Source organism: Equus asinus, chromosome 25, assembly GCF_041296235.1.
Source record: "Equus asinus isolate D_3611 breed Donkey chromosome 25, EquAss-T2T_v2, whole genome shotgun sequence".
Classification (NCBI taxonomy): domain Eukaryota; kingdom Metazoa; phylum Chordata; class Mammalia; order Perissodactyla; family Equidae; genus Equus; species Equus asinus.
Window position 1 is genome coordinate 50,667,014 of NC_091814.1, and position 144,179 is coordinate 50,811,192.

The 144,179-nt window shown below is 40.4% G+C and overlaps 1 protein-coding gene across 2 annotated transcripts; it reads right to left on the bottom strand.

Annotated features, from left to right (window-relative positions):
• Positions 1-46,061: 46,061 nt before the first annotated feature.
• Positions 46,062-114,333, bottom strand: PRRX1 (paired related homeobox 1). 2 transcript variants are annotated; one of them, XM_044757953.2, is made up of 5 exons: positions 112,828-114,333; positions 61,336-61,511; positions 56,185-56,366; positions 52,289-52,360; positions 46,062-46,575 (listed from the first exon to the last, which is right to left on the bottom strand). In XM_044757953.2, the coding sequence occupies exons 1-4, from the start codon at positions 113,066-113,068 to the stop codon at positions 52,306-52,308; spliced, it is 654 nt and encodes a 217-aa protein (XP_044613888.1). In that variant the 5' UTR covers positions 113,069-114,333; the 3' UTR covers positions 46,062-46,575; positions 52,289-52,305. The 2 variants fall into 2 exon arrangements, with proteins under 2 accessions (XP_044613888.1, XP_044613887.1); XM_044757952.2 differs by lacking the exon at positions 52,289-52,360 and having other exon boundaries at positions 112,828-114,223.
• Positions 114,334-144,179: the final 29,846 nt, after the last annotated feature.

The following is a 144,179-nucleotide window of genomic DNA, read 5'->3' on the forward strand; positions in this document are numbered from 1 at the left end:
TATTTTTGTGTGTGTGATTTTGCTTGATCCATAGGCTGCAGACTCCTGAGACAGGTTGACAACAGAGTTAGGGAATAAACACATATTACTCAGAAAGCCTGGACTTGGAGATGGATGCAGTTTGAGATTATTCATCCTTGGAGAGAAGATGAATGCATTTTCGTTGTGGAATATTTACATTATGTTAAGCCAAAGCATTATTGAAAGCTTATGTATAGGAATATAAATGTGGATATTTGGATAGCCAAAAGCATGGAGTATATGTGGCAACTACTCTCCATCCTTTCTTGACAACATTCTTCTGCAGTTTGATGGAACCAAAGATAAGGATGCTCTGTGCTTCTCTGGCTGGAAGATAAGCAAAGAATCTAAATTAGCCTGCTTATATCTAAACTTGCTAGAATTTGAAATTGGAGCACACTGACAAAGGCGGAAAACTGAATATTGTGTATCAAGGGGCCAGGATGTTTGATGAACAATCTATCCTTTACTGCTGTATGGACGTATGAAGTTATCCCAGTTTCTGCTCTTCCTGAGCCTGGTTCTGCAGCTTTCCCATTGATTCGTGGACTGCCCCATATTCTCCCAATGAGTTCAAGTTAGCCAGAGTCACTTTCTATAACTTGCAACAAAGAACCTGGACGAATAGAATCCTCACCTGGTAAAAGTGGAGGCTGAAGCTTCAGAAGCTAAGTTACTTGTGCAAAGTTTTCACAGGTAGTATGTGGTAGGACCAGGACAGGAACCCACAGACTTTAACTTTAGAATTTGCCTCCTTCTGATGCTGGCTCTTGCCACACATGCCATTTTTGATCTCGTGAGATCACCGTGGCTAGAAGAATCTCCCCTACCCTTCAAGGTCATGTACTGGTGCCAGGGTTAGAAAAACAACAACAACAACATCCACATCAACAAGCAAGGAAGCAAACGACACTACTTAGACTATTCTCTCTTTCTATCTGGTTACAGTACAAATTTTTCATAACTACACGGTTTGCCATGCCCTTGCAATAGTCCAAGCCACTGTCTTTGTTCTTAGTCACTCCCAGTTGTTGAAAGTGTGCCAAGATTCATTAGTGTCCCAAAGGAGAGGATTACAGTCAGCACCCAGATGCAGCCTGACCCTCATGTAGCAGCTGGGAAAGTAGGTAGTTAATCCCTTCCAGGGAGAAACTGAGAGATGGATGTTTTGCCTCCTTCCTCTGCACTGAGTCTGGGTGTAAGCTGCTCCCGCACCCATTTAAAATCTGCTTATTTGTTTGCTACAGTCCTGTGTGCCTCATGAATGCAAGCCTTGTTGTCTATCAGAGCCAGCAATCTGAGACCCCATCCCTCGGGCAGTAGCCACAAAAGCTGGGGTGCCAGATGTGTGTACAAGTTCCTTCCAGAGAGATGCTGGCGATTTGGCTTTATCATTGGTATGAGTGAGAGGAAGAAGGTGGGGAAGTGCCCACCAGCTCTCCCAGGCTCTGGGGAGGATTGCAGCCAGCCCCTAAATTCACGCTAAATTAGAAGCTTGACCCCCAGGCGGCATCTTCTAAATTAGGCAGTCAGACTCCTTTCACAGAAAGACTGGAAGATGGGCATTTTTGTTTACTCCCTCTGAGCCGGGCCCTGAATGGGTAGCTGTGATGAATTCTTGTGCATCAGTTAAGAACTGCTTCTTTGTTTGCTTTAGTCTTGTGGGTCTTGTGGGTCTTGTGAACACAGGCCCCACTGGCTTTCAGAGCTGGGAGTTTGGGGGGTCCATCCTTCCGGTAGAAGTCTTAAAAGTTCAAGTGCTAGATGTGTGGTCTAAGCACTTCACTCCTCGGGGAGAAGCTGAGAGTTGAAAATTCCCTCCTGATTGCATGGCATTGTGCTAAGGGTGGGGGTTTATGGCGAGAGTCTGTCTCAGCCTTTCACGTTCATTTCTGTGTGGGTATTTTCTCATTCACCCAGTATGTAGGAGTCACTCAGCCAGTTTCTGGATTTCTTTCAGAGGGAATTGTTCCAAGTGTAGTTGTACATTTGGTATGTCCATGGGAAGAAGGACGTTCAAAAGCCTTGCCATCTTGGTCCCTCCCTCTGAATATATCATTCTTAACTAACATTTCATCTTATGGTTTTAGTGATGGTCATTAGCACAATCAATTATTTCATTGTGAAGTTGCAAAGTGCTGGGTATTTTTTTGAGTTATATTATTTTCTATGTTTATTAGTTGGTATTTTTCTATAATGAAGGGTTTTCTTTTATCAACTAGAAATAAACTACAGTTCCTCTTTAAAAATTGGATAAATACTTACTTTTCCTTTTATTTACTAGTAATATTTTGATATAATGATCACCTCCAGTGTTGATTTGGCCCATAGAAGCTCCTCAAAACTGACACATTGCTATTAGTTTTGAACTCTTGCCTTCTGACATAAAAAGTCCCAGGATAACCTTGTTATTTCCCAAAGCAAGACCTAGAATTTACAATTTCACCACACCATCCTAATTGCTCTAGAAGGGAATTATGGAGCAGAAACCAATTATGAACACTAACGTGATAATTGTTACTTGGAAGATAGTCATTTTAGGCATCTTAAGTGAACAGAGCTAAGGAAAATATTTAAAAAGGAATTACGAGTCCTGACTTCTCTTTTTGGCCAAGGTGGACTAAGAGGGACCAGATTTATCCTCTTGCTGCAAACAACCAAAAAATAATCTATATGAAATAACAGTTTTCAAGATACTGGATATCAGGCAAGGTATACCGATCTCCAAAAGATGGAAAACAAACAAGATGAGTCTTATGATTATCAAAGCTTATTTCCTTAAGAGAGTTCCCAGACCCCATTTCAGGAAGTGGGAGCCCAAGTAAAGTCCAGTAGATTCCCCAAGTTGAGAAGAAGAATCTGAATATCCATAAAGAACAAGGCACTAGAGTTTCACATTAGATTCCTGGGGACTAAGGGGCTGCACAGAAGGGGAACTGTGGGAGCAGAGAGTTTCCCTTCAAGACACAGCTGGGAGCATGCGTGAATGACAACTACCTGAGGCTGGGGAAGATCCGCACAAAGGGTTAACAATAACAGTGCCTGTAACGCATACAGGGCTAGAAATAGTGCCTATTACCACCAGGCAGACTAGAAAATCTCATGATTCAGGGGCATTGAATAAGATATTCAGACGGGACTTGTTTCAATACTAAGGAATAATTAGCCTTAGCCTGAGCAGTTCTCCAGCCCAATCTAATGAATCTGAAGAACAGTACCCAAAAGGATCAGAATCTTTCCATGGAACTTAATCGCTTGCCACAATAAACTTCAAGACTATTTATAGGAATTCCAAAACATCCAGCCCCCAACAAGTTAAAACTCACAATATGTGGAACCTAATAATAACAATAAAGCTCCCAGGCATATAAAGAAGCAAGAAAATATTTGGGGCTGGCCTGGTGGCATAGTGGTTAAGTTTGCGTGCTCCACTTTAGTGGCCTGGGGTTTGCAGGTTTGGATCCTGGGCACAGACCTACAAACCACTTGTCAAGCCACATTGTTGTGGTGACTCGCACACAAAATAGAGGATGATTGGCACAAATGTTAGCTCAGCGGTAACCCTCCTCAAGCAAAAAGAGGAAGGTTGGCAGCAGTTGTTAGGTCTGGGCCAATTTGCCTCACCAAAAAAAAAAAAAAAAAAAAGGAAGAAAATATGACCGCTAATGAAAAGAAACTTAAATCAACCAAAAATGATGCAGAACATACATAAGTACTAAAATTTCAAAAAAGGACATTAAAATAGTTATAATAACTACATTTCATATATGCAAAAAAGTAGAAATATGGAAGATATAATATAAATTAAAATCAAACTTCTAGCAATGAAAACTATACTGAGTTAAAGAAATACACTGGATGGGATTAATGGCAGATTAGACATCACAGAAGAAAAATTAATAAACTTGAGGATGTAACAATAGAAATTCTCCAAAATAAAACATAAATAGAAAAAAATAATTTTAAAAAAGACCATTAGTGCACTGTGGGAACACTTTAAGTGGGCTTTTATAGGTATAATTGGAGCCCTAAAAGGAAAAGGGGTTACACAAAAAGTATATGAAGACATAATGGCCAAAATGTTTCCAAATTGGATGAAAATTAGAAATTCACAGATCTCAGAATCTCAAAAAAACTCTAGCACAAGAATCTTGAAGAAAGCTACACCAATGCACATCATAATCCAATTGCTTGAACCCAGAGATGAAGAGAAAAGTCTAAAAGCATCTGTAAAACAAAGAAACATTAAAAATATAGGAACAAAAGTAAGGATGGCTACAGATTTATTGTCAGAAACAATGCAAGTGGGAATACTGGAGCAACGTCTTTATAGAACTGAAAGAAAAAAATTGTCAACCTAGAATTCTATACTTAATGAAATCATCTTTCAAAAATGAATGACAGTCTTTAAACAAGAAAGAGATTCTCAGACATTCAAAACTGTAATAATGCATCAGCAGCAGACCCAAACTACAAGAAATGTTAAAGGAGTTCCATCAGGCAGAAGGAAAACGATATCAGATGGAAGTATGGATCTTCACAAAGGAGCAAAAAGCACCAGAAATGGTAACTGTGTGGATAAATGTACAAGAATTTTTTCTTATTATTTAAATGACTTTAAAACATAATTTTAGTTTTAAACAAAATTATAAATGAAAATAATAACAATGTAGTGTGAGGTTTATAAATCTGGAAAAGCAAAATGTTTCATAACAACAGCATAAAGTTAAGAGCAGATAAAGAAAAGTATAGTATTGTGAAGTTGTTATGGTGTATATGAAGTGGCATATCACTTGAAGGTTGACTATGATAAGTTAAAGATGTATACTATAAACCCTAAAGCAACTAGTAAGCTAAGAAAACAAAAAGTTATAGCTAATAAGCCAACAAAGGAGATGAATGGAATCATTTAAAAAAAAAAACTAATCCAAAAGAAGATTAAAAAAAAAGAGGAAACATAGATCTCATCAAGATGGCAGTGTAAGCAGACTCTGAACTCATCTCCTCCCAGGAAAACAACCAGGTTACAACTATTTTTGGAAAAATTACCCTGGATGGAAAACTGAAAACTGGATAAAAAGAACCCCCACAACAAGGGACAGTCCTGACTAAGGCAGAAGAGGCAGAAATTCCTGCTGGAGAAGAAAAAAGCCACCTTTGGGAGCAGCAGAGCTTCTCAACTGGCCAGGTGGGAGCCACCTTAAGGTACGCAGCCCTCCTTGGAGGAGTGAGGTCTGGGGCAGGGGCCGATACTGCTATAAGCATCCTTCAGACTCAGCCCAACTGAGATGAGGGTCTTACTGTCTGGCTTTGCTGGCTGTTATCTGCAGCAAGGATACCCCGAGAAAAGCTATCAGCCGAAAGCCCAAAAGACCTGGGTCTTAAAGGGCCCATGCACAAACTCGCTCATCGCAGCAACCTAAAATCACCAGAGAGAAGGCTGACAGTCCTTCGGTGAAACGAGACTCACCTATTGGGCTCTGGTGGCATCTTGGTGAGAGGGGAGACCTCTCCAGGGACTGAGACATTGGTGGGGATCATCGTTCTGACCTGATCCAAGTGTGCTAGTGTGGACCCAGGTGGGCGCCATTGAGGTTCTTTCCTTGGCCTGTTAGCCCAGGGGTCTGCCACACCCACTAGAGCACAGATTTAATCCAGTTCAGCCAGTGCAGGCAGCTGCCCTAGGGACGGGCCCCACCCAACAGCAAGCCCTCAGGCTACTTTTTGGCCTGCATTGACTGGGTGCCTTGATCCACTACTGGCAGGCGACTGTGTCTGCCTCTGTGGGGCAGGGCCTGTGTGAGGACCATGTGAACTGTAGGGGGCATTGATGGAGAGGTGGGGACTTCTGCAGTGCCGCGTAGGGGTATGCTCCAGGGGGTTGGGAAGTATGCATGGACCAGACTGTGTTGACAGTGTTTGTGGTCTCATGGTGGGGTGAAGCTTATCAGCAGCACAAGACCTATGCTTCACAAATAGCCATAAAAAGGATCAGCCCCACCTTCCAAAGCCTGAAACAATTGAGTGCTCCTATGCCTAGAGCCAGCCCCACTCAGCTGCACTCCTAAGAGAACTGACCACAGCCTTGTAGGCCTGAGGCCTATGGCAACTGTAAGCCCCTGAGACCAGCAACCAGCTACACTGGGTAACAACTCAATTAAGAGGAAATCTGCTATAGGAGCGTGCTGATAGACTTTGTAGCCAACAGTGCTGAAGCTCCCCAAGCCAGATTCACAAACAGCTGGCCAGGGAAGGAAAGACTAGACTCCCTGGGTACCTGCAGTAAGAAAAACCCTGCCACAGCAGAAAGATACAAGTAGCCCAGAAAGTGTCATGCCTGGATCATTTGGACTAGTGACGAGAGGGAAGTACACTGCTGGGCCTCGTAAGACACCTCATACATAAGGCCGCTTCTCCAAGATCAGGAGACGTAGCTGACTCACCTAATACATAGAAATTAGCACAGAAAAAGAGGCATAATGAGGAGACAAAGGAATACTTTCCAAGCAAGGGAACAGGACAAAACCCCAGAAAAAGGACTAAATGAGACAGAAATAAGTGACCTACTTGACAAAGAGGTTCAAACAAAATATCATGATGCTCACAGATATTGGGAGAAGAATGGATGAACAAAGTGAGCTCATCAGCAAAGAACTGGAAAATATGAAAAAGAACCAATCAGAAATGAAGAATACAATACTGTAAATGAAAAATTCAATAGAGGGACTCAATAGCAGAGTAGAGGATGAAGAAGAATGGATCAGCGAGCTAGACAAAAGACTAGAGGAAATCACCCAAGCTGAGCAGAAAAAAAGAATTAGAATGAGAACAGTCTAAGGGAATTCTGGGACAATATCAAGCGCACCAACATTTGGATTATAGGTGTCCCCGAAGGAGAAGAGAGAGACAAAGGGGCAGAAAATTTATTTGAAGAAATAATAGATGAAAATTTTCCTAACCTAAGGAAGGAAACAGACATCCAAATACAGGAAGCACAGAGAGCTCCAAACAAGATAAGCCCAAAGAGGCCCACACCAAGACACGTTATAATTAAAATGTCCTAAATTAAAGATAAAGAGAGAATCCTAAAAGCAGCAAGAGAAAGAACACAAGTGACATACAAAGGAAAGCCCATTAGGCTATCAGCGGACTTCTCAGTTGAGACCCTACAGGCAAGAAGAGAATGGCATGACATATTTAAAGTGCTAAAAGGAAAAAAACCTACAGCCAAGAATACTCTATCCATCAAGGTTGTCATTCAGAATGGAAGGAGAGATAAAGAGCTCCCCAGACAAGCAAAAATTAAAGGAGTTTATCACCAAGAAACCAGTTGTACAAGAAATGCTGAAGGGGCTTATTTAAGTGGGAAAATGATGACCACAAATAGAGATTAAAAAAAAATTTTGAAAGAAAACAACATAAGAAACTGGGCAACAAAATCACTTGTAAAGGTAAAAATATGGTAAAAGTAGCAGATCAACTACCTGTAAAGATAATATGAAGGTTAAAATACAAATGTACTAAAATCACCTATTTCAATGATAAAAGAGACTATGATTTCAAAAACATAAAATGTGGGAGGAGGGGAGTGAAAAAGTAGATCTTTTAGAAAGAGGTCAAGCTAACGAGTTTATCAACTCGATATAAATTGTTATATACATAGACTATTAGATAGAATCTTCGTGGTAATCACAAATCAGAAACCTATAATAAGTAGGCAAAAAAATAAGACAAAAGAAATCAAACATATTACTAAAGAAAGCCATCAAACCACAAGGGAATAGAGCAAGACAAAAAGACAGGAACAGAAAAGAACTGCTAAAACAACCAGAAAAAAAAAAAAGTAACAAAATGGCAATAAATATGTATTTATCAATAGCTACTTTAAATGTCAATGGACTAAATGTTCCAATCAAATGCCACAGGGTGGCCAACTGGATAAAAAAACAAGACCCATGCATATGCTGCATACAAGAGACATACTTCAGACCTAAAGACACTCACAAACTGAAAGTGAAAGGATGGAAAAAGATATTCCATGGAAATGGAAAGAAAAGAAAGTGGGGTTAGCAATACTTATTTGAGACAAAATAGACTTTGAAACAAAAACTGCAACAAGAGACAAAGATGGGCACTACATAATGATAAAGGGAACAATCCAACAAGAAAATATAGCACTTGTAAATATCTATGCACCCAACATAGGAGCACCTAAATACATAAAGCAATTATTAACAGACATAAAAGCAGAAATAGACAGTAATACAATAATAGTAGGGGACTTTAACACTCCACTTACACCAACGGATAGATCATCCAAACAGAAGATCAATAAGGAAACACTGGTCTTAAAGGACACATTAGACCAGATGGACTTAGTAGATATATATAGAACATTCCATCCAAAAACCACAGAATACATATTCTTTTCAAATGCACATGGAACCTTCTCCAGGATTGATCACATATTAGGCCACAAAATAAGTCTCAATAAATTTAAGAAGATAGAAATAATACCATGCATCTATTCTGACCACAAAATAAACTATCTAAAAGCGCATCTAAAGGTAGTGGAAAAAGAAGAATAAACAAAGCCCAAAATCAGCAGAAGGAAGGAAATAATAAAAATCAGAGCAGAAATAAATGAAATAGAGACTAAAAAAAACAACGGAAAAAATTAATAAAACCAAGAGCTGGTTCTTTGAAAAGATAAACAAAATGGACAAACTCTTAGCTAGACTCACCAAGAAAAAAAGAGAGAAGGCTCAAATAAATAAAATCAGAAATGAAAGAGGAGAGATTACACCTCAGAAATACAAAAGATAATAAGAGAATACTATGAAAAGCTATACACCAACAAATTGGATAATCTAGAAGAAATGGATAAATTCTTAGAAAGATACAACCTTCCAAAACTGGACCAAGAAGAAGTAGAGAATTTGAATAGGCCAATCACCAGTAAGGAGATCGAAAACAGCAATCAAAAACCTCCCAAAAAATAAAAGTTCAGGACCAGATGGCTTCCCCGATGAATTCTACCAAACATTCAGAGAAGACCTAGTATCTATCCTTCTCAAATTCTTCCACAAAATTGAAGAGGAGCGGAGACTTCCTAACTCCTTCTACGAAGCCAACATTATCCTGATACTGAAACCAGACAAGGACAACACAAAAAAAGAAAATTACAGGCCAATATCACTGATGAACATCAATGCAAAAATCCTCAACAAAATACTAGCAAATCAAACACAACAATACATTAAAAAGATCATGCATCATGATCAAGTGGGTTTCATTCCAGGGATGCAGGGATGGTTCAACATCCACAAATCTATCAACGTGATACAGCACATTAACAAAATGAAGAATAAAAATCACATGATCATCTCAATAGATGCAGAGAAAGCATTTGACAAGATACAGAATCCATTTATGATAAAAACTCTAAATAAAATGAGAATAGAAGGAAAATACCTCAACATAATAAAGACCATATATGACAAACCCACAGCAAATATCATTCTCAAAGGAGAAAAACTGAAAGCTAGCCCTCTAAGAACAGGAACCAGACAAGGATGTCGACTCTCACCACTCTTATTTAACATAGTATTGGAAGTCCTAGCCAGAGCAATGAGGCAAGAAAAAGAAATAAAAGGGATACAAATTGGAAAGGAAGAAGTGAAACTGTCACTCTTTGCAGATGACATGATTTTATATCTAGAAAACCCTAAAGAATCCACTAAAAAACTTTTAGAAACAATAAAGGAATACAGTCAGGTCATAGGATACAAAATCAGCATACAAAAATTGGTTGCGTTTCTATACACTAACAACAAAGTCACAGAAAGAGAAATTAAGAATACAATCCCATTTACAAATGCAACAAAAAGAATAAAATACCTAGGAATAAACTTAACCAAAGAGGTGAAAGATCTGTACACCGAAAACTATAAAACATTGTTGAAAGAAATCAAAGAAGACACAAAGAAATGAAAAGATATTCCGTGCTCTTGGATTGAAAGAATTAACATCATTAAAATGTCCATACTCCCTAAAGCAATCTATAGATTCAACACAATCCCTATCAAAATTCCAACAACATTTTTTCACAGAACTAGAAGAAAGAATCCTAAAATTTACGTGGAACAACAAAAGACCCCGAATAGCCAAAGGATTCCTGAGAAAAAAGAACAAAGCGAGGGTATCACACTCCCTGATTTCAAAATATACTACAAAGCCATCGTAACCAAAAGAGCATGGTACTGGCACAAACACAGACACACAGATCAATGAACAGAATCAAGAGCCCAGAAGTAAACCCACACGTTTATGGACAGCTAATATTCGACAAGGGAGACAAGAGCATATGATGGAGAAAGGAGAGTCTCTTCAATAAATGGTGTTGGGAGAACTGGACAGCCACATGCAAAAGAATGAAAGTAGACCATTCCCTTACACCATGCACAAAAATCAACTCAAAATGGGTTAAACACTTGAATGTAAGACCCAAAACCATGAAACTTCTAGAAGAAAAATAGTCAGTACACTCTTTGACATCAGTCTTAGCAGCATATTTTCAAGTACCATGTCTAACTGGGCAAGGAAAACAAAGGAAAAAATGAACAAATGGGACTCCGTCAAACTAAAAAGCTTCTGCACAGCAAAGGAAACCATCAACAAAACAAAAAGACAACCTAACAATTGGGAGAAGATATTTGCAAACTATATATCAGATAAGGGGTTAATATCCAAATTATACAAAGGGCTCATACCTCTCAACAACAAGAAAACTAACAACTCAGTGGGCAAAAGATCTGAACAGAGATTTCTCCAAAGAAGATGTATTGATGGCCAACAGGCATATGAAAAGATGCTCAACATTATTAGCTATCAGGGAGTTGCAAATCAAAACCACAACGAGGTATTACCTCACTCCAGTCAGAATGGCTATAATTAACAAGACAGGAAACAACAAGTGTTGGAGAGGATGTGGAGAGAAAGGAACCCTTGTTCACTGCTGGTGGGAGTGCAAACTGGTGCAACCACTATGGAAAGCAGTATGGAGTATCCTCAGAAAATTAAGAATAGATCTACCATATGATCTAGCTATCTCACTGCTGGGTATTTATCCAAAGAACTTGAAAACGCAAAGGCATAAAGATACATGCACCCTTATGTTCATTGCAGCATTATACACAATAGCCAAGACGTGGAAACAACCTAGGTGCCCATCAAGGGACAAATGGATGAAGAAGATGTGGTATTTATACACTATGGAATACTACTCAGCCCTAAGAAATGATGAAATCCAGCCATTTGTGACAACATGGATGGACCTTGAGGGTGTTATGCTGAATGAAATAAGTCAGAGGGGGAAAGTCAAATACCGTATGATCTCACTCGTAAGTAGAAGATAAAAATGATGACAAACAAACACATAGCAATGGAGAATCGATTGGTGGTTACCAGAGGGGAAGGGGAGGGAGGGCAAAAGGGGTGATTAGGCTCACATGTGAGGGGATGGACTATAATTAGTTTTTGGGTGGTGAACATAATGTAATCTGCACAGAATTTGAAATATATTACGATGTACATCTGACAGCTATATATTGTTATAATCCAATGTTACTGCAATTAAAAAAACAATAAAAACTTTAAAAAAACAGAGGAAACATAAAACAAAAACAGAATCGACAAATAGAAAATAAATAGAAGGATGATTCAATAAAAACCCCTAGCTTTCGATTTTTTGTGTTTACCTCTGCCACCCAGCCTCCAAAGGAATCTCTAGCTCCCAAAACCTCTCCCTCCCTTCCAAAGCCTTTTCCTGCGCACTTTCCAAGTCCCATATTTTTACTCTCAAGAATCCAATGCTTTGACTCACCAAATCTTCTAATCTGTGTCCAGTATCTAATCTGTGTTCAATATCTTGTGTGGATAGATTTCATTTTTAGGCAGCTACCATTATCGAAAGGAATACTTCCTGTCTTCCTTCTCACTTTCCATTCATTTTTCAATGATATGTAAGGTGGCTTCTGATTCAGCACAGCTTTCTTTCCAAGATCAGCAGTGCCCTTATTGCAGACTTTAATGGATACATCTCAGTCCTTACCTTACTTGATAAGTTTGTACCTTTAGACATTTTTGGCTACTCCCCATTTCTTGAAACATTCAGTTTTTACTTTTTTTGAAATAACGCCCTCTTGATTTTCCTTCCATCTTCTTGCTTGCTTCTTGGTGTTGTAAACTCTTTCTTCTATCTGTCTCTGTTTGACCCAGAGTTCTTTCCTAAATCCTAATCTCTTCTCACTCTAAACATGTTCTCTTGCTTTTATAGCTTTACTTTTCATCTCTGCGCTAATGATTCTCGAATAGTTTACTAAACCAAGATCTCAACCTGCATACCTAACTGGCTGTTGAACACTTCTATTTTACGTTCCAAAGATACCTCAAACTCATCATGTCCCAAATTAAATTTATTACTATCTAAGCCTTCGCCTTTCCCAATCTTAATCATACTTTTAAGCACTGCTATCAATGATTTATCACCAACCAAACAATTATCCAAACCCGAAACGTGGTGATCATTCGTGCCTCTTCATCTCTGTCTTCCTCATGGTCCTGATGGTTCTACCCCTTTGGTATCTGTTGACTCTGTCCACTTATTACAATTATTATTACCATTACCTTAGTTCAAGTCTATCATTTTTCGTCTGGATTATATCACAGCCTTCTATTTCCTGCCTGCAATAATTTTCTTCTTCCAATCCATTATTCATACCAAAGTCAGAGGGGCCAGCCCGGTGGCTCAGCGGTTAAGTGCACAGTTTCCACTTTGGCAGCCCAGGGTTTGCCGGTTCGGATCCTGGGTGCGGACATGGCACCACTTGGCAAAGCATGCTGTGGCAGGCGTCCCACATATAAAGTAGAGGAAGATGGGCATGGATGTTAGCTCAGGGCCAGTCTTCCTCAGGAAAAAGAGGAGGCTTGGCAGCAGATGTTAGCTCAGGGCTAATCTTCCTCAAAAACAAAAAAAAAAACAAAGTCAGAGTGAGTTTTGTAAACTACAATTTAATCGTGTCCCTCAATTGCTTAAAATTTTAAAGGCTCAACGTGCCTTCAGAATAAGATCTAAATTCCTTAAAATGGCATATAAAGTCAATAGGTTAGCCCCCTCAAAGTCAGCCTCTTATCTCACTACACTTCTACTTCACATTCCACATTCTAGTCATACTGAACCCTGTGCAATTTTTATCAACAATTTCAGGACTTTGTTCATGATTTCCCTCTTTTTTCGCATAGTTAACTCTCCATGACCTTTTAGATCTCATGTTAGATCTTCCTTCCTCTTTGAAGCCTTTCCTGATCTCCTACTGCCTCAAGAATGAATGAGAGGCACCTCTCTGATTCAATTATACCTGGTACTTAACCCTCCTCATAGATCTTGTCATACTGCAATTGTAATTTCTTGATTACAGGTCTGTACCTCTATTAGATGATGAATTCAAATAACGATGAGAAAAGACGTCTTCGTCAACTTATCACTAGCACCTAGGAGGGAACCCGGTATATAACAAGTACTCAATGAATAACTTAAATGAATAGATAAATGCATGCATACATATACAAATAAGTGACTTACATGTAAATGTTTATTCCAGTTGTTAAGCTATCTATTGATACTTCCCTTTGTACATTAAAAAAGCATGAACGTTATTCCCAGGTGGGTATGACTTGTAAAACTCACAATGTCAATAAAAATCAGAGTTATGTTTATTATTTTAGACTGAAAGATTTTCAAATCCCTTGAAGTAGTAGGTACATATTTTCAAAGAAAAGTGGAACTTTGCTAAGTTCTACTTTATAGATGGTAATAATAGATAACACTTACTGAGCACTCACTCTGTGTCAATCAGCCTTCTTAGCACTTTACATGTAATAAGTTATTGAATTTTCACAACAACCCAATGAGATTGCTATTGTCCCATTTTATAGATGATAATCTGAGGCATAGTTAGATTTAGCAACTTCCCCCAAATTACACGGCTACTAAGCAGAGCTGAAATTTTAACCCTGACAGTCTAGCTGAAAAATGCTTTTGGTTTGAGAGCTTTAGCATGTGAATGCTCTTGCCACTCTTTGATTTATCTTCCAATCTTTGTTATGTCTACATGTGTAAATGTGGAATCTATTCTATGAAGACTTTACAAAACCAACTCAGAGTTAACTTTGTCCTTTAAAACCGAAAGCACAAATTCTAATACCTATTCTTGTTATAATGTAGAATAATGCCCCCATGTGTGCATTCGTTTCCATAAATTTGACCAAGCATGCATATAGCACTTAATTTCCCTCCTAAGTCTCAGGATTGACTACATAATTTGCAGGGACCAGTGCAAAATGAAAATGCATGGCCCCCTGTTAAAAAATTATTAAGAATTTCAAGGTGTCAACAGTAGAGTGTTAAACCAAGCATGAGGCCCTTCTAAGCACAGGGCCCTTTGCAATTGCACAGGAAGCACGTCCATGAAGCCAGTTCTGCTAAGTCTCCTTCCTAAGAGGCGATGGAAAACCCATCCCTTGCCTACAGTTGACAATCACTCAACAATACCGCTTAGCTTTTTAGTATGTAAGACTGAAAATTGTATCCTCGACTTTAAAACCACACCTTTTAGTTGTTTAAGATAGCAATCCTCACTACCATTATCACAGCACAGAAATTTTATAATCAAATTGGAAATCCAGCACGTATAATGTGTCTATGTATTTTACCCACCAAAACACCTACTCCACAGTTCTGTGTGATAGAAATAAGTGTTTCTATTTTACACATAAATAAACAGACTGAGAAAGATTAAGTAACTTCTATAAGGTCACTTAGCTAGAAGATTTGAGGAGCTGCCAGTTAAGCCCAGCGCCACTGCCTTCAAAGCCCACTGTTTTTCCGTTATACCATGCAACTTCTTTTGTCGCAATGGTGAAAAGCGCAACCAGTGATGGACTGAGAAGTTGGATGTGAGACATTTAGTTTTTGCTGTAAACAAAAAAATCTTACTCTTGTTTTCTCTATTGATTGCAGATTCTTCAATCTCGGGCATGTATGCACAAGCCAATATATGATTTTTAAAGAGAACAAAGCTATCTTCTGAGGCTTGGTGAGATCGCTACTGGGAGTGCTGTCATGGTCACTCTCAAATACCCGGGGCAGATGCAGTCTATTAGGAATTACAAGGCCAGCTGTTGTTTTATATCATTAGACATTTGAAACCAACTGGGAAAAATCTACTTCTGCCAAGAGGCAAGTCCCCGGGCTCTGCAACAAGTATCAATTCCAATTTGGTTGAAGTTGCACAGGGTTAGCTTTTTTCTATATTTCTTATGGTTCCAGAAGTGATTCTCTGCATGTTGGTTGGAGCTTAACCTGAAGTATGTCATATTTTCCACCTAGATTGAAGAAGATGTGCGTTTACTCATGTCCTCTAAAATAGAGCTGGGGCACACGTTTTCCATCAAGATTGAAGAAGATGTAAGTTTATTCATGCCCTCTAAAACAGAGCTGGGCATAAAACTTGGGACTTCGAGTTGAGAACAGTGCATAATTTGCAGAACCAACTGTCTTGCCTTAGACAATGGGAAAAAGAATTATAATTTGTTATTCTACCTCATGAACAGTTATATTGTCCAGTCAAGGTTTTTAGCCATCCAGAAACTCACAAGTGGCTCTCCTTGGTGAAATTTGATTTTGAATTTGACAGCAAGTCTGATGATTTCATAACATTTTAGAATCATGAAGCGTTAACATTGGAAGGGACCTTGGAGATCACATAATCTAAATACCTCATTTTGCAGATGAAGACATTGATATTCAGAGATGTTTCAAGGTGGCTGAAGTCATAACGTTAGCATATGAGCTGGTCCTGGAAATCAGAGATTCTGATCCTGGTTTAGTTCTCTTTCCATTACTCCACAGCTGCCTTGTTCTACTTAATGGACGTGTCAAACTCCATTTTCTCTTACTCTGCCAGCAGTTTCCAGTTCAGCAGGGAAGCTCTTTGAAATTGGAACATTTCAATGAATCAAGTTCTATTGAGCGTATACTTATTTTTTTTAATATTCAATGCAACATTCAGCATGGTGCTTGGTACATAGGGAGGCTTCAGTCATTTTTATGTTCACTTATTCAGTCAACAAATATTTATTGTGCAGAAAAAAACATAATAGGTGCTTATGAGAATGGAACTCATTGTTCATTTCTGCTAAGTAAGACACGATCCTTGCCCTAAAGGGGCTTACAGTCCAGTGGGACATAAACAATAATTGCTTAATTAATAATTACATGCATATATATATTATTGCATATATACATGCTATAACAAAGACACAATAAAATACTGCAGAAAGAAAGATGAACTTTGGCAAAAGGCTTTATTAAGTAGGTGACGTATGGAATCAAATAATGTCACCAAAAGACTCAGATGTGAGGAATAGCACTACAGGTTATGGAAAAAGCATGAACAAAGGCACAGAAGCATAAAGGGTCATGCAATAAGTTTTGGAGGATAGGCTGCACAGCAGGTGAGCAGGATATTGAGGTAGGAGGGCAAGATTAGTTCAGATCTTGGAGGCTATGGACTATCAGGCAAAGGAATATAGATGTTATCATGTAAACAATGGGGACATTAAGGTGAGGGAACTGAGATGATTCAATCTGTGTTTGGAGATAGTGTATAAGTTGTACTGGAAAAGCAAGACAAGAGAGAGAATCAGTAAATAATTAGGCATTTGTCTCTACTCAGTGTAAATAAGATAATCCCACTGATTGTGTTTAATTATATCACTTTCTTCTTTAGGATCATAAACAGCTCTCTATGGTCCATCCTTTAAAATTTAAAATCCTCAGCCCTTCACCGAATTCCTCCTCTACACCATGTAGCCACGAAGAAAAACAAATGTAATAAAATCTTCATGTTTGTACATTGGTGCATTATTACAAGCCACTTCCTGATACATTGTCCCATTTGATCCTCACAAGTGTCCTCTAGAGTAAGCAGGAAAAGGTTAATATCTTCTTTTTATAGATGACGAAATAAAGGCTCAGAAAGATAAAGATCAATTTATCGAGGGCCTATTAACCATGTTATTCCAGTCCTCAATTTCCCTAAGTTCACACATCCAGTAAAGCACAATGACATCACAGTTCCTTGACTTCTCTCCTCCAAGGATCATGTCCTCCCTGACCTCTGCCACACTCTCCCATGGTCATTCCTTGGACATTGTTGCTACCAATAACTGCAACATCTCCAACTTTTTTCACTCTTATTCTGTTTTTCCCACTTGCTCCCGTTGTCAACCCAACCCTAATAACTCTTCAAGCTCACCACAATTAATACCCTACTACTTTCTCACTGGGTCTCCCTTGCTGTCCTTTTTCCCTTCCCTTACACATCTTACATTTATAGCTAAAGATTAGAATCACTACCTTGTATATACCCTCAATAACCTTGCCCTTTCTCACTTATCAAAGCTGCAGCCTAAAAACCCAACCATCCCATCTATTTCATGTCTCCATGTATCCATGCTTGCACTCATGCAGCTGAACACGGCTGGGAAAAAACACACAGCCATGTTGTCCGCTTTGACCTTGATTTCATAACCACAGACTTCACATGGGCCTTAATACTGTCAGGAAATCAAAGTATCCACACCTAGTCCATTTACTGTCCTACTGTTCTAGATGAATAGTTAACACCTTCTCTCTTCTCAAATGTCCAACACCTTCTCCCTCATCCTCACTTTCAGCTGATGACCTTGCTTCCTGCTTTACTGAAACACTGAAGTAAACAGAAGAGAATTTTTAGACTCTGATCATCACTTTGACTTACCTATCAGCATATGTAGGCACATACTCTCCCTTCTTGCCTGTTGTTAATCATAAACTCTCCCTATGCTCTTACATAAGGCCAAAGTATCCACCTGCACAGAGCAGATCCCACCGCCTCTCACCCGCTCAAGGACGTTACTCCAGGATTTCTCCCCTCTCACTCCTACAACATCAATTTTTCTCTTGGTACTGGAAAATTCCAATCAGCATGCAAATAACTTCATTATTTCTTCCATCTTGAGATCAAAACCAAAAGTATTGCTTCACCCATCAACACTAGCCCCATCCCTTTACTTCTCTCTGCAGCAAAGAGTTATTTATACTTGGTGTTTCTGATTCCTCTCATTTCTTAAATTCATTTTTTTAAAAATTCTATGTGATTTTTTTCTTTTTGGCAGGGAAGGATTCAGCCTGAGCTAACATCTATTGCCAATCTTTTCTCTTTTTTTTCTTCTCTCCAAAGCCCCAAGCATTGTTGTATATCCTAGTTGTAAGTCCTTCTAGCTCTTCTATTTGAGCTGCCACAGCATGGCAACTGACAGACAGGTGCTGTGGTTCTGCAACCAGGAAGTGAACCCAGGCTGCCAAATGGAAGTATGGAACTTTAACCACTAGACCATCAGGGCTGGCTCACTTAAACTCATTTTAATCAAGGTGTTACCTCCACCATAATCAAAACTGCTCTTGACAAGGTCACTAATAGCTTCCCCATTGCTAAGCCCAATTGTCAATTCTCAGGCTTCTTTTTACTTGAACCATCAGCAATATATGACACCACTGATCACTTTTCCTTGACATATTTTCTTCATTTGGCTTTTACAACTTCAACTATCTTGTATTTTCTTCTGTTATTGCCCCTTCTCAACTTTCTTTTGTTGGTTTCTCCTGGTCTGCTTACCTCTCAATGTTGCAGTGTTCCAGAGTTCAGTCCTTGGTCCTTTTTTCTTTCTCTAACTATACTCCCTCCTTTGGTGATCTCCCTCAGTTGCATGGCTTTAAATACAATCTGTAGGCCAATGACTCTCACATTTATGTCTTCAACTCAGAACTCTCCAGTAGACGGCAGATCTGTGTATCTACTCCCCTACCTGACATTTTACTTGAATTTCTACTAAGCCAACCCAAGTTCAACCTGTCCCAGACTAAACTCCTGATTTTCTTTTCTGCTCTGCCCAGATCTGTTCCTCCCAAAGTATTACATATCTCTGTTAACGGCAATTCCATCCTTCCATTTGTACAGGCCAAAAGTTTCCAGTCATTCTTGACTCTTCTCTTTTTCTCACATCATCATTCAATCCATCAGTGATTCTGTTTGTCTCTACCTTCAGAATCTATGCAGAATTCAAACACCACACATCATGTCTTCTGCTACCATCCTAGTCTGAGCCACCATGATCTCTAGGCTGGATTATTGCAGTAGCCTCCTGAAAGATCTCCCTATTTCTATTCTTGCCCCTCAATAGTCTATCCAAGTGGCTCTCAACTAGGGGCAAATTTGTGCCCCCCAAGGTACATTTGGCAATATCTGAAGACATTTCTGATTGTCATAACTGGGGGAGGTGGTACTATTGGCATCTAGTGGGTAGAAGTCAGAGATGCTCTAAACACTATAAATGCACAGGACAGCCCCACAACAAAGAATCATTTTATTCAAAATGGCAGTGGTGCTGAGTTGAGAAACTGTTGTTTATCATCATCACAGCTGCTAGAGTGATCCTTTTTTCAAAACAAAGTCAAATCTGTGAATTTCTCTGTTAAGAACTCTTCAAAATTTCTCCATGTCACTTAAAGTAGAACCAAAGCTTCTACAGTGACCCATGAGGCCCTACATGATCTGGTCCCCAGACAACTCTCTGATGTTCTTCTCCCACGCTCCATCATGCTTATTCTGCTCCAGAGGCACAAACTCCTTGCTGTTCCTCAAACATGCCAGTTATGCTGTCACTCCAGGCCTTTGCTCTAATCATTCACTCTGGCTGGGATGCCCTTCCCCTGGATACATGTTTCGCTAAGTCCCTCATCTCCTCTAAATCTCATCTACTCTTACTAGTTAGCATTACAAACTGCTTCCTCCCCTCGCATTTCTTGCTCTCCTTACTCTGTTTTCTTTTTCCATAGCAATTACTACCTTCTAAGACGTTATAAAATTTACTTTTTTTTTTAAAGATTTTATTTTTCCTTTTCCTCCCAAAGCCCCCGGGTACATTGTTGTGTATTTTTAGTTGTGGGTCATTCTAGTTGTGGCATGTGGGATGCCGCCTCAGCATGGCTTGACGAGCACTGCCATGTCTGTGCCAAGGATTCAAACTGGCAAAACCCTGGGCCACCGAAGCAGAGCTTGCAAACTTAAGCACTTGGCCCTGGGGCCGTGCCCCTAAAATTTACCTTATTATGTACATTGTTTACTGTCTGTCTCTGGAACCTAAGCTCTATCAATGTATCTAGAAGTATACTTGCATACAGAAAGCACTCAATAAATATTTTTTGACTGAATGAAGAGGTTGTTAGAAGCAAGAAGCCCAACAAGATAAAGCTGGATATGTTAGCATAAGTAGATAGATCAAGTCATTCTCACAACAAATCTAAAAGGAAGACATTCTTAACCCTATTCTCCAGGTGGGCAAGAAGTTTAAGTGACTTGCCCAGTCACATGGCTAGTAAATAGGGGAGCTAGGATCTGAACCCAAGTCTATGTGACTCCAAACCCTCTGCCCTCTAAACAGTGTTAAATGCACCTCAATAATCAATATGAGATTAACATAGGCTGGAGAAGGGGAGTCTCAGATGACTTTTACCACTTAACAAGCTGAGCAAAATAAAGATGGGAAAATCCAAGAACAGATAAATAAACAAGGCTGGCAAAATTCTGTCTGAAAGAATAGAGGTAGTGAGAGTAGAAGAAAGAAGAACAAAAAGAGAAAAATATGGTATTGTCAGAGAATCACAGAGCTGGTAGGAACTTAGAGGCTGTGTAGTCCTCATTTAATAGATGGGGATGCCGAAGTCCAGGGGCAGGACGATTTAATCTAGCTCAAAAGTGGCTCTGACATGGCAGAGTCGGAGTGGAAACTGGGACATCCTATTTTAATCCAGCACCTTTTTTCATCATGTCTCCTTCATGTTTTTGCACAAAATAGAGCCGCTCCTCAAAATAAAATTGGCCACTGTGAGAAGACATAGTAAAAACTTGAATAATTTGATTTAACTCAAGAGTGAGGGAAGTGACTACTCAGAATAATAAACTATTTCTTAATAGATTATCTTTAACTTCAGACGATGACAAAAACTAAGTTTAAAAGGTGTTGAATATTGAGGCTTCAGTGATCTGTTTTAATTAACATGCTATTGTTAATGTGTATTGCTGATACATAAATGTTATATACATATATAAATAATGTATTGTTAATATATAGCTTTTCTTTCTAAAGTAACTAAGAATTGTTTTCTTTCTTAAATTCCAGAACATTTCCACAGGCTATGATCCACCTCTCTAATCTAGCAGAGGGGTATTTATTTATGTAGGTATAAGTATTATATACATGTTTGTATTTATTTATCAATCTTCTCTGAGCATGCCAGGAGTATGAACTTATTTCTCAGATCATGACACTGTCTCACTCATGTGTATTTATAGCCAACAGAACTGTGTAGAAGATGGGCAGCTTCTCCAAGCCTGGGCGTGAAGCAGCTTTCCAGAGCATCAGATTCTCCTCTCTTCTCAGTGACCAGAATCTCTCTGGCATTAGGGATTCCATTCTGGCTGGTGACAAACAGCTGTGACACCTACAAAATGGAAGTAAAAGAGGGTAAGAACTGGATTCCAGAGCACCTTCCCCTGAGCTCCAATCTCTTGGGTTAAACTATAATAAACTGCTAAGAAATGTTAGTCTCTCTTCAAGTAATTTTCTATATAGTAAGTCAGAAAATGCTTTCTTCTGCTTAAATTATACATGCTAATGCACTATAAAAAGTCACACTTATGCTACAGCTCTAAGGAATGTTTCTTGACCTCAAAGCAATTCTACTAGAATATCTGCTTCCCTGGAATAGGACAGCCTAAGGGGCTGATCTAGCCATTTATCTAATATACAGCATGAAGATCCTCAGGCTTACTTGGAATTATATACAGCCTTGCATTGCTTAACAACGGGGATATGTTCTGAGAAATGCGTCATTAGGTGATTTCGTCATCCTGAGAACATCATAAAAGTGTACTTATGCAAACCTAGATGGTATAGCCTACTACACACCTAGGCTATAGAGGACTAATCTTATGGGAACACCATTGTATACATGGTTGGTAGTTGATCGAAACATCATCATGTGGTACATGACTATAGTGATATAATAATATGGTTGTATCATAATTATGTAGTGACACAACTTTCCTGTATTTTGCACTTACTTTCTCATGGGGGATCTCTGGCTTCCATAGTCTCTTCCAACTATGTCTGAAAATTTCCAGGCAGTGACAGATGTGCTCACAAATCACTCTTTCTACTATAGCCACCATCACACATCTGCTGTGTTTTTCCTCCGTGACTCCTTTCTGTCCCCTGCCCACTCCTCCGTAAGTGGATGTCTTCTCACAAAGCCATGGCACAGTTCTCCTTAGCTGCTACCCCTGCTATCCATCATGCTGTCACCTGATGCTCCTCAATCTTCCCATTTTCAGGGTTCCAGGGCTGTCTGTGTTCTAAGTAAGCATGAATAGAATGCCTTTCTCTATCTCAGTCTCTACCTAGCATAGAAAAGTTTACTATCTTAATAGCTGGCACCAGATCTTCTCTTACAGAGGGAAATGACTTTGTTTAGGAAAATACTCTGATAAGCAACCTGGAGTTGAAGGTAAAACCTTACCGCCATGGGGGTTGTCTGGACAGAGGCCTGGGAAAGAAGCAGGTGACTAAATTCCTCTGCATGAGACTGTTTTATTCTGGAGAAAGAAGGGAAGCACAAACAAGAGCCCCTTCGGTAGTGTGAGGCTTGGGTTTATGTGGATCAAAGGGCCAGTAGAAGTTTCCTGGAGATGGAGACATTTTAAGAATGGGAAAGCCTAATTGCATAAATTACATAATTATATAATTAAATGCTTCCATTTCTGCAGTGTAAAGCCCTCCTGTCTCCCAGTTACCTTCAAATACTCAAGTCTGCATGCTGAACTCAGGCATGCATGTTCCATGGGAATGGAAGCCCTGAGGAGGAAGGCCAATATATGTGCTGTAAAATATAGTTTGAACAAAGGCAGAGGTAATCATTAGAATATCAGTCCAGCTCCCTATTCTACCTCTGCCAAGAAATTTGTGGAAATGTTGGAGAGGAGAGGTCTTTTGGACTTCCTTGGCCCATGGAACGAGTGGGGAGGTTTAATGGTGGTTACACTTAACCACTTTGAGGACAAAGCTGCATTGCTTGTGTAGCTCTTCCCTCCCCCGTTGTGAACACCTCCAAAGTAGTGGCTCATTAAACTTTCATGAAAATTCTCCAACTTCTGCCTCTGGCCTTCTACTGTTTTACTCAAAAACTGGTTAAAAGAGCCTAGCAGGAAACAGATACCACACTACCGAGAAAAGGAAATACAAATTATATTGTGGAGGCTTACTAGGTATTGAGATATGAGATAACAAAGTGCAGGGGTAAGAGAATTAAATCAAATGATGGCCAAAATTCCCCTAGCAGGAGTAGAGTTAAAAGAACAGATTCTTCCAAAACAGCACTTTTCAACCTCGGCATGATTAACATTTGGGCCGAATAATTCTTTGTTGTCCTGTGCATTGTAAGATGCGTAGCAGCATCTCTGACCTCTACCTACTAAATGCTAATAGCATTCCCCCCATGGTGACAACCAGCAATTTCACCAGACATTGCCAAATGTCTCCGGAGGGGGAAATCTGTCCCCCCCCCCCCCCCCCCCCCCCCCCCCCCCCCCCCCCCGCTAAGAACAACCGTCCTAGAGGAAGTTCAGAGAAAGGTGAATTACCATTAAAATGTAACTTAGGAAAGTCTATCTTTATTGTCATTCTAGAACTTTATTTGCAAGAAATGAGCACAATGTAATAATGGTATATATTCTCTGAGCCACACAGCTCTTGCCTACTTTTCCAGAATCTTCTACTGCATCACGTGTATCCTACAGGGCTATTTGACTAGAATCATCTTCCTACCATTGATCTTATCCATCTTTAAGATTCTACTTAAAGATCTACTCTCTGTATCAATATCATTCCTTCATCAATTTCAGAAAGTAATCAAATGCCCACTCTTTATCCACCCCTACCTAGTCACTCCATTCTAAGTTTTCAAAAAAACTGGTTCTTTTAGCACTCCTCTGTCTATTTCTAAATTATCTTGCTTAGATCTTCCTTTGCCAGTAGACAGTAGGGTCTTCCAGAGCAGGATCTGTTTCTAATTAATCTTGTGTCTCTGATAACAGTAAGAGCAATAATTCTTAATTTAAGTACAACACTTCACAATTTTCGAAGAGCTTTCATAGACCCTGTCTTACTTTATTCTCACGACTTGGTCTATTTAGAAGTCAAGGTTCAAAGACCTTTAGGGAGACTAATTTGATATCATAAAACTAATAAACCGTGTCTTTGGATCTAGAACACAGAACTTTCATTCTAACCAATGTCAAAACCTAAAAGTATAACAATAAGATTTTTAAAGTCCACAAAATTAAATGATTACAAAGTCACTGGAGATGTTCAAGAGTAGATTTAGTTTCTGTGGCACAGTGAGTAATAAACCAGTTTTGAAAGTTTGTAGTATGTTTTCTCAGTGAAGAAATGGAAGGGAAACATTAACTTGAAAATTTTGAAAGTAAAATGGAGAAAGATATAAGATTAGGTTGATGGAGTTGCAGGTCAAGGGAATATTTTTAAGTCATAAATCTGTGAGCATATTGACATGTGTAGTAGAAGGAGAGGTTGAAGAGTCAGGCCAGAAAAATTATATAAGCACAATACACAGAGTATCTTCCTGAAGAGGTGATACAAGAGAAGATCAAAAGAAAGGACAGAAAGGGTATAAAAGGAGAGAATTTTATTTTAATGCTTCTTAAATTGCATTTTTGAAAAAATACTGCAGACACAAGTTTCAAAATGAAAAACACAAGCAGATGGTTTACAGATGCATCTTACATTCATTCAACAATTATTAAGTGTCTGCTATGTACTAAGCACTCTTCATCCATGAACTTACCTTTTTGGCAATGACTCTTTGAAGCAGCTATTTTGATCCCCACTTTTCCAATTAGGAAACTGAGTCTAATAAGTACACAATTTTCCTAAGTTTACACAGTTACGCCTGGAACAGGCAGTGTCTCACAGGAGCTCTTTCCTCCACACCAGCCTGCCTTTCACAGATGAAAGACACGGCTCTATCCTCAAGAGATTTACCTCCCACTGGGCGAGAAAGACCGGTAAAGTGGGCAATTACCCTACACGGGAGTGCCAGGAGGCGCCTATCAGAGAAGGCTTCATAAAATATAATAGTTCAAAAGATTTCTTTGAAATATTTAAGAAACTATTTCTTATATTCAGCAAATTTTCTATTTTTAATTGTGCCTGTTTTTGTGAAAGCCTCACAATGCCCCTGAGAAAGACGCTGTGTGCAGGGGAACCAGTTGTAGACATTTTGTCCGCTCAGTGTAGTTCTTTCTGGAGCCACCGCGTGGTATCGTTGTGCAATGAAAATAAGCGCTTCTTTTAGCAATCTGGCCTTTGTATTGACTGGTTCTAATTCAAGGAGTATCTTTTCTAAATCTTATCTGTCAATTCTGGAGTAGGTGCTTGTATTCTTCCCGTGAAGTAGGGCTTTTTAAATGTTTATGTTGTCAAATTTCTCCAGAAGCTGAGGTAAATGGCTGGCCAAATGTGTTTGTTCAGAAAAACCCATGAAGGCACATGTGTCCGTGTCACTGCTTCAAGGAAGGACAATTTTATATTTCTTGGCTGACCACCTTTTATCACAGCACCACGCAGCATAGTAGTGCTTGGCCCACAGGCCCCCGTTGGGAGGGACACCAAGGTCTGTACAGGGGACAGAACCACTGGGACACACTGGCCTGAGCTAGTTCTTCGATGCTCTCCATCCAGCTCTTCCTCGTGAAAGTGACGTAAAAGCACATGGAAAATTAGGTCTCATTTTATAGCTCTCTAGGGGAGAACCTCCCTGGGGAGGGCAGTACAGGAGAGGGAGCACACTGAGCTCTGAAATTTGCATCAGAAGTCCTGGAATCTCCTTGGAAACTTCTGGAAAATTTCAGGCCTGTTTTTCCTTTCTGTGCTTGAAAGCTTATCCTTGTTTTTTACCGATCACAGTCACCATCACTACAGCTTATTAAGATTTTATTGACTTTTCATTATTTTGCTGTTATATCTGGACACTCTAAAGGACAATTGCTTAGACACCATCTAAGACTGTTTTTGAAGGGAGACCACACCCCAAATCAAATAGAAAGGTGCAGCTAAGGCAAATAATAATACAACCCCTAAGACTTTTGTATTACCTAGGAGTTTTCAAAGTGCTTTCTCACACATTATCTCAATTCATCCTCACAGGCACTCTGGAAGGCAGGTATTGCTAATTACAAATCAAGAAACCGAGCTTCTGAAAGGTTAAATGATTTTCCTTCAATCACCATCTGACAGAGGCAAGGTAGAACTCCAGTTTCTAACTCTCAGTATGTTGTGTTTCCACTGGATCTCCGCTACCCAAGCTGAGTGGCAGAATATACAAACAAATGCCTGCTCGATAAACGGAGTTTGGGATAAAAGGCAAGAACAAGGGCATAACAAGTGGTGAGAAATTGGGGAATCAGAAGATTTCCACAAAATGAGTCAGATTTTAATAATCAAAATGTACTACATGCTTCAAACTTGCTTTAGGCAGAATTCTTATAAAATAGCTTGGTAGACAGCAGGAAAGTTGATTCCGTGGCTTTAAAGGAAAAAACTCTCATCAGCTAATGTTTGTCATGATGTCTTTCATTTGAAAATGTGCTTTGCACATGTGAGGGCCTAATAAATGCCATTGCTAATGACAATGAGGACTGATGAACTGAAATCACCTTTGGCACCAAACTTGTCAGCTTCACATGAGTAGCATATGATGAAGAATGCTGCATCCTACTAACAGCTTGCTTAGCATTTGGGTCTGTAATAGGAACTTTTTGAACCCACTGTGGTGGGGATACAAAGGCTGATAACACAAGGGCCGTATACACACAATGCCAATCATTCCGATGAAAACTGAAAAATTCAGTCAATCATCTGGAGATTTATCCACATGACACCAAACATCTGGATGACTGTTTCCAGTTTTCACTAGGATGGTGCCGTATAGATGCTTTGGTCTAAGAGACTGGAACGCTCCAAGATAAATAAACTTTTACATAGCATGGCACATTCAGGCCACAAGAGTACTTTTCATTCATTCATTCCCTCAGGTCAGTATTTTGGTATGACAGACCAAACATGCACAAAGTACTCACAGTCTGTTGGAGGAAGATGGTGATTACAATGCAAGGCAATGAAGGGTGCTATAGAGGCATAAGCAAAATGCCAGGGGAATGAATGCAAAGCAGAAATGAACTATCTGTGCCTAAAAGTGTTTGCAAAGCTTCAAAGGTGAGGAGGCATTTGAATAAGATCTTATGATATTTCAACAGAGTAGGCGTGTAGATTCTAGGGGGGAAAAAGGCAGAGAGTGACATATGCAAAGACAAAGAGATACTTAAAAATACTCTTCAGGGAAAAGGAGAAATTAGGAAGGGGGTAGAACGTAGGATATATTGGCCATACCTGCCCAGGTCTTGTGCATTACAGGGCCAGGCTTCAGCCCTCCTCCAACTACATACCTTGCGTGAAACAAGAAGTCCATGGGCAAGAGGACGTGCTCACCCAGAACCCAGGCCCACCCCCTCCCTTCCACCACACGCCTTCCCTTTGCAGACCGCAATCTCGTTTCCCAGGATCCATTGTCTGCCCAAATGGCCCCAAACCTACTTGAGGGCCTGCACAGGGCTTTTCCCCAAATCCATCGTCCCAGAGGCAGATCGTGCTGCAGCTGTGAGCAGCCAGACACTGAGGTGAGGCCAAAGGGCAGCCATTTGTGGGCATGTGGATGAGCTTGGATGTGTGAGCTGGAGTCCCCATGGTGTGTGTGAGGTCTCTCACATTGTGGGCTGGAGTGCCATACAGTACCAGAAGGGGAGCAGGCTGAACCCTGGGACTGGGAGCCAGCTATCCCCACCCCACCCTGCTCAAAAGGGGAACTCCCAGGAGTCCAGGAAACCTAAATGGGAACCTAGCTTTCCAGATTGTTATGAAGGTAGGATAATCAACATAGGATAGCATGATATGCATTATCTAACAGTTGTTACCTTGCTTTATAACTTTAAATATCTAAATACAGGGTCTGTGAGCCTCTATTGACACTCTTGACCTGGGTTTTGTAATCTTTAGGGACAGGTCTGTATTTGGGGAAACTGAGTAAAGAACAAGCTGGAGAGAGGTTGGGACGAGACTGTGAAGGGTTTTACATGACAGCTTAGCATAGACATTTCTAAAAACAGATCTGTGAGATCTTAAATCGCTCAAGTCTTTCCCTTTCACATCTTCTCCAACTGTTCCTGTCCTCAGAGATGGCTTTCTTTTGCAAACTCCAATTATAATTATTATCCACTACATACAATTTAGCTTTTAATTATGGAATATCTAATTGATTAATGAATATCATCTTAACTCCCCAACCTGACTATAGGCTCTAATATGAGATAATAAATATCTAACATTTCTTTTTTATCTTCCACAAGGTCTTACATAATTTTAGGGTGGTAGCTTTTCTAATAACTACTTAATGATTCATTGAGAACAGTTGATGATGAAAAATTAATTTCAGGATCACAACTGAGCCATGTTCTGATGCCAATCCTTTTATATTCCTCCATCCCTTCAAGACTGGCTATATAATTTGCAGCACCTAGTGTAAAATGAAAATGTGGGACTTCTTGTTCAAAATGTATTAAGAATTTCCAGATGGTGATAGCGGAGCATTAAAGCAAGCACAGGGGCCTTCTGAGCGTGGGGTCCTGTGTGACTGCACAGGTCTACTTCCCATGATTCATTAAGACAAGATGCCTTTCAGGGCCAGCCTCGGTGGTGCAGCAGTTAAGTTTGCATGTTCCACTTTGGCAGCCCGGGGTTTGCCGGTTTGGATCCCGGGTGCAGACATGGCACCACTTGGCACACCGTGCTGTGGCAGATGTCCCATACATAAAGTAGAGGAAGATGGGCATGGATGTTACCTCAGGGCCAGTCTTCCTCAAAAAAAAAAAAGACAAGATACCTTTTCATAGGCTTTGTTAGTGAACTCAGTGAAAATGGTCTTTATAAATCCTTCCCAAAGTGTGGTCAAGTGGCAGACGAGATGATTTTAGATGGTACACAGATGGACATTTGTTTTGTGTAATAGTTATGTGCCAATGTGTCATGATATGTGTAATAGTTATGCAAATGTGCTTTAGGGAAATATAACTTGCACATCAATCAATAATTTCATGTTTATTATTGTTTGGGACAAGACTAAGTTAAAAATGGAACAAATTAAAGAAAATATTAAGGAAATAAGAGTACGGATGGTACGCAGATGTTATAGAAAGTAAAATATGGTACTTAAATGATTGAAGTTGGGAAACAGTGGAAAAATTGGGTGGTTAAGACAGCCTAATGACCTTAAGTATTTGGGAAGCATTCTTGGGCCACATATGACCTTTGATTTTCTGTTCTGACTGATCCCTTTTTTGTTTTCCTGCTAGGGTGGGTAAAAGATTTTCCAGTATTGAAAAAGAAAGGTCACTGAATCTGGAGCTTGTTGGAGACAGTCAGCAGAAATCTCCTGGATCTCAAAGTCCATCAGCCATTTACCACACCCTTTCCTGATCCTGTTTAGCAGACGGACAAGACTCTTTGCTAGGGGCAGAGTACTTGGAACCAGTCACAAAGCTCCTGCTACCAATTTCCCAGTCAGCTCTCCACCCCAGTTTTTGCTCTTCCCAATTTTATATACGGTCATGCCAAATTTAGCAAGTATTATTTCAGATGATTGACTGAATTTATACTCCTTATTTATATAAAGTGCAGAAAAGGGTACAACATGAGATTCCTAATCTTATTTGATCTTATCAACAATCCGGTAAAGTATTAGTATTTCTGTGTTGTCAGTGGCTTGTCCAAGGCTGCCTAGAGGGAAAGTCTCTGAAGGAAGGTTTATATCTAGCTCTTCCAATTCTTAACTCCAAAATATTTTCACCACTCTTTGCTAGGTACTGAAGAATGAGGCCGCAGTATTTCATTCTAAAATGATGTTTCTTCCTAAATTCACCCAGGACTAGTGCTCCAAACTCCCAACAGGTATTAATCAGGGATCTGGGAAGAAGAAATCAGAATTTCTGGGGATACCCAAAGTCATAAGTTATTTTTAAAATATTACCAGCATTCTTTATTCTCTTTACTTGTTATTATGGATGTCTAAAAAATGTTTATTTAATAAGTATATTAATTATTAATTTATTAATGTTTAGTATTAACAAGTAATAAATATTAAGCTTGGTAATATTAAAAAGAACTATAGCATATAGCAAGTATTCAAATGCCAGACAACATTATTGGGTAGTATTTAAACGATGTAACTTTTAGATCTTCCAAGAGGGTTAACAGCACTACACAGAATCACATGTCAATATCATCAATTTAAGGACTTAATTTGCTTCCAAGACCAGTTATTTCTAGAAACACTACTCATAGAATTAGTATAAAATATTCTATGTGATTAAGCTTTCTAATATTCATTTTATTTACAAGAATGACTCACTATGAACAGGACGTGAGCACACCCTTGTACCGTGGTACCAGCTACAAGCAAGACTGACCAGACAGCGGTCTCTCCTTCAGCTCCGGAGCTGGTAGCTAGAATGCCGACCTTAAACTTCCCCTCCCCATGTCACCATTTCCTGAGATTCTTTTGACTCAGCACTGCTGTATGTTTATTAAGTTTAATTCTCTCAGGAGATAATACATTTCTTCTCATTTTCCCAATTTCTCAGCTGATTCTGCTTGAGATTCAGGATTTAGAAAAGAGTATAAACGTAAAGGAAATGCTGGGAAGAAGTATCCACACGAAGATGCTACCTAGGACAGGCAGCCATCTGGGATCATGGGCTTTGGGTGGAGCAGTTACATCAAATTATTGGTCTTCCAAGAAAGAGAAGGGCAACAGCTAGTGTTTTTAACAGCACTTCCTCCTTTATGAAATAAAGAGCCTTTTAAACCTTCTATTAGGTAATGAGTGTTCTACGTGGATTTAAAATTCACTATCTTCCCAGGAAGAACTATTATTTAGGAGTTAATTGCTAGTTGCTTGTTTAGTCTTTCTATGGCTGTCAGATTATTGCTTAGTGGGGGCCTCATAAACAAGAAGCTTCCTAGCACGTCCTCTCCAGACCAAATGGACATGTGTTTCCCATTTAAACATTTCATTGCCCCAACTGAAAACAAATCAGCTGTGTCTTTGGGAATCTTAAGGAGAAGAGGTTGGGATTTATTCCTGGACAAGCCTGAGGAAAACATTACCCTAATGGATGAAATATGTTTGTACTAAAGACTTCTTGAAAGTGTTGAATTGGTCTTTCTCAACTTGATCTCCTCTTCCTTGAAAAGAGAGAAAATGCAGAAATGTTCATCGGTATTATCCTAGCTTTGTCCTTAAATGAGGAGTAATGGATAAAACTTGCTTTCGTATAGATAAGTATCAGAAGAAGTAGTCACTGTCTCCAGAGATTATTCACACACCTTTGACAATGTGGTCAAGAAGTCCCGTTCTCTCTTGGCTGTATACAGCAATAGAAACCCATTTCCTGTTTTCTAAAGCCAAATTCCTCCTTCAATTCAATTTTCCCGAGAAGGCTCTCACTGATTTCTCAATGCAGTCAGCAAAAAAATTGGTTCTGGAAAAAATATTTGACTTTCTGCATAGAAAATAATGGTCTCCTTAAGACTGAAAGCCCACTGTGGAGGAATTTTGGCTTATTTTGTGTTTTGTACCCTGATGGAGCAAAGGAAATAGGAAAATAGGTTATTTTCCTTGGCAAACCTGGAGTATGTTTGGTTTAGCAATTGGACAATTTTTAGAGTTCAACCTGGGCAGCACAACATGAAGCCACTCTCAGAATTGTGTGTCAGGGTCTGAAGCATAATGAAAATTCATCAACACTAATGATTTTATTCTGAAATCTATGTGATAGGGCTGCCCAGCAATCAAAAATATGTTGTTTCTTTTTTTTCTTTTTTGATTTTGATGTTGCCATAAAAGGTGTGCAACAAAGAAACTTGAGAGCTGGCACACTCCACAATGCACCCCAAGAACAGTTGCTAACCAGAAGCTGGCATCTCACTGGCAGCTTGCTCATACTGGTGCCATGCCACTCAAGCATTGAAAATACATCAAAATAGTGTAAAAGGTCTATTTAAAAATTATCCTCACATAACTATCTAATTCAAATTTAGAATTAAATGTAGAAGTCACTTCTCCATCACTCACATCGTTAAGCCTGCATCTGGAGCAAGTACACTATATAACTGTCTTTGTTTTAGATTTGCTCCTAGAACCAGCCTGACTTGGCTCTTAGCAGAAAAAATTTTAGCAGAACTATTAGGAGTCAGTCTGTAGTTTTGTCTTAATTATCTTCTGGCTTTCACATTTTGTTGTATGATGTCTATCTTTTTGAATTTCAATTTTTTAAAGTAAGATCCAAGGTTTTCCTTTTAATTGTCATTCTGTGATGTAAAGTGAGACCTTACTTGACAAGATGATTCACATTCACGTGAAATTTAAGCACATTATCTCATATTGAAAATCAGATTCAGTTTGTATTTGGCACCAACATTATTGTCTTCCAATAATAGACTGTGCTTAAATTTCAGGAAATTTCAATGTGAACATACAGATATATTATTCACCTAGAGAACTATAAATACAATCAAAAATAATAATTAAGATCATCATAGTGGTTATCGTTCCTTGCTTGCGGACCCTAGGCCTTGAGGGAATTCTGAATGTATAATATTCTCTGAAGTCATAGGGGGAATTTCGTTTTTGGTATGGAGGCCTAATTAACTGAATTAATCAACATATACCAAAAGTTTGTTCATTACTTTGCAGCTCAAGTCATTGATCAACAACTATTCCTACAACTCAAACCCTTTGTCACAGGGTCATTCAAGGAGCTTCTCTTTCTGCTCCTACATACTTTATTGGTATCTCCAACTTTTCCTTTGAGTTGTATGATCATCTTACTTTTTAATCAACTTTATTGAAATATGATTTACATACAAGAAAATATGCATATTTTATGAATATGGTTTGATGAGCTTCAACAAAGGTGTGCTGTCATGTGGTCACCGCCCCAGTCAAGACAGAGAACAATTCCATCACATCAGAATGATCCCTTGCAACCTTTGCAATCAATCCTCCAAACCCCACCCCCAGGCAACCCACTAAATTTCCATTCCTCTGGATTAGATTGTCTTTTCTAGTGTTTCATGTAATGGAATCAAACTTATACACTCTTTTATCTCTGTCTTCTTGAATGCAACATAATGTTTTTGAGATTCGTCCATGTTATTGCGTGAATCAATAGTTTTTTCCTTTTCATTGCTGAGTAGCATTCAGTTATACAAATATACAATACATGTGTTTATTCGTTCACCTATTATGGGCATTTAGGTTGTTTCCATTGGGGGCTACTATGAATAAAATGGCTATAAACATTTGTGTATAGGTCTTCATATAGACAAATGTTTTCATTTCTCTTGGATAAATATCTAGGAGTGGAATTCTCCTTGGTAATACGGTAACTGTATTTTCAGCTTGGTAAGAAACTGACCAACTGTTCTCCAAAGTGATGATATCATTTTTTATTTCCACCAGCAAGATTTCCGGTTGTTCCACATCCTCACCAACAGTTGATACTGATGATCTCTTTAATTTTAGTGATTCTAGCAGGTGTGCAGTGGAAATTAGACTAGCAAAAGATGTTGCTTTACATAGGTGTTGTTTGGCTTGGGATTAGGAGCCCACTCATGTATTATCTAAAATATATACAAAATGAAGAGCATCTTGAAATGAGTCCTGTGATTCAAGTGCATTAGCTATTCCTTCAAGGCTTGGGCCATTTGAAATTTTGATAAGCATAAAATGTTTTACCTTTGTACAAATAATTGATTAAAATAGTGAGCAAAAGTAGATCTACAATAAAGTCCTGAAATATTCTAATGAAGAAAGATAATCTGGGTATTCAGCCAGTCAAAAATTATATCCAACCTTACTATATCATTATCCATTTCAGATTTCTCTATTTTTTTTCTGTTGGGAAGTAAGAAACTTGGAAAATCCTCTTATTTTCAACTTTCCAGCTACCAGTCTGAGGACAAAGCCATCCAGTAGAATATGACAGATGCCCTGTCACAATAAGTTTCTTAATTTTTAAAAGGCCTCCAAAGCTGAAGATAAACAAGTACTTTAGCATATCCTAATCTACTGGTTTACTAATCCTGACAATTTAAAGGAGTGTAATAAACACGTCCTATCTTCTTGTGGCCATATTCTCTCTTCCTTTTTGTTGAAAAGCATCCTCTCAATAGTTTTCTGGGAAGCAAAGTCAAATAGGACTTAAATTTCAGCAGGGAGCCTGGATTTACCAAAAGACCAAACACAGATATTGCTTCATTAAATCAAGCTTGATTCACTTTTCTAAAGGATCCTTAAGGAAGTTAGTGCTGTCCGGATACAGAGCACATTTTCCAGGACAGATGGAAGGTCAAATTTCCACCCCCTAAGGTACTGCACAGTAATGGATTACAATGTCTCAGTGAATGAGAGTAACATCAGCTTTCAGGAAGCCCAGCTGCTCTGCTCCCTCAGGCTCCATCTTATATAGAGCAGAGCACGCCTGAGCATAAGCTAATCTGAATATATGCCTGAGATCATCAAACTTATTGTTATGCAATACACAAGATTATTACTGTGTGCAGGTCAGTTTAGTACATTCAGGAATCTCCCACAGCCTCCATAGATTGACATGAGTTCAGTCCAGGTACATTCCTGAACTCAATACAGTAGGATGAGGGCAAAGGTCAATTGCTCTGATGTCTCCGGGAGCCAGACCAACAGGGCCTTAGACTGGCTGTAGGTCTTATTCCCTAGACACATATAGCTACAATGTGTGTTATCTCCTTTCCTTAAAAGGTGGAAACAACTTCCTGGACCTACTCTTCTGGAATATGTTCTGCTATCTGTGGCTTTCAAACATGGCTATGATGTTTACTTTATCATATTTCTTTCGTTGATGATATTGTATTTTACTAATTTACAATAAGATGGTGGTCCATATGAGTTCTTTCATATTTAAAAAGCATTTTATATTGTCAATATTCATAAAGATCAAGATGGTTAATTGTCCTGTTCAACTCTTCTATCAGTTTCCTAATTTTTAATTTTCTTTATTACTTACCAAGAGAAGTATGTTAAAATTTCCAGTTGTGATTGTGGATTTCTAAATTTCTTTTTGTAATTCTGTCAATTTATGCTTTAGACATTTTTAAGCTATGTCATTGTGTTAAGCGTTGTTTAAAACTGTTATAGCTTCATGCTGTTTGTCTTCTTTACCATTACGTAATGGTCCTCCCCATCCGTAAGCATGCTCTTTGCCTTAAAGTCTGTGTCATCTCTCATTAATATGGATAGACTAGGATTCTTTGACTAGTATTTGTCTGATTTATGTTTTCTTCAAAATCTCATCCTTGTGTTTTATGCATCTCTTGTCAATAGGATATTTGCAGGATATTTTTAGTCCCATCTGACCATCAGCAACTTTGGTGTTGGGGTGAGATGGAGAAGGAGATGCATTCTTACTCTGGGAAGGCAGGGGATGAGTTAGGTATCTAGTGACAGAGACAGCGGGGGCATGTGGGAGTCACTCCAGACTTCAACTTTTTGAGGCTTGGCCGACAATTCCGTGATCATTAGTGGACCTGCATGATGACTGCTTTTGTCCTCACTCGAGTGAAAGCAGTTAATTTTAAGAACACTCTTTGAAAACTCACCTGGAGCCAGGAAAGGAGAGGTTGGGGCTCAGGAGAAACAGGGAATGCTGTCCAAGCTGGGGAAGTTTCCCCACAGCTGACTGCATCAAACACTCCATCCCTGACAAGGAGGGGCATTGCACAGACAGGAAACAGTGGGGAGGATTGAAGCAAAGCACTTCTGGGGCTTTGCCTTCACTCAAAAATTAGCTCTGTGCTCTCCTGCTTTGGGGCTGGGCTATTCTGTGTTCCTAAAGAGAAAATAGAAATTCAGCGGAACTCAGTCCTGTTCTGTAGAATTTCCATTGGGGTGGGGACAGGGGCTTCTAAATTTCTGAGTACCATTTTTGTATCCAAGGAAAAAACACCAAAAACCAAAAGAACTGAAAACCTTCACTTTTTAGCTGGGCAACAAGAAAAACATCTCGTGTGTACTTCTGGAAAGAGCAGGGCAGTTGCACATTCTATGCACTCCCTCTTTTCCTTTCTGCATCTTTCCTCCACCTCTTGCTGCCACACTTCACTCATCTTTGAATTCCTTCTGCTATATTGCCAGACAGAGAGCCTGGACCTCCTGACCTACATCCCTGATTCTCTGTATCTGGGTTGCCCATTGGTAGTATGGAAGAAAAAGGAAATCTACAGTGTGATTCAAGTAAGATGTTAACCCTTTATGTATGTTGTCTCATTTAATCCCCCCACCAATCTATGGTGTAGGTCTCATTTTACAAAAGAAGAAAAAAGACAGGGATAAGCAATTTCCCAAGATTGTACTACAAGAAAGTAACTAAGCAGGGACTAAAAACAAAGTCCACGCTTTTCCCATTACATCTTGTCATCCCCTGAAATTCCCCTCTGTGGAGTTCCCATCAATGTTTGTTATTCTGTAACAGGCCTCTCATACCCCACACACAGAGCTCTCTTTTACCCCTATCTGACGCATCAGAACTATGTCCTATTCCTTAAGACCATGCAGGAATGATAACGGCTAATAATAACTTCAAGGTATGGGTTACCTCAAACAGTGCAGGCAACAGGAGACTCCTGGAAGGCCGTACTGTGAAGGCAGGAATTTAGGTCCAGTAGTAAACCGGGGGAGATATCTTTGTAGAAATCTTTCAGAGACATTGCCTCTTCTATGCCTGGAAGCTTGATTAGGTAAGTTAAGTTATACACAGGGGTTTTTTTTAGTCTTTTAAAAAATGTATTATAACATCCTTCCTTCTTGCTTGAACGAAGTCTAGGATTACACAAACACACTCACCTCAGTCTGGCATCTCCTGCTGCTGAGTTTGTAAGACATACAGGCCCATTCTTTCTTTTCCACATTTAACCAATTTTGAAATATGAAATTACAGAGATCAATATCATGAACATGCTGTACTTACCACTCAGCTTTTCTCAAACTTTAATGTTTGTCATATTTGCTTCTCATATTTTTAATTTTTTATTTATTTTTATTTTTATTTTTTTGAGGAAAATTAGCCCTGAGCGAACATCCCCTGCCAATCCTCCTCTTTTTGCTAAGGAAGACTGGCCCTGAGCTAACATCTGTACCCATCCTCCTCTATTTTATATATGGGACACCTGCTACAGTGGCGTGATAAGTGGTGCGTAGGTCCACACCCAGGATCCAAACCGGCGAACCACGGGCCGGCAAATCGGAACATGTGCACTTAACAACTGCGCCACTGGGCTGGCCCCGCCTCTTGTATTTTTTAAGAAATAAAATATTTCAGATGGATTTAAAGCACCCCCCAATCTTATCTCCTACCTCCTTAATCAGAAATTTTTTGTTCCAAAGCATCTTTTATATTTTTACCACGTACATATATATTTACAAACAGTATATGATTTTAGTGTGCTTTTTAAACTTTGTAAAAACAGCGTTATATATCCTTCTGCAACTTATTTTTTCCCCTTAAAGTTATGTTTCTGAGAGATATCCAAGTGGATATATGTAGCCGTGGTTCATTTGTTCATTTTTGTTTCTGAATAGTATTCCATAGTGTGAATATATCACACTTTGTTCTTCCATTGATGGACATTTTGTTTGTTTCCAATATTTTGTTATTGCAAACCATGCTGCAACGAACATTTCTGTTCATGTCTTCCTGTGCACATGTGTGAGTTTCTCTAGCTGTCCAGGATTGCTAGCCTTATTTTACCTCTGCTTAAGTGAGTGACACTAAGTAAATAAATATGTGTCTCTAGGAAATAGTTTTCAGATGCCTTCAATTTATAGATGACCTGGCTATCTTCCCTTTAGGAATGCTGCCTTTTTTTAACTAGGATAACATTTTGAGAGATTTTTCAGGAACTTCAGAGTGTCAGGCATTAATTTATTGAAAGTGTTATTTAGTGTATTCATTTACTACAACATTCAATTACTTAATTAGGTAGAATCCAAAGGGCACAAGATGATACATAACTATATATTAAAATATTCAAATATCCAATGTGGAAGAATAGAATGTGTGGTCATTGAAAGCTATAAGTCTGTGAGTTACCAGGATCTTGAAATGCAGGTGATGTGGAAGGAAAGAAGGAAGTAAGGGAGGAAGGAAAGGAGAGAAAGAGAGAAGAAAGGGGAAGGAGTTGTATTAGTTAGGTTGGGCTGAGCTGCGGTGAACAAATAGACCTTGTCACATAATGGTTCAGCAGAGTAGAACCTTCTTTCTCTGTCGCATGACACTCCAAGATGGTTCCAGGTGAGTGAGGATTGTAGCTTTACTTCCTACAGTCACTTGTCAGGGTCCCAGGTTGATGGTTGCTTTACCTTCTCTAAACTGTGGCTCCCAAAGTTGACCAGAAGTTGTCATATCAGGAAGTCAGATGGAAGAAAGAGCAAGGAAGAGGGCAAATGGGAGAGATGAGCCAGGATTGAACTTGTTAATTACCATTTCTGCTCACATTCCATCAGCCAGAAACTGGTCACAAGACCACATCTAACTATAAGAGATGCCGGGATTTCATGTTTGTACAGAAAGAAGACTGAATGGACTTTACTGAAATGCTAGTTCTGTATTCCATAGGAAAAAGGAAAGAAGCTGATGTGGTTTTAATTCAAGTATTTCCAGCAAATATTTGCCAACATTAGTAAAAAGAAATAGTTAATACCAGTTGAGCTGGAAAACAATTTACCATCAACAGTGCTTTGTCTCTTCTTCCTTGCTCTGGAGGATCTGTACTACTTTTGTCTATCTACATTCCATTTCCTTCTCCTTCTTCTGGTAGCAACAGGTCCCAACTACTCAATCTACATAATTTTGGGGACAATGTCCCTGGCAAGAAGAACACACCTTTTCTTAAGCATACCCAAAAGTTTTCTTAAGAACACCCAAAAGCATAATTGGAGGTAATGAGTGACACGCAGGTTTGGAAAATGATCCCGGGAAACATGAACAAGGGACTGAGGGAATAATAATGTAGAAAGGGAAAACCAATGCAAGGGTGTGCTATCAGGGTGGCCACTACTGCTATGGGGACTGATGCTCAGTAGTTATATGCCTGTAGACAAAAGTGGAGAACATTTATCCATTGGTTCAGTTGAGGTTCTATCTATAGGATGCTGGAAATATCCTGGGCACTGAGTGCTGCAGTAGTGACTAGAGCTAGAGGTGAGGACAAGAGGAGTTGTATTGGCACTCAAGTGGTGCCTGATACAGGCAGGCAAGCCTGGGCTGGATGCTTGGTACACCTCCACGCCCAGGGCACAGTGATTGGGTCTTGGGTGTGCACAAACCAAGCCAAGACGTTAAAGACCTCTCCCAGGATTTTTATACCAGGAGCTTGCTTATCAGACCTTTTTTCCAAAGTGGAGCGGATAAAGTCCACATCTGCCAGTAGGCTGCAGAGATGAGAGACAGACAGACAGTTCTGGTGATGCCAGGTCTCAGTTCCGGGACCTGAGTTTCTCAGAGCTACCCTGATTCCTATAACTCCTCCTTTCATTCTGTGACCTACTCCATCCATCTAATAAATCCCCTAATTAAATACTTCAACCTAATTTCAATTGTGTTTTTACCACTTGCAGCTGAAATGTCCCTGAAGATATAGAAATGGATAGATAAAAGTGGAGTGTAATTTGTTATAGTCCTTCAAATCTAGAACGAGATGACCTGAGGAATTTTGTGGAATAGGGAGGATCTCAACCCAGTGCTGGATCTCCACGACCCCTGAGGGTCAGACCATAGCAGACTCTGTGAAAGGTGAAAGAATTTCCCCCTTTTCAAGTAAAGTTGGACGTTTGGAACACAGTGGAAAGTATTGGGGCTTAAAGGGAGCTAGAGAAATGACTGGAAGTCTCCTTTCTTGGCCCCTTCCCAAACCTCTCTGCTTCCCCTCTCCCCACAAGCCTGATAAAAGGTATCAACCCCCATTCACTGTAAATTACAATCTGCTAAGATGCTGCCTGAAGATACGGAGCAGATCAACTCTGTTCAAAACTCTTCTGTCACCCTGTCCCAAGGCTGAAGACTAGATGATGGCTTTAAACTAAGTTCCATAGGGATGAGCAGAGCTCTGAGTCCCATTTCTAAGAGAAAAAAAAGTGGGGCCAGGATAGATTCAGATGCAAGAATTAGGACTCAACATGATTTCCAGCACTGATTTCTAGTTAATGGTGTCTGCAGAAATTGAATCAAAAGGGAGCCACGCCAGGTCTTAAGGGAGGTGTGTCTGGCTCATCTACTTGGATGCTGGTACAGTGCCTGTGCAAGAGCACAAATGAAAGCCCCTATATTTACATCCATACATTTAGGTTATAAATCAAGCTACCAAACTGTTAAACAAATTACCTTCTACCCTCCTACCTTAATGAATACCCCTTCCTAATGACCTGAAAAGCCAGGTTTACATTTAGAATCCTCAGACTATTTGAAGTCTTTTTCCAGAACATGTCAGTGTAGGGACGGTGGGACCCTGCCCCCCAGCCTGTGGCCTGCCCACTGCTCTTCTCACCCCAGCCCCATCCTGCACCAAAAGCAAACTTGTGCATACACAGGTGGCAACTGCATCATCGTGCATATCCAAAGGTTATCTACAAACCCTGACCCCCAAAACAGTGGCCTCCACAGGCCCTGATAGAGGGTTCTGGATCATTTGGACAGAGAATTCCAAATCCCAAGTGCCTAAAGGATGGTCTACAATGAGGGGTGCAGGTTCCAGGGGGGCACATGGGGCTGTCTCCCCAGACTCTTTGCCCAGGGGAGGAGCACAGTCAGAGGAGTGCTGGTGGGGCCCAGGGCAGGGTGTCTTGCCTGGTCTAAGAGCATGGGTCTCATTCCAGGGTCCAGGATCCCCAGAGCTGCTCTGGCTCCCGCAGCACTCCTCTGGGGTCAGTGGGCAACCTTAGTGTCGCTTAATTAAAGCTGCTTGTAATTTCAACTAGTTTGATAGATCTCTGCCACCTGCAACTGAAAGAATCCTTATTAAAATTGAGCTCTCAATGCCAAAAGTCTCAAGCAAATGGTCTATGGCCACTGCTTCTACTTTTTTTGTAAAGCAATTATTCTTACCATAACTTGCCAAAATTTACCTTCTTCTTCCAGGACTTTGGTAAACTTTTTACTTTAGAGCAAACTTGTTACTCTAGAAATTCACTAATCCAATGGCTGATCTGCTCTACAGCATTTGAGTATATTAAACATCCCTTTCTTTTTGAAAACTTCTCTTTTCTTAATCCTGGATAACAAACAAGCTGATCCTTCTCCAATTTCTCAAACAGCTCCTCGTAAATTGCCTTTGGAGGCCCTCTCCAGAAGTGTGGATGTTCTTCCCTGGGCTGAAACTGCTTCTAAAAGCCATTTATTAGAATAATTATTTGAGTCTCAGTGATATTCTCTGTCCTTGAAGCACTCATTCACTTTTGTACCTCAAGGAGTCACCTCCTTAAACATGAATCCCAAACTTCTATCTCTATCCTTGATCTTGGCTCCAAACCATACTTCATATCTTCACTTACTGGACTCTTACGTTTCGGTTTTCAAATTCAATAATACATCTAAAACTGCAATTATCATTTCCTGTACCGGATCTCTCCTGTTTCTGTTGATTGTCAGTTTTCTCTGCGATTCATTCTCCTAGTCCCCAGGTTTTGAACCAGTGTTGTCTTCAACTCCTTTCTCTTTTTCCTGCCATGAAGGTCTATTAATTCTTTCCTTGCAAGAGGTTTCCTAGTCATCGTTTGTTTTTTGGTCCCCTTCTATCTGTTCTTCTGCTTCCAGTTCCTATTCTCCTCTAGTTTATCTTCATTCTTTTACCACAATCATTCTGCTAAAGTAGTGTTTTTTTGGCATGGCATTTTTTTTCTGCTTCATAACTGTCAATGGATCTCTATCGCCTGAGGAAAAGGCCAAACTCCTTTGTCTGACACACAATACCCACCAAGATGAAGGCTCAACTCCCATCTCCAGTGTTTTCTTTTATTCTGTTTCAAAATAAACTCTCCGTCCCATCTAGGCCCATATTGCCCCATCCCTGAACACGAATTGCTCCTTCCTGTATCGCTCCCTTCACGCCGTCTTCTCCACTCCCCCAGTGGAAAGCCCGTCGCCTCCTCTTCTCCTGCCCAAATCCTGGCTGATGAAACTCAGTCCCAGTTCCTCCATGAAACCCTCTCCTACTCCGGTTCACAGTCTTTTCTTTCTTCCTCTTCTGAACTCCCGTCTGCTCTATTTGATTGACACTTAGTCATTGGTTGTCTTGAACTGTTGCATACCTTTGTTCATGCTAGAGTTGCCTTCTAAATCAGGTATTAATTTGTATTAAAACAGAAGCTGTGTCTCCAAATTTGGGTTTTCTGTTCTTGCCTCCGTTACCACACACCCAATGCTAGGCACCATAGAAATTTTACTGTTTTGCTTCTTTATTCTAAAATAAAAGGCTGTACTTTATATGAAGTCTGCTTTGTCATATGCTATCTGGTATTGTGGATGCTAAAGATATGGGCAAAAGAGTAGCTACACTCTCGTAAAAGTCCCACCCTTTACTTACTTCCTCCCACCATTGTCTTTGCTTTTGGGGAACAATAGATTATTTTCCTTTTTAGGAAATAATATCACACTCTGATAAAAGTTCTCTTGTTCATAAATCCATCTTACTTTCGCTCTTTTCTGAATGTAACCTTAGATCCTAGCAGATCTGTTTTTGAAGTTCAAAGAGAAAAGAATCAGCAGACTCAAATGTATATAACAAAAGACGACATAGTAGCATCCTTCTTTCTTTTTATTGAAAAGGAATCATTTCTATTCTAGCGCAGACAATGTATATTTTACATCATAAAGCAAGATATAATTTACATATTACATTTCTTATGAAATCTTTATACCCTAAATGTCATTCCCTTTTTTATTCGGTCACCTCTTCTGATTTGATTTAATGTGTCAAGTATCCTACAATTCAGCATCTTGTCTGGGGAGGGACTGGGGGCACAGGCAGTTTGTATGTATTCACCCGTGTCTGGGTACAATGATGGTGAGGAACAGGGGCATGCTTTCATACTTTGTGGCCCTGAGACCCTCTGTTGACGCCTGGCTCAGGAGCCAGAAAGCTACTCCTCTAAATCACATACCAAACTTCTGTTTTTTTAAAATCAATAATAAATGAACAAAACTGAGTGCTTGAACCATGTGTATACTTCTTGATCAGGTGCTTAGATAATAGATGCTTGTGGTATTATTAACCAACAATGAAAGTTCCTATGGCTGACCAGCACTTTATGATATTCCCAGATATTGCTTGCCCAGGCATTGGGTAAAACTGCCCAGTTTCATCTCCCATTTGGGTCATGGCTTCAGTCTTCTCTGTTCCCCACGGAAAATGGATGTCAGCATGAAAGCTTCAAAAGGCTTTGTTTCACATAACCCTCTATCTCTTTACTCCCTCTTCTAAGATTCCCCTTCATAGTAAAATCTCTTAATGTGTGATTTCTGTTCCCTGCACTATGACCCAAATCCTCTTTTAGCTGTTCTCCCCAAACTCCAAACTCCAAAAGTTCACCAATGTCTTGGATTAAACTCATTTCACAAAGAATGTTTAAATCTGTTAGGATACACGGTTCCTTTGAAATTTGATAATCTGCAGCAGCTAGTGAGACAAAAGAATTAGTTGAGAGACTCTTTAGGAAGCAAGTAATGTGTGTTGTTCAGCCAGCCTACATGAACCATTCAGTAAGAAATGTTTCAATACTAGGTTAAAAGAAGAGGGAATCAGTTGATAAGAGCAAAATGCGTTAGATGAGCTTCCTTCTTGTTATCAAAGGAAGTAACAGAATCAACATTTGAAATAACATTTTCAGTTTGGTGGCTATTTGACTGAAAAAATACCACCGTTTTCTCAATCTGATATGCCCAAGGAATAACAAATGTGTGCTAAAAGTGCATCTTAAACTTCAAATTCCTTTTCTGTACTCAAAGTTGGCATAGTTGGCCAAAATCAATCTAAAGCTTTTTAATCACTGATAACTAAAATTATAAGAGCCAAGCTGGTCAGGATGGAAATATGTCAAAAATATGTCTATTCTGTGTGTCTTAAATTATTCTTTGGTCAAACGATGTGATTTTTGAGAGGTCTGTAAATTATAAACCTATTTCCCCTTTCCAAATGCAAGGTTATAAGTATATACAGCAAGGTCGCATTCCCTTGCTAGAAAACCAGGCTTCCAGGTACTGTATCCTTCTATTAACTTTCAGAGTCCCTTTCCTCCCATGGCTACAAAGTGCTGGACATACAGAGAACACAGGAAAGAGCGAAGGAGCGAATGAACAGAGCCTCACAACACCCCTGTGAGGTAGGTAAGTATTGTTAAACCCATTTTGCAAAAAAGTAAACTGAGGCACAGCATGGTAATGTGGTTTGGTCAAGTCCACCTGACAAGTTAAAAAAGCACAGCTGGAAACAAGGGGAAAGAAACAAAGAAAGGTCAGTCCTGGCTCCCAGCCCTAGATACTAAACTTTATTTCAAGATATTAGAAAACTAAAATAACCCACAATTACCATTTAAATTTTTACAATTTAGGCAAATCTTTAAGCATTCCACATAAACCTGGGTCTTTCAGGTTCCTGTTGCATAGAGACAGGGCAGATGACTAAATGGCTTTTCCTCCTCTCTCTAAGAGGAATTCTCATGACAGATCAGGATGTGCCAGCATTCCACCAGAGCTCAGGCTCCAAACTCATGGACGTTTTTATAGCCTCAATAGTTTCTAATTTATTTAAAGTCCCAAGGTAAAAATAAAACCTGTTCTCAAACAGCTGCCCTATCGATTGCTCTGTGGCCTTAATGAGAAAGCAAGGAAACAGGATCCCTAATGAAACATCTCATCGCTATAGAGGTAAGGACAGTGGTGGTGGTGCGAAATTTGCGTTTCGTAGTGTTTGAGAAACTGCAAACTGAAGCTTGCAAGAATATTTTATATATATATATAATATATAAATATATACAGTATATATATAAGTGTGCATCTGACTACCCTTAAGGCACCAAAGAGATGTAGGCCATGCCTTTCACAACTCAGTCTTTGTTTTCCTAGAGAAATTTCCCTCCCTCTCTCAAGTGAAAAATATTTCTTCTATCAAATAGCCCACGATAGCAAATCATTCAAAAACAACAAATATTGTTAACTTGAGATGGCTGATTGTTTGGATGGGGGTGAGGGGTGGTAGTGATGGCAATATTATCATCTATATCTTAGAGCTTAAATCTAGAGCTTATATCTAGAGCTTAAATCTAGAGCTCAGAGCTTAGAATTAGCCAGACACAGCCAATCACATTGAATCAGAGAGGCCAGTGACCAGATGTTGTGCACAATTGCTTTTTTTCCAGTAGCTGATGGAAAAATCTTACCATGACCGACAGAGATGGAGACAATGAGAAAGGGAATCATGTCTGGCACAGATTCTTCAGAAAGACTTTGGCTTTTCAGAAGTTCTTAGAGCTTCTATACAGAGAATTGGGAAGATGGATAGGGTAAGGCACTGAGGTTCCAATAGGTCATTGAGGAGACTATAGACAATTGTTCTGAATATTTATATGGTTTCTTTGGCTGCTGTAGATTTTTTTAAAACCCATACATCATTGGGGTGGGTGGTCTGAACCTAACAGAAGAAGCTCGGAGTATATTAAGCAAAGCGCATGAATAGAAGGAAAAACAAAATTAACACACACAGAAACAAGTGGTGGTGGTATCCCAGAGGGAGGAGGAACATTTGGTAACTAATTTTCATTTTGCTCCTCTCCTGCTTTTCTCTGCCATGGTCCCAATATTTTAGTTCTGTTTTTTGTTTGTTTGTTTTTATTTTTTTTTTCCAGCAGATGAAGAAATGACAGAGCAGGATAGGTGTCTTATGGTTTTTGATTTCTTCTCGGGCCTGTTTATTTATTTTTTTCCTCAGTTGACTGTTGGCACCTGGTTCCTCTGTAAACTATATTCCTTGGCCTTCAGTCTCAGGTTGGCAATGCTGTTGGCCATGTTGATGCCCTGTGCAGGGCTATTGTTGGCACATGTGGCAGAGTAAGTAGCCATGGCGCTGTAGGGACAAAGGAGAGAGCAGGGAGAATATCAGGCATTAGTTTCACAAAGCCGCAAGTCTGCGCCCCAGAGGGATGCAACTCTCAAGGTGTGGGCAGGCAAGGGCGGAAGTTGGACTAGACGACCTCTGAGGTCCCTCACAGCCCCAGATTTCCAGGAGTCTAAGGCCCTTGGGAAAGGGTGGTAGTGTTTTGAAGGGCAGGGGACAGCAGTGGAGAGTGGAGCAAGGCAGGGGCAGAGGTATTTGCTGTGTTGGATACAGTGAGTAACGATTTATTTCTGGGGTGAGAGAAGAAAGTTGCTTATGTTGAGTAGCAGGTGTTTCATCAGCTGACCAATTAAAACAGTATTTAATCTCTCTTCCTGCCTACATCACCAGCCTGTAGGAGCAAGGAAGAAGAGAAGCAGGCATTTGAAAAGAAGTTAAAGGGCCTTCTTCATTCTAGGTAGCTGACTTTAACTCGAACATATTTTCGATAACCAATAAACACCATATTAAATAGTGCACTTGGAGAACCATTTAAACAGACCAAGATAACTTCTCTGCCATTCTGTGTTCGCTGGCTGATAGGATAAGTATTGATGAATCAAGAGCTTCCCATCCCGATTGGCCTGGAGTTTATAGCTTCTCCTTAAAGTACTTGAGTAGCTCACACTGCCTTTCGGGTCAGTTATTTAGAAAACGTTTAAATCTCCCAGACAAACTAGCAAAGTCTCCAGTTTCAGGATTCGTGACCTCAGAGGTAACTATTTCTCATTGTCCTTATTGCTGAGAAAAACCTGAAGTTGTTTCTCATTGTCAGAGATTGTAATTAAAACCTAGGAATACCACTGGGCAGAAATTTGTAACTAGCAGTTTTCTATTAATTGCAGCCATGAATACTTTCTAAAGGAAAAACTAATGGTTTCTTAGACATGGATGCAAATTATCCATTATGTTATAAGAGACAGTTAAAAGGAAACTCATTTTAATTAAATGAAAATGTTTCTAGTTGTTGCTAAGATTAGCAAAACCCCTTTCAACTGAGGACTGGAATGAGATAGACTTATAAATGGAATGACATGTGCTCTTCTGTTGCCTGCATTCCAATGCAATTTTGTCAGCCACACAGGAGTTTGTGGTTCTGGGGATCAAGTGACAGACCAGAAAGAGAGAAAACTAAAGCTACTCTACACATAGAGAGACTATCATTAATACTTATTTGGGACACCAAATGTAAGTCTTATAGTCAAGACTTATAATCAAGTCTTATGGTCAAGACTCACAATAGCCTATTGCAGCTCAGTGACTAGCAATTAACCCAGGAAAATTAGGTTAAAGAAAAATAATTGGTCCCAGATCACTAGTTCTTTCCAGAAATACACATCATTAGCTTAAAATCTTTGTAGCACTGGCATGTGTGTGAGCATGTGTGTGTGTGTGTGTATGTCTTATGGCAGGAGAGGGAAGACTCAGAAGGGTTCCAAAAGAATCCTACATTCTTCCATTTCATTTTTCCCTGTGTCACTCCTACTCATTTCAGGGTAGATGATCTTAACCGTCTACACAAAGTTAGTTCTCCAATAGCATCCTGTAATTTGCCTTTTAGCACGTATTTTGACTCCTCAACTGCAAGCCCATAGATTAGACACCACATGTGCCTTGTTCACCACTGTAGCCCCAGGTAGAATGGACACCATACCTAGCATATATTTGGCATTTAAGAAAGTACTTAACAAATGAGTAAATAAATGGGAAATAAATTGATATAGTATGATTAAATTGATTCCTGCTCCACGTCATTGATCTCTGTCATCCAGCAGTGAGTAATGATTCTAAAAATATTTTCCCAATATGCTTTTATTCTGAGGAACTAGTCTTTCCTGTTAATTTTTCTGTCTTAATAGAATGAGCAAAATCCTAAGGGACATGACTAAGCCGAGGCTGATGACTGCAGATTCTTAGATCTATCAAAAATATCTGTTAATAGTAAAGAAAATGAACAAATATTAGTGCAGGTGGGATTTATAGACTAGACTATGACTATTGCCACCATCTACCAAAAGACAGAGGCAGAAGAAGAGTCCCCAGTTAAAGCAGATTTCAATTAGGAGTGAGATAAATGATCAGAACAACCCGTTAAAATGGGACAAGGTTTTTTTAATAATATACCAGGAAATTTCATTTATTTTCAAAACCCGAGTAGATATCGTCATTTAATTCCTACATGAATGGCATGCTCACACTGAAGACTCCACCAGGAGAATATGCAAATGTGTAAATCCTATACCCAAGAAATTTCTAGGATATACCTAAATCTAAGATTTCAAAGAAATCAAAGATCTAAGCAGGTAAAAAAAAAAGAGAGACGACTGGATTTGGGAAATGTACCTAAGTTATAGATCATGGAATTAACCAAGTCAGTCTTTCTCAACCAGATTTCTGTGAGAGAATTCAGCCCTAAAGATGCGACATAGTACTATTTTACATGCATGGGAGAGAAGCTGGAATTGTGAGTTATCTGTATTATTTGTTAAGTACTGAGAATAATATTGAATGACTTCTGAAAACAGAAGCTGAAACTACATGAGACAGCACAAAGAAAAAATTGGCAAATTGTAGCTTGTCATGGAGTATTGTGCTTTTAAGTACTTGGCCTTCTGAGGGATATGTTTTCTATCCTTTGAGATTCTGCACAACCAATTCCTATTTAATAGAAATTCTCTCCTTTTTTGATCATCAGAGGTATGGTCTATTTTTCTCAGACAAAGAGAACTGGAAACTTGGGGCATTATTTGAGTTTACTAAAGATGCTGTTACTATTTTCTAGAAATTTGTACTATAGTTGTGATTTCAGTTTTACCTATTATATGACCATGTTTTCTATAGTTACTTTATAGTTTACTAAAGTCATCTGATATTCTAAAGACTTAGTGTGGTAACGTAGTTCTTGGAAATACTGAGATTTTCTCTCTAATGCAGCCCAGATATTAATATCCCAAATGAGATGAATGTTGATCCACTTTCCATCTCAAAAACAAATTAATGGAAATTAGGGTTATATTTTGCACAGGAAATTTGATTTTCACTGAGACATTCTCCCTTAAATGGCAGCCTGTGTTTCCAGATTTGAGAAGAGCACCCTTGTCTGGTTGTACTGTGGTGGTGTTATCATTAGTGAGGCCATGACACTGCCTTGTAGGAAGCCCTCAAGTTAGTGGGGCATGAGGATAAAAAAGCAGTCAAATTAATGAGTGAGTTTTGCAGTTCCCTAGGAGCTTGATAAGAGGCAACACTTTCACTTGATAAATGTTTAGGAAAATTATAAACTTTCAAAAATTGATCTAATTTAGTCCAGCATTACATAGCTATAAGAAGTAAGAGTCAGAGGCAGTCTTCATTCACAGCCTCTGAACAAGCATTTAGAATATAGAACTCTACAAGTAAAGACTATAGTGACATTTTGTGCACACACTCAAGAATTAGGAGTCTGTTTTCCCTCCAGAAGCTTAGCATTGGTCTAGTTTCTCGACTTGAACTGAAAGTGCCATATAGGCAAGCGGTGAGTAGTCCTTTGACATACCAGTGACAAGCAAGACTTGTTACAGGTCAGAAAAGACAGAATTAATGAGTGGATATTCTAAGAGCAGCTTAATCATGCTTTAAAAACAGCATTAGAAGTAACATGGAGAGGACCCACTTCCCAAAGTGACAACAGATGCAAGAGAGCCTTGAGTGACTGCCAATCTGAAAGATTGTTGATGACCACCTGTTTTCCATGTCATCAAAACTTCTGAAGCTCTGTGTCAGGAACAGAAAGAGAACCTTGAAATATTTTCTCACAAGACAGAAACCAATGAGAGTAATTAGCTGTTTTCAACCAATTTTATAGGGCCATTCAAACCATGTAAAATGACCACTCATTCCTATGCAGGATTATGCTTCCTGGGATTAAAAAAGTGAGATTAAAACTAAGTGATTTGTACAGATCAAGCACATAACACCAAGAGCCTGCTTATCAACACCAAGCCCATTGGACTTGGCTTCTATGTAAGACCCACCTATTCCTGCAACAGGATGCAAACATAAGCTGAGTTCTGGGACTAGGTTTGTAGGGTTTGGCTAAAGCACCATTTCTGTTTAGTTTTTAAGAAAGTAAAGTTCTTTGTGTCTGTGACCAAGAAACTACATTGCCAAATAAAGTACATTGAGGAATTAGAGATGAAAAAGAAATGCTTGCGTCCCATCTGTTGATTCAGCAAATCTGCACTGGGACTTGTGCAGAGCTGACACATTTAAGTAAGCTTGAAAATTTTCCATCTCCATATTTGGAGATTCCTAACAGATGGAGTTCAGCCATGGACAGCAGAATGCTAACCACCAGCAGGGTTAGAGCTCTGTGTTCACTGGGGACAAATCATTTTTGATCACTTCAACCTACCCTGAAAGGTTGTCATGAAGAAGAATGCATTAAAATGACTGCCAAACACCAAAGAAGTATGGAAAATACTATACATGGTATGATTTTAAACCAGGAAACTTAAGGACATCTGCCCATCCACTTTCCAATCGCCCACGGTGTAAGTCCACAAATCACAAAACGATTGAGGAGAGCTGGAGGAAAAATAGTACCTGACTCAGTTTTCACCTCTAACTTTGTTTCCTATTTGGCCCTTTTGGAAAAATGATGACAGGCTGTTGAAAATTTCACCCCAAAGACAAATCTGTCAGTGCAAGAATTTATGTGCCTTCCTGAGGTCCTAGCGTCTCACCAGCTTGGGATTTTTCCAAAGGCTGTACAGCTTGAGGTTTTTGCCACTCTGTCTGTCAAGTGTAGAGGATGGAGACCATCTCTCTGGTCAGTGCAAGAACAATGGAGGTGTACTTGCTTCATCTAAGAAAATTCAATACCAGTTTTCCTAGGGAAATTTACTTTTAAAGAGAGACCCTACAAATCCTTTTGGAAGTGATCTTTTGTTATTTAAATAATCATTTCTAGGTTCTGGTTTTAAAATTCATAAGTTGATTTTTTAAATGTATATTTAGCACTTAAAATGGACATACTTGACTACATTTCATTGATAAGCCTTCAGTTTGCACTACATGTCCAGTGATCCTTCTGCCATCTTTCTAGAAAAGTTTTTATATATGAAGTCTTGCATCTTTCTATTGTCTCAGGATCTTTTTGAAATGCACCTTTCTTACCTCTAGGTTCCAAACACCCCTGAGACATGCTGTAGGGAAATTATTGGTAGCTCAATGTTAGATACAAGGCTACATAAGAGATTGATGATCCAACCAGCCTGAGGAAAAACAGGAGCCAGGACAAGAACACAGTTCTTCCAATCCTGCCCCATATTCTACAGTCATCTAAAGCTTAACTATTCGAAGTATGTACCGAGTGTCCACAGCATCAACATCACATGGGAGCATGTTAGAGATGCAGATCCCAGGTCCTGCTCTAGACCTACTAATCCGAGACTACGTCGTAACACGATCCTGGGTGATTCATACACTCGGTAATCTTTGAGGAGCTCTTCTCCAGACTATCAGACTACCCTTAACTTTATGAACAAATTTTCTTGCAGCTCTGATTTACAATAGTATTCCCCATTGGAGGAGCTCGCTGCTTTACATTTCTAGAACTGCAAGCCCCACTTTCTTGAACACACTTAATTCCCACTTAAACCCTACCCCCAGCAACCACCCTCTTCCCCCTCTGACAAGTTACCTTTTCAGTGTCTTCCGTTAGAATCCGTTATGAAGCCCCTCGTGTAAACAACATCTTGGGAGGGACGAGGATCTATTTTTGAAAGTGTGAAAGGGAGAAATGAGCCAAATGCGTTCAGCAGATGTCAGGCAGCACCGTGACCACGATCAATGAGGGAGGAGGAGGAGGATGGGGGAGGGAAACTGTGGACAAGAAGAGCTGGCCTCTCTTTCACTTGTCATTAGTTTTCTTGGAGCCCAGCCCTCCCTCTGGGAATGGCACTCCAGACCAATACTGCAGATCCAGGCCATTCTCTATCTATCTCTCATAGGAAAGGATGTCTCTGGGGAAAGGTTTCTTGACTACTTCATCTAAAATGAACTTTTGACTTCTACTTCAGTCAAAAGTCCAGGACTCAGTTAATCACTGCTACCCAAGAGACAAAGCACCAGATTTGTGAGTCCACATAACTCTGGTGCTTGTATGTGCTTTCCTTGCCTAAGAAAAACAGCTCTGAGCTAAGCAGTGGGCGTGTGTGCTAAAAACAAGCTTCCTTCAACTGGCTACGGGTAGATCAAGAAGACACCTGCCCGGACAGTAGTGTCTCTGTTAGGGAATGCTTTGCTCTTTCTGGTCACTCAGTTGCCTGCCTGACATCATCACCTCTGACATGTTCAAGGGAAGGAATGAGGTCATGACGTGCTATAAATAGAGTGAGCCATATGTCCCAGTTTGCCAGGGACAATCCCGGTTTATGCCTGTTGTCCTAGGGTCATTATTAATAGCACTCCTTTTCACTCTCAAAAGTGTCCCAGTTTGGATGATAAATTATACAGCCACCACTCTGGATACAAAAGACACCCACAAAAAAATGTGCTGGCTATTTCCCATCCCATAATTCTGACCATATGCAAACAACTGCTTTGAATCTTGGTTTCCTCCTCTCTTCTTCCAGGGGAGAGCTGTGGAAGTCAGGAAACTGTCCTCTCTGGCAAAACTGTCTGCTCACTGTCCCTGGGTTGTGTGACTAAGCCACATCAGTCGTCCCAAGGGGATGCCCACACACCCCAGAATGTGGAACTCAGCTGCAGGCATGCTTCAGTGATCTGAAACAGACTCTGAATCGAAAGGGTGTGTTTACGTAGTTTCCCAGTCTTGTGTTTTTTACTACTTTCAATATAATGTAAGTTTTAATTTGAATGAAAATATGGTTATGCGGCCTAAGACGTTGGACAGAAACAGGGATCACGGGCACTGAGTCTAATTCTGCTTGCTGAAGGCTTAAACTTGGGCAATGTTCAGTCTCTTCTTTGGAACCAGAGCAAGGACAGAGCTACCACACAGGAGCGTTCCAAGGATTAACCAAGAGAAATGCCTTTTAATGAATGTCACATGTGAGATGACTAACTTGACATAACAGTACCAACAGAGATAGCGCGTTAGTTTCCCATAACACAAAAGGCCTATCATTTCCTTTGATTTTCTTCATGTGTTTCTCTTTTATATTTCCTTAACAAAACTTTTATTTCCTACCAAGCTTCAAAATGTGAAATCATAATGTAGTTTGGTTCTAAACATAGCAGAAAAATCTCCAAATAACAGAATAGCTTTTTGCCACTTTTAGAAATTAATCAAAATATAAACACTCCAATCAACATTGGGTCAAAAACATTGTCGTTGATTAAATTAATGCTTTAAACCATCATTTTTCTACTTATATCTGGAGGTTAACTTATTCTTCATACAGAATATGAACAATCAAATTCTATGAAATTTTTAATTATTTTTTACAAACTCTGTATCTAAGAGAGAAACAATATAAAAGTATACCATGAAATGAATAAAAAGTACTAAGTTATATGATTTTAAGTGAAAAGAGCAGAATACAAAAGTATATGTACACTAAGGCTGCACTATATAAAATACTGAACTCTAATTGCAAAAATCAACAGTTATGTCAAGATGGTGGAATTATGAATGTTTTAAAAAACTGTATCTAGTATTTCTACATAATCTTTCAAATTAAAATAGAACATTTCCCAAAAAGGCACATATAAATTGCATGTTAATAATTTCAGTTAGATGCCCATATACAAAATATACATGATGCAGGCACTGGGGCTTGAACTTTTGCTGAGGTCCAGGTTGTCTAACCCAATATTAACTCAGCAAGTATTTCATCCCCACTCATGCAGTGTACTGCCCTCAGCCCTCACTAGTATGGACCAAATGACAGCTATCTGGACTGTTGAGAGCTGATGTGAAAAGTTCCGAACTAGGATCCAGGTAGAAAAAAGAGCAATACTTCCTGGTTGTGATCAAATTCAAACCAGAGGCCTTGAAACATCAAGCTTTGAACCACATCAGTTTCCCAAGCCATTTAATGAGTCTATGAACTATCAATGTTTACCAGAGAAACAAAGCAGTCTTCCACTTATTTAAAATTGTAAAGAATATGTGATTTCACAATGGTCTTCAAACTGTATTTTTAGTAAATCCTATGGGAACAGGAGTCAAATTTTGAATAGGACACACAGACATGACTAATCTTTTGAAATCAGCAAGGCATATTATGTCTGAGAGCAACAGCAATTTCCAATTTCCTATGTATAGGATCTCTATGTACTAATACCAAAGTAATTCAGGCTAATTTCATGATGAGGGATTTAAAAGAGAAATTTCCAAATGCATTTATGGTGTTTCTTTCAAAGAACTAATTTGGAATAGAAAAAACATTTAGGTGAGGTCTTTTGCTTTAATTAGTGTGATCAAATTTTGAAAAGTATTTCCAATTCACCAATGTGGCATTTCACATCAGGAGTTCAGCTTAGATTGGGAGATAATCTCTTATAATTAGTTTAAAACCTCTCCTTAAACCATTAATTAACCTTGACAATAAAAAGGTAAACAAAAGCGTAATACATGAATTTATGAATACTTCTTCCTCCGCTGCAATGGGCCAAAGAGAACAAACAGCCTTGCTCTGGCTTCCAAGAGCGCTCACATTTAGGTTCAAAGAAAGGCACTTTAGACTGACGACAATGCATTAGGCACTTGTGTCTCAGCTTCCCTCTGGAATTAACTTATATTTTCAGAACAGCATAAGAAATGGAAGTTAAATGACTCTCCAAGAGATTGAAATATTACTCTGTTATTTGCCTCTTTAAAAATTTTGACCTTTTTAATATAAAAGTTTAGTGTAAATTATACATTGTCTTTATATTTTAAAAAACCCATACAAACTGACCCCAAAGAACTTCAGATAAGTAGATAAGAATTAGCAATAGAGTGGGAAGGCATTTTGGATCATCAGACATCTCCACCTACTAACAGAGAACTGTGGCCATGAAAGGGATCAGAATGTTCTTGGGTTTTTTTTCCCTCTCTGTCTCAGTCTCTCTCCTTCTTTCTTTCCTTCCTTTCTTCCTTCCCTCCTTCTTTCCTTCCTTCCTTCCTCCCTTTGCTTTTAATTCAAAATCAGCTTGCTATGAAATTTGCCTTCGGTCCTACACTTACAGCCTCGCAACTTAAATTCCTACTTGAGCATAAGAAAACAAATCTATCTCAAATTTGGAAGTGGAGTAAAGTCTTGTTCCAGAATGGTTGCAAGAGGGACTCTGGGCATAGCTTAATGATCTTTTGCTTTTAGATTCTTCCCCATCTTTGAAACCTTTGCAAGAGTTCCTGAGTCCAAGAAGAGATTGCTGTTGGCCTGCCTCTCTCTCTTCTGCCCCAAACCCTGCTCCTGGGGCAACTAGTAATCTCCTGTGAAAATCTGGGGATGTCAACAAGTTGAATGTCTTTGAAGAGGTTAACCCAGTAAGAAATGTCAGCCAGCTGCACAAGCAGCTTTGAACGTGACCAACCGCTGAGAAACATGTGGAAGTGGAGCAAGGGAGGGTGGGCCAGTAATTCACCTGTACGGAGAGGCCGTCCCCCAGGAGAGATAATCGGTGGGTCTTGGAGCAGGACGAGGTACAATGGGCTGCTCCACAGCAGTCACATCTCCTGAGTAGGATTTGAGGAGGGAAGCGTTTTTATTGGCCAGCATGGCTCTCTCATTCCTGCGGAATTTGGCTCTTCGGTTCTGAAACCACACCTGGAAGATGTTGGGAGGAGAAAAGGGCATGAGGAAGGAGAGGAGAAACAAAGAAGAGGTTACTTGAACGAAGTACTACTGGTCGATTTCACCATATAATGACTTCCCAGGGAAGATGCAGGATAGGTCCGGAATTCGTCCTAGAAGAAGAGAAATCTGCCGCGATCCTTCCCTGATGGGCGGTCTTAGACAGCTATTAAGGGTGAAGACTATTCTAACAGGACCATGGAGTACTTCCAGTAATCAAGGTTCCAGAGATGAGATCCATGTCTAACCCACGGGATAGTAAAATATGGGTTATAATCCCTGTTGTAACCAAGAACAAGAAGAAAAATCTCATTAGACTTCTGCCACAGATACAATATTTTAAAAGTTTCTTCAAAATTCTTCAAAATGTGAAAACTTCATCTGCTTTCATGATACTCATTGATAATTAAAGAAAACTCTGCATCTTTCCAAAAGTAGACCCTGTGACAAGGATTGCAGAAGCAAACGATTTCTTGGGGAGGTGCAAGGAGCACAAGTAGGAGGAAGTAACAGAAGAAAAGGAACCTTCCAGAACGTGCTACTAAACGAGCACCCTCTGTGGTGGCTCAGTCTCTCAGGGGCCTTAAGGGCTGACCAGCAAACATACTTCCCGCCCAGGGGTGAGAAGCCTGGGGATTCATACACTGGCTACTGTCCGTCACTGGTTGTTAATGTTCTAGCACTTCTCCCATGCTAAACACAGGCAGGGCAGTCTCTTTGAGTTCTAGAAAGAAGCTTGTGGCACAGAAATGCAAATGCTAAAGGTTGGAAGCCAACTGGAGTACATTTAATTGCAAGGTTTGAGGGATTTGGGTAGTGCTGACAGCATCAGCTACAGCTAACAGTAAACCTGCCCTTTATTAAGTGCTACTAGGACTGGGAACTTATATAAGCACATGACAAACATTATTTATAGTTATCATGACAATTCCGTACATCAGTTTCAGCACTGAGGAAACGGGTCCTATGAGATTAAGTAATGTGTTGAAGTTCACACAAATAATAAATGGCTCATTCAAGGACATCTGAATGACGATCATACAACTCTTCCAGACTGCCAAGGAATTGTATTCATTCATTTACTAATTCAAGAAATCTTTACGGAGTGCCTGCTGTGTTCTAAGCTCTGTGCTAACTGCTGAGAACAGAGAGATGAGACATGCTCTGCTCAGAAGCAGCTCATAGTCTATTAAAAGAAGACAAACATGTAAATTTGAAAAACTGCAAAACAAGTGTTTTAGGTGCCATTATAGAAACACGTAACAAAGTATGGGAAAAAGAAATTCTGTGGTGTGGAGTGGAACAGTTGCACAGCTCTTGCAGGCAATATTCACATAAAATACCATGGGGTTGGTACCCGGTGGAGTCGTGCAGCCTGAAGGGCCTGGGTGGAAATCATTAAGGTGGAATCTGGACACCTCTTTCCAGACTTTGCAGCCTCCCAGTTCTTTTGTTTCTAACGTGCCATTCACATTGCTATTAGAGTTATCACTTTAAATGCAAATATAATTCTATTAGTGCCCTGCTTTATATTATCCACTGGCTCCCGTCCCTCATAGAATAAAGTCAAAACTTCTTACCACGGAACAAAGGCTTTTCAGGAGTCAGCTCTTTGTCCACCAATCCAGCCACATCCTGCATCACTGGGACCTCTTGCTCTGGCCCTCCATCATTGAAACTCCTGCCCTGGGCTCAAGACTATCAAATGTATTCAGTTCCTCCCCACCTACGGATATTCACACCAAATGCTCCCTCTGCCTGCAATAGTCTCCCCTTCTTTGTCTAGGTGTCAAAAGACATAATATTTTTCAAGATTTGACTTTAACAGTGTCTCCTTTGTAAAATGTTGTAGTGGAGAGAACATGACTTTAAAGTCTAACAGACTTTGCTTGTCTCCACTACTGTAAAGATGTGTTGTTGGATAGTTATTTAATTTCTCTGATCCTTCATCTCCTAACCAAAAGGAAATAATAATGACTACACACAGGTTTGTTCTGAGACTTGGCACAGAATGAGTGCCTAATATATGTGTAATCTCACCCTTTTTCCCCAGGCAGATTTGATCATTCCTCCCTCTGGTCTATCACTAATTCTTGTACATCCTTTTAGTGTAGGAATCATCTGACTACATCATAACAGTATGGTACACACATCTGTCTTCTCTGCCTCCAGTCTATTACATCCTTAAGGAGAGGGCCAGGGTCTTATTCATCCCCAGTAAGCCAAAAACAGTTCCAAGAGTATAATAAGTGCTTGATAAATGTTTGAGGGGGAATTAAAGAAGGAGAAAAAGAAAGAAAAAAATAAATTTTGCAAAGATGATAAGACATGGCTTCCATCCAAGAGATCTTCACAGTCTAGTTGGGGAAGTTGGCCCACATACAACTGAATACAATACATGTCACGTTGTGATAAATACCAAAAGTATAAAAAAGGTCAGAGTCAGAAGGGAGTGGTTCTGACTGGGAAAAAGTAAGACTTCGTGGAGGAAGAAGCAAGTCTTGGAGGGAGAATTCTGTCCACTCACACACAAAATGTCTGCAGCTCTGAAAGCCATTGGGACATAGTAGCGTGGGAAAGGAGGAAGATGAAATAGTTTCAACATATAAGACAGGCGTTTTCTTATTGTTGTAATGGGGGCAAGATAGCTCCCCAACCCACAGATTTCTCTTTCACATTAAAAAAAAAATTTCCAACATTGCTCATTGCTCTGTCCAGGTTTCCTTATTTAAAATTCAGATCACCATGGCAAAAATGGTATTTCAAGGTACTGTGGGTTTCTGGTCTAAAATTATTTATTACACCACTGCAAGCCAAGCCTGGGGCATAAAAGATATAGGGATTTTGAAGGAGAGAGGAAGGGATTTAGGAGTAGAAACAGAGCATGTTTAGAGAGCTGTGGTCAGCAGCATGGGGAAAGAGGATGTGGGAAGGCAGACCTCAGAGCTGTGCTTTGGATGGCGGGACGGAGAGAGAAAAAGTGAGTTTTGTCCCTGTGGCTCCCTCTCACTTGAGCCCTGATGGATTGCCAAGCAGCAGCGAGTGCGTCCTCACTCCTGCTTTCTCTAACCTGTGCTCGGAGGCACCATGGCGCCCAGGAAACCTTCCCCCTTTGGTCATTGGCATTTTTTTTTTCTCCTGGGGAGCATTTCTAGGCGAGGTGCCTGTTTCCTATGGGGAAAACTCTAGCACACCTTCTCTTCCAACTGAAGGGAGCTCCAGGACCCTCTCCCTCAACTCAGCAAATGTCTCTCACAGCATACAGTGCCCCATGGCATACACATGGTTCTTACTTTCAAGGGCCTTGGGGTCTAGCTCAAGTCCCCAGTGGTCAAAAGTTTCATCATTTGCATAAAGAAATCCCTCAAGTCCAGATTGAACACAGATATACAAAAAATAATGTCCTCAGGAAGACAAGACAGATTTGGTCCACGGTCCTTACTAAAAGAGCAGCCTACCAGTGGCAGTACGGAAGACAATAAGGTCTTGACTGTCAGCAGAGAGAACAAAGCACCACATGAAAAAGCATTTAGCCAGGAGACTTTCACTGATTCAAAGTTTACTGTGGCGCTTAAAAGCATGAACTCTAGATCTGTGTATCTGTGTTCGAATCCTAGTTCAGCCACTTCCTAACTGTGAGACATTGGGTAAAACACTTTAACATCTCTGTGCCTCAACTTCCTCATCTATAAGATGAAGAACACTATCCACCTCATTGAACTGGTGTGAGGATTAGCAGATTCATTTATGTGAAGAACTTAGAAGACTGCTTGGCCTCTCAGGGCTTAGGTAGTGTTTAGTTATTACATTATTATCGTCATTATGATTACTAATCACAGACTGTGTCATTTCTAGATGCCTGGCTTGTAGTTCATGTGTCATGGCACTATTGTTAGAAAGAATCACTGTTCTCTCTCTACCCTGGGCTGACATGTCCTTATCTTCCTTCACTTCACAGAAACAAAGAGCCATCTGCTTGAATGTGCTTTTTTTTTCTTTCGAGGAAGATTAGCCCTGAGCTAACTTTTGCTGCCAATCCTCCTCTTTCTGCTGAGGAAGACTGGCCCTGAGCTAACATCCGTGCCCATCTTCCTCTACTTTATATATGGGATGCCTGCCACAGCATGGCTTGATGAGCGGTGCCATGTCCACACCTGGGATCCAAACTGGTGAACCCCGGGCTGCCAGAGTGGAACGTGTGCACTTAACGGCTGCACCACCGGGCTGGCCCCAACTTGAATGTGCTCTTAACACAGGTCCTAAGTGCAATGTCTTTAATGTGTTTATCTCCCACTCCCACCAGTATCCAGAATCGTGTGTACTTATAATGAGTTTCTTGAAGGTTTGTACATTCCCAAAGTCTGGGGAGGAAAACTGAGATGGGGACAGAGAGTTCATCTCTTTGGCCACGTGAAGCTCAGATTGAAAACTCGGAAGTGTGGAGTCAAATGCTCAGGTGGACGATGTTTATTACATGAATCTGGAAGGATGGGAAACAAAGAGGAGGAGTGAGCCCTATAAAAAGGCATATTCCATCCCACCTAAAGGCATTCAATTCGATTTTTAAAAATACTATGTTGCCCAAAGATACACAGTTAGAAACTGATTGTGACCTCATGCTGCCCATATATAATGCTTATTAGTCCCAGCTCCAGCCTGAAACCTACACCTTGTTTTGTGTATTTTTTTCCTTGAGGAAGATTGTCCCTGACATAACATCTGTGCCAATCGTCCTCTCTGTTTTTTTATATGTGGGATGCCACCACAACATGTCTTGATGAGCAGCATGTAGGTCCGCTCTGGGGATCTGAACCTGCGAACCCCAGGTTGCTGAAGCAGAGCATGCAAATTTGACCACTACACCACCCGGCTGGCCCCTGCACCTTGTGTTTTTAAACAGTCTTCTGAGATGTGCCTCTGAGGAGGGGAAGATTTCGGTTACCTGCACTCTGGCCTCGGTGAGGTTCACCCGGCGTGCCAGGTCTTCTCGCACAAAAGCATCTGGGTAGTGTGTCCGCTCAAAGACACGCTCCAAAGCCTGCAGCTGGCTGCTGTTGAAGGTCGTCCTGTTCCTCCGCTGCTTTCTCTTCTTCTTTTCCTCTGAGTTCATCTGATCATCTGGAATAGAAGAAATTAATGATAAGGAGCTAAAGTCATGTTGGGGGGGTCCTAGTTTATACTTCTTGACTATATATCTACAGTGAGATATTGTTTCATTTGCTTACATCCTTATCAAAGTGTTACAGCCAACACCACTTTCAATGTGCAAATGTGGGCATTGGTGCTCTCAAGTTCATAAGCGAAGACTACCCAGCAGTTCTGTTGCTTACTTGTTTCTAAGTCTGGGACCAGACCTGAACTATCAGAGGGACATTTCTTGCATGCTCCTATTTTGTCAAAGCGGGCTAAAGGAAAATCTTACTCCTGCCCCTGTTCTCTGGACTTCTCTAGGGATGGGGGAAGAAGGGTAGATTGCTTCAGAATTTGTCTTAGACAGTATTATGTTCATTCATATAATTTCATAACTAAAGAGACCAACCATCCCTGACGCCTTCTCCTCAACATACCCACACAAACACAAATGCAGAGGTAAAGAGGAAAAACCATGTTCAAAGTCATTAGAGGGATTTCTGTTTTACCATGCATTCTCCTGAAAACAGCAAGTAATTCCTAACTGCATTCACTCAAGGCTCCATGCTGTTGCTAAGGCAGGCTTCCGGAGCCTTGGCCTAGATCAGGGCTAGTGCTACAACACCATCAACCCAAGCCTATGTTGGCCTGGACGCACCCTATGAGAACTCTAGAACTGGAAAGAGTACTGAAAGATCTCTAAAACATTTTCACCCAAAAATTGAGTTCTAGGGCCCTGAGATCTTAGGAACCTTTGGAGAATCACGACCCCAAGTTTTCACCTGTCCTTCCCTGGTTTTCTCTGAGTTTCCCCAAAGGCACCTTGGCAAGCTGATCATCCAGCCTGCCCATGGCAGTCCGAGAGCAGTGTGCTCCTGTCCTGGCGCCCCCCACCCAGCCCAGGCAGGAATGATGGATGTATGATGCTGAGTGGAATACCAGCTGTGCTAACACCACCATCAAGTTATCACTCTGAGGCCCAAGCCACTGCAGAGCCTGTGCGGTGCCGGGAGATTTACAGCGCTGAGCTGCTGGGGCCCAGTCACACACTCAGCTTGATGAACTGGACTTACACTTCCAACAGCCCTCCCCAAAGAAACTCAGCCCAAAGAAAAATATGAGGAACGAGAGTGAGGATGGAGAGAAAGGAGAGCTGGGCCGCTTGTTCCTCATTCAATAGAAAGTAGCTCTCAGCCATTTTTTTCAACATGCGAAGTCTCTCGATCCTCTCTGACTATAAACACATGACGTATTCAAGAAAACTACTGGCAGGAGTCACGACACCATAAGAAAAGTGATTCTTACCTGAGCTATACTATAATTCTTATAAGAAATTGAGGGCATGTTCTAGATTTGGATGTGGATTCAAAGTGTAGCTTAAATGGAGGAGTTCCTAGCCCAGATCCCTCAGTGCCAAACAACTGAGGCCTCTAAGTCTTTTTGAGCAAAGACCCCTTCTTCTGCACCAGGAATGCGCTTGGAACTCGGAATAGAGACTGCACATTTCCCCTTGATATTTAAAGCGGCCAGATATAGAAAGTGCTTATTGAATTGGTTCAGGGAAAATGTGAAAATTTTCTTGTGTTAAGACAACCATTTCCATACAAAAAGATACCAATATGATCTCAATCACATTCCTCCAGCTAAGCAGCTGCTGCCACCCATTCTCTCAGCTTCATGGTTGTGTTCACGGTTGACCACTTCTCTGTTTTGTTACATTTGTGGTGTGTCAACTAGGAGCCCTGCTTTGAAGGCACTGCTGTGACACTGTCAATGTCAGATCAGTGGCATCTTGAGAACGCAGCCAATTTAATTATCATAGATCTATCAAGGCCTGGGATGTTTCAAGTAACAGCCCTGATTATACCACTATTTAGCTATTAGCAAAATTAGTTTAGAATATTATCAACGCAGAATTCAAACATCTATCAGCAGTTGCCTTGCGTTTGTATTCTGCTTCCTATTTGAGTATTTGGAGGCATTTCTGGTGTTCCCACTCAGTTTCCCAGATCTTTTTTGTCTCCAGTTCCATATGCCTTGCACTTCAGCTCTCTCTAGGTCATCTTTATGACAGCACCGCGACCTGCATTTCATGCTCCTATTAAACAGAAGTATGCAAAAAATCCTTAGCTTCCTCACCGACCCCCAGATGGAGACTAATTAGACAGACTCTAGGCTATCATTTTCAATCATATAAAGGAAATCCTTTATTAAGCCAATCCCATGATTTGCTTTGTTCTCTCAAAGAAAATCCCTTCTCAGGTATAACCACAACTTCTAAATCCTTTATGCTGTTTTGTAAGCCTATCTCTTCTTGTTCTGCCAAACTGTGATTGAGAACAAGAATATTTTATGGTTTGTTCTTAGTACTACAACCTGCTACATAATCTTTCTTTGAAATCTTCCACAGTTCACTCAAATTCCACCGACTGCCCACCGTAAACCACCAAGTCCCCTGACGTGGGAGTAAGGGAAATGGAGAATTACAGTTTATGACAGAGAATAAATAGCTATGATGACCTGAAACAATTCCAGCGAAAGTTTCCCAGTGAACGTTCTTGTTGTTTTTAACAAATGAAAACACCAGTCCAGACCATGCTGAAGGTGAGAAAAGACACACAAGTAACAGGGGTCCAAGGAGTCTGGATCTGGTAAATGTCCTTCAAAGTATGAGTATAATAGGAAGAGACAATGAGGGGACAACAGAGACAGCTTGAGCGGCTCATCTGTCTTTGCTCACGACTCACAAAGTGTGAGCTCCCTGCTTTCCTCCAAGAACACGGAAGAACAGGACCCAGCACAGTCTCTTCAGCAGCGTGAGAGGTAAAGTCAACATTGCACAGGTTAACAAACGCGGGGCGTCTGAAGGGCCTGTGATAAGCACTTATCAGACTCCAGACTCTGGTTGAATACAGGGGAGAGAAAGTAGTATATTTTTATCACTGCCAGAAGATCATCTTTCTTGTAAAAACAGCTACAGTAAAGGTTGATTTTGAAACATGTTGTCTGAGGACACTAACGTCCAACTGGGCAACAGGAAGCATCTGATTCTTTGGAATTCTGAAGTGGGTAAGAGTCACCAAATGGCAGAATAACCACAGGTTACATGGATGCATTCTTATCTAAATCATGTTTCAAGTCCAAGGTGTTTACAGATCTTATGGATGATTACGTATGCTATGGATGGTTGAGTGAATTGCAAGTATGCAGTTATTGCCACACTTTCCAATAAAAACAAGCAAAATGACCTTATTAACAAATATATTTTCACTTGGAATCATGAGTCATAAAATATTGGCACCAAATGAAACCAGGGAAATTGTCTAACTCAACCGTCTTATTTTACAGTTGAGGTAAATGAGGCCTAGAAGAATGAAGTAACTTCCCCCAAATCACAATACAAGCTGTGACTGAGCCAGAGCCAGAAACCAGGGCTCCTAATTCTACTCCACTCTCAAGTGCAAATGACAATATACCTGCTGTGCATGAGAGGAACAATGAAGCATCAGAGACATAAATAAAAACCATTACCCCAAGAAAATTTTTATAGGAAAGATAGGTTTTTTCATGCTACCTATATAAACAGGGCCTAAGAAACAGGGTCCATCTATATCCATGTTGTCATTTCTACCAGAATAGCCAGTAAAAAAATGCAGCCACTCTCATCCAGAATAGCTACTTTGATCCAGATGTTCTTGAATTCTCCTTTTCAATGGCCTCTGTAAGTCCTTGATTCATCAATTAAATCTATGCAGAGTTATTTTAGCACACCAGTACAACCCCATCTTCCATCTTCTCCTTACATCCATATTGGCACTTCTCTTTCTTTCATTTTAGGACTGAGTTCAAAATCTCTGTTTCCAGGGCAGGCCCCATGGCTGGGCGGTTAAGTTTGCGCACTCTGCTTCAGCAGCCCAGGGTTTTGCTGGTTCTAAACCTGGGCATGGACTTAGACCTGCTCATCAAGCCATGCTGAAATGGCATCCCACATAGCACAACAAGAAGGACCTACAACTAGAATATACAACTATGTACTGGGGGTGCTTTGGGGAGAAGAAGAAGAAGAAAAAAGAGATTGGCAACAGATGGTAGCTCAGGTGCCAAACTTTAAAAAAAAAAAAAAAAGTTGTTCCCTGTGACACATCTCAAATCTTATCTCCTCTATAAAACTTTGCTGGTAACTCCAATCCATATTGATCTCCATTCTCCAAATCCCTATATATATTTTAGTATATAATCAAATACTTTTTTTAAATTATGGGTCAATTCTTTCTATGTGAATGCTTTATCACCTAAATGCATTCAGATCTTCCTACGGAAAAGATATAGGGTCTCTTGATAAATCAAATTTAAATAAAATTTGAAAGATTTATAGTGGTGTGGTATAGAAGCAGTCTCGGAAAATTAGAACATTGGTGATTCATCTGAAGTTTTAAAGGGCTGAAGAATTTCTGAATTCCAATTATTCTTTTTAATAGTGCATAGAAAATAATTAGGTTAACATTATCTTTTGTCTCTGGATAATTTTACCCACAGAGGGAAAAAACCTTTTGCTGTGTTTCTTTTTCAAATAAATAGGTTAGTCATCAGATTTAGAGATGGGAGGAGCTGTGTGGTTTGATTCCTTTGTAAATGCAGGAATTAGTCCTTCATTTTTATTTCTTGCTAGAAAAGCAGCTCCGAGATGAATGATTTAAACAAACAGGAACACATATGAGAAAGAGATGTTAAAGAGAATGGTGTGTCCAATGGATCAGGATGTTAGAAAACACAAGAAGCACTTCTCCAGCAAAGCAAGCCCTTAGTTTTAAGTAGGAGGCCCCTTGTGCACTCAAATACAAGTTCAAGAGGACAATAGCTCTGTCCTTGGCTCTAGAGTGAAATTCACTCTGGACTCCAGATGTGGCTGCCAAAGTTGCGCTGAAGGGAGATTAGAGAAGACAGTGTGAAGTGCTATCCTCAAGCATGAGGACGAGGCAGCTTGCCGTGATCCCTACTCACTAAGGCCTTGCACTCACCAGGCCGACTTCAGTTAACTCCCAAAGACCCTGACCCCCTCTTCTGGGAGAAGTCTTGGAGATTCCAACTGGTCAGCCAAATATAATTTAAAGGTACAGCAAAAACATATTTTAGGAATAAAATCTGAAGGAAAATGTCTCTCAGATGCCTGAGTCATGTCAATTTGGGAAGAAATCTGATGCAAGAAGATAAAACGCCAGCTTCAGTAGCAGAAACCAACCACCACATCAAAGCTTGTCATCTGCCTTTTGGTTGAAAACATGGCAGGCAAGCGGATCTAAAGAGCAGCCCGAAGACCATTTTATGGGCATTGAAGAATGTTTTCAAAGGAACTTATGTTGCACAACAACTACTTACTTTAATGGGATTTGTGTGGTTCAGGCCCTGTAACCTTTGGAAAATTGAAGGGAAGTATAATTGCAAAAGCCACTAAAAACTGTTTGGCTTTTATTGCAAGGCTTATGAAAAGCAGCGAGATATAACTGTGGCACTCATTTGAATTTCTTTGGTTACACTAAACTCCAATTGCAATTACGACAGCATCCTTTTAATATGTACCCCAATCAATGACACACAGGCCAGATAACTGGGATGACCGTTGCAGCGCAGATGGAGCTTAGTACATCACAATGACCAAAGCCAAGTATATAAGCACATCCACACCTTCTCAACAGCATACCTGGCATCCTCCATCACTGAATCCCAGCAACAGTCAAGAGGGACGAGGTCTCTGCCAGTACAAATGCCCAACTGTGCAGCTCTGGTTCACCTTAGGGTGCATTATCATGACAGCAGCCAGAGCCTGAATTTGTCATGATGGTCTTTGATGTGCATATTTTTTCCCTTACTGTCAACTTGGCAGGGATGTGGTTTATTTTTAGTCAAGTATCAGTCTTAAACCTTAGAAAATAACATTAAAACATCTTAAGTGTAATTTGGGGGACATACACTCTTTGGAGAATAAAATGTTCTAAAAAGTGTGAAATGACATTATTTTGAATGGTTTTGACCAAAAAGGTGAGTCAGTGTCTCTGGGTAAAGCTACACCAGTTTTATGTAGATACAGCTCAAAGTTTAGCTCTCTCGGTATAGCCAACGCTCCTTTGAAACAAAACACTGAAGAATGTGAGGTGTCATAATGCAATTCATACTACTTTTGAGTTCTTCACTCACATATTTCCTTTCACCTCTCTAGGACAAATACATTTCCATGGATCCAAAAATGTTAACACAACCCATATCACTTTATCTGTCCTAACTCTTAAGACATTTTTCTAAAACAATTCTTGATCGGAACCCTGAGGATATCCAACGCCTTCCCATGAAGTCCTAGCTTTCTTCTGGGACTATGTAGATAATTTCCCCCATGCTGGCATTTTCCCATGTGACTCAGTATATTTTAAACTGTAACTTCAGAGTACAAAGTTTACGTTTGCATATAATTGAGGTTCTTATAAATGCTCAGTAAATACAAATTAGTAATCAGACATGAAATATTTATATATTTGAATTATTATTATAGGATTTCAGTTACTGAACAGAATGCCTTCTCTATGATAAAGACTGGCTTTAGATGTGTAACCCAATCCCAATTCTCTATGGATAAATCACTTATTTAGTCATTTTTTGGTTCATTTCTGGATGTTGAAAAAAGTGGAAAATAAGAATGTTTTTTAATCAGACCCAACTAAACTAGAATGGGGAGGGGGCCACTGTGGAGTAGAGTGGCTAGTTAACTGGCTTGGAAATCAGAACCACCTGTGTTCTCCTATAGGCCCAGCTATTTACTAGCTGTGTGGCCTTGGGTAAGATACTTCACTTCTCTGAGCCTCAGTGCTCGAAACAATAAAATGGAAGTAAGACTACCTACTTCCTAGAGTCATTTGAAAATATAATGAACACATAGTAGGCATTTAGCAAATGGTGGATTTTTTGGCTACTGCAGCTGCTGCAGTTTCTCTCTGGAGATGGGTTAGTCAAAAACCACTGCTGTTGTTCCTTTTTTCTTTTGTTTACTTAACTATTCAGTAAGATTTCTATCACAGCATAACTGGGGAGAAAGTGAGAGAACCGTTCAAATACGTTGATATGGCTTAGTTACTTTTGATGGAGAGCATAATTGAGATCTAAGGGGCTTGAAAAATGAATAAAAGCTTTAAAAAATCAAAAAGAACTGAGACACAGTGGTAGACCCAAAATTGTATATGAAAATCATACATAGACGTTTATCCAAAAATCCCCATTTGGGACACTTTTCTGCTACAGGCCAACTCCTGGCTTTCCAACAAAATAATTTTCTTTTTTCAATTCAAATTTTGAACAAACATTCAGGAAGTAGGCAGATTCTAGCACTCAAAGATAGGTAAACAACTGGTAGCTTTAACAAGCAATCTCACTAAAAGTGAGTTTAAAAAAAACAAAAAAAGACAGAGAAAAGGAAGAAGAAGTCCAAGGGCTAAAACCAGGCTATGAAAATTCAATGATTTCCCAGCCTGCTTGCCTTGGATTGACTAATTTGGTTGCCACATGTCTAAAAACACAAAAGTTGGGTCATATTACTCAATATTTATCCAGTGACTTTTCTTTTTTATAAATGTCTGAGCGCTTTGGTAAATTCCAAAGGGATAAAAAGAAACCAATGAAGGCAAGTTCTGGGAAAAGAGTGAGTTCTAACTGATATTTTAAAAGCTTTCTAAACTTGCAACATTCCAGGTGTGTGGTCCCCTTGGAAGTGCATGGAATTTGACTAGGATTACAAACAGAGCCCTAGATGAGCTCCTGCCTTCTTCTGGTAGTTTTTCCTTTGTAGTGAGACTGCTGTCATTTTGTAAAAGGCACAACATCAATCTTGCCATTAGCAGTAGAAATTGGTGTGTCTTCATGGGAGGCAACCACCGTAAGTCATTTTTTTTAATGATTCATTTTTTTTGGCAATAAATTTTAATGTTCTAAAGAAAAACCTGGTAAAAAAAACAAGAGGTTTTCAGAAAAATACAACTGAAAGCAGTAGCAATGAAGGAGATGTACATAATGAAGGAGTAAGCTCAGCTCTTGGAAGGACAGTAGTGATGGAACAAGACTCTTTTACATGAATAAAAAGACAGTTACGAGACACTTGATCATTCGGGAATAGGAGCATGACTTGTACTTTCTTATACTTTCCCATCTGAAGTTAAAAGGACAGAATGCCTACAGCAAAGAAAGCCGCAGGGAACAGAGAATTAGCTTTTCATCACAAGAAGAGATGGAGCCGAGGGTAATTCTGTACCACTACATAGAGTAAATCAGGAGGGCTGAAGAAGAAAGGAAAGCCCCTCTCAAGTGTTACTCTGTCTTGACATCAAACTAACATGAAAACTGAAATATGCTAAAATGGTTAACATAAGGAACTTGGTATTTTTAAATAATGTTTAAGCGAAAGGAAATTAAAATTCTCTTTCAAGAATAAGAAAAGTGTAAACAGTGGTTTAAAGTTTGACATTTTTACTCCACATTGTAACATCGCTGGGTTTCAACTTTCTTGTCTGTAAAAATGGGTTGCTTTAAGATATAAACAGTACAAGCTTTTAGATTGTAGCAAGTAGGTGTACACATTTCTGTCTATTTTGCTTTAAATTCTATTACGAGCAATTGTGGACAGGGCTTTGGATGGGCTCAGGGATTCGGACTCTAACTCAGCAGGTTTACTGACCAAAGCTGTGAGGTGCGGCCTCAATGTCCTTACTGGCGAAGTTACACGTTGGACGAGGTGACTACGATCTCTTTCAAATCCAGCATTGTGGGTTTTAGAGATCGTTCCTATATTTTCAGTATCTAGCCCAACAGAAAACTTTCAATAATTGTTTGTTAAGGCAATGACTGAATCATGTTCTTTTCTTGTTGTTGTTATGTTTTTGGTTTTGCTTTGTTTATTTTTGTCTTTTTTTTTTAGCAAACCTTTGACTAGAGGACATATTGACTGAGGACTATTCTGTGATTACCTATGCCCAGCGAAAGCTTATGTGATTGACCTGCTCTTCCATGCCCAGAGCACTCTGCAGAGTGAAGTCTCCAAATTGAAATTAATGTGAATCTTTATTTTAAAGGAAATTAGTTCACCTATAAGTACAGTCCAGTGAAAGAGGAAACCTGAGAGGTTCTTAAGAGACAGTTATTCTGACCTTTAAATTTACTAAACAGAAAGAAGAATAACTGCTATTTCTTTTCTTTCTAGCCTTGACCTCCTAACCATGGGGGGGCGGGTAGCCTTGCTGTAAACACCGTCTACTAAAACCACCTTAACCTTATCCCAAAATTGGTGCCACAAACAATGGTCACACTCAATCATGACCTTCACAACCTCTCACTATTACCTTATTTATTGACTTGAACAAATATTTGTTGAGCATCTGCTACATGCCAGGCAGGTAGGTGCTCTGAGAAATGCATGTAGTCTCCCTTCAAGGGACTTTATAATTGGTTTGGGGAAAGAAGTCACAAGTGCTAGAAAAGTAAAGCAACAGTAGCAAAAAGATATTCCAGAAGAGCCAGTGGCCATCAGAGCTAGCAATGGGCAAGGACGGAGGACGGAGACACCAAAGTGGGCGGCGGGTCAGAAGACAGTCAGCATGAGTCTTTCTCTGTCATTCTTTAAGTTCAGCATCCCTCTCTCAGCTGTATTGTGACTTGTCATTCCATTCACCCTACTATTGTTCTGCTGCCAATGGAGGTGACAAAAGTACATTTTCCTTGTCTTTCATTTATATTCTTCTTTGGCATTGTCTCTCTTTGCCTAAAAACATATCCTAGACCCTTCCCTTATCCACAGACTCTTCATATTGATGGCTCCTTCTTCTGCTCCAAGTCTCAGTTCGCCTGTCAGCTCTTCGTAGGGACCTTTTCTGATCATCAACCAGAAGTAATCTTTCCCTCACTATTCTCCTTCTAGCCTCTGAACCATCTGCTTTATCACACTTATGACAATCTGTAATTATTGATGCTGATTGCCCCAAACACTAGAATACGAGCTTCACGAGGGCAGGAAACTTTTCTGACTTGTTCACTGTCAGAATCTAGTATTGGTACCCTGGTATATTTTAGGCACTTTTCTTAGAATGACTGAATGCATATGTTAACTGTGCTTGGTGAAAATGCCTACTCTGCACACCCTGGTCAGTTAACACTCAGCCATCAAAACTGACAGCCCTTGCCGGGATGAGGTTCTGTAAAGTCTTGACACACAAATTTTCCTGACCTGAAGGCTTACGCCTCCAAGTCTTTCATGTACTTTCTTTGTGCATGACTTTGCATCAGTAATTACCACCCCAATAAGAGGTAAGCCTTGAAGACAGGTGAATCATGCATGTAGAATAGAGTCCAATACATCTTAGCAGCACTCAATAAATGTCTGACTTTGACGACGATGACACATGGAATTATTGACCATTTTAGACATGAGCTGGTACAGTTATTTCTGTTTTTAAAAATAGGTTTAGCTTTAGGTTGTATTCACTGTTTAGTGACTTGTTTCCTGTTCCCTTTCACCGTCAAAGGAGCTTGGGAAAAGCCTGCTTAATTCATTTTCTAACATACAGCAACATTACTGTCTGGCAACCACACCTAAACCTTAATTATATGGTGATTTCCTCTCCAGGGATATGGGACTATTTTAACTAGTAAGGAAGCTGATGCACTAAGGTCATATGAGAAAAAAGAGTTTTTGGACAAAACACTCAAAAATCCATGTGGAATAATCTTATTCCACTGAATCATGTCCCTGTTGTTGAACAGCTCTAAAGAACTCCTTGTTAATAGGAGATTCTGTCTGCTGGACTGGAAACCTATGAGTAATCTATGTGTCACTGTGACTCATGTCATGGCCATCACTCCAACTCCCCATCATCTGAAAGTTGGCAAGAAGAATTCATACTGCTCAACTCATAACAGGAAGAAGCCAGGATGGAGGAAAGATCTAATAACCACTTTTGTTGATTAAAAAGAAGATGACTAGAAAAGAAAGACAACCAAGCGTAAGAACAATGCCTTTTTAGTCACCACCTAAATCATTCTCTGCCTTGGCATCTGTTTCCAATGTGCCTTCAATGCCAATACAGGTGTTCTTCCTTCCACATCCTTCGATCTTTTTTCAGATTTCCTCTATTTTAAAACTTTTCCAACTTTTAAATTACTTTTAAGGAAGGACTTTGATAGCAATATGTTAAACCAAGAGGAAGGACAAACTGTTAAACCAAGAGGAAGGACAAGCCAGCATTTAATTCCACTACAAAACCATTAATAGAACTTTCCATTGATAGAACTTTCATTTGTCAGCTTCCCTCTAATTTCTTCTCTATTCCTCTGCAATTCTGGTTAAAATGGCACAGGGTTTAACGACTTGGTTAACTTACTGGGAAGTCAACACCTTTAAAATAAAGTGTCTTAGGAATAAACTGGAAGATTTTACGAACTCAGGGGACTCATAAAAAACAGATACTGATCTGGTGTGTAGGTGGGAGAAGAAGTTTTGGAAAATCAGATTTTATAAACATAGTCTGCCATAAATTGGTTAAAGAAAATTTGTGTATGGTAACCGATTTGGGCAAAGGTAGGGACATCTTAAGCTGCAGTTTTAAAAGTTTTTACCTAGCCAAAGAGGAAGTTATTTACAAGGAAATCTGCTCCCTTTGTGCTATTCAGATGTGTTTTGCAGACCCTTGCTGGGCTCCTTCCCTTTGTTCTATTTGGTGATTTCTATACTAACGTTTTCTACGGGTACTAGCCCCATCTCCTTTGAAGCATCATTAAACTTCTTTCTTTACTACGGATCTGTTAGTTTGGGGGTAAATTTCCTTGGCTAGAGGATTGTTATGATTTTCTTTCCTAGAGACTTGCAGTTTTAGCATCAGTTCCAGCTCCTCTCAAGGCCAAGGGGTACTAGCTTTGCTGGCCACTAAACCTAGGTGGTCACCAAGTGATATCAGCAAAGTTAACTTCTTGAGTTGCGAGAGCCTACTTTCTATTTCAAAAATTTATCTCTAGTTTGTCATAGCTCCGGATCAGATTTACACCATATGATTTTATTCCCTTTCCCACATTTTAGGCAATTCAATATTTATAAAAATCTTTTCATAGAATTTTATCATAAAGACTACTTTATATAATGGAGGGCGGGGAGGACTCCAGTGGATTAGAAGTCAGACTGCACGTCTAGCCCTAAAAAATCATGTCATTTTTTTCCCCAGTCATGTGATCTTAAGAATGTAACTTTGCCAATCTGGATTTCCATTTCTATTGCTATCAAATAAGGCATAGTATTAGACTGTTTCTAATTTCTCTTCCTGATTTTAAATTCTAAATTTCTCTTCAAATACTTGACCAATGGATAAATCTGTGCCTTCAAAGAGATATGTAGTAAAGAATAATATATTATTTACTAATTATCTCCAATTTTGAAATCTACGAATTTAACAGTGGATTAACTAGATACTATGTAATTCCATGAATATGCATTTCTGTAGTCAAATCTGCAGTGCTCTTGATGTTTTAAATAACATTACTGATGATCTTTGTGGATATCAGGGTTATTTCAACATTGCATAGGTGCTTATTTTCTTTTAGATAATTTTTAAAGAAAATGTTCGGTTTTAGCAGGTGTTAAAACAATTGAGAAGAGAACAGAGATGAAAAACTGTTTTATAAAGTTTTGGAAATTTAAAATAATCTAACATTTAATGATAGGGGACATATTTCTTACAAAACATCTGTATGCATGTGCGTGTGTGTGTATCTCACAAAACGTGAGTGTGTGAGTGGTGAGTGTGTGTGACTCAGCTCAGAGAGTCCTTGGTTGAACTGTAACAGTGCTATAAACATAAGAGCTAGAAGCAGATCCAATTGCCCACAGTGGGAAGGACCAAGCTGTGGCATTGTGAAAGATTTTACTTGTTTAGACTTTCTGTATAGCTCACTAAAACTGCCAAGACCTATCATCATTACCCACTCTCATGCCAACTCTATCTGGTAACTCACTTTGACATATTAGTTTCTAGGTAGGAGCTCCCAGACAATGGCTCATGTGATATAAGTGCCAGTGAGACTCATCTATAAAAAAAAAAAAAAATATTTAAAATAGATATTTCAGATGTTTAAAATTTAAATAAACCAAGGCAAAGTGTGTAAGGATCCAAGCAAAGTCAATTGCCAACTTGTGCTGGTTGATACAACCAAGTACTACATCAACAGGGTCTTAAACTGCTGCATCATGTAGACAGGGAGGAGGAAATCTGGCCAAAAAAGGAGTGGGGGTGAATTAAAGATGAATCACTAAGGATGCTCTTCCATTAAACTCTGAGAGTTTGTGCACTGACACCATCTCACTAGGACCCAAGTAGCATGTGAGCCTTTCGAACCATTTGCAGTATATGTTTCAAAGTCCAGACCAAAGCCACTAGGTAAGTTTTATGAGTCCCTGAAGAAAGCAGTTTCTTGTCAGGGCTGGAAAAATAATGTTACTAGGGATCCAGTAACAACAGAATCTAGGCCTGTTAGTTAGATTCCAAGTTGATGCCTCTTAAAAGGAGAGTATCCAGAAAAACAATTCACTCCCCAGACCAGGAGAGAAAGTCTAATATTTAGGATTAATAAAAGTTTGGTGTATGGTCTAGTATACACAGGGTGCAGATATGTTGAGGCAGATCTGGCTACCATTTTATTTGTTTCAACAAAGATTATCGTGAAGGGGAATTTCTCCAAGATCATCTCTTGTGGGAGCTCAGGACAGGAGACAGGAAGATGTATGTCACTGGCTTTCCAAAGTCTATCTTGTTTCTAAAGGTTCCTTTAAGAATATAGCATAGCTGAGAAGGCAAGTTTGCATATAGCCCTATACAATGAATGCACTGACCAATGGCCAATAAATCAATTACATCTTATGTACCCTACTTAACCTTTGGAGATGATGAATATTTTGAGTGTGTTTTATGTGGTCTCAAGCCAAAAGTTAACCACAGCCTAGAGATTTTTGAACATCAGGAAAAGAACCAGAAATCTATGTTTCCCACTTTATTCTTAGTGCAGTTGGAGAGAACAGAATTCCATTAGAGAGAGACAACGTAATTGTGTTCATAACTTCTGGGGGTTGAGAGGTTGCATTTATACAGTGCCTTTCTTCCAAAGATCATAAAACAGCTCACATATGTTATTTCATTTACATTCCAAATGTCTTTATAATATAAGAAAAGAGCACTTAATACAATTTTAGCAAAAAAGTATTTATTTTTTAATACAGTTTAGCAAAACTAAGCAAAGCAACATTTATCTAATTTAATATACAGGGGAAACCAATGTTTATAACATTCTGAATAAAAATAGTCAGTGGATGAGTTCATTATTTTTACCTTTAATTAAAATTTTTATTTTTATTTTACTTTTCTCAACTTCTCTAGATGACATTCATTATTCTCTTTTCTTACCTCTAAACGCGCTAAGTGCTTGATTCACACAATTTAGCACATTGCTCTACACTGTTGTATTGTCTTTGTTTGCTGTGTATTTTAGTCACAATAGCTACTCAAAAGGAGAGATGGGGTGTATTGGCAATGACACTAACTAGAAGACAGAGACCTGACGGCCAGCCCTGTCCCTGTCACTCAGTATCTTTCAGCAAACTCACTCATTTTTCCCAAGCTCCAGGTTCTTTACTAACAAATGAAAGAAAAAGTCCTAAAAGTCTTAAAGGATTGTTGTGTGGTTCAAATAAAATGATTTTTCTAAAAATACAATGCATATAAGTAAAACATTATCATTATAGTAAATTCTGTGAAGGCAAAGACAATATTTTGTACCTTTCTTGTATACTTTCCAGGATCTAATATGGTGTTGGGTCAATACGATTTTCCATTAAGTACCTAATAAATATTTCTTAATAACAATCACTCAGTACTTACTATTTGCCAAGAACCATTGTTAAGTGCTTTACATGGAATATTTCATATTTCACTACCCTGGGAGGTCTTTCTATTATTGTTCCCATATTGCAGATAAAGAAACTGAGGCTGCAAGAGGTTGCACAGCCTGACCAAGGGCACATAGCTGACCCTTGTCTTCTGGTAGCTTGGCTACAGAGCCTACGATCTGAAACACTTTATTCTACCTGCCTTTCCCAGAACCAAAGATCCTGAAGGAATGCAGAGGCTATGGAATTTCCTTCCTAAAAGTATTAAAAAGTGGAAGAACTTTTAAGAAGTAGACAGGAACTTGTGAGAGTGTGTTGGGTACAATTTTAACCCAGAAACTGAAATAAACAAATAGACCATCTTCTTGATATGTTAGAGTTGTAATCATGTGATTTTCCTAAGAGTAATTTAGTTCAGAGGAACACTTCTGCGCATTTGATTTGGAAAAAATTGAGAATTGCAGTTAGAGCCTGCAAGATACTTCTATTCTTCTCCCGATCAACTAGTTACAATCCTTCCCAGAATCATGGGAGCATAAATCCAATTATGCACAAGGCCAGTGGGAACAAGATAATTGCATAGATCTAGTACCCATCCATTACACTCGGCAGCATAAATCACTGAACTGACACAACCTCAGCTTTCTGGAATCCCCAAGTTGTTTGAAATACTCTGTTATTGCCATTTATGGAAGAACCATATTATACTGTCTTTGCCTAAGTGCTATCAAAATAAAATTAAAATTCAAGTGTTTACCCTTCAGAGGGTGCTCATGTGATAGAACAATGGAATACATGAGAGAACAAATCAAAATTTATATCTTTTATCATGAAAATGCGCATGCATCTCAATTTAAGGAATTGGTTAGCCCCATTAAGAATTAAGTTGGGTAGTTCTCTTTTCAGTCTTTTTGTGTTGGAAATTAAATTTATTAGCAGAATTGTAGGTCTGCTTTTCCCTCACACACATGCCAATTCCACAGGAGAGAGCCTGACAAATGTGTAATTCTTGAACAAAGCAAGCAAGCCGTTTGGTCTGAGTAGAGATGGAACAATCGGATGCCTACAGATTAAACTGAGTTCATGCCCAAGGCTTATCTGAGCCTTTAAACCATGGAATTAAAACTAAGTTACAATGATGAGTCAATTCAGATTTCCTATCTTGTGTTATCTTTCTATTCAACATAACACACGTTTATTGAACACCTACTGGTTGGTGAGTGTGAAAGGTCAATGGCCTCTACCCCCACAAGGAGCTCACAGTTTAGCAAGAGCTAAATAAAATAATGGAGGCATACACTGTAAAGTTGTGGCACAAAGTAGGGGTCAACTCTATCTTAATATGTGAGACAAGAGTCACAGAAAAGATGGAACTAATTGCACTGGATTTTGAAAGAAAATAAACATTTTGACCAGGGGAAGAAGACTGTTTGTAATGGATAGAGCAGAGTGATAGAAAGCAATATGACTCCTTCCTAATAGTGGATTCTCATCACATTTACCCTTCAATGCAGCCCCATGAAGGAACATGACATTGTCCTAATTTTAGAGCTGCAGAAAAACAGACTCCCCAAGGAGGCAGGGCTGGTAAGTGATAGGATCTTGACTCTCCTGTGTTGCTGGCACCTGAGCATTTGGGAGCTTTGAGGAGAGAAGAAAGATGAAGCTGAGGGAAAGCAGGCCAGATGGTGGCAGGCCTCTTACAACATGCGTTTGGACTTCCTCCCTCAGCGCAGGGGAGTCAGTAATGGACTTTTCAGCAGGGGAGTGGGTGACGGGAGCGGTGTTGCCTTTCAGATAGCATCCTAGTAATTGCAGGGAGCTTGGTTTTGGCTGGGCATGAGGCAAACATCAATGCTTTACAGATTCGGAAGGTCAATGCTAATAATGTGGCCCATCCTGCTACTTTTACTGATCAGGATGCTTGAGGCTTCTCTAATTCTTAAACTTCCACCATGACATCTTTGTCCATCATCTCCCAGTATCTCCCCATCTGGGCCTGTTTTTAACTCTCCTGCCCATTTTTCTTTCCATCTATGAAGTATATGTGTATCCAACTTAGTAAAGATGCCTAGCACAAATTCAGGATACAAAGAAGTATAATTTTTCAATGTCTGGGAGAGCTCTGAAGGACTTTCCAAATGGTCCAAATATATATCTCAAAAGTCCATGTACCCCTCTGTTAGGGGCCTGCAGTAACACAACCACCAAAGGCTCTATATTAGTGGGGAGTGCCTCTACCCTCCAACTTCCCACCTGGGACCTACTGAACTTCTTGGGCTCCAGAGGAGCCTCACTTTAAGCAACTTAATTCACAAAAAATTGAAAATTTCCAAAAACATAGTGTCAGATACAACAAAAAAAATGATCTTAGGATATTTCAAAATTGCTAGTTCACTGGCACATTTAAAATATAATCACATATATATGAAAACACCAGATATGCATCCATTTATACTTTGAGGCAAACTGGTATTTCTCATCATATTTTTGCATCGCTTTGCTTCATTTTTAAAAGTAGTCATCCCAATCCAAATCTAAGCAAGACTGTCTCCTTTTGAGCCACAGGAACCCTTGTTTCTCTGCTCTTTGCCATTCTCCAGCTCCTTTTACTATCACTTTCCCCCTCAGTCTTGCAGTGGCAGACCCCTAGAGTTCCTCTTCTCCAAACCCATTGCTAATAACAGTTTTCTGTGAACTGACGAGAGAGTCACCTTCTTGCCATTTATCTGGAGGAGCTGTATAAAAACCAGAGTTCCAGAATGGAACAGAGAAAGAAGTGAGACACATTTAAAAACTCAAAGAATCCCTCTCATTTCAAGGAACCAAACATTTACCTCTCTGAAAGGGTTTTGTAAAAGAATAAAAATTAAAAGTAAAAAAAGAATAAAAAACCTTATTAATGCTTGCTGGAGAAACAGAAGAGCTTTTTCCACAAGAAAAGTCCTTTCTGTACAGAAATTGGCAGCCAGACGGCCCGAGCATTTATCTCCTGCAAAGAAAGTGCTCTGTCAGGCAAGCTGTGACTAACAATAAGCTGAAAAACACGCCACAGACTTCCACTGTATTTTATTTGGCAGAGAGGAATTATTCCTCAGCACAAAGTATTTGCAACTGGCATTGGTTAAACAAGAAATTACAACCTTTAAAAGCCCTATTTATCATTAGCTGCAAAAGTGCAGACTTCACCGTCAATTAGTCTGACAAAGGATTACAGACCATCAACACCGCACACAGGATAACAACAGTCTTGGCAGCCAGCGGGCCCCTCTGAAGGGAAGATTAGAAAGTTAACAGTCAGGAGTCCCTTCTCCAGAGACCCCGTCTCGATCCTTCCTTGCCTACCTCTTCTCCGTTATAGGGTCGTTCTCCCATTTCTAACACTGTCTTTCCCTTCACCTCAGCCAGCAGAGGCTGGTGGACCAGCAAACTTTCAGCAGAAAGCTGGGCTGGTTGTGAAAGTCAATGCTTAAGAATCACTGGCCAAATCAAGTCAGCAGCAACTTTGCCCCAATTCTGCCTTGAATGTGTTCTGTTGATAAATATGGAAATTACAAGATTGATTTCCGAAAGCTAAGAAATAATATGGTGTTATTCCTCTCAGATGTTTCATTTAGAGGCTAAATGGTCAGAAAAATAGTGGATTTTAATAAGCAAAAGAACTCTTCTGTCATTCTAAAACACCCTCCCCCAAACCCTGACTAGTACCTATGTATTCTTGGAAGAAGCCCTTTTGCATTTCACTGAGGCATTAACCCATCTTTAAATAATTTCATTCCTTAGGAACAGGACAACAAAGAGAAACTTTGTTTTCCAGACTTCCAAAATTGTTTAAAAATTTTACTGATGAGCGCTTATATAAGTGGTAAGAGATCTTCCTTAAGAAACTTATGAATATATCCTTATTTAGCTTTAACTTTCCAAACAAGTTTGAGGTCGTTATCAGTGTCACGATCACCTTGTTGACAGTTAAATTAGTTTAAATGGCCCTGGAGTTTCTCTTGTAGACTTGTATGTTAATATTATTATTGTCTTCGATATTTTGTTTATATTGGCTATATTTTTCTCAGTATACAAACCTCAATATTTCATGAGACTAAAGTAAAAAACATATAAACCACTTACATATGGTTTGGTACATAGTGTTCAATAAATGATGATGATGATGCTGGTGATAACGTTGATGAAGATGGGGGGAATATGCAGTATTAAAAGTTACATTTATAAAGGCTTTTTAATGATGTGAGAGAACACTTATGAATATATATGTCCATATATATATGAATGCAAGTTACACATATGGTATACTCTTAACTATAAAATAATATTTGGCAATAAAAGACTGGAAGAAAATAAATCAAAATGTTAAGAGTGTACACCTCTGAGTGGTCAATAATGGGTATTTTCTCTTATTGTCTTTTCTGTGCTCTTCTCTACTTTTCTATAATGAACTTGTCTTACATTTATTTTGAGAAAAAATTAGAAAGGTTAGAGACAAGGAAAAAATCATAACTAAAATACTATATTGGTAAGGTGATTGTGAAAGTATAAACTTTTTCACATCCAATATGCTAACCCTTCAAGGGAGACATTTGTTCCCATTTTACAATAAAGTAGCTGAGGTTCAAGGAGATTAAATGATTTGCCCAATGGAAACCTGGTGACGAGCCACACAGCTACAACTAAGACGCAGCTTATTTGACTTCCAGACCTACATGTTTTCCCCGCTTCTTGCGGCCTCCCGGACTGGTGTGTGCATGTGTGTGTGTGTGTACTCATGCACACTAGCATATTCACACTCCGTATCTCTTCCAGTTAATGTGTGTTTAAGGAGCAGGTCTATTCATGCAGGAGGCTCCTAATCTCCAGACTAGAGCACGTTCCTTCACATTTGGTCTGCTATGTTCACAAAAACTATCACGGGGCTATCTCTTGTGGGTGACCTCCTCCAAAAATCACAGGACTTTGGCTAGCTTTATTTAGCTCTATTAGATTCAAAGAATGTGCCAGGCAGATTCTCAGTCCAAAAATAATCTCCTTTTATTGGTGCTCTAAATTAACTCATGGAGGAGTGAGCCGCGCTAAATTAAAGCTTTCATACAGCGTGGCCCAGGGATTTTTACTGAGTGGTAAACGTTTTCTCTCTCTGTGAGAACTTTACTGTTTCCTTCCTCTAAGAGAGGCTGTGCTTAGATGCAAAGAAAGTAGCTCAAAGCAGATCTTGGAGAATTCATTTTATTTGACAAAGACTCTTAGTTTAAGCCCCCCCCCCACATGTGGAACATTTAAAATTTTATAGGTTTTCCTAGCTTTTAAAGTAATTTGCATGTAAATAAAGAGATCCTAATCTCTGGCACACACGGCAAAATGTGTTCTTTGCCCTTTTTTAACTGGAAAATTGAATTCATAAGAGTCATTGGGTGAAGCATTTTTACTTATAAAGACTTCAAGTGGCTTAACAAATCTTAACCACATCCCTTCTGGACTGCCAGCTGCACCTTAGTTATCTTTTCATAACTATTGGAGTACTGTGGTACATTTCTCTCAGAGACTGCACTCTAGGGAACAGCCAACATAAGACATAAAATCTGATCCTGAGATTCAAGGTTGCCTCTTTTTCTCTAATACAGACATGTCACTTCTGGTCATAGCTAGTGATGCATTTAACACCATTCCCGCAGTGTGGGAGTGACACCCACTGAGTGTTCAAACGGCCCTATACAAGCACGCCTCACTGCTGGATAGCCCTGGGACTTGTCATGTGTCAGTCTCTCCTTAGCCCGGCACCTTGAATGAGTGGCCCACACAGGTGTGAGGCACACATCAATCCTCTCTGTCTCTTTCTCGTACTGGAGTTTGGACATGCACCTCACTACAGAGAGAGGAAACTCATTGCCAAAGTCTTTTATATTGACGTCTAGGGGAAAGCATATCTTCTTTTTCCACACTGAACATCTAGAAGGTCCCAGAACAATCATCCTAAGTTGCTGAAACGTGTGCCACTTCTTTACCTGAGGTTCCAGTAAATGTCCCAGAGAAGAGAGCAAAAAAGAGTATTTCCAGGAAAAGAAGTGAAGAGAGAAGATGAGGTCACGATAGCCGAGGGGAAGATGCAAGTTCCTACCTCTTATAAACTTCTTGTTGACTAGAGAAGTGAGTTCGAACTAAGAGGAAGTGATTTGAGCTAACAGAAAATGTAATTGACTGGGAGTTGATGTCCGAGTGAAAAGAACTCAAGGCTGGCAGTATAGAGGCTTTTGGTCCTGACTCTGAAAAAGAAAATGCTCTCCTCTATCTACACTGTGGCCAAGAATCTCACATATGTACGTATGTATTCCCAGCATGAAAAAATGACCTTTCTACCCGAGGATGCATCCTCCTTCCACCAAGTGTATGTGAACAGACAGACGACATTACCATCAAATGTGTTCCATAAAGGTTTTGCTAAAAGGGCGTGGGGGATGATTGAATGTTTATGTATGTAGTATGTATGTAGCATCTTATTTGGCATGGTTTGAACCATAACGCAGGTTAGAAAAACTATTGGTGGAACGTAATGGGCATTAAACAGGAGCTCAAGTTCCAGTCACAGTTCTGCAACTAGCTAGCTGATCTTGTGCAAATCACCTCAGTTTCCTCATTTCGTAAATAAGAGGTTTGGAAGGATACCATCTCTTGCCCCTTGTAGTTCTAACCGTCCATCAGGTATAGCTATTGCATTTAGCCATTCTACTATCAGATATCTTGTAAGTCAGGCCACCAAAGACATCCCAGTGGGAGAACTAGACCCTTCCATTGCAAGTTCTTGCAACTACATGCAAGGTCAGAGCACCTGGGCTTCTTTCCCAGTTCACTGCATTGATAGGCTTTGCCAGTTTCCTAATTTATTGCATGAGGAGGCTGAATGACAAATGAGAAGAACTGATGACTTTAGCCAAATGTGAGTTTCTACCTCTGTTGTTATTCTAACAGCAAAAAATTCTTAGATGTTATCACACTTTTCATTTTTATCTATAGAAACACTTTGAGCACAGCTGTAACGCATTAGACCCCAGTGGCTGAAAGCATTTGGTTATTACAGGAAAAGGAAAAAAAAGAAAATCAGTAAAGTTTTATTTACAATCTGCTTTCGTTGTGAAATAGTAGAAGTCCCTGAATCAATAAAAGGATGTGCTTGGTACAAAAAGCATAAATAATCTTTCTTAAAACAGTGGTAAATACTGTGGGCACATTTCCCAGGTTTTAAGTGCTATTCCAATTCTCTTATCTTCCCCACAAGTATGCTCACACTTCTGAGCCCATGTGACTAGTTTTTGAATAAGAAAGTGCACTTACATAGGGAAGACGCCTCTTCTAAATGGGCATATGTATTACATATGCACACAACCATACACATACACAAAATTCTCATGTAAATTTCACAAAGACAATTTCCACCCTACAAGAGAAACAGCTGTTCTGTGAGAGAGTGGACTCTTTAGCTGTGAAACTCTTTAAGCGAGCGTTGATTCTGTCTGCCAGAAATACCAGAGAAGGAATTTCAGGTCTCGGACTAGATTTGGTTTGATCGCTTATAAGCTCTCTTTCAATTCTGAATTCAAAGATTCTGTGAGTTTTATTTTTTCCTAAATTCATTTAAAAAATTTATCCAACCTTTCTACTGCGTTTCCTGTGTTGGCAGGTACAACAACAAACACAAGTGAGAAATTGAAACCTTGTGGTGCTGAAATTTGGATACATTTGCAACTGGGATTTTGGACACACTTGAACCTGGAAACCAAAGAATGTGGTAATAAAGTCTTCACGGCAGCACCCTCCCTCCAAGGAAACTGAAAAGTGCTTTAGAAAACTAAAAATACATTTGCCTCATGGAATCTGTGTGGTGAACAATACTATTCTCACTTCTAACAGGCAGAAAACATGAAAATTAGGAATCAAATCTTTGTAAATAGGATGGAATTTTTGCTCCTAAACGTTTTACTTTGTGGGCAAAATCTCACCTGAGTTTCATGCTGTGTAGACTCATGACTTTGCCACTAGATCTCACCTTCCTCCAATAAGATCAGATTTCTGAGAGAACCAATTTTCCTTGATCTCTTCTCTCACCTCAAAATTTAGTCCAATTCAAGACCTGAGCTTCTCATCTTTTTAATTCAATTTCCAAGAAATTGCAAGTAATAAATTGCCCCATCAACCCATTACCCATCCTCCATTATACTACTCACGCTATCAAACTTCTTAATCCTAAAAGTTTTCCTTTTGAAGAGTCTAGCTGAGCAAGTTTTACCCAGCAACACAAATTTTCAAATTATTTACGACGGTGATTGTTGAGTTTAGTGCGTGTGGGGAGTGGGGGAAGAGAGGGATCACAGCCCAGCAAGAAAGTCAACTGTTATTCTTTCCTTGTCCCCTTCATAAGTAAGGCAGTACGGCCATATCAAATATCCTGTTTCCTGAAAGCCTGCCTCTGAGACTGGTATGTGCAGGAAATTACATCATTGCAGAGTTCAGTCACACTGACCCTAAGTGCACCCATATTCCAGCATTTGTCCTCTGACCCCACCTCCTTAATCACATTTGCATGCTGTCTCCACTCTTTAGAGTAATATTTAGAACCTTTCTACAGCATATTCTATTTTACAAGTCATTTATCAATGCTAATTCATCTCTTCTCACCTTCATTCCTTTTAGGTGGAGCTCTGTGATTACTAATAATAACAAAACCATGGGATTTGGCTTTTCTATAGCTTCTGTCTCCTGAGAACTCAACAAATATTAACAGCACACATATTGGTCTCCCAGAATGGCTTAGGTCACAGAAGGAGTGGAGAAGAATGCTATGACTAGCCTAAGTGGAATAAATTAAACGTTGGGTTGGAACTGAATCAAGATGCTGGTGTTAATATGCCTGACTATTTAGGAAAAGTTCCAGGATCACTTAATGATGAAAAGCAATAAGGCTGTCAAAATTTGCCTGGAATATACATAGGATTAGGGCAGCTCCTAAAATTTCCCAAGGTACCTCAAGGTCAAGGGCTTTCTGCAGAAGGTAAGCCTTTTAGATGATATAAAAATTCCAAAAGCCCCAGATGCAGAAAAATGTAAGATAGGGGTGTATGTCTGTGTGTGTGTGTGTGTGTGTGTGAGAGAGAGAGAGAGAGAGAGAGAGAGAGTGAGTTAATTAGTTAGGTAAGAGTTTCTTTCACTTATTTCCATGAAGGTTCTCTATTGGACCCATTTTAATCCTCAATACTTTTTGTAGACTCATTTCTTATCTTGAAAAAAATAATTCCACAACTAGGTCAAATCCGACTCTTAAATAATAAGAGAATACTAGTGGCCTGAAATAAAAACAGCTTTACTTTTTCACCAAATAAATGTAATACAGCAACTTAATAATAATGTAAGATGATAATGTGTATAACCTTATAATATAACGTGATACTTAATAATAATGTAAGTTGATAATGTTTATAACCTTATAATATAAGGTGATGCTTAATAATAATGTAAGGTTATCCTTTAACTACCTTCTAGAAAGTTAGCTACATTGTAATATGTAACCCAACAGTGAATCAAGGAAGGATATCCCAACAGGCTTACTAACCCCATTTTTGGGGATTTTTAATGCTCTTCTTTTGAGTTAAACCCTTCAAATTAAGACTTGAATCAGAAGTGTTGAAACTATGGAAAAATAATAAATTGGATTTTTAACTCACAAGGATTAATATCAGTTATTAGGAAGGACTTCTTGTTCTTGCACAATTGTTAATATAGATGCAAATTCTTTCCTGGAAATGTAAACCTGAATAGACCCTACTCCAATTTTGGACTACCAAGATAAAAGTAACTCCTGTATCATATCATTTGCTCCTCTCTCATAGCATCACTTTCCACCTGATATTATGTTTACTTGTGAGTATATCTAATCTAGAGTCTATATTCTAGACCCATCAATCAGCTCTTAAGTTTCTTCAAGGACAAGGCAGTTTGCATCCCTCAGAGGGCTTATCGCAGTACTATGTGCACACAGTTGTGCATTAAATGTTTCTTGAATAAATGTTGCAATAAAGCAGGCTTCAGTGTTGTAACAAGGCACTGCTCCCTCCACCTCAACAGAAGGTCCTGTAGTCCCCTGAATCCTGCTGCTGGGACTCAGTTGGCCACCCAGAGCACATGGGTTAAAATTTTCCCACTTTACATTAAACTCTTGTGGCTACACTCCTTAATTTTATTTATTTTCAATACTGTATTTGCTACTCACACAAGAATACGGGAGGGAAAAGGGGAAGAGAGGAGGAGAGGGAGGAAGGAGAAGAGGAGAAAAGGATGGGTGGGGGAGAAAAAGAAGAAAGGGGAGCAGAAAAGAAAGGAAGATAGGGAGGGAAGAAGGAAGGAAGGAAGGAAGGAATAAAAGGGAGGGAGGGAGGAAGAGAGGAAGAAAGGAAGGGTGGAAGGAAGGAAAGAAACTTCTCCTCAGTGATATCAGAATCCATCTGAGTGGCAACTCTGTACAACCAAGCTGGTTCTCATCACTTACGCAAGTTTAACCTGATCAAACCCATCAGCAGTCTCTAACACAGTACTTTGTATTTCTCTCCGAGGTTGGCTAATAAACATTTTAACTCGATCTTTGCTTGCTTGTTGGCACCCAACCCATCTGCTTTATTTTGTTTATTCATTCAAGAAATCTTTTTGAGCAACAATTCTCCAGGTCTGTGATTGGTAGTGGAAAAACAGTGGTGAACAAAACACATCCCTGCCTTGAAAGGCTTACCCTACTCTCTCCACAGCCGCCTGAAACCCAAATTAGTGTTACCATCCATCATCGAATTTTGTCAAGCAAGCACCTTTTTACCACATTATCCTTCCTAGACTCTTGCTGTCTGCCTAGACAAACCATTAGTACCTTCTCCCTGCAATCAAGCGTTTTCCTGTAGACCACCTCTGCTCAGTTCACGCAGTCCCTTGTTCTGAGGCCCAGGCTCTGACGTTTTCTGAAATTTCCCAGTCTGAATAGTTTCTAAATTTTATTTTATTTTATTCATACTCTTTCCAGAATCACACTTTCAGGACCTCTCTGGCACATAATCCAGGTGGCCCACACTTCATCCATCCTGACTCAATATGAACATTTGAATATTTAAAGCCAAATTTATACTGTAATTACATACTCTTATCACACAAATTCTCATATATGAGGGGTGGGGGTAAGTCGAGTTTTGCCAAATGTGTATTTTCTCAAATTTTCAAATTCAAAAACTGACCTACTTATGGTAACTACTGATGGTGCTTCTGAGTATGACTATGAATAAACAGACCCAACCAATTTTTCTCACACACACCACACACACTTGAACTGTTCAAGGTGGCAAAATTAACAATTATAATAATTTCCCTCCCCCAATCTAGTCTCAGTGATGAACTTCTATTCCTCTTTCACTCTTCAGCTCAACGTTCACGTCTTCCACGCAGTTTTTCCTTAGCCGTTGGACTGACAACTCTGTCCTTTGTGACTCTTCTCGATCCTGCCCTGATTGTGACTCTATTCTAGAATCCATAACACGTTGCTGATTTAGGGGTCACATGTCTGCCTCTTCTAAAGGACGAGCTTCTGGGGGTCAGGGACCAAACCTTACACGACACAATATTTCCAGTGCTTGGGACACTACAGGTGCTCTGTAAATGTTGAGTGAATGGAAGGGAAGAGGGGAGGAAGAATCTCATACATAATGAAATATGAACCAAAAATGGCTAGTAGGAGCTAGAGACTTTTAGTAGCTTCTGAATTTTTCAAGTGAAATATTGTCTGGAATCTGGTGAGAAAAGTGTTTCATACAGATGGCGAATGCCAGGCTAGTCTTTCTCAGCCAAAAGGTAACCAAACCTTTACAAAGTTTTCCTTTTTTGGATTTGTCTCTGTCTCCCAAACATACATCACACACGCACAGAATTAAATCTGATCAGCTTGCTCTCCAGATCTCCACGTGCTTCCTCCTCCACTATGGCATTATCCAACCTCAGGCCCCAAGCTCCCCACACCTCACCCCATATCGCCACCTGCTGTCCAAAAGCACAAAAAATACCTAAGAAATGAAAACGATTTTGTTACGCTTATAAATATCAGGACCCTGGAACCATATACTGAAAGTTAAAAAAAAAAAAAAAGTGTGCTTCTTGGCACAGACTTCTGGTCAAAACATAAAGATGAAATGCACAAAGCTCCCTCAAAGCACAGCCTTGTTTCCACTCGCATCTTCACAAAAAGTGTGAATGCTCTCAATCTTTTCAGCTCCAAGGACGGCCTTCTGCCCATAGCTTCCAAGTTTTAAAAGCTTTTCTACCAAATAAACTATATTTTTGTCATTTGCATTAAGTAAAACTCAAAATTGTCAGTCTACGCTACCATTTAGCCTGTGATAGTCAGGAATATCGTCATTCATTCATGAGTTCATTCATCTCCTTGATGAGTCCCACCGTGTTCCAAGAAATGTACAAGCCTCCACAGAGTCACAATAAATTTAAATCAATCCAATTAAAAAAATCCTGAAGTTTTTTTTGTCTGTAGAGAGTAAACACATATTTCCATTAGGTGTTTTGAAATTACTGAAAGTTAGGAAAGGTTTCCTGTTACTCCCCCTAACAAGTTGGGGAATCTGAGATTGTTACCGACGGATTAGGAAAAAGTATATCCTGATGGATTCGGTACAAATTCAAATCAAAAATTTCTGAAAAGAAAGTCTCAACTTTTAGCTCAGATTATCTTTCATCTGATTTTAAATGTGCAATTGTCGTTAATGTACACGGATGATAATTTTACTGTCACAGAACTAAGAACCAAAAGGTGCATAGCTAAAGAATAATATGAATTTTACTTGAACTCAGGTCACCACAAAATTATCAAATGAATTTCAGTAACAAAATCAGCAATTACATAGTGAAGATATAGGAAGCAAAAATGCCTCACTCAAGGATTTCCAGTCCACAGTCCTCCAAACAAAGACAAAGTTTTCAAGCTTCCAAAATAAAGTGGGGGTGGGGGGGATAAGAACAACACGGTGAGTTTCTTCAGACATTAAATGCACCCATCTGTTTTACTTTGCGATTTCAGTCATTTTTCTTAGTTTGGTGCTATAATATTCTTTCTTTTCTGAAACAACATACTCAGAAAATGGTAAAAGGTTTATTTAAATGTCCTTACTTGGCTACATAAATAAGGGTACCCAGATTTTTTTAAACGCAATTTTACTGGTAAATAAATTTCTCAAGTCTGGATAACTCTGAGCGTGAATCTGAAATTAATTGTGAAGGGCTGAAAGCTAGAAACCCTTGAAACGTACCTGACTTTATGTTATCTTTAAGATCAAATTGAAAAATCCATTGCTTTTTCAAATGGATTGGTTAAATAAAAACAATTTTTAATAAAAATAGAAAAAAAACATATACCTTAATTTTTCCATCAAGTATAGCCAATTCCAGTGATATCTCTCAACACTACGTAACATTACATTTTTCTGACCCACGTTGTACTTTCAGTGTTAGTGCTTCATTTAGTTATTTTAAACTGCATCTGGGTCCAAAGTTAGTAGGAGGTTCTAGGCTTTCTTTTATCTCTCAAGATCTCTAAGTTAATAGATAAAATAATAATAATAATCATAGTCATAATTTTAAGAGAGGTATGACAATAGATTTAAAAGTCACTTAGCAAATAAATGGATATACAGCCTGGATGCTTTGACTTCTAAATCATATAGCAAACCCCATGTTGCCTCTTAATCCAAATACTCCTGATGCTCAGCTTCAAGCAAAATCTATTTCTCTCCCACTTCTCCTCCCTCTTTCTTTTTCCCTTTCTCTCACCACAAAGCTTTCTGGATTGAGTAGAAGTTATTTGGTCACTTGCTCTTTGACCCCAGAGTCTCTTGAGACCATATATTCATTTTAAGAATGAGTCCCTTTAGTTACCTAAAGTGTCCTCAGACTAAATTGCTTCCAGATGTTTACAAATATTTCAAGGAAATAGCCACACAGTTTTTATGGCTGAGTGATAAAGGGCTCCACAGTCTGCTCAACTGTAAAATGCGGATCAAGTACTTATTGTAAAAGAACTTCCATTCGGTAAGTATTTGCTACATACCAGGCACAGGGCTAACCATGTTCGATACATCATCTCATTGAATGCTCACAGCAGCCCTGGATGGGAGGAACTGTGGTCCTCGTTTTGGAGAAAAGGAAGGTGAGGCTCAGAGCAACTTCACAGAACAAGCAAGTGAGGGAAGTGGCCTGCCACGCCACGTCCACATTCTTAGTCCATGGGTCCTGCCGCTTGCTCAGAGCAAAACTCCTGTACTGTTGGCTTAGAACAGGAAAGAACAGAGAGAATTCACAGAAGTCATGGGCATCCCTGAGCATGCAAAGAAATGTCCTTAGAGAGGCTCAAGATGGAGGTATGTAGACCAAGAGTACTTGTTTCGTCTCAGCGAGTCCCTCCGACGGACTCGTTCACGGATGTGACTTCAACAGACTGTGAATGTGCAATGCCAAAACAGACTCATTACGTATTTCAAAACCACCTCTCACATATGAGCTTTGAAATTTGCCAGTTCAGTGTTTATATTGTTCTTCTCTCACAATATTCTGACCTGTAAAAAAAAAGTCCTAAATGTTCAAGGTAACCTCTTAATATCATAGAAATCATGCTTTTTGTTTAACTTTGTGCCACTCTTAAAAGAGGCTACTATTAATAAGAAAACTGAAATGACTTGCCTGTGGGGTAGGGATGAGGAAGTGTCCAATCAAGTCTTGATTATTCTAACTAATGGAGAGAAGCAAGACATAACCATTTACAAGGGTAGTCCATGCCCCAAAACAAAAGGTAATCAAAAAGCCTTCTGTGTCTATGCTTGGGAAATATTACATAGTTTCTTTGTTTGCAATTACCTAGGTACACATTTCTAACCAGTTTTGCCGAGGCTGCTTCTAGATGATTTTGATTCTCAAAGTGTACTCTCTCTGACAATGAAACGAAACAACTCTGGAGTGTGCACGTTAGAGATGGCAACTGCAGATTTTAAAAGAATCCACCAAGTGGGAAATCCATATGCAGGCAATTAAGAGGTGATGCTGTTTGTTCTGGAAATGTGTCTTATGGAATTGAGGGCACAAGCTGCTGCAGCCGCCCGTCTCCTACTGATGTTAAATGTCATCTATTCATGCCACCTCTTCCCCTGTTCTCATCAAACAGCTACCCCCCTCAGGCTAGAATTTGAATGAGTGTCAGAAATTGCTGACCTTGGCAAGTCACATTTTCCTTAGCGCCGCTCCCCAAGGCACCACAGAACTCTCAGACTTTTGACCTTGCTGAAAACCACGGGATTATTTGAATGAGAAATTCTTTTCTCCACTTCTCTTCCTTCCCCTTCTGCTTCCCTCCCCCCCCCCCCCCCCCCCGCCCCCAGTGCTGCCACAGCTCCTTTTAAAGAAAAGCTGGGTTATAAAACGCAGAGCTGCCCGCTTTTGCCCTCTTAGGTTTTTGGTCCTCTAAGCCAGCATTCTTTCCGAGCTGCCTTTCTCCACTCACCAGACCATATTTTTAAAAAATATCTGGAACACAAACAGCAACTTGTTTTTTGTACCCTTAACTAAAAATCTACCAGGCTTTTTTTTTAATGTAATGTTGTTTCAAATCATTTTAAAGTGAGTTTAATGCTGGTGAAAGGCGCCAGATTGACAGCCTGGAGGCGGAGGGTCTATATTTTTAACTATAACAGAGTGAAGCCACGTCAGCTCCTGCCAGGGAATTTCACAGGCCTCACCTTTCTGCTTAGAAGCGTACTTGTGGGACTGAACAGGTACACGACCATTTGAAATTTTCTTGCTTAGTGTAGATATTGTTCTTAACTCGTAATATTCTGACTTGTAAAACAAATTCTACTACACTCAAGCCCCATTCAAATGCTGCCGCTTCCATGAAGACTTCTCTCATGTCTCCCTGCTAGATATGAAAATCCACCTTTGGAATCCCTGGCAGGTTATTACCCTCTTATTATACTAGAGTTTTATAGTAGTGTTGATCAGATCTCAAACCACACATACCCTTTCTTCCACATTGCACCCCCTCAAGACTCTAATATAAAAAAATAAAATGAAACAGGCATCCTCGCTCCATTTCACAGATAGGTAATAGAGGCGAAGAGTGGGGCACACAGGCAGAAAGAGAGGCAGAATGGAAATCTAGGTTTTCTGATTCTAAATTCCAAATTCTGTTTTTCTCCATCTGCCAAAACAAATATGTGTTTTAACTTCCTAGTTTGTAATTCCCCAATCATCTTCCCTCTGAATGTGTCTTGCAGACTGCCTTCACAAATCCCCAGGCTTGGAATCAGCCTTCTGAGGGGCACTGATTGTTTCCTAGTCAGCCGCTAGTCCAGCTGGAATCACCCTTTGACAGGACTTACCAAACCTGAGCCGGCTATGACCCACCTTCCCAGGCTGCAGGTTTTACCCACCTCACGGTGTCCCCTGGGTCCCACTGCATCAGGAGATGTGCGGGACTGGCGGTTGCAGCCACAACTGGTGTAAACTGGTTTATCCTGACCCAATTTCCTCTCCTCTTTTTCTCTGATCATTAACGAGGACATTCTTGGAAGCTCAGAAGAGGAAAGCCTAATAAAACCTCAAATCAGCCCTGTTGTAAAGTCAATATGTCAGCCTCAGGAAAAAATCGATTAAATTCCCTGTGCAAAGAAATTAATAAACTGATTGTCTCTGAATTCTGGACTGGAAGTCAGGGGACTGTCATCTTTTTCCAAGGTTTCGTTTATTTGAAATTCAGTTCTTCTGATCAAATACTGAACTTTTCTGCGTGGTCTGCTTAGTTAGTTGCATAATTATAAGTTTAGGTTGACTATATCTTATCATTTGTCAAATTACTTGAAATATCATGAAAAGTGTTGGAAGGTTTAGAATGCTGAGAACACGAGACAGTGAGGCATTTCCGAACCCTCATGGTGCTACAAGCTGCAGAATGCTTAAAGTATTTGGGGCTCAAAAGCTTCTTTAAAAGCACGATGTATCTATCCAAAGTTTCTTCTTTTTTTTCAAACTAGTGGTTTCTTACAGCTTTGAAACTCTTCCTACTGTCTGGAATCACCTTTGGATCATAGAAAGTTCCATCTGTAAGGAACTACAAGGAAAGATCTGAGGAAGGCCCTGTGAGACAGAATGATTGCCCTGAGAAACAGGCATGCAGAATGAAAGACATGAAGGGGTTGGAGTTGCTGTCGAAATTTCGAGCTGGTCCCATGTGATAGCCTGAGGTGCTGTTGAGTGATGGAGAGAAGAGGAAGAGCCGGTGAGGAGCGTGGGTCATCTCAGCATTGGACACATTGAAACTACACTGAAGGTGAGCTACGTCAGGCCCAGGATTAGCTTCATCTCCCCAATTAGATGATTGACTTTTTTGTCCAGAGCTCATGTCATGTGCTTCTTTAGAATCCTCCAGAGCGCTGGGCACGATGCTGAACATAATAAATACCTGTTAACTGCAGGACCAGTGGTAGGTAAAATGTTCTGATTTCAGCTCACCTGAACTATGCTTACTATTTCGTTGTTTGGAGAAAAGACCTGACTGCTTTCTGACCTTGGGCTGCATGAATGCAGACATATGAAAGGGGAGGAACTCTGACCCAGGAAATCCAAATAATTTCTCAAGGCATTTCAGTTACACAAGTCTTCACATATCTGAACTGTAGTCGTTAGTAATGCTGCCTTCTGATGTTTTGCTAAATTACAAAGAGGCTGGTTTGCAGAACTTAAAACAGAACCCTTCCTTTCTCGGAAAATTATAGGCAGTACCTGAATTACAGGCTTCAACTTTTCGAATAACAAACTTAAGAAAAAATTGCTCCCATTTCACACCCCGTTGCACTCAACCACTCCCTCTCCTTTGTCAACTGCTTCCAGGGAGCCTGCCACTGAAAGGCTCGCAAGTTTGAGGGAAAACCTGGGTACAGAAACACAGAAAAGAAGAGGCTAAGAAAACTGAGTGCCCTGGGTCAGTCCTCCAGGCAAGGCCTCTTTCATCTACTAAGACAGCTGGCTCCCATCAGCCTCCTGAGCCCCTCTAGTAAGCGCAGTCTGGGTGCCCACTACCGCTGCTCAGCTCCTCCTGGATACAGCGGGTTCAAAACGCCATCGTCTCTCATCCGGCCTGTTGCAATAACCTCCTGATTTCCTTCCTTCCTCCTCTGATATCCATTCTCCATATAGCAATCAGATTGTTCTTTTAAGTACGTAAATCAGATTACAAAACTCCCCAGCTTAAATCTCTCCAATGACTTGCCATTGCGACACTCTTAGAAAACAAGTCCAACTTCTCACTGTGACCTACAAGGTCCCTATCACCTGGCCCCCACATACCTCTCTGACCTCATCTACCAAACTCCCATCACTTGCCATCTTGCAGTCACATTGACCTTCTTTCTGTCCCCTGGATACATCAAGTTTGTTCCTGCCTCAGAGCCTTTGTACTTGCTGTTCATTCCTACCGCCTGAGTCTCTAGATGGTTAGCTCCTTCTTGTCACTCATATCCTTTCGTAAATAAGCCTGTTTCATTTCCTTTATAGAGTTTATCATTATTTATAACTGAATTATTTCTTTAGTTGTTTGTTTATTTACATGTGCATTGCCTCTCATTCCCAGGAGAATGTAAGGCTTATGAGAAGAAGCAATTTGTCTGTTCATTGCTGTCTCCTCAAAACCGAAGCTAATGACAGGCACACAGCAGGCACTCAATACATATTTGTCAAACATATGGGAAAATGAGCGAGAGACAGACAGAGAGTGGAATGGGAGTCTGTTCTGCAATCATAACACACTTAAACCTAGGCCTCCAGCTTTGCTTTATCAGCAAATCCCAGAGGATGGGGCCTTGGGTGCCCAGTGTCCATTGAGTGTTTGCCCAGATCTCGACAATTCAGTACAGTATTTCCCATTCCGCTCCTGTTCTTCGTGTTTGTATTGCTCACTGGGAACTCTAGAGAAGAGGAGTAAGTAGGATGAATGAGGCAGCAAAACCAGGTTCCAGGATGCAACACTCCGGCTGCTTCCGTTGTCACTACAGTTCATCTACATCATACAATTTACTAGTTTTTTGGTGGCTTCCTGGGAACATAATCACCACTTATAACATTGCCTCTAGAAAAATGAATTTCTAGTTCCAAACAACCAAATCAGACTGTCTGAATATTGCAAATAAAATCCTATTCCTAATGCAAAAAAAAAACAGCTCATCCTCATAGCAGGAGAGAATTTAACCAGAAATTTTGGACCTGTCATTTTTTTTTCAATATGTTAATCAAGTTTTAGACCTGACACAATTTATAAGCTTTGTACCACCTGTGAAGTAAGGTAAGGAAGATCCACATAGATCTGATTTAATCTTCAATAGACCTGTCAAAATTATATTGCTATTCTTCCCATTTCACAGGATTATGGCTCAGGGGGTTGGGTGGAATGTTCAAGGTCAGAGCCATGAGCAAAGTCAACTCCTCATCTTCAGGAAAGCTCTCTGGCTCACCTAGTTTCTTCTCTAGTACTGTTTTCTAACTCACTCTTTCATTCAAGATCACTGAGCCCCGTAATTAACCTCAGTTTTACTGCTCAACTTTCACTGAAGTGTCCATTGTCATCAGGGGGTTTTCTTTGCAAAGATATAATTTTCTGAAGGATTATTTGCATTTTTCATTTGTAATCCCAATACACAGTCCAGTACTACAGTTATAGGACTTCTGTGTTCCACTGAATAAACGTCACAGAAAAGCCATTCAACTCAACCATGTACTTCCAATTTTGTAGCCACTGGAGGCTAAATGTGAGGATAATGGAATACCGGGTACAGAGGGGTCAAGAGAAGTTCTGGTTTTGTTGTGACTAACTTTGAGGCTTCAGAGAAGTTGCTAAGCCTCCTCTGAGTCTCAAAGCCTATTTGTAAATTGAGGGTGACAATATCTACCACTCAGCATTACTGTGTAAATTTAAACAACGCAAGTGGTATAAATCACCCAGCAGAGTGATGGGTGCTCAATAAATCATGTCTTTCCTTTAGCCCCCTTCCTTCATTGAAAGACCCAAAGACCCTAGATAAGTAGGGTCATTTGTGAGCCGCAGGGCCAAACACAAAGAAATATGGAGACTAACCCAAATTCCCTTTGCTAACCTAGAAACCTTGTTATCTCATTGGTACCTTTTACATCCTTGTGGGTTAACAGAAATAGAACCACGTTTTATAGTTACATTATAGAAGTCAATACCACGTGGGAGATTATCTTTCTATGGAAGCATTATGCTGGCTACGCAGAAAACTGAGTATCTAAACCAGGAAGCCCAGCTATCTTTGGTAACAGTTCCCCCAAAGGAAAACTCATTGAAAAGGTGAGTCAGCCAGGACAACTCTCAGGACAATCTCAACCAAGACCAGCATCTGCAAGGCCTGAAATACGGCATGTTATGACACTTGGTGAATTACTTCTGACGTACTTAATTATGCAACAACAAGATTTGCAGGAGCATAACCACATAGTTCCCCTGGGTATGCTGCCAGTGTGCTCCACAAATGATTAAATATAAAATAAACAACAGCTAACTGTGAATTATGAAGTTGTAATTCCACCAAGGGGGTTCCAGTGATGTCATAAACCACTAGAGCAAAGTTCATGTCACCAAAGGCTCCCAGATGGGCTTAGAGTCCTGTAACTCAGCAGTGGTCTCTGCCACAGACATGGCTCTGGGAAAGCTTACCCCTCGTTTTTTGTCCCTTCTCATCTCTGCAAGCGCCCTCCTTTCTTGTTCTCTTCCTCTGAGCTTTCTAAAATCACACTACCCTGCTTTTCTAGATGTAGTTCTTTTTTAATGGTCTATCATTTAAAAGGCTATTCCGATCTCCCCATGCACTCTGTGGACAGAAATCTGTGAATCACACATACACCATTAGAAAAAAACAAAGGCTGATATTCATTGGAAGACCCATTTAGGACAAAGCCCTGGAGTATACCTCAACAGGAGACATTTGAGATGTAACTTTAGGATGTTCCAAGCCCAGTACCCCACTAATGGAATAAATTTGATTTTAAACATGGCAATCTTGGAAAAGTTATGTTGAAATTTCAAACACAATCGTCCCACAATCAGCATCTGAAAACAGAGTAAATTAAAATTTGACTTTCTCAGACCACGTAGAAGGTAAAATTGCATAAATTTTAGAAAAACTGTGCTTTATTAACCATCAGAAAGAAAGGAAGTGCTTTGTAAGAAAAGAAGATACAAAATACTCAGTTCTATCTTCCTAAATGTGGCATACTTTCATCTGAAGCCTTACTTACAACGAAAGTTCAATTGCAAATATTGTTATCTGTGTGATAGACAGCCCCTTCTTTGCCGCAAGTTTTTTCTTCTAGAATAAGAGCTGAGATGACAATCACCTAAAGTTGGTCACACTTAGGATTTTTACATCCTCTAACAATGGTCTCAAATTGTTTTTCGTTGTTATATGTGAAGCACTTAGAACAGTGCCCAGCACCTGGTGAGAACTGCAGGCATGTTGGTTTTTTTTCTCCCACTTCTTTGCTCATGCCTTCATTTAATCAATAACTGCTTATTGAGTCATCTGTAATATGAAAAGCACCATGATAAGTGCTCCAAAGTATAAAACACCTGCCTCTCTGTCCTTGTCTTCAAAACTTTATACATCTGGTTGAAGAGAGAAGACTAACACTTAGGGAGAGTTACGTAACAATGGAAAGCACAAGAAAATACATCATTCAACACCAATCGCAAGGAGACAACGTGGTCTACATCAGTATTTTCAAAGTCTGCCGTGTATAAAAATCATCTGGGGTATTTTAAATGCACACGCTTTTGCAGATTCTGATTCACTGGGCATGGGTGGGCCCTGGAATCTGCATTTTAAGACACTGAGGTTTATTCTGGTGCAGGTGAACCAGGCATCACACCTTAAGATATCCAGGATTAGACTGTAAGTGCATTAGAGAAATCCCTTTTCTCTAAATCATTAGAAGTGAATTTCATATGGGAGAGACATACATAGAAGAAAGAAATGAGGAAAACAAGGACCAAAGGAAAGTTTTCTAGATGAGGAAGAACTCCATGCTCTCTAAAGGAGAACTGTAACCCAGAGCTATCTGCACCTCCTATTTAGTGACTCTAGCATCGTAAAGCACACAGAGCATTTTTAGCAAACACACGAACACTTTTCCATATATCAGAACTGATCTTCCCGACAGAGCTGTGCTCCTAATCTCTGACTAACACCCACTGAGCATGTTCAGGAGGTGATCTGTCTCTCTCTTGCCTAAGGCACATGGCAAACTGCTTCTCTAAACCACTAGCACACTAGTCATGCAACAAACCGTTGTCAGCCTCACCCACGGTGACCCGCTTTCTCTACATGGACCACAAGTATTAGCCGTGCTGATTTAATGCCAAGGAGATTTAATTGTTAACTACTTGGCAAAAAAATAAAGGGTCCTGGATGCATCATGATGTAGAAATGCAGTCTGTACGTCTTCCAGGTTTATCAGATTTCAAAGCAATCCATATGAAAGCAGATCGCATATCAAACTGAGAATGGAATGTTTATCTTACTCAACTGGTTAGGAAATCTAAGTTGGCAAAAGAATGGCAACTTTATGTATAATCACGGTTAACATGGTGAGTATTATTCACGTACAAAAAATTAAGTAAACCCCACAGAAATCTCAGAGGAGTGGTAAGACACGGATAAGTTAGAGACACTATACTACAGAGAAAATTTAATATAGTTGGTGTCCTGGAAACTTGCTGGTTGTGTTAGGTCTCGAATAAGAAGACTTGACACCTGGTGTCCTAAACGTATGTCATATTTTCTCCATTAAATTCAGTGGCTAAATTAGGGGAGGGCATTTGTCTCCTCCAGTCACTGAAAAATCCTTGGTGATGAATGAAGCAAGTGGAAAAACGAAAAGTTGGTGTTATCTCAAAGGTTAAACTGATTTACGTGACTGTTTCATGCTAGAGAGGGGAAAGGTGGTCTGAAGGAGATGACCATAGTCAGGAACTTCTGAGCCAGACCCTGTCTCTGCCAGGCACTTATGGTGTGGCCTTCGTGTGTGACTAAAAGTCATAAGGCATCAGCTCCCAGCTGTACATCAAAAATGGATGTCTCCTGGGGCAAGCCCAGCGGCGTAGTGGTTAAGTTCTCGTGCTATGCTTTGGTGGCCCAGGGTTTGCAGGTCTGGATCCTGGCTGTGGACCTAGCACTGCTCATCAAGCCATGCTGTGCTAGAATCCCACATAAAACAGAGAAAGATTGGCATAGATGTTAGCTCAGAGACAATCGTCCTCAAGAAAAAAGAGGAAGATAGGCAACAGATGTTGGCTCAGAGCCAATCTTCCTCAGCAAAAAAAAAAAACCAATAAAAAAGGATGCCTCCTTACTCACTCAGAAAGTGACATACTGTAGGAGCGTGACTTTTGGAGTATGGAGATATTCCTAATTTCAGTGACATGAAATGGCCTCCAACCTTGATTGGGAAACTGCATTGAATATATATCCAAGCCTGGAATAAGTGATACTTGTCAGAGATGTTGTGGAAGTGGAGAGCAGGAAAAGAGCAAGCATGTATTTGCACGCCTTCCGTGGGAAGGGAAGTAGGGTATTGGGGTCTTTGTTTACATTATCCCACTATTCCAAACGACAAACCTGTGTGATAAATATTAATGAACCGTTTTAATACATGATAGAATTGAGACCCAGAGATTTGTCAAAAGTCAACCAGCAAGAACAGTGTAGAACTGTATCTAAACACAGAATTCTCTGAATACAAGGTGAAATGCTTTGAAACTCCTAATGTCCTAAATCTCAATGAAAGGTTCTCACTTTTTGAGGGCTGAGTATAAATTTATTGAAACACATTCTTAGTTTTTGATCTTTACTTGAGAACTTAATTTAGAAAAGTCTCCATTGATTCCTTATGGTACAATAATGTACACAAATGTATCCTTTTATTTCTCAAATACTTTCATAAATGCGCTATCTTTTTGGCTTGCTACATTGCCATGAGGAAGACAGGCACAGCACTTTGTAATGAAGACTATAGGCCAGAGGAATTAAAAATAATTTCTGCAGCATAGCAGTGTGCGCTGTCTCTCTCATCCTAACCCAGTATTGTTCCGCTAGACAATAACGCATCTGAAAGAATTTGGTTGACATCAGAGATGGTGGGATACAATGAAAAAAAATTAAAATGGGATCATTAGAGAAAGTTTCAAGTCACTTAACATTAGCTCACTAAAATTCCTCAAGCCAGTTTTCTTATCTGTAAGTGAAAATCATTATGCTTTCCCTCCTGGCTTCTTAGAATTGGCTTTATAAAACAGAATAGCATTGATATATCTTCTTAGAGTGTGTGAAGCTTTTTCATATTTTTTCTGACTTTACCGTTCATATTATTTATGTTATTCATCCTTTAAGACAACATCAGTCATCAACTTATACAAGTTATCGGGGAAAAGAATTAAATACACTAATATACAGTCTGAGTATATTAATTCAGTTCAAAAGACTGCCCCTTGAGGCCTACCCAAACACAGCTGGAATTTCCTGCCTGTTGAAGGTAGTAGCCCTGAATCTCCAAACCAAAAAATCCAAAACAGTGTAGACAACAGATATTCTCAGCACCCTGAGAAAGGAGAATGCTGGGGTGAAGAAAAAACAGAAGATATAAATTTAAATGGCACTCCATATATTCAGAGTAAGAATGCTCACACCCGGAAAATCTCTTCTTCCCTGGGGGCAGCTAAGCACAGACTCACGACAGTCAAACGTGCGATGGTGCTATTTTCTGTCTCTCTTGTCAGAAGGGATTCAACCTTTGAAATATGTGCAGCAAAACTGCAGATTTCAGTTTTGTGATTAATGAACTAAATTACGTTTTATTTCTTAAATGTGTTGAGGATTCATCCTGTGGTCTTCCCTCGAACTTGAGGATTAGAGCTGCTGAACAGCACATCTGGTTACAGGCAAAAGCTCTCTGGGTGGTTCTCCTTCTTTCCTCCCTTAGAAATAGGCAATGTGGGAACTGCAGAAACTTTTATTGGGCAAGTGTGGTTCTTAATCCTCAACAATGATGATTACTCTCTCTGTTCCCCCTTTCTGATGAGAAAGAGAAAGATTAATTATTAAGATGTATCTAATTCATATTTTAAAAATTTTGTTCTACATGATTTTATATCACTTGTTAATACTTTCCCTAAAGAAAATATTTGCCTCCGTCAGGCAAGTGTTTTAGTGTCAACGTGCCTGTGAACGACTTTTAAATAGACTTCATAATAACAATTTATATTTTCGCTGTAATTATCACTTTAAATAAGGGCTGGGGTCCTGTAGACCCTCATATCTAGATAAATGCACTACCTTTGATTTTTATAACTGTTTCTTCCTCTGTCAAAACACATTCCTGTGTCCTGGAACAGGTCACTATCGTTTCTGATCATCGTTCTACAAAGTGCAGAGAAATAAACGTCATCTTCCTCTTCCTTTCTCTACAAAAGCATGCATGAGTCTTAAAACATTTAATAAAAGAAAATTCAAGATCCAGGGATCTACAATAATAGAAAATGTTCAGTCTCTTAAGATATTTTCTCCATCATTTGTTTTGTGAAGCTCTTCCTCACTAAACTATGCAAAAGCGAATGTTCTGAGCGGTAGCTCTCCAACTGTGGTCTCGGAATGTCCTTCAGGTATTAGGCAGGCTTTTCCAATTTCAAAAGGAGACATGTGCTCATGTCTAAAGAAGGTTCCCGGCTAGAACAGAAAAAGCAGAAAAGAAAAAGAAACTGTTTCCTCAGAAGGTCTTTACTGCTGGAAACGTACCCACTGGAACTCGAGAAGGCTGGGAAATAACTGTGACGTCGCAATCTTTGGGGAGCTTTGGTTTATTGTTGGTGTGTTTGTTGGCTTAACTTTTGTGATGAAAGTGAGTGGGTTAAATGCGTGTTTCTCAATTTGGGGGAAACACAATCTTTGAAAATGGGATTAAAGAGTCCTCCATTGATTAAAGAAAAATCAGTAATCAAGAATATTAATACAAAAATTGTATTAAAAATAGAAAGGAAATATTTTAACACCAAACTATTAACTGTGTCTACCTCAGGGTAGTGACATATAGGTGACTTTACTTTCCCACTTAAACTTTTTTAAGGTAAAATAATATATTTTCTAAAATGAGCAGGTATTGCACTTTTATATTACTTTCATATTTAAAAAATTACTTGTGGCTAAGAGAATGCAAAAACAGCAGAACCAGACTATACCAAAAAGTTATCTACGTATTTGCTTACTGCAGCTTTGCTATATATACGGTGGAATATGCTTCCTCCCTCAGCCCCAAAAAGTCTCTAACCTTAAGAAAATTCTCAGGGTAAACGAATAATCATGAAACATAGTGAAGTAATATTTGTAGACGCATTGATTATTTTTAGAGCAAGCATGGAGACAGGCATTTGCTTCGTCTGAAATGAAGCAGTCAAGGGAGATGTCACAAGGAGGTGTGTTGGGAGTAGAACCTTGAAAGGTAGCATGGGTGACTTTGCAAAAAAGGGACACGGGGCAAGGCCATTTCAGGCCAGAAGTCAGAGAAGCAGAAAGGAGACTAGTGCACAGGGGGAATGGCCTAGCCTAACTTGCATCCTAGGGAAAAGGAGGGAAACAGTCGGACCTGCACGTGTGTGTGAACAGGGAAGTTGCTAGGGCAGGGATGGAAATATAGACTATAAAGAGCAATTTTAAAAAATGAGACAAATAGTTGTGTCTTGACGTAGAAAAGAACGAAAAGCATTTGTGAGTTCTAAAGAAGGGGAGAGCCATGATTCTTACGAATGTGCCTGCAAAGGACGCGCTAGCATTCATCATCTATTCATTCAGTAAATATTCTTTGAGGCTCTGTGATATCCACTCTGTCCATTACCTACACAGAGAGGAGGACAAGCAAGGATGCAGGGAGACCCGAATAGTTAGCAGGCTGGTACAGCAGTGCGGCTGAGCTCTCACGGAGATCCACAAAGAAGACGGATTCCAGTGACTTCAGAAGGTAATCTTGTTAGGATTTGGAGATAGATTGGACAGAGGCATAAAGGAAGGAGTCAAGGATGAGTCTAAAATTTCTGAGTTTTGTGCCCATGTGTTGTGATGCAGGAAAATAGGGAAAGCTATAAGAGGATCAGGTTGGGGAAAGGGAGCTCATTAGTGCCACGTTTTGTGGTTTTTGAGGTTGAAGCACTTCTGTGATGTTCAAATGGAAACATCGAATAGGTAGCTGTATATATATAGAACTGGAGCTCCAGGAGGCCCTTGAAACTATAACCTGGGAGTCATTAGTATATGGATGTTTACAGAAATGGTGGCCTGGAGGAGATCTCCAAGCAAAGGGTACAAAGTGTGAAGGGGAGAGAAGAGGCCCTAGTCCTTCAATTGGAAAGGGGATCCACTAAAATGGGGAGCTCATTCTATCACTTAATAAGCATTTACTGAGCACAGGCAACAGTTTGGCAGCTGGTCCAGTGGTATACGACGAATGTAATCCAGACCACTATCTGGGGAAGTAGCACTGGTAGAAAATGGAAAGAAAAGTCACAATGTACATAATTATTTTATGTCACCTCCCCATCTGGATTAATGCTGATATATGTCAATGCCCAGGGCTAAAGGTTTAGATTCAATATCTATTTCCATTGGAACTTTCAACTTCATATATTTATGAGTTACCTGAGAAAGAAACAGAACAGTAACCAGTTCCCCAACCCTCTATTCCCGAGAAGTTTCTAACTGGGCAACTGTAACGTGAATTATCAGAGAGGAAAAATATACAAAAATAGCTGGCACATTACATGTCGCTGGGCTCAACAGCCCTTTCTTTCTCTGAAGATTCTAGAAAACAGTACTTAGGGGGCTTCTGTGCCCTGCAGGCACCGGTTTTCTCTGCAGCACACAGATCTTGGACAGCCAGTCGGGGCACAGGGAATGCAAAGAAGAAAAGGACAGTGGACAAGGTCAGGAGGCTGTGATACTGACCCCCCTACCACCCGCCGGGCCCAAGCCAATTGTCCCAAGCCCTCCACAGACTAGCATGAATTTGTGTGGACAAATACAGTGGAAACGAGAAAACGTGGTTCTCTGTATATATCTGAAGTGCCGGCTAGGCCTTGCCCTTTGCCCATAGGCAAGCTGATTGAACCTAGCATTTCCTGGCTCAAATTTTGATTGAGTTGGGCCTGTTGGCCTTTAAGTTGTATATCTGAATCCTCTTTGAAAAGACTTGGCCTCCCTATACATATTTAATGTATCGAGAGAGCACCCATCTGTTTTTATGCTTGCTTATAACTATACCACCTTCCAGCACTGTGAGGTCCTTTAAAATATAATGACATGACTCATGATGAGAAATTAAGCAAACAGCGTGAATGTTCTTATTCTCAGATGAACGATTGTGGGAAAGCAATTTCCCTTACAGTTCTGGCCTCGTGCCTCTGTTTCTAGTGAACACCCAAGCTGGGATGATCTTGGAAGGTATGCATTAACCACCACCTATGCTAAGACAAAGTATTCATCCTGCCATTTGTTGCTCCCAGCGTTGCCTTGTCTTGTTGATCTCCAATGTTAGGGTGTGGTAAAGAGAGAAGCAGAAAATCCCAAGATTTACAAAGGAGGGTTACCAATTTATCCTCATATGTCCTGTAAGTCCCTTGAAACTCTTGCCTAAAAAGAGGATCAGTGGAGGCCAGGAGTCAGATCTGAGTACTGGAAACGGCTGTGGGTGCCCTAATTGCAGGCACACACAAGACTCGGGCCAGCTATGCTTGTCCTTTTGTACGAAAGAGGGTTACCCTAACCCCAGGGCCTAACTCCAAAGTGGCCAGTGTTCTGCCCTATCTGAAGACTTCACCTACTATGACGATTTCAGTGGCAGTTTTGCAGCATCTCACTAATACTACCAGCTCTCCCTCTCTCAAATCTGCCCTTTAAATACCTAAGGTTCATAAGCAGAAATGTCTCATTCACCTCCACAGGGACAAACCCTCTCCTTTCCCATGGAACCCACGCATGAGCCCTCGCACCCACCGACCCAGGGGTCATCTAGCGCCACTCCTCTCCCGCTCCTTCCTGCTATCCCTGGAATCCTGACCACCCCCTTTCCAAATAGGGAGATACAACGCCTACCTGTTGTCTCTGTTTCCGTTAAAACGCATGTGTAGCATGTATTTACGCAGTCCCTGGAGTGTCTTCACGCTATTGATACTTCCTTTCTTTTGCTACTTGTGTAAGGGGGTCTTCCCGCATGTCTCCTCCTGCCGCAATCCAAGGGTTTTGAAGGCAGGATAGGTCCCAGCGCGGGCCTGGGAGGAAAGCGCCCCCTTTCGGAGAGAGAACTCAAAGAGAGGCGCGTCTGGCGAGGCTCGCGGGCACGTTCCACCCCGCAACAGCCGCGCCCCAGCGCCCTTGGCACATGGAGGACAGGGCGGAGGTGGGGTGGGGGTTTTTGCATCTTTGTCTTGGCCCAGATGGAGAACATTAAAATCTGAGATACTGTGGGCTCTGTTTTAAAAGTTCAAATTCTTCACTGAATTACTGATTTAATTCTCTCTGGCCCTATTCACTCCTTTCCCCTCCTCCTCCATCCCCCCAAAAAGGTGAGACTCAAAGAGATCCTGCTGCTACCGCTGGGTTCGATCTCCATCCGGCATGGGGGTTTCGATGTAGTCTCTCCGCGCCGTCCATTAAGAAAATTTCCAATCGCTTGTAAATAACTCCAGGAAAGCAGACAAAACAGGAAACAGAGGACCTGTCCTTGTCCTTTCTCATAGGATCTTGGGGATTCAAATTACTACACACTTTTCAAATTTATTCCTCGTTTGGAGCTGAGTCTGGGGAAATCAATAATGGTAAAAATAAGCCCCAAAGTTCTTGGGAATTAATGCTCTCTCATTACATGGTGCAGCGAAGGGCCTGGGACATCGAGTACCCAAAGACTGCGTTCTGGTCGTAACACAGATCATTATTCCTATATTTGAGAACTGCGAACTGCGGGAACAGCAGAATCCTTACGATTCCGATAGCCCTCAGACTCTTCCAAGAAGTCATTTTGAGTATGTGATTGATATGTTCTGACATGTTTTCTTTCGTAAAATTTCCTTAACCATCCACCATTTGTGTCTTTGTTCCCCTCCCGTCCCCTGAAGTGGTTATCGCCCCTGTAATCGGCTTTCCAGATATTTTCTCATCAAGAAAAGTGGTTTCAGGACAAGTGAAATGTAGTGCGGTGGTTGTTGTTTTTGTTGTTTAGTCTTAAACCTAAAATCGATAGCCCGTAATTATCCTACGACTACTTCCTTGAGACTGCCTCGCTAAATTAGACAAATGACGACGCCCAGAATCTGCTGATATTCAGACCTCTGTGGAAACTTCTTATTCAAGAGCTTCCACACGTGGAAAACAAAACTGACGACTGTCGTTCCTCAGATGTCTCGGCAACGTTATCTCCGCATTTACTGATTTAATAAGAAACAGCATTTAGAGAAAAGGAGGTTGTGGCAGTTTGTTGATATTATCATTACTGCTTGAGATGGTTAGTTTTTAATTGAGTGTTGTTAGCCTGCTCACCAAGCTGTTTGATTTTACAAGAATCCAAATTCCTGTGGATAAATAATAATGCTGTTGACATATGCATCCTCTTTGTATTGTTGCAAAGGGGGTTAAGGGGCCGCAGAACGAGGGGAGTGATCCTCAGCCGGGTGTCAAATTCAAAGAGCGCCCAATCGGATTACAACGGGTGCGCTCCCAGGTAGTTCTGTAAATGTTTGCACACGGAGTGGCCACGGGGAGTTGGCCCCTTATCCAAATATTTCCTGTAAATGTCTAATCTCTAGCTCAGAGGAATACTCGGAGGATCCTGTTGGCTGAATTTACGAATGGCTTGGATGGAGGATGCTGAGCTCTCACGCTTTGCTTTTTCTTCGGGGGGGATTCTTCCCCTAAAAACTCTTTCACCCCTTGCAAAAAAAATATAAGCAAAACGCAAGCCTTATCTCCTTCTCTAAAAATACATTCCTCCGATTTCTAAAAGTTGTACCTCCTATGGCTTCTGACTCTATCTTTCCCGAAGGGTAAAAAATAAATACATATTCTCAGACCCGTTGAAAGCCAGCACCGCCAGAAGCAGGAGGCACGCGGGGGTCGCTGCGCGCGCACAGATTTGCAACCTCTGTGTACCCCTGGCCCTGGCGCCCCCGCGAAGGACACTTTTCCAGAACTAGAGGTCTACTTTGGTGGTTTGCCTTGCTAAAGTAGCGAGCGGGTAAACAGGGTATAGGAGAGGAATTGTAAAAGAAACACATCTTTGAAAATAAAAATCAAACTGGCCTAGGGATCCTCGTAGATGAAAATCTACAGATGCCATTTAAAAGTGAAAAAGGGTCCCGGAGGTGGGTGCTGGCCCGGAGAGACGTTCAAAACTTGGATCTGAGCGGATCTGAGCCACTGGCCACTGGCGTAGGAGGGTATTCTTGGTTCTGAAGGGGTTTTTTCGCAGGGGACGGGAGGCAGGGTGACATCTTGTTGTTTTAGAGATGATTTATTCCCTCGTGTTGTAAAATCTAAAATAACCCCCCTGGGAAGACGCAGGGATCCATGTGACCCCCCGCTGCCCGCTTGACGCCCCTACAGTCTGACCTGAGCGTGCCGGGGCGGGGAAAAGGTTAAGGTCGCCGGGCCAAAATGCACGGCTGCGCGACGCCTAAGGTGCAGGAAAGGCGCAGGAAAGGCGCTCCGGAGTCTTGGAAAGGGCTTCATCGGTGAAATGAACGGTGGAAGCAGTGGCTTAGTGTCTCCTAGAATTGGGGGATCTGGAGCCCCAGGGAGTGTTGGCGGTCGGGGGCCTCGGACTTTACAGGCCCAGCTCCCCGAGCCTTCAAAATCCAAGCAGCCCTACGCTCCAGAGCAAGTGTGTCACTAGACTGTCAATTTCTCCAAAATATTAAGACAAGGAGTCTATCCTGTCCCCTGCCCCCGCATGAAAGATAAAAAGGATTCACCACCTCTTCTCTGGACTTGACATTCGACTTCGGGGACTCAGTGACCTCCCTTGATCCTGGATTTCACTGCCTCCTCTAAAGAGAACAATTTTTCAGGCTACCCTTAAAACGATATGTTTCGTTGGCTTCCCCTTGAATAGAGATAATTGAGGCCCAGATTCAGAGTGCCAACACCGGTTCCAGGGCCCCAGGGTGGTGCCTCATAAGAAAATTTCTGGCGCCATAGTTGATGAAAACGCAGAGACTCCAGAGGAATTGATTTTCTGATGCGAATTCCAACTGTGGAGCGCCCTCGAGTGTGTTCCCGCTCCCCTGGGCGTTTTTCTGGCACTGAGGAGTTGGAGCCGGGCGCCGGGGAGCGTGGCGGGCAGATTGGGCGGGCGGGCGAGTCCTTCGCGCCGCGTTTACACCTCTCCCTTTGTGACAAATCGATTTCCCGCGCCGCTGTTCTGTATTTGCATCCCGCCGCGGCCCAGGGCCCAGCTGCACCCAGTGCACACTTAGCACCGGTTTGTGAGTGTGTGCGTGTGCGCGCGTATCTAATTGACTTTCCGTCTACCTTTTTATGACTACATGTGTTTCTAACAAAAGGTCTTATTAGGACAATCTGGTTTCACTAATTTAGAGTTTGGGAACGCGGAAGGCAGGCGCTTTTTTTTTTTTTTTTTTTTTTTTTGAGAGTTTGCAGAAGTTCAGATTAAGAAGTGACAGCGGGATGCACCGGGTCTGGCTATTTTTATGACCTGTTCCTTTTTCCTCTCCCTGACTACCCCTGCTCTACCACTGCCTCCCTTCACTCCACACTCCCCCATTAGCCACTAGATTCATAACAGTGTTTAAAAAAAAAATAACCTTTCTTTAGACACAAGATATTTGAACCCAGAAGGTTGAAAATTTTTACTGGGCTGGGAGAATCAGTAAAAGGGGAAAGAAGTCATTCTACAGAGAGGAAAGTGGAGTGAATATCAACCAAAAGGGAAACAGAATTGCAGACTGGCCGGCAGGATCAGCGGGAAGCCCTCACTTCGGATGGTACTTAGCTAAGGTTGGTCCAGGCTGCACTTCGAAAATGTGCAGTATTAACGATCTAATATTGCAGGTGTAAATGGAGTCTGTTTTACTAATTTCAGCCAAAAAGAAAATTTAGGAAGGATCTGTTTCTGTATAGCTGGACGAATAAAAGATGTCTTGTAAATGTTTCCCATCTCTCTGAAGGAGATTATAGTCTCCCACTCTGGAGTAGAGTCCCAGCAGGCTGCAAGGGGCGCCTGACTTTTGCTGTGATCCCCTGTCCCCTGGTGGCTCTGAGCTTAGCTCCAGCCCTCCGCCTGGAGACTGCTCTCTTCCCTGATTCATGGTCTCAGCCTCACTGTCCACAGCAGACTGGGGGCCTAGGCAGCCCCAGAGGTTCCACTTCCAAGTAGTCCACAACAGCTTCCTAGGCAACTCCTGGTGGGGGCCCAAGAACTAAGCACGAGGGTCCTCCTGGGCACTTGCTAGCACCTAATTTACCAGACCCTCCTATTCTCACCCCAGAGATCCAGGAGGAGGTTGAGGAAACACTGCTTCTAAAAGCAACAACTATTTGTTAGAAGAATAGCCCCCAGTCATCTCTGGAAAGCAAGGACTGTCGTGTGTGGTGTGTGTGTGTGTGTGTGTGTTTTCTCAGCTACTTTCCCAGCCCCAGGTGTCTTCTTCCCTATCACCTTGCTCTGCATTCTGCAACCTCCTTCCAGAATTGTCTGTCCACCATGCTTCCTCAAGCATCCTCTCCCTGGCTGGCCTCCGAACCTCAATTTCCTTGAGGGTCCACTTCCCACTAGGCCTCACTACTCCTTGAAACTCCAAGATGTGCTCAAGTATCAAGCGGGCAGGTTCCCAGAGGTCTCATCCCCTTCCTTCTGGACACACAGTCCCTAACTCCCCCGGCTGCCTTACGTGTGTCCTTGTGCGCCCTGGTGGATGCCACGTGTGTAGCGCAGCCTTGTTGCGCCAGGCCTGGGTCTCGGAGGAACCATCCCTGGGCAGCCTCCTCACCACCGCGTGCAGACTCTGCCTCACCTCGGGGGTGCTTCCCAAACCAGCCTCGCTTGGTACCCACTAGAAGGTCACCACTAACCCGAGCTTCCTTCTCGCGGCACCCACTCAGAGACAAACGACAGCAACGGCCAGCATCCCTCCAGCCCTGTAGCATCTGGCAGCCACCGCTGCCAGCATGGGCCCCGGGCTTGCCGTGGCCACTGGCCTTGGGCCTGCTTTTCGAATCACTCCGCTTGCTCTGGGGCAAAGCAACACTGGCTGGCCTCTCCCGCCCCACCCTGATCTTCTAGGAAGCAGTTTCCTCACGACCCTATTTTCTATAGTGGATCCAGCCTCTGGTTCTCGAACAGTGATACAAGTTGTGATTAATAATTAACCACGGCGAAACAAGAACAGCGGAAAGAACGTGCAGAATTAGTGAAGCTGGGTGATAGGCACACGGAAATTCGGAATACTATTCTCCCTACTCTTTGTATGTTTAAATTTTCCCTAGTAAAACTTTTTAAAGTAATCATATTATGTTGCAGTGCATTTTCTTGGAGCTAAAAATGTCTATGCAAGCAATTAACTCACACTGTGCTTGCAGCACGAGTAGCCCCGTCAAGCACCAATATCCTGAAAGATGCCTGTGCCTCGGTGCCTAGCCATTATCCAGGACTCGAGGACACCGGGTCTTCATTCTTCAGAGTTGGCCCTCTTTCCCTAGTGACAAGCCAGGCCAGACTCCTCCTCGTGCCCTCTGCCTTTGCAAGTAGTAGGGTGGATGGGCCCTGGTTGGCTTTTGGGTAAAAACCACTGAGGAAAGCCCAGGCCTGGACCAAGGAAGCAGGGCCAGGGCAGGAGGCCTGTGGGACAAAGGGGTTCTCCCTGGGGCCTACATTAGCCTGGCCCCCAGGTTCCCACCACTTTGCCCAGGCTTTGCTTCCAGTTGTTTCTGGGTCCCATTTGCTTTGTCTATCTATTTTCTGAAAGCCTAAGATTGGCAATGTTTTTTGAAAATGATAGAATGCCTGCGGGTCCCCGAGTTCCACAGGGTCCAAATCTGGAGACAAAATAGCAGTAGGCAAATAGTAGTGTGGAAAGGGATCAGCCTCATTTTAGAACTTCCAGCCGAGTTCAGACTCTTGCAACTTTGGAGGAGGAAATATCCGGTCCCATGTCAACTGGGATAAGCCAGGTGACAGGTCTGTTATAGAGTCCGGGACAAATGGATACACTTGGAGTCACATTTAAGGCCTGGCTAATAACGGGAGGCGAGATTTCCACGTGGGCAAGATATCAGTAGGGGAGGGTGCGCAGGGGGACTGTGCGTGGACTTTTCTGGAGGTCTTGGGGCCAATAGGGAGAGCTCCTCGAATATGGCACCGGCATTGGAGCCCGCGCTTCCCCAGTGCATCTCTCTCGTGCAGGACCTTGCGGGGCAGGAGCTCGGATTTCATCTCTAAAGAACACTCCCTTCGCTTCGCCTGCATCTTCCCCAGTCATTCAGGCCTCTGCCAGGGGTCTCCAACCCGTTTGCAGGTGGAGGCAACAGCGGAGGACAGAGAGCAGCTCCTGCTCGGGCCGCGCGCTGCAGCGCGGCCGCTCCCCTCGCCCGGCGCGGCTTTCGGAGCCCGCGCTGTGCGCCACCGGGGCAGCGCGGTCTCGCTCCTGTGCTCGCTGCCCTCCGCCGCCTCTGTCCGCCTGCCCGCGAACCCGCACATGCCAGGGGAGTAGCCCTCCCGACCCGACTCCTCATCTTAACCCGCTGCCTTCCCAAACGGGGCGAGCTCCCCCAGTTTGCGCCCCTCTGGGACCCTTTCCCCGCCCAGCCCTGTCGCCCCGCAGGCGGGAAGATCTGGCCGCCGTGCTCGCCCCGGACCGAGAGGCAGCCCAGTCGGCTTCAGCGAGAGGCCGCGGCGCCAGCCAGCGTCCCTGACCCCGAGCGCAGGGCCTCGGAGCCTCCCTCCCGCGTCGGCCCTGGCTACTCCCTCGGCGGAGCTCTCCTTTTCTCATCATTTTTCCGTCTGTGACCGGCCCTTCCTCAGGCCACTGCCACCACCTCTCCTTGTCCCCCGACTTCCCCCCCCCCCCCCCCCCCCCCCGGCTCCGGGCTGGCTCCAGCCGCCCAGCCCGGACCCCCGCCCCCGGTCCGGGACACACACACCCGTGGGCATGCGCCCCTCACTCACTGTCCTGCTGCGGGGTGTCGCTGCCGCTGGTGAGTCCCGGCGACTCCAGTAGGCTCCGGCCCGCCTCACCCACGCTCTCGTCCGCCTGCGCCGCCACCATGTCCCCGGCTTCCTCCAGGTCTAGCAGGTGACTGACGGAGAAGTTCTTTTTCGCCTGCAGGGTGTCGAGGTTGCCCGGGCTGTCCAAGCGGCCGCCCAGCGCCGGTTGCCGCTCCAGAACGTGCCCGTAGCTGGAGGTCATGGTCTCCCCCTCCGATCCCACCCACCCCCCTCTTCCCGCTCGAATCAACACCAAACGCTGTGGGCGCGAGGGGGGAGAGGAGCCGAGTGGGGAAGAGAGAGGGGGGAGTGGAGAGAGAGAGAGAGAGAGAGAGGGAGAGAGAGAAGGAGGGGAAGGACAAAAAAAAGTGAAAAGAGGGCGGGGGACCCCCTTCTGCAGAGCAGGGCGTTCTGCACCAGCAGCCTTCGATAGCCTCGGTTGCTTTCCTGAGGCCAAGTCCGGCGCGGTCCAAAGAGATAATCCACACCAAAAAGTAAAATTAAAAAGTCACCCTATGTTCAAGTCAGGAGAAAAAAATTCCTTGGAGCTCTCCAAAAGCGTCCACACGCACACACTAAAAATAATAAGGGGGAGAGAGGAAAGGGGAGGCCAGCAGGGCGGGGGAGTTAGGCAAACAGAAGAAGAGAGAAGAAGGGGTGGGAGAGAAGAATCAAAGTGGGGTTTTTTTTTTTAAGGTTAAAAAAGTTATTCCCAGGCAAGAGTTCAAGCACCAACAGAAGAGGCTTGTTCCAGCTTTAAAACATCTTCAAGAAAACGTATTCCCCCTCTCTGCACTCCTGTGGATTCTCAGGAGTGACTAAAGTTTCAGGAGGAGAGGGTGATGTCTTGCAGATGTACTGGAGAGCAGGATTCTCACTTTACTTTTCGTAAGGAGGGGAAAAAAGAAAAAAAAAAAGGTCTTCAAGAGTCCGACGGAGGGTGGTGGTGGGTTTGCCCCCTTTCCCTTCTCTCTCTCCCCCTCTTCTTGCTGAGCTCCTTTTTCCTTCTCAGTTGGATCAAGAAGCTCTCTGGCACTTCAAAAGGCACAAACTGGCATGCAGAGGAGGCTTTGTAGGGAATACAAGAAAATTGGAGACCCCTGGGAGGGCAGATCTCGACTTAATAGGAGCCTGTAATTACGTGGCAAAGCCTTTGTGCGGTGCCTGACGTTTTACAGACCCTCTTTCTCCATCACAATCTCCTTCTTCCTCCTTTCCTTCGGACCAAAAAACAGTCTGATTAAGAAAACCCCCTTTGCCAACATCTGAGCAAGAGGGAAAGAGAGAGGGAGGGAGCGAGAGAGGGAGAGAGGGAGGAGGGAGAGAAAAGGGAGGGAAGAGAAAGCGAGAGAGCCCCTCTGGATTTTTTAAGTAAAGGTCTAATTATCATTCCCCTGCAATAGTATCACCGGGAGAAAAGACGAAGTGAAACCCACAGTCACTTCAAACGGGCTGATTATTTTGCTTAGGCATTAACTCCTCCAGATTTGTTTAAGATCCTGTTGGAAAATCTCATTTGCATGTTTTGATAACAGCTGCGGGGAAACTTTTTGGAAAAAATCCACCACTATCTCAATCAAATTTTCTTCTCCCTCTGCCATTTTTTTTTCTTAACGTTTCCTGCTGTTCTAACAGTTTTTTGGGGTGGGGGTGGAGGAGCGTCTGGGAGAGAACGAGGGAGAGAGCAAGCATATTAAGGCTACGTTTGGCTCTGTAGAGACAGCCTATTAAATAATGTAATAAAATAACGGGCGCGATAATCATGGGAGGCTCCCCCACGCTTCTTCTGCCGACTAAAGCCGAGTTGGGGGAGACCTAGAAGGTGCCGAATCGATTCGAGTCTCTCCGCGCTGCTAAGAAGCCCCCGGTCAGGGCAGTAGGAAATTTACGTATTTATTTAGCTGGAAGAAAGGACTCGGAGTAAGTCACAATTGCTTCCCCCTCCCCCACCCTGGCCAATTTCGTAACCTCTTTGGTGCGGCCAAGGTCGCTTCCCCAGGCGACGATGCTAAGCCGGGAGGGTCGCGCTGCCCAGATGCGGAGGAGGCAGGGGCACTCCTAGAGTCAGCGGCCGGCCAGGCTCCTGCGAGGTTCAGCGTCCAGCCCGGGGGCCCTGGGAGTGGGGGAGGGGAGGAACCCCCATCAAAGTCCACGGATAATGCTCGGTCGTCCGTCTGCTGAGCCGTAGCTTGACAGAGGACAGAGAGGTGCTGAGCGATTTTTTCATGACCTCTTGGAATTTGGTAACAGCTTTAATAGTCTCATTAGAAATGAGTTACTATATGACGAGTAAGTAAATTATTAAGTTCTTATTTGTGGCGTTTTATGTTCTTTAGACACACACACATAAACATACATATACATACTCCCTCACTCCCTTGATTACTAGATTTCTTTCTTTTTTTCCTCCGATAGCCGAGAGGCTGGACTGGAGAGAAAGAAGGGTCCGAGTGTGTGTAAATGGTTTCTGGGCTCCAAACGGCCATAGTTAGCCCAGAACTTCCAGCCCTGATCTGGGGAAAGAACATTTGATGCCATCAAAGGGCTGCAGATTGAAACCAGATGTGCTCGCCTCGGTTCTTTCCATGCATTTAATTAAGGAGCCGAGATGGAGGAGACTTTTTCATCATTAGTCCACCCACTCCTCCCTCCTCTTTCCATCCCCTCGCCCTCCCCCCGGCCCGCTCGCACCCCCGACCGGGAGCCCCGAGCCCCGCCAGCGCCGCGCGGTGCGCCGCGCCCGTCGCTCCGTCTCCCCAGCGGTCGGGGCTCTAAGCAGTAAACATCTGTCCGCGTCTGGGCCAGGGCGAGCGGCTCGGCGGGGCGAGGGAGATGCTGGTGGGAGGCGGATGGGCCTCGGGTGGGCCTGCACTGAGTGGGAACGTCGGTGGGGGTGCCTTCCGCGGGGATTACCAACCCCGCTGTCTATCTCCTCGAGCCTAGACCGAGCGCCACACGTGTCAGTGCCACCGGCTCGAATGGACGCGGCTTAAACGCGCAGAGAGGTTTCATCAGGCGTCCTGCTGGATGAGCTTAGGGGAAAGGGCCGAGAGGCCGTTTCTCGCTTCCCTCTACGCCGCGCGAGGCCCTGCTGGGTTAGTCCCGCAGCCGGGTCAGCCTCCTCGAATCTCCGCACAACTGGAGCAGGCCGGAGCCTCCCGCTCCTCCTCCACCCTCATTCACACAGTCGTATTTTAACATTCCTTTTCGCCCATCACACCGGCCGGCTGCCCTTTTTGACAAAGGTCTGGCTAAGGGGCCAGGGGATTCTGACACCCCGGGACACGCGGCTTCCCCTGGAGACTGAGCGATCTCCGATGGCTGGGGGGAGATCGCCCTTCTGAGGAAGTTGCCTTGTCCCGAGTGTCCCGTCAGTCTGGTTGGTGACCGAGAGGGCGCGACAGGGAAGACCAGTCAGAGATGGGCAGTTGGACACATAGTCGGACATCTCCGCTTATATTCCGCCGCGTTCTTCAGAGGGATCCGGCTCTCTCTTCACATCATTCACTTCTCATTCCTGTAATAATATCAGACAATCATACCAATACCAACAAGGATGCTAACGGTTTCAACAAAAACACCAAGACACATTTTGCTTAACATTTGTTGACCAAATATGTATATATGTGTGTATATATGTCATATTATAGCATATACATTGCTCTGCACAATATTTTCCCAATGTGCCTCCCGGACCTAGAGCTCAAACACCGGCCGACTGTGCCGGGCTGGTCCAGACCCGCAGCGCAGCTCCGGCTGCAACTCCAGAGGCTGGAGGCCCGAGGTCCCCCTCCAGGAATTGGGGTGGCCTTTGTGCCCTGCGGGGTTGGGGAGCAGAAGGTCCTCCAAGCCCAGAAGCTGGAGCTCGAGGGCAGACTCCTAAGATATCCAGGGAAAGGGAGATGCCAGTGTTGGGACAGGGACTCGAGGCAGGCGGCAGCGTCCGCTCTCGCTGTCCCGGCGCGCTTTTTTCAGAATCCTGCAGAGGCCGCGGGGCGCGAAAGGCTCCAAAGGCTCTTCACTCGGGAAGGCGGCTCCTTCCCACGGTATTCCGTAGGCCTCCGCTGCTGTAGCCAAGCCCCAGAGTCCTCCAGCCTCGGCCCCGAAATCACCGTAGGGATGGAGAGGGGTGGGGGAGCGGCAGGGTGGGCTGGCTGGAAGCGCTGGAAGGGTCCCCAAGAAAGCAAGCGCTGGAAGGGTCCCCAAGAAAGCAAATCCTCGAGCAGAATAGATCTTTTTTTTTTTTTTTTTTGCTTGTTTGGGTCTTTGTATTTTTTCTTTTCCTTTTTTTTCCTATTAACAATTACTAGTGAATTGGACCCTCACCCTGATTATGTTTACACACAACATTTGTAGTTTGTTGAGATTCTGGATTGTAATTAAAAACCATGGGGATGACCCTACAGGGAGACTGTCGGAGCGGAGAGTACATTCACCCGGTAAACGGTGAAAGGCGTCGGTCCCCGCCGCCAGCTGGCGGGCGGAGCAGGCTCTCTCCGAACCCTCGGAGCCAGCGCCGACGCTCTCCTTCGGGCGCACAGAGGCAGCCGGCGGGCGAGCTGCTTCTCAGAGCGCCAAGGGTCGCCGCGCCTGGCCTCTCCTTGCTGTCCAGGCGCCAGGCCCTGCTTGCTAGAGGGGTGGAGGGAGGGGAAAATTGGTGGATCAAAGTTCTCTAGGCTCAGGTTGCAAGAACCAGGAGGGCCAAGCACCTCTAGAATTCGAGAACGACCATCTGGCAGAAAGATGTCAGCAGAGGAGAAGCTGTGGCTGGGAGCACATGCTCATCTCTCAAGCAGGCGGCAGGCCTGGCCTGGGCACTCAGAAGGCCCCAGAGAACGCTGTGGCCTGTTTAGTTCCTTAATCACCAGTTTGCTTTCCCCATGTGACTTCCTTTTGGGAAGAGTTGGAAGGAGAGCCTTTCTAACTCAAAATCTCTGACCGTGTGTAGATCTTTCCTTAGCTTTTGCTTTGACTTCCATCCACTAATTAACATTGATTAAAAATTTGAAGTGCTAGGTGATGTAAGCAACCAGAACTCTCTTCCTCACCACCCTTCCAGCATCCGAGAGTGGCTTTCCAAGCCTTCTTTCTGCCCTACCCTCTTTAAAATATCTCCTGTTTCGGGGATTCCTCCCCACGTAAGTGGGAGCAAAGCTGGGACTAGCAAGGAAACTTGCCAAGAGGTCAGACCAAGGTAGCAAGGAGGTTTGGTTCCCAGCCATGTGCCCTTGGGTGGTCTTATTCATAGTTGGGTTTGGTATTGATTACTGTCCAGCATTTCCCTGGCACTGGAAGCTGGCAGAACTCTGTCTCATCTGGCTAGCAGAATGTCCCCCACCCTAAGAAGTTTCCCTGCTGAGGTGGAAGCCGGGAGTTGCACTCCCTGACATGTTAATAAGCTGACATGATAATCACATGTGGCAAGTCACAGGTTTCATGACATAAACATGACAATACCACCCTCATGCAGATAACATGCTGTGGATGTGGAAATGCTTTCCTGCTCATGGTTGACAATCTAGGATATATTCATTAATAACGAAACAGGGAAAAAGAGTGAAATGCATGATGGATTCCGCAAGGTTCCCGTATTTTAGTGTTTCTGAGAAGGAGATTTTATGCCAGGCTTGAAAAAACTCTCCTTTGCCCTTCCAATTCTGGTTCTTGTAATCATAAGTGGCATTTCAGGAACAGTCCTCCTATGCATGGGTGAATGCTCTCTACCGACCCCCACCTCCATAGAATAGCTCTATTGAATTATTTTGAAGTTTTGCAATAATCAAAGGAAGTAGGACTAAAAATGCAATCCCAAGTAGTGAACTGGTAATGGGTCCATTCTGTTACAGGCTGGGAGGTCCAACATATTCAGCTGGGACCTAGTTTCACTGGGGCTATCTGTTCCTCAAACCACTGTGTATCAGTGAGTCTAAAACCTAAATCTTAAGCTTTGTTACCCACTCACTATCACTGTGAGCAAACCGGGCAAGCTACGTACCTCTGTAAGCCTCCGTTCACTCATCTTTCAAATAAGACTAACCATGACTTCTACCAAATATATTTGTAAGAATTAAATGAGAATGCAAGCAAGCCATTAAACATGATGCTTAGCATAAAGTAAGCCCTCAAAAAAAAAAATAGCTTATCTTCTTGCTGGACATGCACATTCACTGAAGAACCTTAAACTCAACATGTCCAAAACTAAATTCAGCTAATTTCCCCATGCTCCTCCTCTTTTCTCAGTAGGAAATGTAGGAGTTACCCCAAATTCCTCCCTCTCTGACGCCACTTCCAGTTCATCCAGGCAATCATTAAGGTCTGCCTATTTTATCTAGCTAGCATCAATCCTGTCACTAAAAAGTCAGTATAAGTACTTGTCAAATTGGAACCAAAGATTAAGTAAGACTGGAGCAAATGAACAGGCAACATTACATATGAGTATGTAGTTATGATAGTATAGTGTGTTCATGTTATATAAACATAGTAACAATTAGTAGTCAGGATGCCTTGCCAAATAGCTCCAGAGGAAGTATGAATGTGTAAGTGCCATAGCTTCTCTGTCCTGAGGAATTTAAGCCTTACTCACCAGGAAGATGCAGATATACCACAAATGGCTGTTGGTAGGATTAAGAAAGAAACAAAAGAAAAATGCCTTACCATAGTCATTATTCAACAAATGTTTATTCCTTTCCTCTGCTCTTTCCCTTGCACTCAAATGGCCCGGGGTTACAGGTTTCCCTGGGCTCCACAGAAGAATAGGAGGCTAAATTCTTGCTATCTTCCTGTTTTAGAAAAACCTTTAAAGATGGGCATATGCATTTGACTAAGCAGCTTAAAACTGGGAATTGTTCTAGGCAAGCAGCAGCACACAGAGCTGCCAGGGAAACCATTGGTGACCCTTCAATCCCATCCTGGAAGAGCTCAAGCCTGGGGGATTGCTGTATCACACTCTGAGAAGTAGAGAACCTGTACGCTCACTGGATTCTTGGACCCGCATAAGACTTCTGAGCTGTGGCCCCAGGTTGGGTTGCTGCCTCTGTAAGCCCCCAACTTTGGGGCCCTGAAGCTCTGTTTCTGGGCCAAGCAAAAGTGGAGTGGAATCTTACAGGATAGGTTTGAAATGCTTTGGGCTGGGGTCACTTGGGCCAATTTGAAACCCTTCAGGCCCTTCAGCTGACTTAAGTGCTTATTTACAGCATGCCAGGTGGGTGTGCCGCTTTGGATAACCTTCCTTGGCTTGCTGCTCTCATAAATCTGGAGCCAAGCACAACCCATTCTCCACCTGCTTTCCTTTCCTGAGTCCTTCCCTAAATCGCTAATTTTCCAAACAGGCCTTTCTCTTCTCTTCTCTTAGTTCCCCACTTTTCCTCTGATTCTAGCTCATAGGTAAAGAACCAAGCCGGTTGCATCTTCTGTTGTCCAGTTATACTTGTTAAGTTAGAGATATATTTTACCCACCTTTTTCCTGTGTTTAGTATGTTAAGCACACCCGAATCTACCTTACTTCAAGTTTTGCTCCACAGTAAATAGTAGTAACATATTTCAGCATTTTTTTCATTTATTTCATTTTTTTCTTGCTTGCCTCAAAAGGATGCTGTGAGGGGCTGGCCTGGTGGCTTAGCAGTTAAATTCGCAAGCTCCACCTTGGCGGCCCAGGGCTCACTGGTTCAGATCCCTGGTGCGGACCTATGGACCGCTCATCAAGCCATGCTGTGGCAGGTGTCCCACATATAAAATAGAGGAAGATGGGCACAGATGTTAGCTCTGGACTAGTCTTCCAAACAAGAAAAAAAGGATGCTGTGAGATAACGTGTATGTGAAGAACTTTAGTATAAAAGGCAGGACTATAAAAGACCAGTTGCGGTTATTATTACCTCCAGTTGTCAAATTTTCCTGCCATTCTTTTCTTGCTTTTCATCACTACAGACAAGAAGGAAGAATTTACATAATGGAATTTAGAATCCTGATTTTTTTTATTTCTGAAGTAATGTATTGTTTCAACACTCTGCAGATCGTGAACCTGTTACTTCAACACTTTGTTAAGTCAGGATTCACCTCTTTTACACAATATGTACCTTTGCTTTTCGCAAACCTGGTGTCCAGCCCTGCATTTAAAGCACTAGGACCTCCTCTGCCCATCACACATGCTTAAAAAAATATATAACTTTCTTTTGCCACTCACCTTTTTATCCTTTCCTCTTTCTGGAATTTTTCTTTTGAGCATCTTCTGCTCCTTTAAGCCAGAAGTCTGAATTGTTTCTTTCAAAATTTGAAGGGTGAGATTTGGTGATCTCTCTAATCTTCCTTACTGTTGGGTATCTCAGTTTTTCCTTTAAAAGTTATTATACAGGATCTCAGATATCCAATTTTATGTTATTTTGGACTAAACGACGTGAAGTAGGAATTCGCCATTAATCTTTAATCATTGCCAGATAGTCTATTATGTCCCACTTTGAGCCTACTATGATGAAAAGAGTAGAGACTTTAGAGGCCTGGGAAGTATATTCCTTGGTTCTGCCTCTTAAAAACTTTGAGCAAGTTACTTAGTCCCTCTGAGCCTCTGCATCTGAAGGTACTGCTGAAAACAAGGTAAGCTAACACAGGTAAGGATCTAACAGAGTGCCTGGGAAATAGCAAATACTCAACAAAAATTAGTTCAGAATTTCCACTTTTGGCTATGATGTAGTGGCTTGCAGCAGACCAGCAATGCTCCCTCCAAGAGCAACTAGAAAATCTGAAATATTTGTATCCTCCTCATCCCAAATATCCAGGAGCTTCCAAAGCATGCAGAACTTGAACAATCATCTTACAGAGAAGGACACTCTTTGAGGTAAACCAAACTCTCTATTGCCCTTTATCCTTGGGTTAACTGCCACATTTGGCACGGAGCAAGAAACTTAAAAAGAGAAGTACCTGCAAGTTAACGCAATTGTATTAGAGGAAGGAAAAACAGAGTTTGGGATTGTTGAGATTCATAGAGAAGGGAGGCTGAGACAAATGAGACCAACATTCACACCAGTTTTCCCCCTCACGGTATTTGCCAATTAAGCTGCACAAGGCAAAAGGCTAAGAAGCACAGCATAACGTGAACAAAAAACAGATCAGAGGTGTTGGCAACGTGACAGGGCCAGGAGGACCAAAATGGAAGTTCACGACATACCAAGGAGGAGAATCCACAAGAAACATTTCAGGCTCTCTGTCAGGAGATCTAAAAAGCTACACCCTAAGAATGCAAAAAAATTAGGTATAGACTGAATCTTACTAAGACTGAGTTCAGTCCCAGATTGAATTTAGTTGATTTGCCTCCCTGTTGCCTTCCAAGATAGGTTTAATCCTCTCTGGAGGAATATAACATCCAATGTCACTATAATTTTTATACAAAATTTCCTGCATTTGATTAAAAAAATACTTATATACTCAGAAACATGACCAAGTGAAACAATACACCACAGAAATAGGTGGCCCAGCTATTGGAGGTTCAGACATGGACTTAAAAATAGTAATAATCAATATAATCAAAGTAATATATGATAAGATGAGAACTTCACCATTGAAACTGTAAGAATCAAATAGAAGTTCTAGAACTAAAAAAATACAACTGAACTTAAGAACCCAGTAGAATTAACTGGATATTTGAGACAGCTCATGAGAGAACTAGTGAGCTGGAAAATAGATCAAAATATCCAGACTGAAGCATGAAGAGAAAAAGTAATGGGAAGTAGAGAGGGCTCTGGGAAGATGGAAGAATAAGAAGCACCAGGAAATTGTCTCCCCACTTGGACGGCAGTTTTACTGGCAGAATCTGTCTAATGTAATTAATTTAAAACTCTGGAGTCTATTGAAGGCTTGTGACTTCAGGGGAAGGCTTGGATGATAAGTTGAGGTTAATTTCTGTCAATTTTAGCTCTTAACACAGCAGCAGCTACCCATCCCCCACCTTCAGCCCCATGGTATCAGGGATCTGTGCTCTCATTGCTGCTCGCTACTTCTGATCACAGAGGTGCGGACAAAGACGAGGGTGGCAACAGTTGCAAGCTCCTCCCCTCAAGCTGAAGTGACTTCCAGGGGATTTAAATGGCCAGTACTCTCCCTTCTGCCTTCATCTTCCCCTTTTTTTCCAGTATGGGAGACAGACATTAAAGACTAGGACATTCAAAAGCAACTGCATATATAGAAAAAAATTAGAAAGTGACCATACATGCCCAGGGAAAGGTGCAGGCCCAAAAAAAGGCCTGAGGTGAACTTAGGTTTACACCTCAGGCTGATCCTTGGAACAGAGACAGCCTGCAACAATAAAAAAAAAACAAAGCACAGAAACAGAAACAATAGCAATACCTAGCGAACTCTAGGGAAAGTAGAGAATCTGATTTCCAGAGTTACCACATTATTAGATTCCAATGTCCAGTTTTCAACAAAAAATCACAAATCATACAAAGAAATAAGACAGTATGGCCTATTCAAAGTAAAAAATAAACAGAAAATGTTCCTGAAAAAGACCTGGTGGAAGACCTACTAGACATAGATGTTGAAACAAGATGTTCAAAGAACTGAAGGAAGACGTGGAGAAAGTCAAGAAAATGATGCATGAACAAAATAGAAATATCAATAAATAGGTATAAAAGAAACCAAGAAGAAATTCTGGAGCTGAAAAGTACAATAACTGAAATGAAAAATTCACTAAAGGGATTCAAAGGCAGATTTGAGCAGGCAGGAAAAGAATCAGTGAACTTGAAGAGAGGACAATGGATATTATCAAACATGAGAAACAGAAAGAAAAAAGACTGAAGAAAAATGAACAGAGCGTAGGTGGCCTGTGAGACACCATTGAGAAGATCATTTATGCATTGTGAGAGTCCCAGAAGAAGAAGAGAAAGAGAAAGTGGCAGAGAGAATATTAGAAGAAATAATGGCAGAAAACTTCCCAAAATTAATGAAAAACATGAATATAAACATCTAAGAAGTTCAATGAACTCCAACAAGATCAACTCAGAGACCCACAGCAAGACACATTATAATCAAACTTTCAAAAGCCAAACATAAAGAGAGAAACTTGAAAGCAACAAGAGAGAAGTGACTCATCACACACAAAGGATTCTCAATAAGATAATCAAGTTTTTTCATCACAAACTTTGGACACCAGAAGACAGTGGGCCTATATATTCAAAGTGCTCAAAGAAAAAAAAACCTGTCAACCAAGAATCCTATATCCAGCAAAATTGTCCTTCAAGAGTGAGAGAGAAATTGAGACATTCCCAGATAAGTAAAAGCTGAGAAAGTTCATTACCACTAGAACTTCTCTCCAAGAAATGCTCAAAGGAATCCTGCAGGGTAAAATGAAAGGAAACTACACAGTAAACTGAAGCCACGTGAACAAATAAAGATCTCAATAAAGCTAAATACATGAACAATTATAAAAGCTGGTGTTATTGTGACAATGGTTTGTAACTCCACTTTTTCTGTTCTACCTGATATGAGACTAATATATTTTTTAAAAATTATTGTCTAAAAGCTAATATTATTGTAACTTTGATTTGTAACTATACATGTTGTTTGATATGTAATTTAAGAGACTAAGGCATTCAAAAGAATTGTTAGCTTAGATTTAGGGGCACATGATGTAAAAGATGTAATTTTATGACATCAACAAGTGGAAGAGGTAGAGAAAGAGCTGTAAAGAAGCAGAGTTTTTGTATGTTATTGAAGCTAATCTGGTATAAATTCAAATTAGAGCATTATAACTTTAGGATGTTAAATGTAATCCCCATGGCCCTCACAAAGAAATAGCTATAAAATATACACAAAAGGAAATGAGAAAGAAATTGTAATGTTTCACTATCAAAAATCAACTAAACACAAAAGAGGACAGTAATGCAAGAAATGAGGGACAAAAAATCCTGTAAGGAATGTAGAAAACAAACAGCAAAATGACAGAAGTAAGCTCCTCCTTATCAGTAATCACTTTAAATGTAAATAGATTAAACTCCCCAATCAATAGACAGAGGTTGGCAGAAAGGATAAAAAATGCATAATCTAACTATATGTCATCTACAAAAGACTTACTTTAGATCCAAAGACACAAGTAGATTGAAAGCGTGGAAAAAGATACTCCATGCAAATAACCAAAGGAAAGTATGGGTGGTTAATACATTAAAAGAGGCAAAGAAAAATGCTATATGTTAATAAATTTCAATACAGCAAGAAAATATAACGATTCTAAACATTTACACATTCAGTTAAAGACCAGCAAAATATATGAAGCCAAACTGACAGAATTGAATGGAGAAACAGAGAGCTCTACAATAATAGTAGGAGACTTCAACACTCCACTCTCAATAATAGATAGAAAAACCATACAGAAGATAAGAAAGGAAATAGAGAACTGAACACAATAAATCAACTATATCTAACAGACATATTGCAGAATACTCTACCCAACCACAACAGTGTATACATTCTTCTCAAGTGCACATGGGGCATTTTTCAGTTTAGACCATATGGTAGCCACAAATTAGGTCTCAATAGATTTAAAAAGACAGATATCATACAAATTATCTTCTCTGATCACAACAGGATGAAATTAGAAATCAACAACGGAAGTAAAACTGGAAAATTCACAAATTTGTGGAGATTAAATAAGATACTCTTAAACAGCGGATCAAAAACGAAATCACAAGGGAAATTAGAGACTACTTAGAGATGAATGAAAATGAAAACACAACATACCAAAAACCAGACAAAGAGACTATAAGAAAAGAAAATTACAGACCAATACCTCTTATGAACACTGATGTAAAAATTCTCAACAAAATACTAGCAAAATGGTTTCAACAGCATATCAAAAGGATTATACATAATGACCAAGTGGGATTTATTCCTGGAATACAAGGATGGTTCAACATATGAAACATCTACCAAAAGAAATGTTAAAAAAAATTATAACAGTACTATTTGTAACAGACTCAAACTGCAAATAGCCCAAATATTCAACAACAACATTATGGATAATAAATTGTGTTATATTTACGTAATTGCATACTATTTGCTGCTACATGCAGCAATATGGATGAGTCTCACAAAGATAATATTGATCAAAAAATACCCAACACAAAGAGCACATTTTGTTAGTTACATCCATTTTTTAAAAAAGATGGTTCCTTCCCAGTTCCACTTCCAAAACTGAGGGCATCCCATATTATGTTTTTCACAGAAACTATAACTCAAGAAGGAAATTGGAGGTCTAGCTCTTGCCGCTTATCTACTATTTGTCTTCCACAGAGAATTTCTGCAAGGATGAGCAGGAGCATGCGGAAAAAATGCTTAAAACAGAATATTGCTTGGCTTATTAGCATCAAATATTTTCAAAAATTGCCTTCTGATATTTAGCAGCATCTTAACTATGCTTTTATATGTTCAATTAAATGACATACTAAGTATACAGCACTGAAAACAGATGTCTCAAATATATAAGGCCATGATAATTTTCTAACTATATACTTATTTACACTCACCTCAATTTCATAACATTTGAACTGTAATATAGTAATAATTGCTATCATTTGATGAGTATTTACTATGAGCCAAACACTGTGCTAAGTGTTTTATATCCATTATCTTATTTAATCTTTACAACAACTCCAGAAGGTAAGTTTTACTATCCACTTTTACAGATAAGGAAACCAAGACTAAGTAACTTTCCCAAAGGGTTACCCAGCCATGATTAGAATCTGGTTTTCTCTAATAATCAGGCATGTGCTCTTAGCTACCTTGCTAAATGGTGTGTCTTGTTGTTGTGCATCAGTGATTTAAAGAAATGCCAATTCAATGGTATGAAACTGCAAATGTAAGGTTTAGTATAAATTTAGCTCCAAGAATCCCTCTGTTTCCCCTCCCTTAACCTCTATTTTATCCTCACTTGACTCTCTTGAGTCATGTTATACTACAGTGGCAATTGAAAAACTAGAAATATCATAAGGAAGAGGAGAGCATTGATCCCTTTCCTTATCTCATCAAAGAGTTCATGTCCCAAAATAGGGTTACCATTGAATGTTTCAGGCCCTGTTTTTGCTGTCTTTTCCTGGGGATGGAGTAAAGAGGGAAGCTGTACAGTAACATTCAGACTTACTATTTTTTTTTTTGTAGAACAATGGAAAAGAAAGAATTATAAAATGTATGCTTAGATAGCCTAAAAATCAGAAGATACTTGTACTTCGATTATTTTTTATCTTTACCTTTACACCCACTTCCTTTTTGAAAGGTTCCAGTTTTTTATTTGTAATGAAAGATTCCTTTGCCGTGTCACATGAGGATGCATATCATCAGCAGCATGTTTCTCAGCTGCCAGGAACCAGACTCCTGCTCTTAGACCTAGGGAAGACTTGTTATCATGACTCTGCCCTTGGATTGTGTTCTTAAAATATGTTCTTTCTGGAGATAACAGCCTCAAGTGAAAAATGAATCTGTACTTACAAGGTTGAAGAATTTCAGCCCCTGCACCCTGCTGCAGCAAGAGGACTAATAAAAACCTTGAACCCATTACTCATGTATGAGAACAAAGGAAGCTTTATTGAAGATCAAATAAAAAATATAAATAGTGAGTCAGGCAGCACATGAAGTGAAGATTCCAGCATTCTTTTTTGCTCATATTGCTTTTAATGACCTTTGAAATTAAAGATCAGATAGAATTCAACACAGTGATCCTTGTAAAGCTTGATTTTCTATATTTGCAGATTCCAGCTATTCACCTCTTCACCCAGAATGTCACTTCTCAACAAGATGTCTGTCTTCATTGCACTTTTCATATCTGTTTATCAGGAATCCTAATCAGCAAAATGTGTACTTTTAAAACAATCTCTCAGGACTTTCTGCATTAGATGCTCATTCATTCACTCACTCAACACGTGCTGAGTGCCTCCTAACCCTGAAGATTAAAAAAAGAAAGGTCAAAAGGTCTGTCCACAGTATGCTCACTGTTTAACAGGGGAGATAAACAAACTTTTTAGAAAATTATTTTTGTGGCAGAGTTGATGATTGAACACTATATTTCTCAAATTCAAAAAAAGTAATTTATACAATTGATCTATTCTCCTACCCCTTCATCCAGCAGGACCAAAAGAGAAGCTGAATTCAGTAATTAATGGTATCTCAGACTCCTGGGGATCTAACAGTCTCTCAAAGATAACTCAGTCTCTTCAGGGATGTTGATGCCCAGTCTTTCAGCTTGCTTTCCATCTCCCTGGCCTTCCTCTAGGACAGCATCTGAGTATTCCAGGGAGAGATTTCAAGTCTCAAAGAGGCTGGGGAGAGGGGGTCTAAGATCCACAAATAAGATCCAAGACCCAAGAATAAGTCCTCTGTTGATTTTTGGGTCCTCTGTGACAAGGCTTCTGTGTGGGACCAATTCCTGGCCTCTCTTTTGCAGGTCTTATTGATGAAGGTGTGCTTTTTTTCTCTGAGCTGGCTAGGCCCTAAATGTCCATCCTGGCTCACTAAGCCTCAATTTGACTCTATTTAGCATTGCGTATCCCTCTCAGTTTCAGCCCACCGGGTTCAGCTTGCCAGCGCTAGCATCCTTCTGGTAAGTCTCCTCATAGTAATACCATGCAGGTCCAACGGCTCAACTCAATTACTTTCCTTACCACACTCCCTACCTGCACTGTGGGACATGCAAACTTCTGGATCTCTTCTATATACTAGAGGAGATAAGGGGGGTTTTGGAGGGCTAATGCAGGCATTATAAGCAAACCAAACCTTTCTGTCATTTAAAAAGCTTTTTTTGGATTGGATAGCATCCTGTGAGGTCATCTCTTTTCAGAGTTCCAAATAGGAAGTAGGAGGAAAATCTCAGAGTTGGTGGGGGACAGGGGGACCTTTGTGGGGAGAATGTCTGTGGAGCTCAGTCTGATCACTTACCTTCTCTTACCTCTTTTTCTTCTCACAACTCTTAGGCCCGAAAGGGTGGGATTTTTCACATTCCTATGTGGAAAGGACATATGTCTTCTGAATTCTCTCTGGCCATGGGAATTTGATGTTCAGGTTGGCCTGTCTCTGTTCTTGATATTTTAAAGAGGATATAAAAAATTAGAGATTTATGTTCTTTCTCTACAATGCTTGGCTTCTAAGAATATTGTTATAAAAATCACTCAAAAATCCCATTTTTGGTAGTCAGTAGTTGAATATCAACTACTTTCTTTTCCATTCTTCTTTGCTATCTCCAGAAGACGGATATTTCTGAATAACTAGAAAGTTACATTCATGGAAATATAAAATTAAGTTTACATTTTTATATTTATTATGTATTATGTATATTTATTGCATCTTATGATGTTTAAAATAGATTACATAGTTGTAATTTTAATATATTATATGCTATAACATTTTAGAAGATACTATCCCCATTTTAAATACATAAATTACAACAGAAACATCAAGAAGGAACACATAAGTGTGCAGATAATTAGAGTAAAAGAACCAGAAAGAGAATTAATTAAATTGCTAGAATTTGTTTTCTTTTGGGAAACTGGAGAAAAATATACAGTCAATTTTCTTGCCATTATTATCTCTGAGAATTTTCATTAATAGAGCACAGGTTCTCCAAGGACAATGTCTAAAGCATAGTATCTTTTCCAATAAGCCATTTAGACTGAAGGAAAAACAAATGGGGAAGTAAAATGCGATTTATCAATTAATGAAGAGCCCTTAAGGGCTTTAGGACAAAGTTGCTTTATCATCCTTAAAGTTAATACAAATCAAATAGCATTACTAACATTGGATACTTAGGAATATATTTGAAAATGAGCGTGTGTGTGCACACACACACAAACATACACATACATTCACAAAAAGGCCCGGGAAAGAAGAATTACAGACTGATATTCCAGGTAGATGCTAGTGATCCATTCAGTCATGGATGCCCTGTACATCTCACTCTATGCCCAGCTGACACTGTTCTCCCTTTTCCATGTGAGCAGCAACTCAATTGTACTATGCTGAAAGAAGTTTACTAATAAAGTCGGATTGTGAAACGTTTGCATTAATAGAGTCAAGTTACAATTCTCAATTCTCTTTGAGGCCAGTGATACAACTATGAGTGTCCAAAACACAGACAATATTGTTGAAACTTATAGACACTACGTGGGCAGACAAAATGTTGCCCAATGTTACATCTTTTGAGTTTAGTTGCCTCTCTATCCAGGCAGAAGTGAACTAACTTGTTAATGATTCTGTAGTATTCAGTTAGCTGAAGACAGATAAGTCTTAGACAGTCAAAGAATATTCCGTTGGCTTCTATGATTGGTTGCACAAGGAAGAGTTGAACTGGTTGTTGCCATCACAGCCAGATGCCGTTTATCCATATAGTTTATGCCAAAAAGAAAGGCACAGAAAAGAAAAATAAAACAAGTCTTTTCTGACAATAAGACAGTAAAGCTAAAAATTACCTTTTGAAAAAGTAATGGAAATAAACTACAACTAATGGAAAATTAAAATTTAAAATTTGTAAAAATATATGAACTTAAACATAATTAAAACTAAAATTACAAAATATTTTAAAAATTATATAGACCTCTGGTAAACATGGCGGGTTGAGTAGGCAAACTCAAAACCTAGGAAAAGCAATCTCTGGAGTCAGAAAGGAGGCCCTGAAGAAGTCCCATGAAAAACAACTTTCACTGAGTTTTCCTCTGGTTTTTTGATCTTCTCTTTACCTTAAATTTTCTTAATTTTGCTACTGTTTGAATAAATGTGGGCTTGTTTTATGCACCCACTAAGGATTTGATATGTTCCTTTTCATGTCTTTTTTCAATTCTGGAAAATTCTTAGTTATTATTTCTACCATAATTGTCTTTCTCCCATTCTGTCTATGCCCTCTTTCTGGAATTTCTTTTAAGGATCTCTTAGAATTGGTGATTACATGCTTCATATTTTCTACCTTGTCTGTCATATATACTGTCTATTTATCTCTCTGTGTTGTGTTTTGAATGACTTCCTCAGCTCTATTTTCCAATTTATTAGTTCTCTCTGCAGTAGGATCTGGTCGATGGTTTTATCTATTGAGTTATTTCATTCAATGACTATCTACATCAATTGATTCTTTTTCACTCTCTCCTGTTCTTTCCTAGTAATTTCTGTCACCTCTTGTATTTTAATACTTCGAACATATTTGTTTAATCTCTTTCAGATTGCTCTATTAACTTTTTTTAAGGTAAAAGTGTTCCCATTTATGCATCCAATGGCTTTCTCTCAAGTTGTTTTGTTCATTTCTGATGTTTGTGATTTTTTTTTTTAACGAAGATTAGCCTTGAGCTAACATCTGCCACCAATCCGCCTGTCTTTTGCTGAGGAAGACTGGCCCTGAGCTAACATCTGTATCCATCTTCCTCCACTTTATATGTGGGATGCCTGCCACAGCATGGCTTGCCAAGCAGTGCATAGGTCTGCACCTAGGAGCCGAACCGGCACCAAAGCAGAACGTACGAATTTAACCACTGCACCACCAGGCCATCCCCAAGTTTGTGATTTTTTTTTATGAGTAACTATAAAAATAATCACCAAACTTGTGTAATTAAAAATCAAACTTGACCAAAAATCTAGACAAAAATGTCATGGAAAATAAGAGTGTGGAGTTAAATGATTCTAAAGCTTTTGCATTGTTTGGGAAGAAGATATGGCTAATGATTAATTTTAGTCCTTGCTAAACTAAGTTAAATTAAGGTTATGTGCTACAAATTTGAGGTTAACCACTAACAATATATAAATAGAATGCATAATTTCAAAACTACTAGGGGAACATAAAGAGTTAAGAAAATTCAATAAAGTCAATAGAAAGCAGAAAACAAGAAAATATAGAGAAGCATAATAGAGTAGTGCCTCCTTATCCATGGGAAATACATTCCAAGACCCCCCAGTGGATGCCTGAAACTGCAGAGAGTACTGAACTCTATATCCTATGTTTTTTCCCATACATACATACATACCTATGATAAAGTTTAATTTATAAATTAGGCACAGTAAGAGATTAAGAGCAATAACTAATAATAAACTAGAACAATTATAACAAAAAACTGTAACAAAAGTTCCATGAATGTAATCTCTCTCAAAATATCTTGTACAAACTTAATGCCTTTTCCGTCTTAACTAAGCGCTTATCACGCACCGTGGCCTTAACTTTTATAATTTGAGGTGCAACAGCAAAACTAACACAAATCTCTTTCTCCTTCTTCACAATCTCACAAATTAAAGACTCACTCTTGCCACAGATCTTAGCAACCTCACTATATGATTTTTTTTCTTTCCTTATTAAGTCAGAACTTTCACCTTTTCACTTAAAGGAAGCACTTTACAGCTTCTCTTTGTCATATTCAAATTGCCAGCATCATTACTCTTGCGATTTGGGGCCATTATTAAGTAAAATAAGGGCTGCTTGAACACAAGCACTGCAATATCATAATGTGACAGTTGACCTGATAACCAAGATGACTACTAAATGACTAACAGACAGGTGGCGTATACAGCGTGGATATTCTGGACAAATGTCCCAGTGGGCTGGAGCGGGCTGGCTCAAGATTTCATCTCTCTACTCAGAGTGACACATAATTTAAAATTTATGAATTGCTTATTTCTGGAATTTTCCATGTAATATTTTTGGACCGAGGCTGATCTCAGGTAACTGAAATTGTGGAAAGTGAAACTGCGGGTAAGGGGGACTAATATAAATATAAAACACAAAACCGAGTACATCAGTACTCACAATGTTGCAAGCAGATTAAACACATTTATTAGAAGTCAGAATTGGTCAGATAATATTTAAAGAAAAAGTCACTGATATGATACTAACAAAAGACAAAGTAAATTACACCAATAAGATAAATATGCTCTGGGAATGTAATGTACAAAATGGTGACTATAATTAATAATACTATATTTTATATTTGAAACTTGCTAAGAGGCTACATCTTGAAAGTTCTCATCACAAGAAAAAAAATTATAGCTAAGTGCGGTGATGGATGCTAACTAAATTTATTGTGGTGATCATTTCACAATGTCTACATGTATCAAACCATTATGTTGCATACCTAAAACTAATGCAATGTTATATGATTATTATATCTCAATTAAAAAAAATTAAATTGCACCTGAAGATTGAAAAATAAGAAGAGGGAAATATTAATAAAGAAAGGGATTAAGTAAACTCTGGGTTAGTCACTTGATAGAATGCTACACAGAAGCTAAAAAAAATGATCTCTCTCTATCAATATGTATAAATACATCAATCAAGCTATAGGTCTATTAGCATAGTTTTTGAAAATACATTGAACATAAAAGATATAGAAGTATATATCAGCATGGTAGTATTTATTTGCTTTAAAATAATATAAAGCAATGTTGTATATTGTTCATGAATTTGTAGATTTGTAAGATTTAAAAGTGTAGATTTGACAGATTCACCTCAAATTCATGATAGAGGTGGCTTCTATGGAAGGAAAGAGAAAAATTATCATAGAACAAGAAACAAAGATAACTTTAATTTACGATGTTTTATTTTCTTTGCCAAAAGGAAGAAAAAGTCAAGAATATAACAATAAATACACTACTTAATAAAGTAGAATAATAGGCACATTTAAAGAACACATTATATGTGCCAGATATATATATAGTAATTTAAATATATAAACACATCTATGTGCCATATACATAACTATACATATGTATACTATATGCATATATATACTATATATATACTAATTTAAATACATTTATCACTAAGCCAGGAAGAACGAAAATCAATTGCTTACAAGTAGCTAGAAAAATGAAATCTAACACAACTAATGAATACAAAAGGAAAGAGCTACAAAAACTAGAATTTAATAAATTAGAACAGAGAGAATAAATAAACAAATCCAAGAGTTAGTGCCTTTGAAGAATTTTTAAAAATAGAGATAATACACTAACTAGCTTTATTTTTTCAAAAAAGAGAACAATAGAAATGAGTTATATCATTGATACGAGAATACATCCTATAATTCTACGTTAATAACACGAAAATAGATAGGCAATCTTTCAGGAAACAAAAATAAAATGTATTGACCCTAAAGGAGGTAGAAATATTTAGCAGGTCAAAGGTCATGGAAGAAATAAAGAAATTTATTAAATAATTATCCCTTTAAAAGGCACTGGAACTGAGTAGTTTTATATGTTTATTCATCCAAACATTCAGGGAATAAATAATTCTGGTCTATTTAAATTTTTCCAGAACATAGAGAAAGAATGTTTCCAATTTCTTTTCTTACATATATAGTTAACACAACCCTGATACCAAAATCTTACAGAGAGAACACAAAAACCAAAGGACTCACCAATTTGCTAAATGAAATACTAACTAAACAACCTAAATTTTTATTAAAAGACTAAGCTACAATGACTAAGTAGGATTTGTTCTGGCAAGAGATTAATGGTTTGATATTAGAATATGCATTACCTTTATTCATCAAAGGAAAAGCATCAGAGAGATACTGAAGAGGCATTTAATAAAATTCAGCATCTATTCTCAATAAAACTTAAAAAATAGGATTAGAGAGTGACTTTTTAACATGATAAGATGCATAGCTTAAAATAATTGAACAATATCATGTCTCGGAATATAACCCTACAGAAATTCCCGTTAAAGTCAAGAACAATGAAAGAAGCATATGATCATAAAGATTGTATAACACTGTCCAGGAAATGCCAGCTAGCACAATTAAATAAGAAAACTATGTAAAAGTTTAATAATATTGGAAAGAGGAAGCAAATTTATCAATGATTATAAAATGATATGATTGTCCACTGGAATAGCCTGAGAAAATCACCGGGAAAAAAACCCCTAGAACGAATGAGTTCAATAATGCAGCCAGTTCCAAATTAAATATTAAAAGTTCCGCAGTTTTTCTATATTTCAAATATAGTCAATTGGACTATATACTGTTAAATAAAATACCCCGACCACAATGGTAATAAAATGTCAAATACCTAAGGATAAAATGAAAAAGAAATGTGTAGGGCTTACAAAAGGCTGCTACAAAGCACTACTGAAGGAAATCAAAGGCTTGCCTTGCAGTGGAGACATAGCACGTCCCCAGATGAAAATACTCAATATGTTAGAAATGTCAATTAGCCCAAAATTATCCAGTAAATTGAATGTAGTCCCAACAAAAGTTACTTTTTTTTTTTTGCAACTTGCCAAAATTGTTTTAGAGTTCATCTAGAAGAACAAGGGTACAAGAAGAATCCAATTTTCTAAAAGGTATTCTGGCAAATTGTATCAAAACACTAAACAAAATATTATATGCTTTGACATAATAATTCAGCTTTTAGGAATATATTCTTAAAACATAATTGGACAGGGGCACAATAATACGTATACAAGAATATTCAAAACAGCATTTTTTATAATGCAAAAGTGTGGAAAGAACAAAATGATTAAATAGATTATAAATATAATTAAATACAAAGCATATATTAAAATAATGAAAGCATTGGAATATACTAGTTTGGAAAGATGTTTACAAGGTAGATGTTACGTGAAAAATTAGACAAAATATTTATAAACCACATATTTGTTTCCATAGAAATTAGACCAGAAGAATGCACACAAAATATTGAGCTTTAAGTGTTGGAATTTTTAGTGCTTTTAACTGTCTTATTTTTTGCTTGGTGGTTTCTTTCTTTCACGCATTACATTATATTATAAACAATAAATAAAAGTCAAATAAAGCACGTAAAAAGAAATCATCATATAGCTATAGGAAATTATGTCCTGTCAATTCTCCTTCCTTAAGATCACTACATCAATGCTTTCTCCACTGACCGGACCACTGTAGCAAGTTTCTAACTGGTTCCTTTGTGGCCACCTCTCTACTCTGCCAAGAAAAGTAGATTTGTTAACATGCAAATATGAGCATATTTGTCTCTGTTAACATTATCCAGTGATTCCTTATTTGGTATAAGAGAGTATTGGGTATAATACAATAAACACCTTAGTATAGTGATGACATGCACTTCCTTTCATTAACTGGATCAACCTTATCTCGCATCCTCCTCTTCATGTATCAGGGCCTACGCCATTTACTTACCTATAACGGTCCCATCTATTTGCTTAAGATTAGCTTTTGCTCATTCTTCAGGTGTCAGTTTCAAAGTTACCTCTCACAAGAGCAATTCCTGGACTTTAAAGACCATTTCTGTCCCTTTTCATCTCCCTTTCTCTATTCTCTATCTTAGCTCTCACTTTTTTTTCTCTGTAAACACTTATAATTTGTAATTATCTTATATACTTATTTTTATAGTACTTTTAAAACTGACTCCATCACGATACAGTAGTCTTCACGCAGGCATGGACTGAGCATATTTTGTTCACTATTCTAAGGACTTTGTTCAATAAATGAATAAATGAAACCTTGCTCCAAATGGAGATAGCTTTAGCTCTCTGAATGTATTCAGCTATTTCAATGCCTCTCTTCACATGTTCAGTTTCCTCTGTCTGGAGCATTTGTCCTTCTCTGGAAAGTCTGGGGAGTGTCTGGTCCTATTTCATAACTTGGCTCAAGTATTACTTCCTCTGGAAATCCTGGTAGAATTGACCACTCTTATCTTTGGGCCCTGCTGAATAGTTCACCCTCTTACACAGAATCTATCACATTCTATTGCTGTTGTTAGTTCGCATATCTATTTCCCTTCCTAGAAAGTAAGCGTCTGCTGGGCAGGGATTGGTCCTTATTCATATCTATTCTCCCAGTGCCTAGCACAACATGTAGTTGGTCCTCAGAGATCAATCAGAGTTGGTTGGATGAATGAATAAATGCATTTCTCTGAAACACGTCAAAGCACTTGTGATTGATATCTTCATTTTATGCCAAATGATTCTTATTAAAAATCACCACAGGATTATTGAATTTATGGTAAGAAGAAAAGACAAGAGTTTTCCAAAGCAAACTTTGAAGGATACTCCATCTCTCTGTAATCAATGGAATTTGTGAAAATAACCTCCATGGTCCTTGACCAATACCACCACCAACTTCAGCAAGAAATAACAGTTGGAATAAAGGTTAAAGCCATTGACATCACCAGCCTCAGCCAAGCACTACACTGCATTGCAGCTGCGTGGCCCTTTGAAAGCATTTAAATTGAGCATGGCCTGGAATTCTCAAATCTTTGGTTTGTATTTCACTAAAAACAACAACAACAACAAAAAAAACTGCACTGACTTATTCTCTGCTCACCACCTCTGAACTGGAGGCGCTCTTGGCTTTGACGGGACCAAGCCTCAGGAAACTGCCTTTGTCCCAGTGGCACTGGACACCTTCTTCTTTTCGTTTTGGGACCATGATTATGCTTTCACCTCCAGGCCCACAGTAGTCATGTTACTTCCTCAGCTTCAAACTCACACAGTTATGCACAGACAGCCTCTGGTGCACAAATGAGCATAGAAGAACCATCGCTGCAGGTGCACAGACGCTTTTATAATGAATTACCGCCTCCTTACTGGGAACCAGGAGAAACCTGCTGCGTTCGTCACTTTTTAGTTATTAGGCAATGTCTGCAGGCACTCAAGATTTCTATTCCACACTCTGTGCCTTTTTCTGGAGCAGAAAGCAAGTGCTATAACAGCTGTGTGTGTATTTGTTTTCTTTGGGGCAGACAGAGGCCTAAGAAACCACAAAACGGTCTGGATCACAGCTCTTCCTTCACTTACATAAGGATTACAGAGGCAGGTGCATAGTGTTTGTTTCTTCTGAGTGTATAAAAAGGCCTCTGAGTTTTCATATTAATAATTTATAAGTAGCCTATCATTACTGTCATATGTATGGTTTGAGTGCTGTCTTAGCTACGCTACAGAACTACTTTAAAAGACACGCTTGATGGGTGTCTCGGCCCTGTATACCTGCTTCATATCAGCATCGTGATCCTTACACTCACATTTGAGGATCAGCAAAGTGAAGGATCACAGCTACCTGGTATAGACAAGATCTGTGTTGAGTTGAAACTCTCATTCTAAACATTCTAAAGAAAATATTTGCCGTTTTAGGCATATTTCTCACTCCACCCTATTCTACTCTTGATTGTCCACTGAGGTGAAGAGCAGACTGTTTCTGAAAGATCCACATCCTGAAGCACCCAAAGTCTGGACTTTTTCCTAATTTTCAAACCCTCCAAGCTTGTATCTACTTTAAGGCCCATGTGGAATTGCTTGGTCATACATGATCATTACATTTTTAATTTTTATAGCTATTGCCAAACTGTGAAACACTGAATTTCAGAAGAAGTTTCTCACATGGCAATTTATCTAGAGATATGGAGGATGTGCTAAACGATATAATGTTAATGGTCGCAGTAACTTTGTAGGTGATGCCCAAAGCAGCTGTAATGTTTGGGTCAAGAGCATTTGAAGGGGCAGGAACATTGGCCAGGAGGAGGAATTGCAGTAGTAATGATATAAACAAGGCAAGTTGTGACACTATTCATAATTAGGAGACCATAATACTATCCAACATTAGTATGTTAGACCCTTCTAAATTCTTTCTTTGTTCTAATTTTGTTGTTTTTTCTTGTTACTTTTGAGTTCCTATAGTTTTATACTGATTTAATTTAGGTTGGATTTAATCCAAACTGGGTTTTGCAGCAATAAAGTTTCTTTTCCTGAAGACTTCCGTGTTCCGTATTTATTAATTATCTGAAGACTGCAAATTCTATTAAAAGAGGGTTAAAGAAATAATTCTGTGAAATCCTTTGATGCTAGATGTGCACCTTTTGTTTTAAAGAAGAAGACCAGAAGGATCTAACAAAAGTGTGAATATGTCTACAAATCCAAGTCAGAGAGAAGTGTTGCAACTTTCTTTTTCCTCCTCATAAATCAATTTAATTCATATTTTAAGCCTCTAACCCATGAAGCCGAAAACATAAGCATTCATCCTTCCTGGACTTTCCCATCCTGGGTTGTATCAGTTCTTAGATTTTTATATAGGTGAACATATTGGGTGAGGGGCATCTGGTCTTCAGTCATTCTGCCACATTGACAGTCATTGAAACATCGGCTGCCTGCATGACTCTTTCAGTACCAACAGATTCCTACTGCTTCCATACGTATTTGGAGCATAGAACCCTTTTTTGGTGAGATTGCCTGTGCTTCCTTCTGCCTGAACACCACTCAGCCATTTCTTCTTGGAGGTCTCAGCGTGTTCCCTGTGGTGCTACTGAGAAGCTGGACATAGGTCTCTTCTCCAAGGGCCCACAGATCTCTGTCTTCTCTTTCTACCCCCTAGCTTGTAGGGGTGATTTTCAATTTGATGGAAATCATTTGCCATTTGTCCATGGTATTGAGTTTCCTTCTTTCTACTTCCTCAGCAAATTCCACAACCAATCAAGTCTCCTAAAGCTTGGGCTTTTAGAAAACAACAGACAAACTGACTTTTGGTCTATTTTTGCTTTCTTCTCTGACCTGTATCATCTCTCCTGAGGTAATGAGGACTCTCCTGAGAACTAGCAACCTTGAATGTGAATAAGAGAAGGTGGACAGTAGGAAGAGAGAAAGGTTAGTGAATATCAAAAAATATTATTCCAGGAACACAAATAAGGCACAGGTGTTCTGAAAGCAGTTACATTGTCATACACACTGAGTGACAACCAAGACTAATACAGAAGCTGATATCAAGCAGGAAGACCACATCTGGAGTTAGCCGACAGCTTCTTCATCATCTTGGTGGGGAAAGAACTGGTGAAATCTGACCTAATAAAAATTTATCAACAGCTTTTTTCATCTTCTGAGAATAATATGAGCTAAATCCCTTCAGTTTAGAATTTGGTGCCTCTGGAATCCCCCAATGCTTCTTTGAGATCTTGCTTTCTAGAATCCATTCGTAGCTTGTATATCACTGATACCCTGGTCATAGTATCAGCAAAGGATGGAGCAATGGAAGACACTCCATTCTATTAAAACATCAAGTTTTCTGCTAAAAAGAGGAAAAGTAAATTGGAAATTGCAGTTGCTTTCCAGAGATCTGCATGTCTCAGTCTGCATTGTAGTCACCCTATGTAAGATGTGTCTATTCAAAAATAAATTTTTTTAAGGAAGGTCGCCAGCCTTCTAGAGACCACTCCATTTCTTCCATACTTTTTCCCACAAAAGGCAGACATTCCTGGGCTGCTTCATTATCTATCAGAAAAAGTCATCCCAGGGCATTCGGCTCACCAGAATAAGAACCCTTTTTCAGATTGTTAAGAAGCTACTGAGTTTAGAATCTCTGTTCTAACATCACAATGAATGTAAGCACTGTTGCTAAAAGACAATGCTCATCTGACATCATGGAACTGAAATTAAGCACAAAATTACAGATAGCATTGGAATATTATTTACTCACTTCTCAGAAACAATATCACCTAGGCACAGATGGATAAATAAGTGCTCACTGTTGTTTTATAGGACAAGCAATTAGCCAACTGCAATAAGCATACATTTATAATTTTACATATCACAAATTAGACTCTGGCCCAATATGCCAGGATCTTAGAAATCATGATTTCCAAACTCATACCAAGAAAAAAGCTGAAAAAACTGAAAAACAACAACTATTTTCAGATTCATCAGAAAACTGAGGTCACAGAGCAAACCACTGTCCCCCAAAATGGAGAAACGGGTGAATACAGAGGATCACAGCTGACCAGAGCAGACACCCAGGAGTATGAAACCTCTGCGAGAACAAGCACCAGGGTAAGAAAATTTAAATTATAACTGACAAATTTCTAGAGCTCAGCGTAGACAAGTTTGAGAGTTAAAAACTCTGGGGGGGTGGGGAGGGCTCAACCTTAGAGGAGCCCCCATACTTTTGTGAGTTTTACCTCCAGGAGTCCTACTAGGTGTGAAGATCCTACACAGTGAAGATATGGTAAAAACATCCTTGTGTGTTTAGCCTTGAAATTCACCCAGAGTATTCTGTTGCTCTCAACAAGGCTTGCCCTCAAGAGAAACTATTTTACCAGAACCAAGCTGACTGGGGTTTTCTCAGAGCCTAACTGACCTGGGAGAAAGGAAACACACAACTCTAGCCCTCTCTAGTCTTCCTGACTCATCTGCAGAGGTGTTGATTGAGAAGCACTTCTGAAGGTCACAGTCCAGGGATACAGGCTTCCTAAAAGTCTGAGACCTAATCACGGGACTACAGAACCCTTTCCCTCTCCCCACACCTTACCCTCAAACCAATAAGCCTCCTGTAGAATAACCAGGGGATGCAACTGAAAGAATTGTATGCCTCAGACATTGTTTAAGAAGAAATCTCTAAGGAAACCCAAAGACAACAAGGGGAGACGAACACAAAGGCACCAGGGGAAATTTTGGCCTCTGACACCTACAGCTGCAGCAAATAGTAAACATAGCCTAACTCCTAGTAAAATAAACATAAAACTTCACACAAAAGGCCTACTTACCTCAGTTCATTTTACTCAGTACACTATGTCTAGCTTTCAATAAAAAATTACAAGGCATACTATACGACAAAAAGCAGTTTGAAGAGACAGAGAAAACATCAGAACCAGAGTCAGATACGGCAGGGGTGTTGGAATTATTAGACTGGAAATTTAAAACAATTATGGTTAATAAGCTAAGAGCTGTCATGGAAAAGATGGACAACATGCAAGAACAGATGGGTGATGTGAACAGGGAGAAGGAAATTCTAAGGAAGAATCAAAAGGAAATACCAGAATCAAAAACAGTGTAGCAGGAATGCAGAATGCCTTTCATGGGCTCCTCAACAGACTGAGCAAAACCAAGGAAAAAATCAGTAAGCCTGAAGAAATGTCAATAGAAACTTTTAAGACTGAAATGCAAAGAGAAAAAAAGAATAAAAAAGACAACAGAATATCCAAGAAGTTTAGGACAACTACAAAAAGTATAACATATACATAACAGGAATACCAGAAGGGAAAGAAAAAGATAAAGGAACACAAGAAATATTTGAAGCAATAAGACTGAGAATCTTCCAAAATTAATGATAGACATCAAACACAGATCCAGAAAGCTCATAAAACATTGAGCAGGATAAAACAAAAAGTCTACACACAGGCATATAATAGTCAAACTGCAGAAAATCAAAGACAAAGAGAAAACCTTGAAAGAAATCAGAGGGGAAAAAACACCTTACCTACAGAGAAGCAAAGATAGGAATTATATCTGACTTCTCTTCAGAAGCCATTCAAGTAAGAAGAGAGCGGAGTGAAATACTTAAGGTGTTGAAAAAAAACCCCACCTTTAAAAGTGAAAGAGAAATAAAGATTTTTTTCAAAAAAACCCAAAAGTTGAGAGTATTGGTTGCCAGGAGACCTGCCTTGCAAGAAACATTAAAAGAAATTCTTCAGAAATAAGCCTTCTGTTCTTCTCAATGTGATTCACATGAGTGGCTTAAGGAGCTCCTATATGCTGATGACCTTCACATGTCTACACCTCCCATTCAGATTTCTATTGAAGGTAGATACATAGCCTTCTTCTGGGCCTATTCTCCTAGGGATAGACTCTCGTTTCTTCCAAGGGTGGCTTGCTGCATGTTCCTTAGTCAGAGACTAGAGGCTGGAGTACAGCCCACCTCTGGCTGAGTGTGCAGACTGGCTTCTTACTTGATGATTCAGGACTCCATGAGTAAGTGTTCCAGTAAGCAAGGTGGAAATTGCCTGCCATTTTATCAACTAGCCTCAGAAGTTATGTAGCATCACAAGTTCACCGAAATCAAGGGGAGGGGACGTAGATCCAACATCTTTATGGGAGAAGTAGCAAAGATTTGCATGCATGTTTTTAAAACTCTCATATTTATTAAAGGTGTTTGAGAATGAAATGATAACAAAAATGATGAGCTAAGCTTGACTAGCTATGTGCTATGGTGTGAGAATGGTATAGAACTTTAATTTGAAAGACACATGCTAGAATTAGGTTTCCAAAGTTCAGAGGTCATGCAAGGAACATGTGGATTCATTCATTTATTTATTCCCCAAATATTGAGAATACTGTGGTGAAAAGACAAAGCGCGTGATCTCATGAATTTTACGTGTTGGTAGAAGAATGGTGAGTAGTGAAACAGACAATAAAGAAGCAATGGAGTACTTGGACAAGATGCTTTAGGACAGTGATGTATCTCTGAAGAAAACAAATCAGGTTGATAAAGATTCAGCATCTGATAGGAAGTTTAAAGGATCTAGTTTGCCACAATCCTGAGAACAGGATACATGAGTTATGTAAATCCAGAAAATCTACATAAGGAGGAAAAGAGCTGAGATGATAAATGTTGAGTGCTGGGCAACAATTTCCAGGAGAATAGAATATCAAAACATTGACGTTTAAATGTCATACAAAAGATCAGATGTGGAGCCAAAGAAAGGAAATGGAGCCCGGGGTCAGAAGAAAGTTGTAACTGGAACTGAACAAGAATGGAGTTGATAGAAGAGCAAAGTAAAGTTGCTGTAATATTTCTCTTTGGTGGATGGGGCTGTCTTAAAGAACAGAGGTGGGGCACACCAATATGTAAGCATTGTGTACAGAAAAAGATATAGTAGAGGGAAGTTATTTGCAAGGCATATAATTGTCAATTGATATCTGGAATATACTAGGAACTCCTGCAAATTAATTTCAAAAAGTCAAACAACCCAGTGGGAAAACAGGCAAAGGATATGAACAGGAAAATCATAGAACTCAGTCTCACTATAATCTAGGAAATGCAAAATAAAACAGTAAAATAAAATGTACAATAAAAATGAAAAAATAATAGCAAATTATCATTAAGTGGTATTCCCCCTACCCCTCTACATGAAAGCAGACCCGTTTTAGTGGTTATAATGATTAAACTAGATACATATACTAACAGATAAATGCCGAAAACAATGTGGAGGGGTAACAAGTAGAAAAAAATGTAAACAATATTATACCATTTGGATAAAGTTTAAAAATATGCAAACTATGCCACATAATGAGTTTTGATATATCTACATATAATACAATATGAAAATAACAACAACAACAACAACAAAATATGCACTAATTTAGGTTATTGCTGAGGAGAGAGGAGAAGAAATTGAACTGCAGGTGCGGGAGGTGTTGCACTGTGGCCTACGAAAGTATGCGCTGTCTTCTTTTTTTATAAAAAAATAGATCTAAAGCAAATGTGGCAAGACACTAAGGTTTGTAAAATGTAGCTGATAATAGTACACCATTTTTATATACTATTTGAAATATTTAACAATCATTTTCTTAAAATATTAGAAACACAAACTATATGGAATATTAACATTTAATTTCTCTTTGTGGGACAATT

Coding starts and splice junctions, on each gene's coding strand:
- PRRX1 (XM_044757952.2), bottom strand. CDS start 113,068: ATGACCTCCAGCTACGGGCACGTTCTGGAGCGGCAACCGGCGCTGGGC. Junction 56,367..61,335: donor TCACCGAGGCCAGAGTGCAG/GTAACCGAAATC, acceptor AACATCTTCCAG/GTGTGGTTTCAGAACCGAAG. Junction 46,576..56,184: donor GGGACGGCCTCTCCGTACAG/GTGAATTACTGG, acceptor TTGTCCCTACAG/CGCCATGGCTACTTACTCTG.